This window comes from Triticum dicoccoides, chromosome 7A (genome assembly GCF_002162155.2).
Source record: "Triticum dicoccoides isolate Atlit2015 ecotype Zavitan chromosome 7A, WEW_v2.0, whole genome shotgun sequence".
In the NCBI taxonomy this organism is placed as follows: domain Eukaryota; kingdom Viridiplantae; phylum Streptophyta; class Magnoliopsida; order Poales; family Poaceae; genus Triticum; species Triticum dicoccoides.
In genome coordinates this window covers 563001476-563127939 of record NC_041392.1, presented here as the reverse complement: position 1 = coordinate 563127939, position 126464 = coordinate 563001476, and the positions used below count along the sequence as shown (strand labels likewise).

At 45.4% G+C, this 126464-nt stretch overlaps 1 protein-coding gene and 1 pseudogene across 1 annotated transcript; one reads left to right on the top strand and one right to left on the bottom strand.

Moving 5' to 3' along the window:
• The first annotated feature begins 4820 nt into the window (after nt 1–4820).
• On the top strand, nt 4821–11909 carry LOC119330855 (CBL-interacting protein kinase 24-like). The gene is made up of 14 exons (XM_037603988.1): nt 4821–5193; nt 5566–5628; nt 5757–5828; nt 7673–7780; nt 7876–7950; nt 8035–8082; nt 8661–8786; nt 8915–9004; nt 9305–9427; nt 9529–9648; nt 10445–10561; nt 10662–10718; nt 10806–10880; nt 11322–11909. The coding sequence occupies exons 1-14, from the start codon at nt 5023–5025 to the stop codon at nt 11415–11417; spliced, it is 1341 nt and encodes a 446-aa protein (XP_037459885.1). The 5' UTR covers nt 4821–5022; the 3' UTR covers nt 11418–11909.
• Nucleotides 11910–14049: 2140 nt separating this feature from the next.
• LOC119333623 lies at nt 14050–80314 on the bottom strand (annotated as a pseudogene).
• Nucleotides 80315–126464: the final 46150 nt, after the last annotated feature.

Sequence of the window (126464 nt, the reverse complement as noted above, 5' to 3'; positions counted from 1 at the left end):
TAAAACTGTTGAATAGGTATTTGAAAATGTTGAACAAATATTTGAAAACTGTTGAATAGGTATTTGAAAATGTTGAACAAATATTTGAAAACTGTTGAATAGGTATTTGAATAATGTTGAAGAAGTATTTTAAAAAAATGTTGATCATGTATATATAAAAATGTTAATCAAGCATTTGCAACAAATGTTGAAGAAGTATGAAAAAAATGTTGAACAAGTATTTGAAAAAAAATATTGAACAAGTATTTTAAAAAATATTGATCATGTATATAAAAATGTTGAACAAGTATTTAATTTTTTTGAACAAGTATTTGAAAAAATAATATAGAAAAAAAAAAGAAAAAAAGAATGAAATAATGGAGAAGACCGGCTCAGTCACCTCTAGTTGGTCGCGATCCCTTTTCTAACCAGCAATTGGAAACTAATGGGGTGGTTAGCTGCTCTGGTGATTGCCATGGAGACCATGCATCGATCCCCAACGCAGCTAATAACTACCCCACCAGCTTCCAGATGTTAAACTTTTTTTTAAAATACTTGTTTAACGTTTTTAAATACTTGTTCAACATATTTTAAATATTTGTTCAACATTTTTATATACATGATCAACATTTTTAGAAATACTTGTTCAACATTTTTATATACATGATTAATATTTTTTCAAATACTTATTCAACATTTTTATATACATGATTAATATTTTTTAAATACTTTTTCAACATTTTTTGAAATACTTGTTCAACATTTTTTGCAAATGCTTGATTAACATTTTTATATACATGATCAACATTTTTTTAAATGCTTCTTTAATATTTTTCAAATACCTATTCAACATTTTTCAAATATTTATTCAACATCTTTAAAATACTTGTTCAATATTTTTTTAAATACTTGATTAACATTTTTATATGCATGATCAGCATTTTTTCAAATACTTCTTCAACATTTTTCAAATACCTATTTAATAGATAAATGGGTGTCAATCGGTCAGCAGTGGGCCGACTGAGGCCAATCGGCCAGCAGCAGGCCGACTGGATCCAATCGGTCAGCAGTAGGCCGATTGGGTAATATTTAAAAAATATATATAATTACGACGTAATATTTCTGACATTTAATATAAAAATCTATTATTTAAAAAAATAGTCAACATGGAGGCGATGATATAAGCCATAATGAGAGATGGAAACTCATTGCCCAGGCACCATATGGGGAACCCGTTGACTCCAAAGACGAAGGCAAATGAACAGCTCGCTTAAAGGACTCAACAACCATACTCAACCACCCGAAGGATGAGAAGCAACAAGGTCCCATGTGTCACATCCGGTTGTGGAAGACCCATGCACCCCTGATCCACCCCCAAAGATGCTAGGTCAGGAAAGCAGGGTCGCCACTACCGCCATAGGCTTTTGAGTTGCCACAGATCTTACTGTTTGCCCTCAACTAGCCACCACAACCAGTGGCGAAGCCACACTTGATCTGTGAGGTCAATTGACTACACATATTTTTGTAAATACATCTCACAGCAAGTAGAAATCAGGTAACAAAATTTTATAAATTCATACATTTAACTACACAACACCCAATTGACTACACATGATATGATTCCTGGCACCGCCACTGACCACAACCCGTCATTGGCTCTCAAGTTGGCCAAATCAGCCCGGTTACTGCCATCTAACATGTGCTTCGCCTTGACGACAACAAAAAAAGGACGAATAGGAGATGAGGAAAGACAATGAAAACTAGGGTTTTCGGTTCTCATTTGGTCGCCTAGAGAACAACGCGGAGGCCAGGATGAGGTGAAGGTTCTTCTTCACCATGTATCTTATTGATAAACATAAATAGAATCACAAATATCAACTTTTGTGCTTTCCATTCTAGCCTTACGCGACCGCTAAAGGCAAAAAATAGGTAAATATACAACTCTACACGCCGCTAAATTCCAAGACAGAGAGGAAAGGTGAACTAAACTGTGGTATTTTTCTTGACGTTTCAAAAAAAACTATATTTTTCTTTAATTATGGGAAGTAGTAATAAATAAAATGCTTTAAAAAGGAGTTCTCCTCACAGTTAAAAAGATGAACATGGCTGCATGCATCACTCTGATGCAGAGGCCGGGTTATCCTCTTTTTTTTAAAAAAAGTCTTGCGAAGTCTCAGTCAACTGAAACTTCTTAAGTCTCAGTCAATACTATATTCATGAGATCTTACATTTTAGATGAGGTAATAGCACCAGCAGTCCTGAAACTTGTCCAGGATGTGATGATCTAGTCCAAAACTTGTAAAAGCCAACTATTGCATCCCACAACTTGCACCCAATGTGCAGATTTGGTCCTAGCCAATCAGACGACAACAAGTGGAGCCTAGTCAGTAGAGCCGGTCAGCGCAACACATTTTGCAATTACCCCCCTGGCCTTAGCACTAATCAACCCGCAAGGAGGAGCACCTGGAGTCGAGCGCCCCCGCGGAGCATGCCTTCGCGAAATGCCTGGGCGGGCTCGTGAGAGTGGTCATACAGGAGGTGCACCTCGAGCTCACCTTCCCGACGGGGGAGATCACGGCGGTGTACACGTGCGGCGCCGGGCAGCAGGCCGTGGCCCTGGCGGGCGGCGCCGGCGGCAACGGCGGGTCGGCGCTGAGCGTGCGGCTCGGCGAGATGTACGCGGAGGAGGAGCGAGAGCTGCTGGTGGAGCTGCGGGCGCCGCTGGGCGCGCAGCACGGCCACCCGCACTCGCTCTGCGTCCGGTGCGCCTACCGTGACCCAGCGTCATAGGAGACGGTGCGCGGCGTCGAGCAGCCGCTGCTCCTGCCCCCGCTCCACAACGGCGGCGCCAGCGGAAGCTCCACCTCCTCGCAGCAGCGGCTCCACGACCTGTTCGTGGCGACCCGCGCCGTGGCGTAGTCGCGGCGGCTGGCGGAGCTGAGCGACTTCTCGACGGAGCTGAGCTGTCCTCGGCGCGGAGGCTGGTGCTGCAGTCCCCGCCGATGCAGCAGCAGTAGGACCTGCTGGGCGGCCTGGACACGGAGCTGAGCGACATGCGGTGGCGGCGCAGCCAACATCCCGGTCGGCGACGTCCTCGGGCACGCCACGAGCATCGTCGGGCGGTGGAGGAGGAGGGGGCGAGCCGCTGACCCCAACGTCGCCGTGGCGCGCGGCGGAGCAGCTGGCGAAGGTGGCCATCATGCGCAAGTCCATGAACCGGGTGAGCGACCTGCACGGCTTCGAGAATGCGCGCTTCTGACGACGGCGATCACCAGCCGCCGTGATCTGTGACGACGAGGGAAGCTGTTTTTTTTTGGTTTTTGGTTTGGTTTTGCGAATCGGACGTGAAGAAGAAGAAGACCCTGCCGGAGTGCTGCGGTGGACGGACGGCTAGAGGTGCTGCTGCCATTGTTGTTGTTAAAAAAAGAGTAGCCAAGTGAAATACTATTAGGATCATCCATGATACAGTATTGTTCATTTTTTTGTTTACTCTCCATCCTGTTAATTATGAGACTTGATTCATTCTTGCTTTGAGCTTTTGGTTGATCTGTCAATGGCAATTGGTCCTCCATTTTTGTATGATTGTATTCGTATCCATTCCTCTCTGCTTCGCTCGTTTCTTTTTCTCTTCTCTGAAGAAGAAGAAGAAGAAGAGCTCTGTCCCATTGTTGTGTAACTGCATCCATCAGAGATGCATTGATAGATAGATGGATAGATGAAACCATTCAGTAAATCGAGTTCAGTCGAAAAGAAGCTATCTGTGCACTGGCTCTCCAAGCTGCAGGGCACTCTACACCGAATGCACTGTTGTCTGATGGTTGTTGATCACCCATCCGTCAGCTCTGCTTTCTTCTGCCGTTACAGTCGCCCAATGTTCACCCTGCTGCAAAGTGAGAATGGCCTGGTGCCGGTGGGTGCCGAACACTGAACCTGAATTACCACACATGCCATCTTGATCCTGGAGATCCCCTGACCCTGACCTGCAAATGCTGTGTGAGTTGGGTTAAATGAAAATCCATGGAAAGTGATGGTGAGTGATCCATGCATGCATCTTGTGTGTTTCTTGTGTGTTTGCAAAGATCATTCCTCCTCTTGCCCTTCCTCCTTTATGCATGCCCTAACAACAGTTTCTTCTTCCTGTTAGGCTTGTCCTGGAATGGAGTGGACGGACTCTTGGTTCTGGTTACAGTGGCCACAGTGCACGGCACAGTGGCTCCTCTGTTCTCTTCTCCTCTGGCAGAGCATGAGCAGTTGAGCACACTGTTGCAGGTACTGCGTGCTGCTGCTGCCACCGTCCAGCTCGCCGCCGTCCGTCCGGCCACGACGCCATAGCTCACGCGAGCGCAGCCAGCACGGCCTGTCGGCCGGTCACGGACAGGGGGGAGAGAGCGACGAATGATTGGGCCAGGGGAGGGAGAACCAATAAATTCAGGTGAAAAGTGCGGTGTAGTGCGGGTTGATTAGTGCTAAGTCCAGGGGGGTAAATGCAAGAAGTGCTGGGCTGACCGGCTGTGCTGACTAGGCGCCACTTGTCGTGCTACGATTGGCTGGAACCCGATTTGCACATTGGGTGCAAGTTGTGTGACTCAATAGTTGTCTTTTGCAAGATTGGGACCAAATCATCACATTCAGAACAAGTTGTGAGACTCCTGGTGCTATTACCTCATTTTAGATCCATGCAAAAATTTTCTTTTCAGCCTTTTCTTTTTCTCTCTATCATGTTATGTCACTTGCTGAGATTTGATTAAATCTCAGTGACTCAATCGACTGAGATCTGGCAAAAGAAAAGGTTAAAAAGCTGAACCACGGACGGCGGCACTCCGACGTTTTATCCATCCCCGCGCTCGCGTCCTCCCATAAAAACCATCGCATCGCGGTTGCGGCGCGCGCGCACCACCGAACCCGAATCACACTCACTCCCTCGCACGCACGGCCGGCGCAGCGTAGCGGAGCGCGCGCTCTCTCCAAACCCGACCGACGGCCGAGGGGGGCCGAGCCCGGCAGCGTGGCGCGAGGCCGGGAGCTTTGAGGGGCTCCAGGGAAATGGCGGGCGCGGCCAGGAAGAAGCTTGTTGGGCGGTACGAGGTGGGGCGGACCATCGGGCAGGGGTCGTTCGCCAAGGTGAAGTTCGCGGTCGACGCCGACACGGGCGCCCCCGTCGCCATGAAGGTGCTCGACAAGGCCACCATCCTCAACAACCGGATGCTGCAACAGGTATCCAGATCAAACTCCTCCTGCTCCCCCCTTCCCCTCCCCGTCTCAGCTTTGATCCAAGCAAGCAATTTAGTACCAATTTGGATGATTCGTTGTATATTCCGTGCGCTTTTGGGCGAGGAAAAAGGTCGGGAGTTCCGGTGCGGGTGGAATATGCCCGCAGAAGCAGAACAGCACGTATCACAGAGTAGCACGAACAAGTTGTGCGCAGTAGCTGTCATCAGAGTTAATAAATAGGAGTAGCTAACAGCGACCACTTCAAATTTCTCTCCGAAGAAACAGTCTTCTTTACTAGATTTGCATCAAGGATCTGCTTCAGGAAAGTTTACACCTTCATTTCAATGTGAGCTTACGTCTCATGCTTCTTGACAGATAAAAAAGGAGATATCAATAATGAAGATTGTAAGACACCCCAACATCATCAGGCTAAACGAGGTAATACGGGCGTCTGCTTTCTATTTTCTCTATACAAATTTGCCTTGCTAAAATTGTTCTGTTACTTATTTTATCCTTCTGTCTTACCAGTTTAGATTTTCATTACTAGCATTTTGACCATGTTGTAGGTTCTAGCTGGACAGACAAAGATATACATAATCATGGAGCTTATCACCGGAGGCGAGCTGTTCGATAAAATAGTACGAAACCTGTGGTCTACATGTTGAGTACTTTTCTTTTTGCGAGAAAACTGACTATCTATTCATCTTCAATCATGGCAGTACAATGAATACCAGAAATAATAAAAATTACATCGTACTTAATTACTCATAGTGCACTTTTAACAGATCTATATGGTGATCATATTTTGTGATTACTAGTTGACCAACTTCAGCTTTATTGCAAACCATGTACACACAATTCATTTACGTTTATGTTCTTAGAGCATCTCCAACAGGCGCCGAACGCGCCGCGCGCAAAAAACAGCTTTGCCGCGCGCCCATCGCCTGATTTGGCGCGGCGAGCAGCGCTGACTCCAGCAGCCGCGCTAAGATGCAGCGCGCACGCCGCTCTAGCAGCGCGCAAAAATGCAGCACGTGCGCTCATTTTTACAACATTTTCGGAAGCATAGATAAATATTAAGATAATAAAAAACGATAAATTGCATAGATAAAAAACGATACAAAGGTATTTTACATCGGTGCAACTAGATAGATAGTTCGAAAGCATAGATAGATAGAACTACGGTGCAACTAGATAGAAACTACTACGGCATACATAGATAGAAACTACTCCAAGTCGCTACCATCATCACCATCCTCGTCGGTGTTGTCCGAGGTATCGAGCCATATGTCGTCCCAACGTTCATCGTCTGACGTGAAGATCGACCTCCCACCTGCTTCAACGATATCGCACTGCGCATTCGCCAATGCCTTCCACCGACGCCGGTCCGCCCGCTCCGCGCGGCGCCTTGCCGTCCTCTCCGCCCAGTAGGCACGCTCGTCGGCGACGTCCTCCGGGTGGCGACGGCGCCACTCCGCCATGGCTCGCTCGTCCTCCTCGGCGATGAGGAGGCGGCGGCAGCGCCGAGCGTGGTCGGCACGGTCCATGTCAGTGATGAGACGCGGCGGAGGGGCGACGCGCTGCGCCTGCTCGCGCGTGAAGACGTCCCGAAAGTTCATCTGCGACCGGGGCCTATCCAAGCGCCACGCCGCCGCGTCGTACGCGCGGGCCGCCTCGTACGCGCTCCGGAACAACCTGAGGCCGAGCCGGACGTCGCCGGACCGGATCTCGGCGGAGTACCAGCCGTTGGGGCGCTCGCGGACGCCGCGGTAGCCCGAAGAACCCCGGCGGCGCGGCGGCATGGTGGCGCGATGGTGACGCGGAAAGCGGCGAAGCGGCGAGGGGGCAAAGCGGCGAGGTTGCGAGGGGAGGGCGCGTGGCTGTGTCTGTGCGCGTGGCGAGCGCGGCATTTTATAGGCGCGCGCGAAGCGGCGCGCCAAATCTACCGCGCCGCGTGCCGCTTTCTCCCGCGCGCGGTAAGTTCCCGCCACCACTGGAGCGCACGGAACCAGCCGGCGCGCGCTAAAACCAAATTTTACCGCGCGGGCGCGCCTTTTGCCGCACCTGTTGGAGATGCTCTTAGAGTTATGAAGATCCCCGGCCCTGCTTAAACCGAGGCAAACCATATGTTGATCCTGATGGTGCCACATATATCAGAAACTTGCTGCTTAGTAAGCGTTAACTTAAATGCTGGATAAAGCCCTTATATGCTCCCAACAGCCAATAGAAGGAAACTTTCCTGCATATGTATTTGTGTATGTGGAAGATGCTTGTACAATACAGCAAGTAAAAATGCAGAGGTTATATGCAATTTATTGGAGAGTTGTGACAAATTCATTGCCAAACAGTAATGTTATAGGATCAATATAATATAAATGTTTCAGGATCTCTGCGGTTTATGTGCTGAGTGTAGACGTATTTCTTGATTACTATTGTGTCTTTTATCCAAATATTAACCTTTGTCAATATCAAATATCTGTAGGCCCGCCAAGGGAAGCTTCGTGAAAATGAGGCTAGGAAGTATTTCCAGCAGCTTATTGATGCCATTAACTATTGCCATAGTAAAGGTGTCTATCATAGAGATCTGAAGGTCTGTTCTAAATAAGAGGTGCATGTGTCACTTGCTGTTCTGTTATTGACTAATTGCATTTTCTCATGTTTGACAATTTGAATCTCGTTCTGTAGCCTGAAAACCTGCTTCTTGATTCACGCGGGAACTTAAAAGTTTCTGATTTCGGACTTAGCTCACTGTCCAAAAACGTGAGTTCAGGGATTTCTTTTCTAACAATCCATACTTATACTTCAGTGTGCTGATTAAGATTACTATTTTTGGAGGGGTTCTAGGGCTTTCTTCACACAACATGTGGCACGCCGAATTATGTTGCTCCTGAGGTATGCAATGTTTTTTTTTTCAAAAACTAAACAACCTATACACAAATTGACTTTTGAATTCCGTTCTACTGAATGTCCTCCCTTTTCCTGTAAATTTTGTACAGAAATATGACTCCTGTCCTTCTCCCTTTTTATGTTTTTAATATAAATCATTTAAGATTACAAGATGCCTATAAGACTGTAAGAAACATCATCTGTTATTTTTGTATCCTGTCCTTCTCCCTTTTTATGTTTTTAATATAAATCATTTAAGATTACAAGATGCCTATAAGACTGTAAGAAACATCATCTGTTATTTTTTGTATCTATCATTTGCACTTCTGCCTATCTTGCAGTCAGTTTGTCTATTAGTTCTTTTCGGTGATCAAATCCTCACTTTTAGCTGTATTTCAGAAGTTAACTTATGGCCATTACCCATCGTGTTTACCATGTTCATACTATAATTAATTATTGTAATTATCTAAACTTTAAAGTAGTCTATGGAGATGTCAGCGTCGGCATCTTGGACCATTTGTGCATATGAAATTAGAGCTTTAAGTACATATATGTTCAGGACTTAAACTTGGATCACTGTTTAGGTGCTTAGCGATGGTGGCTATGATGGATCTGCAGCAGATATTTGGTCATGTGGTGTCATTCTTTACGTTTTAATGGCTGGGTACCTTCCCTTTGAAGAAAATGATCTTCCAACCTTGTATGATAAGGTACTGGCTTCTTTAACAGTGTGATGGTCCTCATGGATCTTATTCTCCCCAAATTGTTGACATTTAATAGATACAAGATGATTTTGCTCATATTTTCAAGCTAACATGTTTGTTTGTCAAATTCGAAGATAACTGCAGCTCACTTTTCATGCCCAGATTGGTTCTCTCAAGGAGCCAAGTCATTGATCCAGAGAATACTTGATCCAAATCCAAAAACTGTAAGTGCAGGCATGAGGTTGTGGCATTGCATCATCTAGCAACATTTAGCAGTTACGACGAAGTATCATTTGAGTTGAAGCTGCCAGAGTTGTGGTCATCAATTAGTTATGTTAGTGTCACTATCTCCATTTTTCATATCAGTGTTATCATATGTTAAGTAAATGTCATATACATATATGTGAGAAATTTGTTAACTAGAACCTAACCTGTAAATCTAGTTCAGCAGCATGGAGTATTTCATCTATCTAGATTTTTAAATTGCTGCCTATGGTTTCTTAGGCTTTCACACTATTTTGCAGCGTATGACTATTAAAGAAATGAAGGCAGACACATGGTTTAGCAAGAATTATGTAGGCGTTAGACATGGTGAAGATGAAAACGTCAGTCTGGATGATGTACAGGCTGCTTTTGATAATATCGAGGTTTGTGGATAAAGTATTGTTTTGGTGCATAGTGATGTTTTATATATTTATTTTTCTCCTTGTTCAGGGTCTAAGTTAACTTTTAATATTTCTTGCTTCAGGACAAGTATGTATCTGAGCAAGTTACTCGTAATGACGGTGGTCCTCTTATGATGAATGCCTTTGAGATGATTACCCTATCTCAAGGTTTAAATCTTTCATCATTATTTGATAGACAACAGGTAATTTCGTTAGTTTCTTTAGTCAGCATGGTTGAATGTTTATTTGCAGTATGATTAGCACAATAAGTTCAATGCTTTGCTGGGTAAAGATTATGTAGAGATTTGATCTGTTCAGCTTTTTTCCTCATTAATGTTTTTAGCAGCACTTTCTTATGCCATTTGGTCTCAGGTGGTAACTTGTAATGTTCCCCCAACTCCTGTGATGTTAGGCTTGAGAGTTGACAGGAAGAGCATTGTCAGTATTTAGTATTGCTGTTTTATACATACTTTAAGGAAGAACCCGCTCTGTGTTTTCAATTGGTCTTGGTATTATCAGTTATTTGGGACCTGCATGGTATATGTAGATTTAAGCACTTGTTGGTCCCACATTTCATACTAATTTCCATAGTATTTATGTCGCGGCTGTTTACTGCCAAAGTATTTGAACACTTCAACCATATATTCAGAATGGCACATTTTAACATTGTCCCTCTTACCTCCTCTTTTCACATGAGAGTTAAGAGTATATAATAGATCTGAGCCATTGATTTCATTAAGTAGCGGGTCTAAGTAACTCTTGCCTTCTTACCTCCATGTTAAAACTGCTCTTTGTTTGGAATTTTTTTTGAGAACCCTTTGTTTGGATTTCTCTATTATCTTCCTTTAATGTTTGCTATGTACAATTATGCATAACTGCAATGCTCATGGATAAGTGACATATTATTTTATATCATCTCTTTTTCTATCTTTTGTGGCGTAAACTATTCATCAATTCATGTAGCTGTAGAAGCCGCAATGATGGATTTTCTGTTTACAGGAGTATGTCAAACGCCAAACTCGCTTCGTCTCAAGGAAACCAGCAAAGACTATAGCTGCTACAATTGAAGTTGTTGCTGATTCCATGGGTCTCAAGGTGCATTCCCAGAATTACAAGGTAATTGTGGGAAAACTGCTTCAGTGAACAACTCTAGGAAAATATTTATCTTTTGTTAATCTTGATAATGTATTGACACATATTGTTAACTGGACTGTAGTTGCGTCTTGAAGGAGTATCATCAAACAAAATGAGCCCATTTGCTGTTGTTCTAGAGGTGATTTATCAAGCGCTTCAGTTTTGTAATTTGTTCAGCAACAGCATCTCACATGTATTCTCATGATTTCGAGTGCATTATTTTCAGATATTTGAAGTCGCTCCTTCTCTATTTATGGTGGATGTTCGAAAGGTTGCTGGTGACTCTCTGGAATACCACAGGGTTTGTTATTTTCACATCACATCATGTATCCTGTTGGAATTTTTTGGGGCACTGTTGTGGTTGGAACATAAGATTATGAAACTTGATGAGTATCAGCAGATAGCTGTCATAGTTAGGGAAAATGTCTTTAGTTGTAAAATACACTAAACTTGATGTTTTTAATTACTCACCAAACATAAATTTGCCACGAAAAATATAAGTCACTTGTAAATTTCATGCTATGAGAAGTTGGATGCTCATTAGTGGTTGGAACATAGGCTTTAAGTTTGTCCAAAATCAAAACCATCGCTATGAGTTAGAGCTTCTTGATATCATAGAAAAGTTCGGAAAATTTGAGCTATTTTTTTAATCAAATTACTAATAATTTAAGGGAGTTATTTTTTCACTCTGCCATCTTATCTGTCCTCAGTGCGTGCTAACTTTATGCTATACTCATGGCAGTTCTACAAGAACTTATGCAGCAAGCTTGAGAGCATAATCTGGAGACCGATAGAGGTTTCTGCAAAATCTGCATTTCTGAGGACAACTACTTGCTAGCCCGGCGCTACCGCGGGTACACCTTCACCAGTAGGATTTCCAAGTGTCAGGCTGGAGCTTCACTGCTGCATCCGGCATCTCTTGCGAACCGCTTGCTGATCCACACGCTCTTCATTTATCCCAGTTGCTTTTGCGGTGAGTGTAACTGTATGTACCATAGCTGAGTGACTTGAGTCAACCCTAGTAGATCAGAGAATGCAGTCTGCTGCATCGTACTTGTTTGACAGTATCACTAGTGTAGATAGTTTGCATCGTGCCAAACTGCGGGTACACTCCGTATGCAGCAGGTACATAGAACTTCCATTAGATTATTGTGTACTCCCTCTGTACCGAAATAGTTGTCGCTGGAGTGCTGAACTTTAGCTACTCCAGCAACAACTATTTTGGTACAGAGGGAGTAGTATATAGCCAATAAAGCTGGTTGTGAGTGTTTATGCCAAACCCTGTAAATGCTTGTAAGGCTGCAGCATGATCCGAGTTTTCTGAAGGTTTGATCATTCTGCCGCCGAAAAACCGGTGACGTGCGAACGATCTGTTAAGAAAAAGAATCTACCTGATGCTGGAAATTGCATACCATTTACCCGGGCTCAGTTCATTCTTTTACAAGGGTTAGGCGAAAAAGAAAACATCTATGGCTGAAGAGGCATATCTCAAATGTTTTTATTTTTTTTGTCAAAGAGGCATATTTCATTATGGCTGTAAAAAGGCCAGTACCTCGATTTGATTTGATTTGGTAGCAGCCTAACTAGCCGGTGTTTTCCATACCTCTTACAAACACATGCATGAGGGTTTGGCCGTGAGGACGGCGAGCCGCAGGCGTGCCAGATCTGGAGGTATTGCCCCCCTTCTCTTTCATGCATCCCTTCCCAGTCCCCGGTTCGGTTTGGATCTTGCTGGATCCAACTTCGGTGTGTTCTGGTGGAGCAAATCGGTGTCCGGGAGAAACCTTGGCCGCCTTGGCTGGCCGGCAGCGGCGACGCCGTTTTTTGGCGCCGCTTTCCTCCTTGGGGGCGCTGCTGAGGGCACCATCTCTCCACTCCGACCCATGTCCGGGTGAAAGCCCAAGATCCGATGCAGATTGGGCGTCGGCGGCGCCCCGTGCACCGTAACCTTCCTGGAGGCGACACCAAGGACATTGGGATCGGATGTAAGGGTCTGCAGGTGAGGGGTGGGGGTGTGCTGCCTCCCTTTCGGTGGAGCGGTGTTTCGTTCTACATATTCTTGGCGGTGGCTCTTGGCGGCATGGAGCAGCGGAGGCTTGGCGTCAGATATGTGGTGACAGACACACGCAGGAGGTCGACACTGTCTGGCGTCGGCGGCAGCGAGACCGGGCAAGGCCGATGCAACAGCACAACTCTGAAGATGGATATGTGGCAGGTGGCTGTGGCGGCCTCATATCCGGCAGGCGTCCTGGTTGAGGAGCACGCCGGACTGGTGGGTGCCCATACCCGGCAGGCGTCATGGGTGGGACCTCAGGTCTTAGATGTTAGGTTTGATTATGAGGTCTGTTTGATATTAGGCCCAGACCATCAGCGCCCCTTCATCAGTTAGATAGGAGTAGCGACAGAGGTTGCGAAGATGGTGGCTTTGGTCTTACTGTTGTATGATTTTGTAAGGTCTTGTATTAATAATTAATAAATTGGCCGTATGCATCGTCCAGATGCAGATGCCGGGGGGATTCCTCATTTTCTAAAAAAAACACATGTTTATATCCTGTTTTACGTCTAAGTTTTTCTTAACGAGTGTCATTATTTTAACGGGTACAGCAACAAAAGGAGTGAGGCATACATGTGACGACGACTTTCCTATAATCAAAATGGGCAACGTGTTTTGCAACATCTCCAATTATCTATTGGTCATGGCGTGTGCACACACCTTGCGGCCTACTCTCTTTATGTAACTCCCTCTGTAAACAAATACAAGACCTTTTAGATCACTACATCAATAGAGTGAGCTGGTACGTTAATTTCTTCATCCACTCAAATGGCGTACTACAAGTACAAGCGGTAACTGAAAGAGAAGAAACGTGATAGTGAAAAAAATCGAGAGCGAAACTTTGTAGTTGTTCGGTTCCGGTTGCCGGCCTGGACTGTACAGTTTCAGCTGATCAGCATTCAGTAAAATCTGGAGGCGGAAATCCTTGGAAGTTCAGAAACGGCTGATAATTTCGTCACTACAATGAAGGGACGAAGTCTGTCAGAGGAAGCATACTACTCCCTCCGTTCCTAAATACTTGTCTTTCTAGAAATTTCAACAAATGACTACATACGGCGCAAAATGAGTGAATCTACACTTTAAAATATGTCTACATACATCCGTATGTTGAGTCCATTTAAAATGCCTAGAAAGACAAGTATTTGAGAACGGAGGGAGTAGTACCGGCCAGAGCCACGAAACACACCTACATGAGACGATACGAAGACTCGAGAGTTGATGGCAACAGGTGCTTGTCGCACCTGCGTTTCTTTCTTTCAATCTGGACTCGCGGCTGTTGCAAAGGGGTAGACAATACTCCCATCAGACACGTCGCTTTACTTTTACTCTCTAATAAAGGAATTCAGTCTCTGCGCAAATGAAGAAACTCCTGAGCCATTTCAAGTCTTCAACTGATTTCCCTGCAACACCCAAATAGTCACTTGGCTTTCGTGCTCCGAGACGTCCTCAACGACTTCATAGCTTCCCTGGATATTCCAAGGAGAAGTATCAGATATTTGAAATTGCATAGTTACGTCTGGCCATTGCACGACAGTATATATTGATAGTGAATATGACATGCATGCCTCTTTCTAAATATCAGTCAAATACTACTCAAGGGCAGATTACGGAGTTACTATACGTCAGGGTAGGTTGGTGTATGGCAAGAGATGGCATTGGCATTGATAACAGTATAAAGTGGCATTCCGAAATCCTAACAAGCACAAAATAGAACGTAGCTATAGTCGATATCTTCACAAGTTCCCAACAGTTTCATGACAAGGTCACATGCATGTACTTACAGCATACGTAAGTGTTCAACATTTAACTAATACTGTGCTTGAGATGTGCTGAAACACGGGCAGCCAGTCGTTAAAAGGCATTAGTGTAACCAAAGAGGCAGATGGGTTTTACCGTAATGCATCCTCGATATCACTGTCCACTGGGTCCAATTTGAGTCCATCCAAGAGCCGTTCACTTGCACCCTCATAGTCCTGATGATAAAAGACCAAGGGAGCAATCATAAACAATTTGCAATACCAAGAGAAAGCAGCCAGCCATATCCTCTATGTAACCTTCAGTAGCATCAGAGCTTCACCCTGCCGTTGACAAGCTTTTGGCCAGTGAGGCCGCATTTTTCTGCATTTATTAGCATCTAGCAAAGCCTTTCTTCCATTCCCCATGTTAAGCCAACAAAGGCTCCTGTCTGAGAACAAGACTGCATCATCAGGATGAAGCTGCATTGCCTACATCACACAAGACAAATCGACAATTGAGCTACTAAGTTTCTTTTAACTCACATTGAATTAGTTAACTGAATAAAAAAAGTGAACACTCGAACAAGAAATCTATACATTTTTTCGAAAAGGGGGTATCCCCGGCCTCTGCATCAGAACGATGCATACGGCCACCTTTATTACCAAGCAAAATAGTTCGACGATAGTCTTAAAGTCTCAATAAAGTACAAAAAATGCTCACAAAGAGCAAAAGAACAAAAATAAAACCACAACCGGCTAGCAAGATAAAGATAGGAAAACTAATTGCCTATCCTATTACATGACTGCCATCCAAACTGGTTGAAAATATCCCGTGCTATCATCTTCCATTGGACAGATTCAGTAACCAAACGCTCTCTGGCCTCCGTCGGAGTGAGTAGCGACCACATACGGATCAACGCAGTGGCTCGGAAGATAACCTGCAAAAAATGAGTATTTGTTGTTCTGTTAAAGACCAAATCATTTCTGCAATTCCAGATAGCCCATAGTAAAGCACATACTCCTACGCGAATGTGTCTCGCTGTTTGGAGCTCAACCCATCAAGCCACGTCCCAAATAACGTGTTGATATTATTCGGAGGAGTAATATTAAAGGCTATGTGCACAGACTGCCAAAGAATTTTTGCAAGGGGCAATCAAGAAAGAGGTGTTTGATGAATTCATCCCGATCACAAAAGCTACATCTAGTGGATCCATTCCAGTTGCGTTTTATCAAGTTATCCTTAGTTAAAATGACTTGTTTGTGTACAAACCACATAAACACTTTAATTTTCAAGGGAACTTTGACATGCCAAACATGTTTCGAATTAGGAATAGAGCTAGAATTAATAACATCCAAATACATGGATTTAACCGTAAACTCTCCATTTCTAGTTAGCTTCCAACACAACTGATCGGGTCGTTGAGTTAGTTGAACATCTATCAATCTTCTCACAAGATGGAGCCAAGCTTCCCAACGGTTTCCGGCTAGCGCTCTCCTGAAGTGAATATTAAGAGGCGTGGATTGACATACTGTCTCAATGGTTGCATCTCTCCGTTGAACAATGCTATAGAGAGAAGGATATTGAAGCGCGAGGGGCGTATCCCCTAGCCATGTATCCTCCCAGAATCTCGTATAAGTATCGTTCCCAATAACAAACTTCGTCCAATTAAAAAAGACTGATTTAACTCTCATCAGTCCTTTCTAGAAAGGCGAATCCATCGGCCTCACTGTCACCTGGGATAAAGTTTTGGAATGAAGGTACTTATTACGCAGAATCTGTGCCCATGTAGCCCCGGTCTCACTAGATAGCTTATACACCCACTTGCTGAGAAGACATTTGTTCTTCACCTCAAGATTTTCGATACCGAGACCCCCTTGGTCCTTCGGTCGACAAATAATTTCCCATTTAGTGAGTCTATACTTCCTCTTGAGGTCATCACTTTGCCAGAAGAAGCGGGAGTGATAGAAATCAAGTCTTTTCCGAACTCCAACTGGAACCTCGAAAAAAGACGGAAGAAACATGGGCATGCTTGTGAGAACCGAACTAATGAGAATTAAACGGCCTCCATATGACATCAGTTTGCCCTGCCAGCATCCCAGTTTCTTCTCAAAACGATCCTCAATGTTCTTCTATTCTCTGTTTGTTAGCTTACGATGGTGAATTGGTATACCCAAATAAGTGAAAGGTAAAGCCCCCAATTCACATCCGAACAATTGCTTATATGCCTCTTGTTCCTCATTGGCTCTTCCAAAACAGAACAATTCGCTTTTGTGGAAATTAATCTTTAATCCGATCAATTGTTCAAATAAGCATAACACCAGCTTCATGTTTCTCGCTTTAGCCAAGTCATGCTCCATAAAGATGATAGTATCATCGGCATACTGTAGGACAGATACACCTTCATCAACTAGATGAGGTACTAGCCTCCCTACTTGACCAACATCCTTGGCCCTTCCTATTAGAATCGTCAACATGTCAACCACAATGTTGAACATAATAGGTGACATCGAATCTCCTTGTCTCATGCCTTTATGTGTTTGAAAATAGTGACCAATGTCATCATTTACTCTAATTCCAACACTCCATTTTTGCGTGAAAGACTCTACCTATTGTCTCCAGGCTTGATCAAAACCTTTCATACGCAAGGCCTGTTGAAGAAATGGCCATTTGACTTTGTCGTACGCCTTTTCAAAATCCACTCTGAAAACAACCCCATCTAGTTTTTTCGTATGAATTTTATGGAGTGTTTCATGAAGGACCACAACCCCTTCTAGGATGTTTGTGTCCGGCATGAAAGCAGTTTGGGATGGCTGCACCAAAGTGCGCAATCTGCGTGAGTCTATTTGTCCCAACCTTGGTGAAGATTTTGAAACTTACATTAAGAAGGCAGATCGGCCTGAACTGCTCAATTCGCACGGCCTCTGTTTTCTTAGGAAGCAAAGTAATAGTTCTAAAATTTAGATGAAACAACGGAAGCTGTCCAGAGAATAAATCATGGAACATCGGTAGCAAATCCCCCTTAATAATATGCCAGCATATTTTTTATAAAACTCCGCTGGGAATCCATCTGGCCCCGGAGCTTCATTGTTCTTTATCTGAGAAATAGCTTCAAACACCTCTTTCTCCGAGAACGGTGCAGTCAAAATTTCATTCTCATCCGCAGCTAGTTGAGGGACATCCTCAATCCTTGACTCATACAGGGACACAAAATTATCCTCCGGCGGCCCAAAAAACTGCTTATAGTAGTTGGTAATGTATAATTTTAGGTTTTCCTGCCCTAAGATCATCCCTCATCTTGCTCAAGCTGAAATATTCTTTTCTTTCTATGCTTGCCGTTAGCTATCATATGAAAGAATTGAGTATTGGTGTCCCCTTGGACAACTTTGCGAACCTTAGCCCGCAATGCCCACTTCAATTCCTCTTCTCGCAGGAGTTCTTTCAATCTCATCTCCGCATCTACTTTAGCATGAAGTTCTGTGGATTCTAGGATTGTGGACTCGGCTTTTACATCTAAGGCCTGAATAAGAGTAAGGAGTCTTTCCTTTTCAACCTTATAAATCCCACTAAGATGCTTAGCCCATCCACACAAGAAACTTCTCAAATGTCTTATCTTATTCTGCCATCTCTCAATAGAGGTCCTCCCTCCTATCTCTTTAGCCCATTCCTGGTCTATTAGGTCGAAGAAACCTTCTCTCTCAAACCACGCTAATTCGAAAGAGAAAGTATTTTTATTCCCCACATGCGTTGCCTCACCAGAGTCAATCAGTAAAGGGGTGTGGTCTGAGATTCCGCGTGGTAACGCCTGGACTGTTACCAGAGGAAACTTCGGTTCCCAGTCAACACTCGCGAGGACACGATCTAGCTTCTCAAACATAGAGGTTGGCAAGGTATTAGCCCATGTGAATTTTCTACCAGAAAGCTCTATCTCTCTCAGATCCAAGCTTTCAATAATGGTATTAAACATGAACGACCACCTGCCGTGAAAATTATCATTGTTCTTTTCGTCTCTCCGTCTAATAATATTGAAGTCACCCCAACTAAGATTGGAAGCTGCTCGGACCCGCAAATACGAACCAGATCTGCCAAAAAAATCTGGTTTGAGTTCTGGCTGTGCGGCCCCATATACCGCCACCAATGCCCAATTGGACCCATCGGTCTTCGATCTGACCCGAAACTTGATGGCGAAATCTCCCATAACCACACTACGGACTTCCAAAGTCTCGCATCTAACCCCAAGTAAAATGCCGCCCAATCTTCCTCTCGAGGGTAGGCAATGCCAATAAAACTCGACACCTCCCGATAATGTATTTAGGAATTGTGCGGAAAAATTACCCCTGCCTGTTTCAGACAGGGCGATACAATCCAACCTATGGTCAATAGAAGCATCTGCTAGAAATCTTCTTTTAGCCAAGTCTCTCCGACCTCTACTATTCCAAAAAAATCCTCTCATAACTCATCATGAATTTTTTGGTTGTACGGATCCTAGCACTTCTACGCACAGCCAAAGCTGGATAAATCTTGCGCTTCCACTTACGCTTAGGTCTGTCATGATCCTCCACCCGATCCTCATAACCAGGTTCGATGGACCTAACACTCTGATCCTCGATGGGTTCACCATCTCCAAGAGGTATAGAGTCCTCATCCTCTTCAGTCTTAGGAAGGGATGGGTCAATATCTGCACAGAGAGTATCTAACACCCTGACTCCCAATGCATCAATATCGGAATCATTCATAGGTTTAACAGCTGCTAAGTTGCAAATCATATCTAAAGCACGATCCGCTTCAAGATCCAGGAGATCATTAACAGAATTAGATATTTCACCATCATTACTACCTAGTGAAACTCCTAACTGATTTGCATTATAGATAATTTCATCATTAGAAAAATGCAGAATGGAGTTGGAAGTGTTGACCGACATACCAATAGTGACCTCAATATCACGAAGCTTGGCCGCCCTCTTGGCGCACCTCAACTGCATGTCATCAACATCCGGCTGGTCCTGGAGACGGGAGCTCATCCGCCGCCCCTCAGAAACAGGATCCGGGATGCCTCCAAACGCGATGACCTCCTCCCGAGTGGCCCTGTTAGAGACGAGGCCTCCAGCCCCACCCCCAACGCGTGGCCAGGCTATATCACCCAGAGAGGCGCTAAGAGACGCAGGCACCGGCACCGGCGACTGCGGGGGAGGAGAGCTCTGGGCCACCTGCCCACGCCCCCCAGCAGACGCCGCAGGCGCGGCCGCCCTGATAACTGCAGGAGAGAAAGGAACCGAGGCCTCCTGCCGCGTCCCTCGCCCTACCACTGCAGGAGAGGAGGGGGTCGAGGCCTCCTGCCCAGGCCCCCACCCAAAGCGTTCATGTCGCCGATCGACACCATAGACACCTTCGCCGTAGTCCTCATCTGTGGCAAATCATCAGAATGAGAAGGGGGACGAGGGGCCACCTACCCATGATCCTCCCCCCTCGATCGACGTGAATGGAGAAGGGGAGCGAGGGGCCACCTGCCCACGGTCCTCCCCCCTCGACCAACGTCATCAGAGGAGCAGACGTCTCCATGCTCCCATCAACAGGACCATCAGCCACAAGAAAATCCAAGGGAGGAAGCGTGCACTCTAGCATGCTATCAGACTCCACTCGACCGCTCCATAACCTAGGAGGAGTAGAAGCTGGCTTGAACGAACCGAATCTCAGAGTGTTCATCTGCACCGTAGCCGAAGAAGCAGCCCCAGTCCCAGGCGTCTGTGATGTAGCACTCGGGCCGTTGGATGACTCATGCCCAACATCATCCCTTCGCGCTTCCGTGTGACCTGATCCATCATTCCTATCATGCATATCCACATCCGTCCCAGCCAAAGCCTCAGCAAAAAGATCTGTATCCTCAAACTCGATCTCAAGGTTAAATACCTGACCCCTATAAGTCCACTTAACCACGTTAGGCATGAACTCGATATCGAGAACACTCACCAACAGTCAGGCCACCCCATTAGCTCGGGTGAAGGCCATGTCCACCTTCTCAGTTTTCCCGACCAGAATCCCCAAGCTAGCAGCAACCCGAGCATCCTGAAGCGGCTTGGATGGAGCACCTAAGAATCGCAACCAAACCTGAGTGAGGGGCTTGCCCTGCGGCTCAACTCTCTTCCACTCATGGAACCCAAGGATGCACTGTGTGCCAGGAACTCTACACAACCCAAAGCTCAGAAGACGCTCCAAGTCCTCTGTTGTAGGGAAATCAGCCTTATACGAGTTGGCCTCGAGAGGAGAGAGCTCCCACTGAAAATCACTTGGAGCTAACTCACTGAGCCTGTGAATAATCTGCGCCTCAGACACATCACCCTTCGTGACCTTTACAATCCCCGTGGTTGTGCTCAGGGGATCCTCTGGTATCTCCCTCGCGCTAGAAGACTCAAAGAACATTAGCTCAGCACAATAGACTCCATAGATGGTAATACTCGTCAACTGATCACGTAGAATTGGGCACTCCCCCGTGTCATGCGCTGGCTTGAGACATGTATCACATAACTCAGTTACGCACTCAACAATAAAGTGCCCCCTCTCCACAACGGTAGCACAACATCTTTTCCTTTTTTTGAGCCCACTTGGAAGCTTTATCCGCATCAGACTTGTTGGCGGCACCGGCTGCTCCTGTAGGCACAGGCTCAGTCACAAGTACGTCAACGTTAGCCAGTGCCATCACTGCCTCCATAACCTGTCCAGACAAATCTGGCGTCTGTCCAGAAACAACCACCTCCGAGGACACCGTCGGCTCCACAACGACAGGCGGTGGAGGTTGGCGATAACGGTTCCGACCACCGCGACCACCACGATGACCTCTATAGCCGCCTTTCTACCGGTAATCTGGGCCAGATACTCCCTCAACAAAGCCTCCAGGGGGACCGTAAAAAGGTTTTTCTGCGGTCCCATCACTCTGCCAAGCATACCCACGTCCGCCTCCCGTCGACGAGGAACCACGATGTTGGCCTTCCCCGTAGACACCGTACCCATCATCGCCCCAACACCCACGCTGAGGATCCCGGCCAGCATACCCGCCACCAGCAACTGTGGCAGGGTCAGCCCCTCGACCTCTCGTAGGATAAGCCGCGTCCGGTGCCCTTGGTCGGCCGTCCCGCACCACCTGCTGCTGTTGCACTTGATGTTGCTGCTGCTGGACATGCTGCGGAGGCTGAGGCGACCGGTGCTAAGGAAGCCCGGACGGAGACGGGCCAGTCCTAGCGGGTGGCGGCGCGGCCTTGGCCAGGGGCGGTGCAGCCTTGGGCGGAGGCGCGACCCTGGCCGGCGGTGGCGGGGAAGGCTTCGACGTCGGAGGCGGCGGCTTTTGCGATGGGGGCGCAGGTTTGTGCGGCGGCGGCAATCCCCTCCCACGACCCGCCATGATCACCGATGCGAACGATCAAAGCAGAGGGATCCTCTTAGCGCGACGCTGAAGCAGTTTAGCAAACCCCGGCCTAGCGATCTTGTTGATCGCGATTGTAGTACGTGCATGGGAGGACACAGAGTCCAACACCGGCACATGCAAAGGCCCATGGGCCATGGTGCTCGCGTATGGCCTCTGGGTAACGAATTGGGCCTCATACCCAGTCCACCCCGGCCTCAAACTCGGCGCAACGAGCTCCAGCCCAGCGTCGGCACACATCTGGTTCAAACGCACGCAGTGAAGGAAATATGCCCTAGAGGCAATAATAAAGTTGTTATTTATATTTTCTTATATCATGATAAATGTTTATTATTCATGCTAGAATTGTATTAACCGGAAACTTAGTACATGTGTGAATACATAGACAAACAAAGTGTCCCTAGTATGCCTCTACTTGACTAGTTCGTTTATCAAAGATGGTTATGTTTCCTAACCATAGACATGTGTTGTCATTTGACGAGCGGGATCACATCATTAGGAGAATGATGTGATGGACAAGACCCATTCGTTAGCTTAGCATTATGATCGTTACAGTTTCAATGCTACTGCTTTCTTCATGACTTATACATGTTCCTCAGACTATGAGATTATGCAACTCCCGAATACCGGAGGAACACTTTGTGTGCTACCAAACGTCACAATGTAACTGGGTGATTATAAAGGTGCTCTACAGGTGTCTCTGATGGTGTTTGTTGAGTTGGCATAGATCGAGATTAGGATTTGTCACTCCGATTGTCGGAGAGGTATCTCTGGGCCCTCTCGGTAATGCACATCAATATAAGCCTTGCAAGCAATGTGATTAATGAGTTAGTTGCAGGATGATGCATTACGGAACGAGTAAAGAGACTTGCCGGTAACGAGATTGAACTAGGTATTGAGATACAGACGATCGAATCTTGGGCAAGTAACATACCGATGACAAAGGGAACAACGTATATCGTTATGCGGTTTAACCGATAAAGATCTTCGTAGAATATGTGGGAGCCAATATAAACAGCCAGGTTCCGCTATTGGTAATTGACCGGAGATGTGTCTCGGTCATGTCTACATAGTTCTCGAACCCGTAGGGTCTGCACGCTTAACGTTCGATGACGATCGGTATTATGAGTTTATGTGTTTTGATGTACCGAAGGTAGTTTGGAGTCCCGGATGAGATCGGGGACATAACGAGGAGTCTCGAAATGGTCGAGACATAAGGATCGATATATTGGAAGGCTATATTCGGACATCGGAAAGGTTCTGAGTGATTCGGTTATTTTTCGGAGTACCAGAGGGTTACGGGAATTCGTATTGGGTCTTAATGGGCCATACAGGAAAGGAGAGAAAGGCCTCAAGGGTGGCCGCGCCCCTTCCCCACGGACTGGTCCGAATTGGACTAGGGAAAGGGGGCGCCCCCTTCCTTCCCTCTCCTTCTCCCTTCCCTTTTTCCTATTCCATATGGGAGGTGGAATCCTACTAGGACTAGGGAGTCCTAGTAGGACTCCACACTTTGGGCGCGCACTATGAGGGCCGGCCTCCTCCTCCCTCCATCATTTATATACGTGGCCAGGGGGCACCCATAGATACACAAGTTGATCATTGATCCCTTAGCCGTGTGCGGTGCCCCCTCCACCATAATCCACCTCAGTCATATCATCGTAGTGCTTAGGCGACGGCCCTGTGACGGTAGCACCATCATCACCGTCATCACGCTGTCGTGCTGACAAAGCTCTCCCTTGACACTCAGCTGGATCGAGAGTTCATGGGATGTCACCGAGCCGAACATGTGCAGATCGCGGAGGTGCCATACTTTCGGTACTAGGATCGGTCGATCGTGAAGACGTACGACTACATCAACCGCGTTGTCATAATGCTTCCGCTTACGGTCTACGAGGGTTCGTAGACAACACTCTCCCCTCTTGTAGCTATGCATCACCATGATCTTGCGTGTGCGTAGGAAATTTTTGAAATTACTACGTTCCCCAACAGTGGCATCTGAGCCAGTTCTATGCGTAGATGTTATATGCACGAGTAGAACACAAAGGAGTTGTGAGCGTGGGTATATAAATATTGCTTGCTGTCACTAGTTGATTCTTGATTCAGCAGTATTGTTGGATGAAGCGGCTTAGATCGATATTACACGTACGCTTACACGAGACTGGTTCTACCGACGTACTTCGTACACAGGTGGCTGGTGGGTGACAGTTTCTCCAACTTTAGTTGAATCGGATTCAATGAACAGGGTTCTTTCTGAAGATCAAAAAGCAATCACCATACCGCGTTGTGGTTTTCTGATGCGTAGGTAAGAATGGTTCTTTCTCAGCTCGTAGCAGCCACGTAAAACTTGCAACAACAAAGTAGAGGACATCTAACTTGTTTTTGCAGGGATGTTGTGATATGATATGGTCAAGACGTGATGAGATATAATTTGTTGTATGAGATGATCATGTTTTGTTGAAGTTACCGGCAACTGGCAGGAGCCTTATGGTTGTCTCTTTATTGCATAAGATGCAAGCGCCATATAATTGCTTTACTTTATCACTATACATAGCAATAGTTGCAAAAGAAATAGTTGGCGAGACGACCATGTGACGACACGTTGATAGAGATCAAGATGATGGAGATCATGGTGTCATGCCGGTGATGATGGAGATCATGACGGTACTTTGGAGATGAAGATCAAATGCACAAGATGATGATGGCCATATCATGTCACATATTTTGATTGCATGTGATGTTTATCTTTTATTCATCTCATTTTGCTTAGTACGTCGGTAGCATTATAAGATGATCCCTCACTAAATTTCAAGGTATAAGTGTTCTCCCTGAGATGCATCGTTGCGACAGTTCTTCATGCCGAGACACCACGTGATGATCGGGTGTGATAAACTCTACGTTCACATACAACAGGTGCAAGCTAGTTTTGCACACGCAGAATACTCGGGTTAAACTTGACGAGCCTAGCATATGCAGATATGGCCTTGGAACACTGGAGACCGAGAGGTCGAGCGTGAATCATATAGTAGATATGATCAACATAGTGATGTTCACCATTGAAAACTACTCCATCTCATGTGATGATCGGACATGGTTTAGTTGATTTGGATCACATGATCATTTAGATGACTAGAGGGATGTCTATCTAAGTGGGAGTTCTTAAGTAATATGATCAATTGAACTTTTATTTATCATGAACTTAGTCCTGGTAGTATTTGCATAACTATGTTGTAGATCAACAGCTCGCGATGTAGCTCCCCATCTATTTTTGATATGTTCCTAGAGAAAAACTATGTTGAAAGATGATAGTAGCAATGATGCAGACTAGGTCCGTGATCTGAGGATTATCCTCATTCTTGCATAGAAGAATTATGTCCTTGATGCATCGCTAGGTGACAGACCTATTGCGGGAGCAGATGTAGACGTTATGAACGTTTGACAAGCTCGGTATGATGACTACTTGATAGTTTAGTGCACCATGCTTTACGGCTTAGAACCGGGACTTCAAAAACGTTTTGAACGCCATGGAGCACATAAGATGTGAAGGAAATATTCCCTAGAGGCAATAATAAAGTTATTATTTATTTCCTTATATCATGATAAATGTTTATTATTCATGCTAGAATTGTATTAACCGGAAACATAATACATGTGTGAATACATAGACAAACAGAGTGTCACTAGTATGCCTCTACTTGACTAGCTCGTTGATCAAAGATGGTTATGTTTCCTAACCATAGACATGAGTTGTCATTTGATTAACGGTATCACATCATTAGGAGAATGATGTGATTGACTTGACCCATTCCGTTAGCTTAGCCCTTGATCGTTTAGTTTGTTGCTATTGCTTTCTTCATGACTTATACATGTTCCTATGACTATGAGATTATGCAACTCCCGTTTACCAGAGGAACACTTTGTGCGCCACCAAACGTCACAATGTAACTGGGTGATTATAAAGGTGCTCTACAGGTGTCTCCGAAGGTACTTGTTGGGTTGGCGTATTTCGAGATTAGGATTTGTCACTCCGGTTGTCGGAGAGGTATCTCTGGGCCCACTCGGTAATGCACATCACTATAAGCCTTGCAAGCATTGCAACTAATGAGTTAGTTGCAGATGATGTATTACGGAACGAGTAAAGAGATTTGCCGGTAACAAGATTGAACTAGGTATTGAGATACCGACGATCGAATCTCGGGCAAGTAACATACCGATGACAAAGGGAACAACGTATGTTGTTATGCGGTCTGACCGATAAAGATCTTCGTAGAATATTTAGGATCCAATATGGGCATCCAGGTCCCGCTATTAGTTATTAACCAGAGAGGTGTCTCGGTCATGTCTACATAGTTCTCAAACCTGTAGGGTCCGCACGCTTAACGTTCGTTGACGATATAGTATTATATGAGTTATGTATGTTGGTGACCGAATGTTGTTCGGAGTACCGGATGAGGTCATGGACATGACGAGGAGCTCCGGAATGGTCCGGAGGTAAAGATTCATATATTGGATGATATGGTTTGGCCAAGGGGTCAGGCCCATGGGGCTATAAGTCGGTGCAAAAGGAGTTTCACGGAGGCCAGGGGGCCAAACGCCGGAGACCCTGGCGTCTGGCCCTGGGCCAGACGCCGAGGCCCATGGCATCTGTGCCAGACGCCAAGGATTGTGGCGTTTGGTCCTGGAGTCCGAGTGGGACTCTTGCCTTTCGGGCAAAACCGACTTTGAGGAGGCTTTTGCTCCAAGTTTCGACCCTAGGGCTCAACATATAAATAGAGGGCAGGGCTAGCACCAAAGACACATCAAGAAACACCAAGCCGTATGCCGGAAACCCCGTCCCCTCTAGTTTATCCTCCGTCATAGTTTTTGTAGTGCTTAGGCGAAGCCCTGTGAAAATTGTTCTTCACCAACACCGTCACCACGCCGTCGTGCTTCCGGAACTCATTTACTACTTCGCCCCTCTTGCTGAATCGAGAAGGCGAGGACGTCACCGAGCCGAACGTGTGCAGAACTCGGAGGTGCCGTGCTTTAGGTACTTGGATCGGTCGGATCGTGAAGACGTACGACTACATCAATCGTGTTGATATAATGCTTCCGCGAACAGTCTACGAGGGTACGTAGACAACACTCTCCCCTCTCGTTGCTATGCATCACCATGATCCTGCTTGTGCGTAGGAATATTTTTGAAATTACTACGTTCCCCATTAGTGGCATCCGTGCCTGGTTTTATGCGTAGATGTCATATGCACGAGTAGAACACAAGTGAGTTGTGGGCGATATAAGTCATACTGCTTACCAACATGTCATACTTTGGTTCCGCGGTATTGTTGGATGAAGCGGCCCGCACCGACATTACGCGTACGCTTACGCGAGACTGGTTTTACCGCCGTGCTATGCACACAGGTGACTAGCGGGTATCAGTTTCTCCTACTTTGGTTGAACCGAGTGTGGCTACGCCCGGTCCTTGCGAAGGTTAAAACAACACCAACTTGACAAACTATCGTTGTGGTTTTGATGCATAGGTAAGAACGGTTCTTGCTCAGCCCGTAGCAGCCACGTAAAACTTGCAACAACAAAGTAGAGGACGTCTAACTTGTTTTTGCAGGGCATGTTGTGATGTGATAAGGTCAAGACGTGATGAGATATAAGTTGTTGTATAAGATGATCATGTTTTCTGAAGTTATCAGCAACTGGCAAAAGCATTATGATTGTCTCTCTATTGCATAAGATGCAAGCGCCAAATAATTGCTTTACTTTATCACTATGCGATAGCAATAGTTGCAAGAGCAATTGTTGGTGAGACGACCATGTGACAACACATTGATATAGATCAAGATGATGGAGATCATGGTGTCATGCCGGTGACGATGGAAATCATGACGATGCTTTGGAGATGGATATCAAAGGCACAAGATGATGATGGCCGTATCATGTCACATATTTTGATTGCATGTGATGTTTATATTTTATACATCTTATTTTGCTTAGTTAGACGGTAGCTTTATAAGATGATCTCTCACTAATTACCAAGGTACAAGTGTTCTCCCTGAGTATGCACTCTTGCGAAAGTTCTTCGTGCTGAGACACCACGTGATGATCGGGTGTGATAGGCTCTACATTCAAATACAACGGGTGCAAAACAGTTACACACGCGGAATACTCAGGTTAAACTTGACGAGCCTAGCATATAACAGATATGGCCTTGGAACACTGAGACCGAAAGGTCGAGCATGAATCATATAGTAGATATGATCAACATAGTGATGTTCACCATTGAAACTACTCCATCTCACGTGATGATCGGACATGGTTTAGTTGATATGGATCACGTGATCACTTAGAGGATTAGAGGGATGTCTATCTAAGTGGGAGTTCTTAAGTAATATGATTAATTGAACTTAAATTTATCATGAACTTAGTCCTGGTAGTATTAGCATATCTATGTTGTAGATCAATAGCTCGCGTTTAGCTCCCATGTTTTATTTTTGATATGTTCCTAGAGAAAACTAAGTTGAAAGATGTTAGTAGCAATGATGCGGATTGGATCCGTGATCTGAGGTTTATCCTCATTGCTGCATAGAAGAATTATGTCCTTGATGCACTGCTAGGTGACAAACGTATTGCAGGAGCAGATGCAGATGTTATGAATGTTTGGCTAGCTCAATATGATGACTACTTGATAGTTTAGTGCACCATGCTTAAACGGCTTAGAATCGGGACTTCAAAGACGTTTTGAACATCATGGACCATATGAGATGTTCCAGAAGTTGAAGTTTATATTTCAAGCAAATACCCGAGTTGAGAGATATGAAGTCTCCAACAAGTTCTATAGCTAAAATATGGAGGAGAATAGCTCAAGCAGTGAGCATGTGCTCAGATTGTCTGGGTACTACAATTGCTTGAATCAAGTGGGAGTTAATCTTTCAGATAAAATAGTGATTGACAGAATTCTCTAGTCACCATCACCAAGTTAGTAGAACTTCGTGATGAACTATAATATGCAAGGGATAACGGAAACGATTCCCAAGCTCTTTGTGATGCTGAAATCGATGAAGGTAGAAATCAAGAAAAGCATCAAGAGTTGATGGTAAACAAAACCACTAGTTTCAAGTAAAGGGACAAAGGGAAGAAAGGGGAACTTCAAGAAGAACGACAAGCAAGTTGCTGCTCAAGTGAAAAACCCAAGTCTGGACCTAAGCCTGAAACTGAGTGCTTCTACTACAAAGGGACTGGTCACTGGAAGCGGAACTGCCCCAAGTAATTGGCGGATAAGAAGGATGGCAAAGTGAACATAGGTATATTTGATATACATGTTATTAATGTGTACTTTACTAGTGTTTATAGCAACCCCTCAGTATTTGATACTAGTTTAGTTGCTAAGAATAGTAACTCGAAACAGGAGTTGCAGAATGAACAGAGACTAGTTAAGGGTGAAGTGACGATGTGTATTGGAAATGGTTCCAAGATTGATATGATCATCATCGCACACTCCCTATACTTTCGGGATTAGTGTTGAACCTAAAATAAATGTTATTTAGTGTTTGCGTTGAGCATGAATATGATTGGATCATGTTTATTGCAATACGGTTATTCATGTAAGTTAGAGAATAACTGTTGTTCTGTTTACATGAATAAAACCTTCTATGGTCATACACCCAATAAAAATGGTTTGTTGGATCTCGATCATGGTGATACACATTTTTATAATATTGAAGCCAAAAGATGCAAAGTTAATAATGATAGTGCAACTTATTTGTGGCACTGCCGTTTAGGTCATATTGGTGTAAAGCACATGAAGAAAATCCATGCCGATGGGCTTTTGGAATCACTTGATTATGAATCAGTTGATGCTTGCGAACCATGCCTCATGGGCAAGATGACTAAGACTCCGTTCTCCGGAACAATGGAGTGAGCAAAAGATTTGTTGGAAATCATACATACTGATGTATGTGGTCCGATGAATATTGAGGCTCGCGGCAGGTATCATTATTTTCTGATCTTCACAGATGATTTGAGCAGATATGAGTATATCTACTTGATGAAACACAAGTTTGAAACATTTGAAAAGTTCAAAGAATTTCAGAGTGAAGTGGAGAATCATTGTAACAAAAATAAAAGTTTCTACGATATGATCGTAGAAGTAAAATATTTGAGTTACGAGTTTGGCCTTCAGTTAAAACAATGTGAAATAGTTTCACTACTCACGCCACCTGGAACACCACAATGTAATGGTGTGTCTGAACATCGTAACCGTACTTTATTAGATATGGTGCGATCTATGATGTCTCTTACTGATTTACCGCTATCGTTTTGGGGTTATGCATTAGAGACAGCTACATTCACGCTAAATAGGGCACCATCTAAATCCGTTGAGACGACACCGTATGAACTATGGTTTGGCAAGAAACCTAAGCTGTCGTTTCTTAAAGTTTGAGGTTGCAATGCTTATGTGAATAAGTTTCAACCTGATAAGCTCAAACCCAAATCAGAGAAGTGCGTCTTCATAGGATACCCAAAAGAAAATGTTGGGTACACCTTCTATCACAGATCCGAAGGCAAGATATTCATTGCTGAGAATGGATCCTTTCTAGAGAAGGAGTTTCTCTCGAAAGAAGTGAGTGGGACGAAAGTAGAACTTGATGAGGTAACTGTACCTGCTCCCCTATTGGATAGTAGTTCATCACAGAAACCGGTTGCTGTGACACCTACACCACTTAATGAGGAAGCTAATGATGATGATCATGAAACTTCAGATCAAGTTACTACCGAACCTCGTAGGTCAACCAGAGTAAGATCCACACTAGAGTGGTACGGTAATCCTATTCTGGAGGTCATGTTACTCGACCATGACGAACCTACGAACTATGAGGAAGCGATGATGAGCCCAGATTCCGCAAAATGGCTTGAGGCCATGAAATCTGAGATGAGATCCATGTATGAGAACAAAGTATGGACTTTGATTGACTTGCCCAGTGATCGGCGAGCCATTGAGATTAAATGGATCTTCAAGAGAAATACGTACGCTGATAGTAGTGTTACTATCTACAAAGCTAGAATTGTCGCAAAAGGTTTTCAACAAGTTCAAGGTGTTGACTACGATGAGAGTTTCTCACTCGTATCTATGCTTAAGTCTGTCTGAATCATGTTAGAAATTGCCGCATTTTATGAAATCTGGCAAATGGATAAACAAAACTGCATTCTTTAATGGATTTATTAAAGAAGAGTTGTATATGATGCAACGAGAAGGTTTTGTCAATCCTAAAAGTGCTAACAAAATATGCAAGCTCCAGCGATCCATCTATGGACTGGTGCAAGCATCTCGGAGTTGGAATATACACTTTGATAAGTTGGTCAAAGAATATAGTTTTATACAGACTTGCGGTGAAGCCTGTATTTACAAGAAAGTGAGTGGGAGCACTACAACATTTTTGATAAGTATATGTGAATGACATATTGTTGATCGGAAATAATGTAGAATTATTCTGCAAAGCATAAAGGAGTGTTTGAAAGGAGTTTTTCAAAGAAAGACCTCGGTGAAGCTGCTTACATATTAAGCATCAAGATCTATAAAGATAGATCAAGACGTTTGATAAGTTTTTCCAATGCGTACAAATCTTGACAAGATTTTGAAGTAGTTCAAAATGGAATAGTCAAATAAAGAGTTCTTGCCTGTGTTACAAGGTGTGAAATTGAGTAAGACTCAAAGCCCGACCACGGCAGAAGATAGAAAGAGAATGAAAGTCATTCCCTATGCCTCAGCCAAAGGTTCTATAAAGTATGCCATGCTGTGTACCAGATCTATTGTATACCCTACACTGTTTTTGGCAAGGGAGTACAATAGTGATCTAGGAGTAGATCACTGGACATCGGTCAAAATTATCCTTAGTGGAATAAAGATATGTTTCTCGATTATGGAGGTGACAAAAGGTTCGTCGTAAAGAGTTACGTCGATTCAAGCTTTGACACCGATCTGGATGACTCTAAGTCTCGATCTAGATACATATTCAAAGTGGGAGCAATTAGCTAGAGTAGCTCCGTGCAGAGCATTGTTGACATAGACATTTGCAAAATACATACGGATCTGAATGTGGCAGGCCCGTTGACTAAACTTCTCTCACAAGCAAAACATGATCACACCTTAGTACTCTTTGGGTGTTAATCACATGGCGATGTGAACTAGATTACTGACTCTAGTAAACCCTTTGAGTGTTGGTCACATGGCGATGTGAACTATGGGTGTTAATCACATGGTAATGTGAACTATTAGTGTTAAATCACATGGCGATGTAATATAGATTATTGACTCTAGTGCAAGTGGGAGACTGAAGGAAATATGCCCTAGAGGCAATAGTAAAGTTATTATTTATTTCCTTATATCATGATAAATGTTTATTATTCATGCTAGAATTGTATTAACCGGAAACATAATACATGTGTGAATACATAGACAAACAGAGTGTCACTAGTATGCCTCTACTTGACTAGCTCGTTGATCAAAGATGGTTATGTTTCCTAACCATAGACATGAGTTGTCATTTGATTAACGGGATCACATCATTAGGAGAATGATGTGATTGACTTGACCCATTCCGTTAGCTTAGCACTTGATCGTTTAGTTTGTTGCTATTGCTTTCTTCATTACTTATACATGTTCCTATGACTATGAGATTATGCAACTCCCGTTTACCGGAGGAACACTTTGTGTGCCACCAAACATCACAACGTAACTGGGTGATTATAAAGGTGCTCTACAGGTGTCTCCGAAGGTACTTGTTGGGTTGGCGCATTTCGAGATTAGGATTTGTCACTCCGGTTGTCGGAGAGGTATCTCTGGGCCCACTCGGTAATGCACATCACTATAAGCCTTGCAAGCATTGCAACTAATGACTTAGTTGCAGATGATGTATTACGGAACGAGTAAAGAGATTTGCCGGTAACGAGATTGAACTAGGTATTGAGATACCGACGATCGAATCTCGGGCAAGTAACATACCGATGACAAAGGGAACAACGTATGTTGTTATGCGGTCTGACCGATAAAGATCTTCGTAGAATATGTAGGAGCCAATATGGGCATCCAGGTCCCGCTATTGGTTATTAACCAGAGAGGTGTCTCGGTCATGTCTACATAGTTCTCGAACCTGTAGGGTCCGCACGCTTAACGTTCGTTGACGATATAGTATTATATGAGTTATGTATGTTGGTGACCGAATGTTGTTCGGAGTACCGGATGAGATCACAGACATGACGAGGAGCTCCGGAATGGTCCAGAGGTAAAGATTCATATATTGGATGATATGGTTTGGCCAAGGGGTCAGGCCCATGGGGCTATAAGTCGGTGCAAAAGGAGTTTCACGGAGGCCAGGGGGCCAAACGCCGGAGACCCTGGCGTCTGGCCCTGGGCCAGACGCCGAGGCCCATGGCATCTGTGCCAGACGCCAAGGATTGTGGCGTTTGGTCCTGGAGTCCGAGTGGGACTCTTGCCTTTCGGGCAAAACCGACTTTGAGGAGGCTTTTGCTCCAAGTTTCGACCCCAGGGCTCAACATATAAATAGAGGGGCAGGGCTAGCACCAAAGACACATCAAGAAACACCAAGCCGTGTGCCGGCAACCCTGTCCCCTCTAGTTTATCATCCGTCATAGTTTTCGTAGTGCTTAGGTGAATCCTTGTGAAGATTGTTCTTCACCAACACCGTCACCACACCGTCGTGCTGCCGAAACTCATTTACTACTTCGCCCCTCTTGCTGGATCGAGAAGGCGAGGACGTCACCGAGCCAAACGTGTGCAGAACTCGGAGGTGCCGTGCTTTCGGTACTTGGATCGGTCGGATCATGAAGACGTACGACTACATCAACCGCGTTGATATAACGCTTCCGCGAACGGTCTACGAGGGTACGTAGACAACACTCTCCCCTCTCGTTGCTATGCATCACCATGATCCTGCTTGTGCGTAGGATTTTTTTTGAAATTACTACGTTCCCCATTAAGATGTTCCATGAGTTGAAATTGGTATTTCATACTCATGCCCGTGTCAAGAGGTATGAGACCTCTGATAGTACTTTGCCTACAAGATGGAGGAGAATAGCTCAACCAGTCAGCATGTGCTCAGATTGTCTGGATACTACAATTGCTTGAATCAAGTGGGAGTTAATCTTGTAGATGAGATAGTAATTGACAAAGCTCTCTAGTCACTATCACCAAGTTACTAGAACTTGTGATGAACTATAATATGCAAGGGATAACGGAAACAATTCCCAAGCTCTTCGCGATGCTGAAATCGGCGAAGGTAGAAATCAAGAAAAAGCATCAAGTGTTGATGGTTGACAAGACCACTAGTTTCAAGTAAAAGGGCAAGGGAAAGAAAGGGAACTTCAAGAAGAATGGCAAGCAAGTTGCCACTCCCATGAAGAAGCCCAAAGCTAGACCCAAGCCTGAAACTGAGTGCTTCTACTGCAAAGGAAATGGTCACTGAAAGTGGAACTGCCCTAGATACTTGGCGGATAAGAAGGATGGCAAAGTGAACAAAGGTATATTTGATACACATGTTATTGATGTGTACTTTACTAGTGTTTATAGCAAACCCCTCGGTATTTGATACTAGTTTAGTTGCTAAGAGTGGTAACTCGAAACGGGAGTTGCAAAATAAACAAAGACTAGTTGAGGACTATTGGAAATATGCCCTAGAGGCAATAATAAAATGGTTATTATTATATTTCCTCATTCATGATAATTGTCTATTGTTCATGCTATAATTGTATTAACCGGAAACCATAATACATGTGTGAATACATAGATCGTAATATGTCCCTAGTAAGCCTCTAGTTGACTAGCTCGTTGATCAATAAATGGTCGTGGTTTCCTGACCATGGACATTGGATGTCATTGATAACGGGATCACATCATTAGGAGAATGATGTGATGGACAAGACCCAATCTTAAGTGTAGCACAAGATCGTGCAGTTCGTTTGCTAAAGCTTTCATGATGTCAATTATCATTTCCTTAGACCATGAGATTGTGCAACTCCCAAATACCATAGGAATTCTTTGGGTGTACCAAACGTCACAACGTAACTGGGTGTCTATAAAGGTGCACTACAGGTATCTCCGAAAGTGTCTGTTGGGTGGCATGAATCGAGACTGGGATTTGTCACTCCGTATGACGGAGAGGTATCTCTGGGCCCACTCGGTAATGCATCATCATAATGAGCTCAATGTGACCAAGGAGTTAGCCACGGGATCATGCATTATGGAACGAGTAAAGAGACTTGCCAGTAATGAGATTGGAGGTATGGGGATACCAACGATCGAATCTCAGGCAAGTAACATATCGATAGACAAAGGGAATTGTATACGGGATTGATTGAATCCCCGACATCGTGGTTCATTCGATGAGATCATCGTGGAACATGTGGGAGCCAATATGGGTATCCAGATCCCGCTATTGGTTATTGGCCGGAGAGATGTCTCGGTCATGTCTGCATGGTTCCCGAACTCGTAGGGTCTACACACTTAAGGTTCGATGACGCTAGAGTTGTTATGGGAAATAGTATGTGGTTACCGAAGGTTGTTCGGAGTCCCGTATGAGATCCCGGACGTGACGAGGAGTTCCGGAATGGTCCGGAGGTGAAGATTGATATATTGGACGAAGGGTATTGGAGTCCAGAATTGTTCCGGGAGTACCGGGTGACGACCAGCGTGTCCGAAAGGGGTTTCGGAGGCCCCGGCAAGTGTTGGGGGGCCTTATGGGCCAAGGGGAGGGGGCACATCAGCCCACTAAGGGGCCGAGCGCCCCTCCCACCCCATATCATGTAACTTGGAGAGGTGGGGGCGCCTCCCCTAGGGCAGCCACCTCTCCTGGCTTGGGGGGCAAGTTTCCTAGGGGTGGGGGCGCCCAAACCCATCTAGGTTTTCCCCTGTGGCCGCCGCCCCTCCCCTAGGGAACCCTAGGGCGCCTCCTCCACCCCCTTCCCCCTATATATAGCGAGGGAGAGAGAGGGCAGCTGCACCCTTCCCCTGGCGCAGCCCCTTCCCCTCTCCTACACCTCCTCCTCCTCCGTAGCGCTTGGCGAAGCCCTGCCGGAGAACCACGAGCTCCATCACCACCACGCCATCGTGCTGTCAGAGTTCTCCCTCAACTTCTCCTCTCCCCTTGCTGGATCAAGAAGTAGGATACATCCTGGGCTCTACGTGTGTTGAACGTGGAGGCACCGTTGTTCGACGCTTAGATTGGAATCAACCGCGATCCGAATCGCTATGTGTACGACTCCACCAACCGCGTTCTTGTAACGCTTCCGCTTAGAGATCTTCAAGGGTATGAAGATGCACTCCCTCTGTCTCGTTGCTAGTATCTCCTAGATTGATCTTGGTGACATGTAGGATTTTTTTTGAATTATTGCTACATTCCCCAACAGTGGCATCAGAGCCAGGTTTATGCATAGATTCTATGCACGAGTAGAACACAAGTAGTTGTGGGCGATGATTTGTTCAATTTGCTTACCGTTACTAGTCTTATCTTGATTCGGCGGCATTGTGGGATGAAGCGGCCCGGACCGACCTTACACGTACTCTTATGTGAGACTGGTTCCACCGACTGGCATGCACTTGATGCATAAGGTGGCTAGCGGGTGTCTGTCTCTCCCACTTTAGTCGGATTGGATTCGATGAAGAGGGTCCTTATGAAGGGTAAATAGCAATTGTCATATCACCGTTGTGGTTTTGCGTAGGTAAGAAACGTTCTTGCTAACCCATAGCAGCCACGTAAAACATGCAACAACAATTAGAGGACGTCTAACTTGTTTTTGCAGGGTATGCTATGTGATGTGATATGGCCAAAAGGATGTGATGAATGATATATGTGATGTATGAGATTGATCATGTTCTTGTAATAGGAATCACGACTTGCATGTCGATGAGTATGACAACCGGCAGGAGCCATAGGAGTTGTCTTAATTTATTTATGACCTGCGTGTCAATCAAAACGCCATGTAATAACTTTACTTTATTGCTCACCGTACCGTTAGCCATAGTAGTAGAAGTAATAGTTGGCGAGGCAACTTCATGAAGACACGATGATGGAGATCATGGTGTCATGCCGGTGACGATGGTGTTCATGCCGCGCCTTGAAGATGGAGATCAAAGGCGCAAGATGATATTGGCCATATCATGTCACTTTATAATTTGCATGTGATGTTTATCATGTTTGCATCTTATTTGCTTAGGACGACGGTAGCATAAATAAGATGACCCCTCACAAAATTTCAAGAAAGTGTTCCCCCTAACTGTGCACCGTTGCGAAGGTTCGTTGTTTCGAAGCACCACGTGATGATCGGGTGTGATAGATTCTAACGTTCGCATACAATGAGTGTAAGCCAGATTTACACATGCGAAACACTTAGGTTGACTTGACGAGCCTAGCATGTACAGACATGGCCTCGGAACACAAGAGACCGAAAGGTCGAACATGAGTCGTATAGTAGATGCGATCAACATGGAGATGTTCACTGTTGATGACTAGTCCGTCTCACTGATGATCGGACACGGACTAGTCGATTCGGATCATGTATCACTTATATGGGGATGTCTATCTGAGTGGGAGTTCATTGAATAATTTGATTAGATGAACTTAATTATCATGAACATAGTCTAAATTGTCTTTGTAAATTATGTTGTGGATTAATAGCTCGCGTGTTAGCTCCCTGTTTTAACACGTTCCTAGAGAAATACTAAGTTGAAAGATATTGTAAGCAATTGTGCGGACTAGGGCCCTAGTCTGAGGATTGTCCTCACTACTACACAGAAGGCTTCTATCCTTGATGCACCGCTCAGTGTGCCAACCCCTCTGGCGTCGTCTGTGGATGTTGTGAACATCTGGCAGACACGTTCTGATGACTACCTGATAGTTTAGTGCGCCATGCTTTACGGCTTAGAGTCAGGGCTCCAAAAGTGTTTTGAACGCCATGGAACATATGAGATGTTCCAAGAGCTGAAATTGGTGTTTCAGGCTCATGCCTGTGTTGAGAGGTTTGAGACCTCTGACAAGACCTTTGCCTACAAGATGGAGGAGAATAGCTCAGCCAGTGAGCATGTGCTCAGAATGTCTGGGTACTTCAATCACTTGAATCAAGTGGTTGTTAATCTTCCAGATAAGAGAGTGATTGACAAAAGTTCTCCAGTCGCTATCACCAAGCTACTAGAGTTTCGTGATGAACTATAACATGCAAGGGAAGATAATTTTGGAGCTGTTCATCATGCTTAAGGCCGTAAAGGTAGAAATCAAGAAGGATCATCAAGTGTTGATGGTTAACAAGAGCACTGGTTTCAAAGAAGGGCAAGGGCAAGAAGGGAAACTTCTTGAATGGCAAGCCAGTTGCCGCTCCAGTGAAGAAACCCAAGAACCCAAACCCGAGACAAAGTGCTTCAATTAGGGGAACGGTCACTGGTAGCGGAACTGCCTCAAATACTTGGTAGATAAGAAGGCTGACAACCTCAACAAAAGTATATTTGATCTATGTGTGTCATTGATGTGTACCTTACTAGTACTCCTAGTAGCACCTGGGTATTAGATACCGGTTCAGTTGCTAATATTGGTAACTCAAAACAAAAGCTACGGAATTAACGGAGACTAGCTAAGGGCGAGGTGACGATGTGTGTTGGAAGTGTTTCCAAGGTTGATGTGATCACCATCGCACGCTCCCTCTACCTTAGGGATTAGTGTTGAACCTAGATAAATGTTGTTTGCATTGGTGTCTACGTTGAGCATGAACATGATTAGATCATGTTTATTGCAATACGGTTATGCATTTAAGTCAGAGAATAATGGTTATTCTGTTTACATGAATAATACCTTCTATGGTCATCCACCCAATGTGAATGGTTTATTGAATCCAGGTCGTAGTTATACACATGTTCATAACATTGATGCCAAAAGATGTAGAGTTGATAATGATAGTACCACTTTCATGTGGCACTGCCGCTTAGGTCATATTGGTGTAAAGCGCATGAAAGAACCTCCATGCTATTGGACTTTTGAAGTCACTTGATTTTGAATCACTTGACACATGCGATCCATGCCTCTTTGGCAAGATGACTAAAACCCCATTCTTTGGAACAATGGAACGGGCAAGTGACTTGTTGGAAATCATACATGCTAATGTGTGCGGTCCGATGAGTGTTGACGCGCGTGGTGGATATCGTTATTTTCTCACCTTCACCGGTGAATTGAGTAGATATGGGTATATTTACTTAATGAAGCATAAGTCTGAAATGTTTGAAAAGTTCAAGAAATTTCAGAGCTGAGTTGAGAATCATCGTAACAAGAAGATCAAGTTCCTTCGATCTGATCAAAGGGAAAGTATCTGAGTTATGAGTTTGGAAATCACTAAAGACAAGGTGGAATGGTTTCAGAGTTGACGCCGCCTGGAACACCATAGCATGATGGTGTGTCCGAACGTCGTAATTGAACCTTATTGGATATTGTATGATGTCTCTTACCAATCTACCGCTATTTTGGGGGGTTATGCATTAAATACAATTACATTCACTTTAAATAGGGCAACATCTAAGTCCGTGGAGACGACACCGTATGAGCTATGGTTTGGCAAGAAACCAAAGTTGTTGTTTCTTAAGGTTTGGGACTACGATGCTTATGTCGATAGGCTTCGGTCGGAAAAGCTCGAACCCAAAGCGGAAAATTGATCTTCATAGAATACCCAAACAAGACGATTGGGTATACATTCTATCTCAGATCTAAGGGCAAAGTGTTTGTCGCTGAGAACAGGTTATTTCTCGAGAAAGAGTTTCTCTCGAAAGAATTGAGTGGGAGGAAGATAGAACTTGATGAGGTTGTTGAACCTTCACTTCAACTAGAGAGTAGCGCAACACAGAAAGATGTTTCTGTGGCACTTACGTCAGTTGAGGTTAAAGCTAATGATGATGATCATGAAGCTTTAGATCAAATTACTATCAAACATCGTAGGTCGACAAGGGTGTGTACAACTTCTCAGTGGTAACCCTATCTTAAAGGTCATGTTGTTGGACAATGATGAACCTATGAGCTATGAAGAAGCGATGGTGGGCCCGAATTCCAACAAATGGCTAGAAGCCATGAAATCCGAGATAGGATCCATGTATGAGAACAAAGTATGGACTTTGGTGGACTTGCCCGATGAATGGCAAGCCATTGAGAATAAATGGATCTTTAAGAAGAAGACAGACACTGATGGTAATGTCACTATTTGTGAAGCTCGACTTGTCTCAAAGAAGTTTCTGACAAGTTCAAGGAGTTGACTATGATGAGACTCTCTCAATCATAGCGATGCTAAAGTCTGTTATAACTATGTTAGCAGTTGCTGCATTTTCATTTACAAAATCAGGCAGATGTATGTCAAAACAAAGTTTCCTTGACGGTTTCCATGAGGAAAGGTTGTATGTGATGCAACCAGAAGGTTTTTGTCAATCCTAAGGATGCTAAAAGGTATGCAAACTCCAGCGATCCTTCTATGGACTGGAGCAAGCATCTCGGAGTTGGAACATACGCTTTGATGAGGCGATCAAAGCATTTGGGTTTATACAAAGTTTGCAAGAAACTTGTATTTGCAAGAAAGTGAGTGGGAGCACTACAACATTTCTGATAGGTATATATGGATGACATATTGTTGATTGGAAATGATGTAGAATTTCTAGAAAGCATAAAGGGTTGTTTGAATGGAGTTTTTCAAAGGAAGACCTGTGTAAAACTGCATGTTGGGTATAAAGATCTATAGAGATAGATCAAGACGCCTGATAAGACTTTCAGAGAGCATATACCTTGACATGATCTTGAAGGAGTTCAAGATGGATCAGTCAAAGAAGGAGTTCTTGCCTGAGTTGTGAGGTGTGAAGTTAAGACTTGAAGCTCGACCACGGCAGAAGAAAGAGAAAGGACGAAAGTCGTCCCCTATGCCTTAGCCATAGGCTCTATACGATATGCCATGCTGTGTACCGCGATGTGCCTTGCCACGTGTCTGGCAAGGGGGTACAAGAGTGATCCAGGAGTCAATCATTGGACATCGGTCAAAATTGTCCTTAGGAATAAGGAAATGTTTCTTGGTTATGGAGGTGATAAAGAGTTCGGCGTAAAGGGTTACGTCGATGCAAGCTTTAACACCTATCCGGATGACTCTCAGTAGCAAATCGGATACATATAGTGGAGCAATCATTTGGAATAGCTCCAAGTGGAGCATAGTAGCAACATCTACAATATGAAATCGAGATTTGCGAAGAACACACATATCTGAATGTTGCAGACCCGTTGACTGACACTTCTCTGTAAGCATAACATGATCAAACCCTAGAACTCATTGAGTGTTAATCACATGGTGATATGAACTAGATTATTGACTCTAGTAAACTCTTGGGTGTTAATCACATGGCGATGTGAACTAGAGTATTGACTCTAGTAAACTCTTCGGGTGTTAGTCACATGGCGATGTGAACTATGAGTGTTAATCACATAACGATGTGAACTAGATTATTGACTCTAGTGCAAGTGGGAGACTGTTGGAAATATGCCCTAGAGGCAATAATAAAATGGTTATTATTATATTTCCTCATTCATGATAATTGTCTATTGTTCATGCTATAATTGTATTAACCGGAAACCATAATACATGTGTGAATACATAGATCGTAATATGTCCCTAGTAAGCCTCTAGTTGACTAGCTCGTTGATCAATAGATGGTCATGGTTTCCTGACCATGGACATTGGATGTCATTGATAACGGGATCACATCATTAAGAGAATGATGTGATGGACAAGACTCAATCTTAAGCGTATCACAAGATCATGTAGTTCGTTTGGTAAAGCTTTCCTAATGTCAGTTATCATTTCCTTAGACCTTGAGATTGTGCAACTCCCGGATATCATAGGAATGCTTTGGGTGTACCAAACGTCACAACGTAACTGGGTGGCTATGAAGGTGCACTACAGGTATCTCCGAAAGTGTCTATTGGGTTGGCACGAATCGAGACTGGGATTTGTCACTCCGTATGACGGAGAGATATCTCTGGGCTCACTCGGTAATGCATCATCATAATGAGCTCAATGTGACCAAGGAGTTAGCCACGGGATCATGCGTTACGTAACGAGTAAAGAGACTTGCCAGTAACGAGATTGAATGAGGTATGGGGATACCGACGATCGAATCTCGGGCAAGTAACATACCGATAGACAAAGGGAATTGTATACGGGATTGATTGAATCCCCGACATCGTGGTTCATCCGATGAGATCATCGTGGAACATGTGGGAGCCAATATGGGTATCCAAATCCCGCTATTGGTTATTGGCCGAAGAGATGTCTCGGTCATGTCTGCATGGTTCCCGAACCCGTAGGGTCTACACACTTAAGGTTCGATGACGCTAGAGTTGTTATGGGAAATAGTATGCGGTTACTGAAGGTTGTTTGGAGTCCCGAACGTGACGAGGAGTTCCCGAATGGTCCGGAGGTGAAGATCGATATATTGGACGAATGGTATTCGAGTCCAGAATTATTCCGGGAGTACCGGGTGACGACCAGCGTGTCCGAAAGGGGTTTCGAAGGCCCCGACAAGTGTTGGGGGGCCTTATGGGCCAAGGGGAGGGGGCACATCAGCCCACTAAGGGGCCGAGCGCCCCTCCCACCCCATCTCATGTAACTTGGAGAGGTGGGGGCGCCTCCCCTAGGGCAGCCACCCCTCCCGGCTTGGGGGGCAAGTTTCCTAGGGGTGGGGGCGCCCAAACCCATCTAGGGTTTCCCCTGTGGCCGCCGCCCCTCCCCTAGGGAACCCTAGGGCACCTCCTCCACCCCTTCCCCCCTATATATAGTGAGGGAGAGAGAGGACATCCGCACCCTTCCCCTGGCGCAGCCCCTTCCCTTCTCCTACACCTCCTCCTCCTCCGTAGCGCTTGGTGAAGCCCTGCTTGAGAACCACGAGCTCCATCACCACCACGCCGTCGTGCTGCCGGAGTTCTCCCTCAAATTCTCCTCTCCCCTTGCTGGATCAAGAAGGAGGATACATCCCCGGGCTGTACGTGTGTTGAACGCGGAGGCACCGTTGTTCGGCGCTTAGATCGGAATCGACCGCGGTCTGAATCGCTGCGAGTACGACTCCACCAACCGCGTTCTTGTAACGCTTCCGCTTAGAGATCTTCAAGGGTATGAAGACGCACTCCCTCTCTCTCGTTGCTAGTATCTCCTAGATTGATCTTGGTGACACGTAGGAATTTTTTTGAATTATTGCTACGTTGACGATGTGTGTTGGAAATGATTCCAAGGTTGATAAGATCACCATTGCACACTCCCTTTACCTTCGGGATTAGTGTTGAACCTAAAATAATTGTTATTTGGTGTTTGCGTTGAGCATAGTATGATTGGATCATGTTTATTGCAATACGATTATTCATTTAAGTCAAAGAATAATTATTATTCTGTTTACATGAATAAAACCTTTTGTGGTCATACACCCAAAGTGAATGGTTTATTGAATCTCGATCGTAGTGATACACATATTCATAATATTAAAGCCAAAAGATGCAAAGTTAATAATCATAGTGCAACCTATTTGTGGCACTGCCGTTTAGGTCATATTGGTGTAAAGCGCATGAAGAAACTCCATGCTGATGGACTTTTGGAATCACTTGATGCTTGTGAACCATGCCTCATGGGCAAGATGACTAAGACTCCGTTCTCTGGAACAATGGAGCGAGCAACTGACTTATTGAAAATAATACATACTGATGTATGCGATCCGATAAGTGTTGAGGCTCGTGGCGGGTATCGTTATTTTCTGACCTTCACAGATGATTTGAGCAGATATGGGTATATCTACTTAATGAAACATAAGTCTAAAACATTTGAAAAGTTCAAAGAATTTCAGAGTGAAGTGGAAAATCATCATAACAAAAAAATAAAGTTTCTACGATCTGATCACGGAGGCAAATATTTGAGTTACGAGTTTGGTCTTCATTTGAAACAATGTGGAATAGTTTCGCAACTCACGCCACCTGGAACACCACAATGTAATGGTGTGTCTGAACATTGTAATCGTACTTTAGTGGATATGGTGTGATCTATGATGTCTCTTATCGATTTACCACTATCGTTTTGGGGTTATGCACTAGAGATAGTTGCATTCACGTTAAATAGGGAACCATCTAAATCCGTTGAGATGACACCGTATGAACTATGGTTTGGCAAGAAACCAAAACTGTGTTTCTTAAAGTTTGGGGTTGCGATGCTTATGTGAAAAAGTTTCAAACTGATAAGCTCGAACCCTAATCGGAGTAGTGCGTCTTCATAGGATACCCAAAAAAGAAACTGTTGGGTACACCTTCTATCACAGATCCGAAGGAAAGATATTTTGTTACTAAGAATGGATCCTTTCTAGAGAAGGAGTTTCTCTCAAAAGAAGTGAGTGGGAGGGAAGTAGCACTTGATGAGGTAATTGTACCTTCTACCAAATTGAAAAGTAGTTCAACACAGAAATCAGTTCCAGTGATTCCTACACCAATTAGTGAGGAAGCTAATAATGATACGGTAATCCTGTTCTTACCGAACCTCATAGGTCATCCAGAGTACGGTCCGCACTAGAATGGTACGGTAATCTGAAGGAAATATGCCCTAGAGGCAATGATAAAGTTATTATTTATTTCCTTATATCATGATAAATGTTTATTATTCATGCTAGAATTGTATTAACCGGAAACATAATACTTGTGTGAATACATAGACAAACAAAGTGTCACTAGTATGCCTCTACTTGACTAGCTCGTTAATCGAAGATGGTTATGTTTCCTAACCATAAACAAAAGAGTTGTTATTTGATTAACGAGATCACATCATTAGGAGAATGATGTGATTGACATGACCCATTCCATTAGCTTAGCACCCGATCGTTTAGTATGTTGCTATTGCTTTCTTCATGACTTATACATGTTCCTATGACTATGAGATTATGCAACTCCCGTTTGCCGGAGGAACACTTTGTGTGCTACCAAACGTCACAACGTAACTGGGTGATTATAAAGGAGCTCTACAGGTGTCTCCAAAGGTACATGTTGGGTTGGCGTATTTTGAGATTAGGATTTGTCACTCCGATTGTCGGAGAGGTATCTCTGGGCCCTCTCGGTAATACACATCACATAAGCCTTGCAAGCATTGCAACTAATGAGTTAGTTGTGAGATGATGTATTACGGAACGAGTAAAGAGACTTGCCGGTAACGAGATTGAACTAGGTATTGAGATACCGACGATCGAATCTCGGGCAAGTAACATACCGATGACAAAGGGAACAACGTATGTTGTTATGCGGTCTGACCGATAAAGATCTTCGTAGAATATGTAGGAGCCAATATGGGCATCCAGGTCCCGCTATTGGTTATTGACCGGAGACGTGTCTCGGTCATGTCTACATTGTTCTCGAACCGTAGGGTCCGCACGCTTAAGGTTTCGATGACAGTTATATTATGAGTTTATGAGTTTTGATGTATCGAAGGAGTTCGGAGTCTCGAATGAGATCGGGGACATGACGAGGAGTCTCGAAATGGTCGAGACGTAAAAATCGATATATTGGACGACTATATTCGAACATCGGAAAGGTTCCGAGTGATTCGGGTATTTTTCGGAGTACCGGGGAGTTACGGGAATACGGGGAAGAGTATTGGGCCTTAATGGGCTTTAGTGGGAAGGAGCCAGGTGGTGGCGCGCGCCCCTCCCAAGCCTAGTCCGAATTGGACAAGGGGTTTGGGGCGTGGCCCCCTCTCCCTTCCTTCTCCACTTCCCTCCTTTCCCCCCTTCTCCTAGTTGGACTAGGAAAGAAGGAGTCCTACTCCCCGTGGGAGTAGGACTCCCCTTGGCGCACCCTCCTCCTAGGGCCGGCCTCCTCCTCCCTTGCTCCTTTATATACGGGGGCAGGGGGGCACCCTAGAGACACAAGTTGATCCACGTGGTCATATTCTTAGCCGTGTGCGGTGCCCTCTTCCACCATAGTCATCGATAATATTGTAGCGGTGCTTAGGCGAAGCCCTGCGACGGTAGTACATCAAGATCGTCACCACGCCGTCGTGCTGACGGAACTCTTCCCCGACACTTTGTTGGATCGGAGTCCGGGGATCGTCATCGAGCTGAACGTGTGCTAGAACTCGGAGGTGCCATAGTTTCGGTGCTTGATCGGTCGAGCCGTGGAGACGTACGACTACATCAACCAAACGCTTCCGTTGTCGATCTACAAGGGTACGTAGATCACACTCTCCCCCCTCTCGTTGCTATGCATCACCATGATCTTGCGTGTGCGTAGGAATTTTTTTGAAATTACTACGAAACCCAACAGTGGCATCCGAGCCTAGGTTTTATGTGTTGATATTATATGCACGAGTAGAACACAAGTGAGTTGTGGGCGATATAAGTCATACTGCTTACCAGCATGTCATACTTTGGTTCGGCGGTATTGTTGGACGAAGCGGCCCGGACCGACATTACGCGTACGCTTACGCGAGACCTGTTCTCCCGACGTGCTTTGCACAAAGGTGGCTAGCGGATGACAGTTTCTCCAAATTTAGTTGAACCGAGTGTGGCTACGCCTGGTCCTTGTGAAGGTTAAAACAACACCAACTTGACAAACTATCGTTGTGGTTTTGATGCGTAGGTAAGATTGGTTCTTGCTTAAGCCCGTAGCAGCCACGTAAAACTTGCAACAACAAAGTAGAGGACGTCTAACTTGTTTTTGCAGGGCATGTTGTGATGTGATATGGTCAAGACATGATGCTAAATTTTATTGTATGAGATGATCATGTTTTGTAACCGAGTTATCGGCAACTGGCAGGAGCCATATGGTTGTCGCTTTATTGTATGCAATGCAATCATGCTGTAATGCTTTACTTTATCACTAAATGGTAGCGATAGTCGTGGAAGCATAAGATTGGCGAGACGACAACGATGCTACGATGGAGATCAAGGTGTCGCGCCGGTGACGATGGTGATCACGACGGTGCTTCGAAGATGGAGATCACAAGCACAAGATGATGATGGCCATATCATATCACTTATATTGATTGCATGTGATGTTTATCTTTTATGCATCTTATCTTGCTTTGATTGACGGTAGCATTTTAAGATGATCTCTCACTAATTATCAAGAAGTGTTCTCCCTGAGTATGCACCGTTGTAAAAGTTTTTCGTGCTGAGACACCACGTGATCGGGTGTGATAGGCTCTACGTTCAAATACAACAGGTGCAAAACAGTTGCACACGCGAAATACTCAGGTTATACTTGACGAGCCAAGCATATACAGATATGGCCTCGGAACACGGAGACCGAAAGGTCGAGCGTACAAATCATATAGTAGATATGATCAACATAGCGATGTTCACCAATGAAACTACTCCATCTCACGTGATCGGACATGGTTTAGTTGATTTGGATCACGCAATCACTTAGAGGATTAGAGGGATGTCTATCTAAGTGGGAGTTCTTAAGTAATATGATTAAATTGAACTTAAATTTATCATGAACTTAGTCCTGGTAGTATTTTGCAAATGATGTTATAGATCAATAGCTCGCGTTGTTGCTTCCCTGTGTTTATTTTGATATGTTCCTAGAGAAAATTGTGTTGAAAGATGTTAGTAGCAATGATGCAGATTGGATCCGTGATCTGAGGTTTATCATCATTGCTGCATAGAAGAATTATGTCCTTGATGCACCGCTAGGTGACAGACCTATTGCAGGAGCAGATGCAGACGTTATGAACGTTTGGCTAGCTCAATATGATGACTACTTGATAGTTTAGTGCACCATACTTAAATGGCTTAGAATCGGGACTTCAAAGACGTTTTGAACGTCATGGACCATATGAGATGTTCCAGGAGTTGAAGTTAATATTTCAAGCAAATACCCGAGTTGAGAGATATGAAGTCTCCAACAAGTTCTATAGCTAAAAGATGGAGGAGAATCGCTCAACTAGTGAGCATGTGCTCAGATTGTCTGGGTACTACAATCGCTTGAATCAAGTGGGAGTTAATCTTCCAGATAAGATAGTGATTGACAGAATTCTCTAGTCACCATCACCAAGTTAGTAGAACTTCGGATGAACTATAATATGCAAGGGATAACGGAAACAACTCCCAAGCTCTTCGTGATGCTGAAATCAACGAAGATAGAAATCAAGAAAAACATCAAGTGTTGATGGTTGACAAGACCACTAGTTTCAAGAAAAGGGCAAAGGGTAGAAGGGGAACTTCAAGAAGAACGGCAAGCAAGTTGCTGCTCAAGTGAAGAAGCCCAAGTCTGATCCTAAGCCTGAGACTAAGTGCTTCTACTGCAAAAGGACTGGTCACTGGAAGCAGAACTACCCCAAGTGATTGGCGGATAAGAAGGATGGCAAAGTGAACATAAGTATATTTGATATACATGTTATTTATGTGTACTTTACTAGTGTTTATAGCGACCCCTCAGTAATAGATACTAGTTCAGTTGCTAAGATTAGTAACTCGAAACGGGAGTTGCAGAATAAACAGAGACTAGTTAAGGGTGAAGTGACGACGTGTGTTGGAAGTGGTTCCAAGATTGATATGATCATGATCGCACACTCCCTATACTTTTGGGATTAGTGTTGAACCTAAATAAGTGTTATTTGGTGTTTGCATTAAGCATGAATATGATTTGATCATGTTTATTGTAATACGATTATTCATTTAAGTAAGAGAATAAATTGTTGTTCTGTTTACATGAATAAAACATTATATGGTTACACACCCAATGAAAATAGTTCGTTGGATCTCGATCGTAGTAATACACATAATCATAATATTGAAACCAAAAGATGCAAAGTTAATAATGATAGTGCAACTTATTTGTGGCACTGTTGTTTAGGTCATATTGGTGTAAAGCGCATGAAGAAACTCCATGCTGATGGGCTTTTGGAATCACTTGATTATGAATCAGTTGATGCTTGCGAACCATGCCTCATGAGCAAGATGACTAAGACTCCGTTCTTCGGAACAATGGAGCGAGCAACAAATTTGTTGGAAATCATACATACTGATGTATGTGGTCCGATGAATATTGAGACTCGCGACATGTATCATTATTTTCTGATCTTCATAGATGATTTGAGCAGATATGAGTATATCTACTTGATGAAACATAAGTCTGAAACATTTGAAAAGTTCAAAGAATTTTAGAGTGAATTGGAAAATCATCGTAATAAGAAAATAAAGTTTCTACGATATGATCGTGGAGAAGAGTATTTGAGTTATGAGTTTGGTCTTCAGTTAAAACAATGTGAAATAGTTTCACTACTCACGCCACCTGGAACACCACAACATAATGGTGTGTCCGAACGTCATAATCGTACTTTATTAGATATGGTGCGACCTATGATGTCTCTTACCGATCTACCACTATCGTTTTGGGGTTATGCATTAAAGACAGCTGCATTCACGTTTAAAAGGGCACCATCTAAGCCCGTTGAGACGACACAATCTGAACTGTGGTTTGGCAAGAAACCAAAGTTGTCGTTTCTTAAAGTTTGGGATTGTGATGCTTATATGAAAAAGTTTCATCCTGATAAGCTCAAACCCAAATCGTAGAAGTATGTCTTCATAGGATACCCAAAGGAGACTATTGGGTACACCTTCTATCACAAATCCGAAGCCAAGACTTTTGTTGCTAAATTCGGGGTTTTTCTAGAGAAGGAGTTTCTCTCGAAAGAAGTGAGTGGGAGGAAAGTAGAACTTGATGAGGTAACTGTACCTGCTCCCTTATTGGAAAGTAGTTCATTACAGAAATCTGTTCCTCTGACTACTACACCAATTAGTGAGGAAGCTAATGATGATGATCATGTAACTTCAGATCAAGTTACTACTGAATCTCGTAGGTAAACCAGAGTGAGATCTGCATCAGATTGGTATGGAAATCCTATTCTGGAAGTCATGTTACTAGACCATGACGAACTTGCGAACTATGAGGAAGCAATGATGAGCCCAGATTCCGCGAAATGGTTTGAGGCCATAAAATCTGAGATATGATTCATGTATGAGAACAAAGTATGGACTTTGATGGATTTGCCCAATGATCGGCAGGCCATAGAAAATAAATGGATCTTCAAGAGGAAGACGGACGCTGATAGTAGTGTCACTATCTACAAAGCTAGAATTGTCGAAAAAGGTTTTCTACAAGTTCAAGGTGTTGACTACGATGAGATTCTCTCACTCGTATATATGCTTAAGTCTGTCCAAATCATGTTAGCAATTGCCGCATTTTATGAAATCAGGCAAATTGATAACAAAACTGCATTCCTTAATGGATTTCTTAAAGAAGAGTTGTATATGATGCAACCAGAAGGTTTTGTCAATCCTAAAGGTGTTAACAAAATATGCAAGCTCCAACGATCCATCTATGGACTGGTGCAAGCATCTCGGAGTTGGAATATACGCTTTGATAAGTTGATCAAAGCATATAGTTTTATACAGACTTACGGTGAAGCCTGTATTTACAAGAAAGTGAGTGGGAGCACTACAACATTTCTGATAAGTATATGTGAACAACATATTGTTGATCGGAAATAATGTATAATTTTCTGGAAAGCATAAAGGAATATTTGAAAGGAGTTTTTCAAAGAAAGACCTCGGTTAAGCTGCTTACATATTGAGCATCAAGATCTATAGAGATAGATTAAGACACTTGATAAGTTTTTTCAATGAGTACATACCTTGACAAGATTTTGAAGTAGTTCAAAATGGAACAGTCAAAGAAAGAGTTCTTGCCTGTGTTGCAAGGTGTGAAATTGAGTAAGACTCAAAGCCCGACCACGGCAGAAGATAGAAATAGAATGAAAGTCATTCCCTATGCCTCAGCCATAGGTTCTATAAAGTATGCCATGCTGTGTACCAGATCTATTGTATACCCTACACTGTGTTAAGCAAGGGAGTACAATAGTGATCTAAGAGTAGATCACTGGACAGCGGTCAAAATTATCCTTAGCGGAATAAGGAAATATTTCTCAATTATGGAGGTGACAAAAAGGTTCGTCGTAAAAAGTTACGTCGATGCAAGTTTTGACACAGATCTGGATGACTCTAAGTCTCGATCTAGATACATATTGAAAGTGGGAGCAATAAGCTGGAGTAGCTCCGTGCAGAGCATTGTTGACATAGAAATTCGCAAAATACTTACGGATCTGAATATGACAGACCCGTTGGCTAAAATTATCTCACAAGCAAAACATGATCACACCTTAGTACTCTTTGGGTGTTAATCACATAGCGATGTCAAATAGATTACCGACTCTAGTAAACCCTTTGGGTGTTGATCACATATCGATGTGAACTATGGGTGTTAATCACATGGTGATGTGAACTATTGCTGTTAAATCACATGACGATGTGAACTAGATTATTGACTCTAGTGCAAGTGGGAGACTGAAGGAAATATGCCCTAGAGGCAATAATAAAGTTATTATTTATTTCCTTATATCATGATAAATGTTTATTATTCATGCTAGAATTGTATTAACCGGAAACATAATACTTGTGTGAATACATAGACAAACAAAGTGTCACTAGTATGCCTCTACTTGACTAGCTCGTTAATCGAAGATGGTTATGTTTCCTAACCATAAACAAAAGAGTTGTTATTTGATTAACGGGATCACATCATTAGGAGAATGATGTGATTGACATGACCCATTCCATTAGCTTAGCACCCGATCGTTTAGTATGTTGCTATTGCTTTCTTCATGACTTATACATGTTCCTATGACTATGAGATTATGCAACTCCCGTTTGCCGGAGGAACACTTTGTGTGCTACCAAACGTCACAATGTAACTGGGTGATTATAAAGGAGCTCTATAGGTGTCTCCAAAGGTACATGTTGGGTTGGCGTATTTTGAGATTAGGATTTGTCACTCCGATTGTCGGAGAGGTATCTCTGGGCCCTCTCGGTAATACACATCACATAAGCCTTGCAAGCATTGCAACTAATGAGTTAGTTGTGAGATGATGTATTATGGAACGAGTAAAGAGACTTGCCGGTAACGAGATTGAACTAGGTATTGAGATACCGACGATCGAATCTCGGGCAAGTAACATACCGATGACAAAGGGAACAACGTATGTTGTTATGCGGTCTGACCGATAAAGATCTTCGTAGAATATGTAGGAGCCAATATGGGCATCCAGGTCCCGCTATTGGTTATTGACCGGAGACGTGTCTCGGTCATGTCTACATTGTTCTCGAACCATAGGGTCCGCACGCTTAAGGTTTCGATGACAGTTATATTATGAGTTTATGAGTTTTGATGTATCGAAGGAGTTCGGAGTCTCGAATGAGATCGGGGACATGACGAGGAGTCTCGAAATGGTCGAGACGTAAAAATCGATATATTGGACGACTATATTCGAACATCGGAAAGGTTCCGAGTGATTCGGGTATTTTTCGGAGTACCGGGGAGTTACGGGAATACGGGGAAGAGTATTGGGCCTTAATGGGCTTTAGTGGGAAGGAGCCAGGTGGTGGCGCGCGCCCCTCCCAAGCCTAGTCCGAATTGGACAAGGGGTTTGGGGCGTGGCCCCCTCTCCCTTCCTTCTCCACTTCCCTCCTTTCCCCCCTTCTCCTAGTTGGACTAGGAAAGAAGGAGTCCTACTAGGACTCCCCTTGGCGCACCCTCCTCCTAGGGCCGGCCTCCTCCTCCCTTGCTCCTTTATATACGGGGGCAGGGGGGCACCCTAGAGACACAAGTTGATCCACGTGATCATATTCTTATCCGTGTGCGGTGCCCCCTTCCACCATAGTCCTCGATAATATTGTAGCGGTGCTTAGGCGAAGCCTTGCGACGATAGTACATCAAGATCATCACCACGCCGTCGTGCTGACGGAACTCTTCCCCGACACTTTGCTGGATCGGAGTCCGGGGATCGTCATCGAGCTGAACGTGTGCTAGAACTCGGAGGTGCCGTAGTTTCGGTGCTTGATCGATCGAGCCGTGGAGACGTACGACTACATCAACCAAACGCTTCCGTTGTCGATCTACAAGGGTACGTAGATCACACTCTCCCCCCTCTCGTTGCTATGCATCACCATGATCTTGCGTGTGCGTAGGATTTTTTTTGAAATTACTACGAAACCCAACATAATCCTGTTCTGGAAGTCATGTTACTAGACCATGACGAATCTACAAACTATGAGGAAGCGATGATGAGCCCAGATTCCGCAAAATGGCTTGAGGCCATGAAATCTGAGATGGGATCCATGTATGAGAACAAAGTATGGACTTTGATTGACTTGCTCGATGATTGGTGAGTCATTGAGAATAAATGGATCTTTAAGAGGAAGACGGACGCTGATAGTAGTGTTACTATCTACAAAGCTTGAATTGTCGCAAAATGTTTTCGACAAGTTCAAGGTGTTGACTATGATGAGATTTTCTCACTCATATATGCTTAAAAGTCTGTCCGAATCATGTTAGCAGTTGCCGCATTTTATGAAATATGGTAAATGGATGTCAAAACTGCATTCCTTAATAGATTTCTTAAATAAGAGTTGTATATGATGCAACTAGAAGGTTTTGTCGATCCTAAAGGTGCTAACAAAGTGAGCAAGCTCCATCGAACCATCTATGGACTGGTGCAAGCATCTCAGAGTTAGAATATATGCTTTGATAAAGTGATCAAAGCACATGGTTTTATACAGACTTGCGGTGAAGCCTGTATTTACAATAAAGTGAGTGGGATCACTACAAAATTTCTAATAAGCATATGTGAATGACATATTGTTGATCGAAAATAATGTAGAATTTTCTGAAAAGTATAAAGGAGTGTTTGAAAGGAGTTTTTCAAAGAAAGACCTCGGTGAAACTACTTACATATTGAGCATCAAGATCTATAGAGATAGATCAAGACGCTTGATATATTTTCAATGAGTGCATACCTTGACAAGATTTTGAAGTAGTTCAAAATGGAACAGTCAAATAAGGAGTTCTTGCCTGTGTTGCAAGGTGTGAAGTTGAGTAAAGACTCAAAACCCGGTCACGACAGAAAATAGAAAGAATGAAAAGTCATTCCCTATGCCTCAGTCATAGGTATTATAAAGTATGCTATGCTATGTACCAGACCTATTGTGTACCTCACCATAAGTTTGGCAATAGGGTACAATAGTGATCCAGGAGTGGATCATTGGACATCGGTCAAAAATATCCTTAGTGGAATAAGGAAATGTTTCTCGGTTATGGAGGTGACAAAGAGTTCGTCGTAAAGAGTTACGTCGATGCAAGCTTTGACACCAATATGGATGACTCTAAGTCTCGATCTAAATACATATTGAAAGGTCGAGCAATTATCTAGAGTAGCTCCGTGCAAAGCATTGTAGGCATAGAAAATTTGCAAAATACATACGGCTCTGAATGTGGCAGACCTGTTGACTAAATTTTCTCTCACAAGAAAAACATGATCACTCTTTGGGTGTTAATCACATAGTGATGTGAACTAGATTATTGACTCTAGTAAACCCTTTAGGTGTTAGTCACATGGAGATGTGAACTAATCAAATAAAGATGTGAACTCTTGGTGTTAAATCACATGAATATGTGAACTAGATTATTGACTCTAGTGCAAGTGGGAGACCGAAGGAAATATGCCCTAGAGGCAATAATAAAGTTGTTATTTGTATTTCCTTATATCATGATAAATATTTATTATTCATTCTAGAATTGTATTAACCAGAAACTCAGTACATGTGTGAATACATAGACAAATAAAGTGTCCCTAGTATGCCTCTACTTGACTAGTTCGTTTATCAAAGATGGTTATGTTTCATAACCATAGACATGTGTTGTCATTTGAGGAACGAGATCACAACATTAGAAGAATGATGTGATGGACAAGACCCATTTGTTAGCTTAGCATTATGATCTTTACAGTTTCATTGCTACTGCTTTCTTCATGACTTATACATGTTCCTCAGACTATGAGATTATGCAACTCCCGAATACCAGAGGAACACTTTGTGTGCTACCAAACATCACAACGTAATTGGGTGATTATAAAGGTGCTCTACAGGTGTCTCCGATGGTGTTTGTTGAGTTGGCATAGATCGAGATTAGGATTTGTCACTCCGATTGTCGGAGAGGTATCTCTGGGCCCTCTCAGTAATGCACATCAATATAAGCCTTGCAAACAATGTGACTAATGAATTAGTTGCAGTATGATGCATTACGAAACGAGTAAAGAGACTTGCCGGTAACGAGATTGAACTAGGTATTGAGATACCGACGATCGAATCTCGGGCAAGTAACATACCGATGACAAAGGGAACAACGTATATCGTTATGCGGTTTGACCGATAAAGATATTCATAGAATATGTGGGAGCCAATATGGTCATCCAGGTTTCGTTATTGGTTATTTACCGGAGACGTGTCTCGGTTTTGTATACATAGTTCTCGAACCCGTAGGGTCTGCACACTTAACGTTCAGTGACGATCGGTATTATGAGTTTATGTGTTTTGATGTACCGAAGGTAGTTCAGAGTCCTGGATGAGATCGGGGACATGACGAGGAGTCTCGAAATGGCCGAGGCATAAAGATCGATATATTGGAAGGCTATATTCGGACATCGGAAAGGTTCTGAGTGATTCGGGTATTTTTTGGAGTACCGAGAGTTACATGAATTCATATTGGGCCTTAATGAGCCATACGGGAAAGGAGAGAAAGGCCTCAAGGGTGGCCGCGCCCCTTCCCCATGGACTGGTCCGAATTGGACTAGGGAAAGGGGGCGCCCCCTTCCTCCCTTCTCCTTCTCCCTTCCTTTTTTCCTATTCGATATGTGAGGTGGAATCCTACTAGGACTAGGGAGTCCTAGTAGGACTCCACACTTTGGGCGCGCCCTATGAGGACCGGCCTCCTCCTTCCTCCATCCTTTATATACGTGGCCAGGGGCACCCATAGACACACAAGTTGATCATTGATCCCTTAGCCATGTGCGGTGCCGCCCTCCACCATAATCCACCTCGGTCATATCATCGTAGTGCTTAGGCGAAGCCCTGCGATGGTAGCATCAACATCACCGTCATCACGCCGTCGTGTTGACGAAGCTCTCCCTCGACACTCAGCTGGATCGAGAGTTCATGGGACGTCACTGAGCTAAACATGTGCAGATCGCGGAGGTGCCGTACTTTCGGTACTAGGATCGGTCGATCGTGAAGACGTACGACTACATCAACCGCGTTGTCATAACGCTTCCGCTTACAGTCTACGAGGGTACGTAGACAACACTCTCCCCTCTTGTTGCTATGCATCACCATGATCTTGCATGTGCGTAGGAAAATTTTGAAATTACTACGTTCCCCAACACGCAGCGCGCCGCCCGGATCTCGCCTGGACCGATGGCCGGCGGCGGCGTGTGAACTTTCGCCGGAATCACTTTCTTTTTCTTTTTTCGGGTGACCTTCGTCCACCCATCTGCCGGAAAGAATTCCTATAAGGTGGCATGTGGCAAACTTACCTTGGGGAGGGGTCCTATCCACGGCTTGATTGCTAGCGCCGCAGGTTTGCAGCCCGCCGCCGGTCTTGGCGCGGAGCTCCTCTTGTCCTTGAACCTCTCTCCCGACAGGATCTTGAGTGAAGGCGCAACAGCATCTGCCGCGAACGACGACAAAAACCCATTCTTCATTGGCTCTTTGGCTGCAGCCGAGTGACGATCCTCAGACTCCTCTTCTTCGTCATCAACAAGCACCCAGAACCTTCCTCCAACCCCTGGATCCGTTCTCGTGATTTGATGCTCTGAAGTGGTTAGATCAACGATCTCGATCTGCTCCTTCCCGCTAGAAGAAACCTGCAAGCGATCCAACACAAGAATTTCGAAGAAATCAATATGCAAACGCGCACCTGTTTGAATCCTTTCCCCATCTCGCAGGTACCGTCCAGCCAGAATGTCGTGCTCCTCATCCCTCACCGTCGTCCATCTTGACAGCGGGTGCTCGTACACGAAACCATCCCGCCAGATCTCAACCATCCTGTCATCTTTGAAACGGATACTCCAACGCACTGAATCCAATGGTCTGGCGGACGGATTCTGATCCAGATCTGAGTCTGACTCGGAATCAGCACAATCCGGCGGCCGCGGCGGCGCCGGTGATGACGGCAAGGCAGCCACAACCTCACCCCCACGCGCCTGCTTGATTAGCGGAGGTGGTTCTGGCGGCGGTGGCTCGGCCGCCACCCCCTCTCCTTCCCCCTCACGCGCCATCGCTTTGGAAGAGTTTATGCAATGTCGGTTGGAATTCTCCCCTGACATCTAGATGAAAAATGGGATGCATATGGCCATTTTAGTATGAGTACCAAGATAAACATGGTCCTCGGAATTTTTTAATTGAGTATCAAGATATTTTTTGATGAGTGGTTTCACCACACATCAAACTTGATCCTCAATAAATGGGGGAAAACCCATATACATCACTTGTCAATTCTAGGAATTGAACTCAGATCGTTAGGCTGCAGAGAAATCTACACATAGCTGCAGAGAAATTCATACTAGCCTACATAAAATACAAATTAGCAAGTCTACAAAAGCCAGCCTAACATACATTTACTAAATATATATAGCACAATGTTAAAGTACACTCGTTCATCCTATTCTAGTCCTAACAAGAAATCTGCACATAGCTGCAGAGTAACTTTTGAACTAAATAACTTATACTAATGGCCTGTTCGGATCTGCTCCACTCCGCAACTCCGCTCCCGGAGCTGCCGGAGCAGCGCCGAACGCCACAGCCCCGTGGAGTCAGAGGAGTGGAGCGGAGCCGGTCGTAGTGCAATCTGGCGGAGTGCCAAAAGCTGAGCTCCGCGTGCGACTCCGGCAATTGATAGGTTGGCTAATAAAATAATTCTTCTCCCGGGAATAGCAAACCCCTCCCGCGACCATATGGAGTGGTGTTAGAAGTATAATTGTGTAGAGATAAAAAGAGAGTGATAGGATAGTTCAAGCAAACTATCACTTGTCTTGTACTCCAAGTCTCATCCTATATTGTACTCTATATATACCCCTACGAGGGTCAGACCAATACAACACAACATACAACACAAATATGGGGAAAGCTTATCTTCAACCGGCCGATCGCACAGTCCATCCGTCGGCTCCATGTCCGTCAGATCGTCAGCTGATCAGATGGACGAGAGCAACCCCACCCCCACCTCTGTGTACACACCGTTCTGCAATCGAGCAGTTGTTTCGGAAGGGAAAATTTGCAACTTCCTGGCCCTTTTTTGCAGCGGCAGTGACTCTTGCAGCTGGAGGGCAATGGAGCCATGGAGGCGAGGAATCTCACCAGATCCGACGAGGATGGGGCACGGGCAGGAGGCGGGGACGTCCAGGAGCCATGATGGACGGCTACTCGTGCAATTAGGAGGGCGACAACGGTGAGGATTCCAGCCGGATCTCGCCAGATTCGACGAGGAATGCCCGAGGGGGCAGGAGGTGGAGACATCCGGGAGCGGCGGGGGCTCGTCTCGGCGAGCATCATAGCAAGGACCTGCGACGGAGCGGCTCACGGTGCTCCTGCGGCGCACGGTGCTCCTTCAACGGAGCATGTTTTCTGAAGGAAGCTCTTGTTGCGATAGTAAGTTGTGTTTCTGAAATAATACTCTTGTTGCAAAAAGATACCATACGCAGAGAAACTTTTAACAACGTCATCAATGTTTCTGAAACAAAGCTCTTTTTTTTTCAATAGCCACTAATATTTATGAAACAAAGCTCTTTGTTGGAATAGTCACCGTTGTTTCTAAAACAACACTCTTGTTGTAAATTGGGATATATTTTTTTGCGAAGTGGGATAGTATGTTGAGCAATTTATATCGGACGGCTTGCGAGGCGGCGGATCTTTTAAAAAGATCCGTCGGCGGACGTGTAGCACTCCCCCACAAATATTCAATCATCTCATAATTTCTACATGGTATTAGAGCGGTTAGTCTCACGACACCGATCCTAGGTACCTTCCACCACTTCCGCAGCACGCCGCCCCCAGATAGATCAATCTCCTCTCCCCAGGGACGCGGCACCCGATCAATCAAAGATTAGATCGGTGTCGTAGTTTAGATTCAATTTTCGAGTTCCCCATCATTAGATCAATTTCAGTTTTAGAAATTCTCATTAGATTAGTTTTTTCATTAGCCACCAAAAGAATCCGACGATCCTTAGATGCAATTTGGTGAAAAGGAAATCCGTGTGCGTACGTCCGGCGTAGGCGATCCATCCCTGTTCGCATACCGGATCTCCCGGCAGCTGCATCTTCATCGACTTCTTTATCCGATCTGAAGCCGTCGCCAATAAACCAGGAGGTGGCACACTCATGCGGCGGGGCAGGCTCAGGGTTCTACATCGTTAAACTGCCCAGCCACACGTACGATCCGATCAGCGTCTTGCGCATGCAGGCGATCTGCACGCCGACGACGGCCGAGCTACTTCAGGGGCTGTCTCCGGGCATCAGGAGGGACCATGCACCGACACCGGGAGGGCGGCCGCTTCCCGATCCACCCAAGCAAGAGGAACCTGCAGTCCATGCGTGTTGGCAGTACGTGAGCAAAGACGAGCCAAGTGCAAATACAATTAACGATCATCCATGTTCAAGTCTCCATGCAGGTTCACCAGCCTCGTCACGGACTCCACGATTGATGGTGCAGCTCCAGTCAGTTTTCCGTCTACGCGACTACGGTGTACGCGTACGTGACTAGGACGCACCGGCCGAACTCGTCTACATAGACATTGACCTGCTACTTCTGCATCGAGCCGGCTGACCTGCACCGACCGTACTGTCGCCCACGCAATCTTCGAGCCACGTCCATGAACCGCTGCACCAAGCTATCTCCGTCAAGCGATCTACACTAAACCTCATGCCGCGACACCAAGCTAGCTATACATCTACGGGTACATCGCGTCCAACAAAAAAAATTCTTCGTCGAGCACATCTACAAGAAGCGACCACGATTTGCACCATCGACACGCCAGGCCGGTGTCCTTCTTGACTTCTCCAGCAAGACACGGCATCGATACTTCGTCGCCCGGAGGGACGTCTTCAAGCGACTCATCATCATCAACACGCCGCTGCAACGTATCGCCGACATTTCATCGTCACGGTCTTCATCACCATCATCGTCAACACATCACCGGCACCTCGTCCACAAGATGGACATCTAGCGTTGTTTGACAGACTTTTCTGCAAAACGCGACCTCGACGATGGTAGTGACCATGTCACGACGACGGCATCGATCGCGTCATCCATGACGACACGACTGCATCGACACGGCGTCACTCCAGTGACTACCCCTACATGGCCACACGGTTCTGGCAAAACCGATGTGTGCTCGATGGGTTTCCTCCGGTTCTGGCAAAACCGATGGACTCATCACCGACGACACCCTTTGACATTGGCAACATGCATCGTCCATGACTGCAGCTTCGTCATCTACAACATAGCGCATTTTTTTGCGCCTCCGGCTTTGTGCGGCTTCATCATCCACGACGACTACACCATCGACCATGGCTACCTGTCCATGATCAGCTACCTCGACATTGACATTAATGGCTACGTCTACAGCAACTCATCGGCAACAACTCTAGTCAATAGTGTCCGTGTTGTCACCAGCGTGCACGCCACTCCCGCTGTGACTGCGGGAGGGAATAGAGGAGAGACAAGGGAGGCACCAGAAGGGGACGCAGTCACCGCCTAGGTGTCGACCCATCAAAGATGCGGTGATGATGGCGCAGCGGAGAAGACGACGAAAGCACAAGACTTCAAATTCAGTCGTAATTATCCGCTCCACTCTCGCTACGACTGAGGGAGAATGTTAGAAGTATAATTGTGTAGAGATACATAGAGAGATATGATAGTTCAAGCAAACTACAACTTGTCTTGTACTCCAAGTCTCATCCTATATTATACTCTATATATACCCCTACGAGGGTCAGATCAATACAACACAACATACAACATAAATATTCAATCATCTCATAATTTCTACAGTCAACAGCCAAACATGAAATCTACTCCTGCTATTGCACGTGGAGCCAACAGTATAGGAGCAGGGAGCGGAGTAAAGAATTTAAGGGAGTGGAGGGGATCCAAACAGGCTCTAAACAGCTTGCTTTTCCATTAGCCCACTCGGTCATCAAGGTAACACTATTTTTTCCTGTTTATACCTGAGCAGAAGTACCAACAATATCTCATGGTCCATATCCATTATCACAAAATGAGTACTTTGCACCACGAAATTTAGAGGATACATGACCAAAGCAACGAAAAGAAAGACACAGCATAGTGTCACCTGTCAGCTGAACCCTTTTCTGAACAAATCCCAAGTTATTAGAAATAACAAAGCCAGTTGGAGTCTACGCCCCGGACCCTTTTAGTAGGAACCTTTCCATGACTAAAGTTTTTGATAAACGACACCCAGCTCCATGTGGAGCTCCAGGTATTCTGGTATATTTTTGCCCAAAAATATTACTTCAGACTATGCATTCAACAATTAATGCGAAACCAGGAACCTTAAATATTTTCAGACTGAGAGCTATGCAAGAAACTATAAATTATAATGCATGCAATGTAAACTGAAATGCTGGAAAGCTAAAAAAAGCAAGAAATATATGGTGCTTTAATATACCTGACTGTACAATTTTGCTGCGACAACATAATCTTTTTTCTTTAAAGAGATACTCCCTAGTGATATAAGCTCTGATGCCGCGATTTCCCGTTTAAGCATAGGCTCCTCTTGAACCTACCGGACATCAATTAAATCAATTCTATGCAGGATGCATGTGATACATGATATCTTAACGAACTACCTGAATTTTTGCTGCAAATATAAGGAGGAAAAAGGATTTGATTCATAAGCGTATCTTTTCTCAAATTTCTATGACTACACAAGCATAATATTTCGACTACTCATGATAATCTCCTAACGTCCATGCTCAGTATTGTAAGTACTCCCTCCATTTTTGTATACAAGGCCACAAATTCGGATTACAGGTACCAATGTAAAATTTAATGCCTACTTTACAAGTTAACTTTTCTTCTTGTTTACTGGGATCATTAATACTCCGCATGCATGCAAAGAAACTGAGTGAAGGAAGTAGCTGATTGTCATTATGACTTCATGCATGCAAGTATTAAACAGGTTGTTAGTACGAGAAAATATCATTCACTTTGCCTCGATTACTGTTGATGGCCTTATATAGATGCAAAATATATATTCCATAGTGACCTTGTATATAAAAATGGAGGGAGTACAAAAATTACCACCAAAATTGTCATAAACTGGTACCATGTTTAGGTAACTATTAATATCAGCATGGCACATATGCAGATGTCCTCCCCAGCCTCAACGCGCCACTAGTTTTTTCAGCAAAAAAATGGTTACGGAAGTGTCCGGTACAAGGGGTCACAAATTGCAGCATGCACAACTGCAGCCAGTACGAAAAACAAATGCCAGAAAAGGAAGTAAAAAAGAACAAATTCAGTATGGAAAATAAACATAGAAAATGGGTACCCAACAAAATTAAATTCATGGACTTGACAAAGCTCAGATGAACGTACAACACCTTAACTAGGAGCTTGATACATTCCGTTGAGTTGGCATCTGTAGCAGCCATAAGAGGTGTCACACCATTTACCATCTTGTTGTACTGGAGAAATATTAAGATATCAGCTCCAATGGTCAATAAATAGAACTAAATTGATGAGGCAAGCTTTCAGCAAAGAAAATTGATTCGTACGCCCACAGTAAAATCAGTGAGAAGGTTATTTTGTCAAGATTATATTGGTAATCAGGCCCTAATGCCATTGAACCGACGTACGTGCTCCTATATATAGTACAAAGATAATGCCATGATTACCACCGCATATCATTTATTTATGATTGTTTACATGGAATCTGCAAGCAGAATTGCATGGTATACTGCCTTTCCGCTCATATCAATCTGATGTGAATTTCACAGCCACACGGTATTAATGGAGCATAAGCCAATCTAGTTTACAGATCCAGACTGTTTTGTTTAAAGAAAGATTCGATCTTTTAATCATCACCGGCCAGTCATTAGGATCTCAAACCCCAACAAAAGCAATGCAGCCATCAAGAAGAGAAGGTACTAAAACCTGAATATGGAACCACAACTAGAAAACGAAGAAGATGATGCATCAGGCCAGCAGTGAGAACGATTTGGGAGGCAACATCACCCTCACACGGTCACACCCATAGCTTATATGGGAAGATGGATGAGCCGACAGGGAAAGATTATGTGAGGGATAGCCACGCAGAAGAATTTGCAGATGCAGGTAGAATTGGGTGCGTGAACCGAAGCAAGCCTCTTCAGTGGAAATTAAACAGCTCCCATGGAATTAACAAAATACACAAGAAGTCAACAACGGTGTGAATATGTTGTGGAACCTTGTAGCTTACTATCATATTGGTCAAGTAAACTTCATAAAATTCCAGGTAGCACTCAAAAACAAATGGCAATACATGATAGAGAGTTAGAGACTAATCTATTGTGGCCAATATGTACAAAGAAAGCAATCATATTAAGTAGTTTTATGCATGGAAATTGGCATTGAAGGGACCAAAAATGAGAAGATGTTCAGTATTATGTGCTCGCATTCCAAAAATAGAATTATATTCGAAATGCACTGTACATTTGATAGTATAGTGCTATAAATTTGAAAGGGAAGTGGATGAAGCATACTTATTACCAAGACACTATGATGAGATGTAGCATTACAACTACTACACAACGAGGGGCATGCAGAAGAGAAGAAAGATGTACTGAGGATTTCAAGGTGTTAACTATGCAGCACAAACACCATAGCAGCATCAAGCAACCATACACAATCAATTAAACAGAACATGTTAAGACAGCCGAGGGAAAAATTGCAAAACACAAGTAATTAAAGTTCAAAACATGTAGGTTAACTTGAGGCAGAAATGGTATGTACTTAAACTTACATCTGCATTGTGGTCCAATAAAATCTTCATAGCATCATAATGCCCTTCAGCAGCAGCAACATGAAGTGGTGTTCCACGAGCAGATACTGGGTCAACATAAGCTCCTTTTGCAAGCAAAAGCTCTATCATTTCACAAATGCCTGGGAGAAACACGGAACTTATTACAAACAGGAGAGGTGTTTTCTGGCAATACAACAACAACAACAACAACAACAACAACAACAACAACAACAACAACAACAACAACAACAAAGCCTTTAGTCCCAAACAAGTTGGGGTAGGCTAGAGCTGAAACCCATAAGATCTCGCAACCAACTCATGGTTCTGGCACATGGATAGCTAGCTTCCACGCATCCCTGTCCATGGCTAGTTCTTTGGTGATATTCTAGTCTTTACAGATCTCTTTGGTTTTCCGGCAATCTCTTCTAAAAAGAATCCATGAGCTTATAAGGTATGATGGTAGGTATTTTTTTGTGACAATTTCTTTCGTTTCTGGTGTAGTCCGTTGCGCTGCTCGTGCCTTGGATGGTTTGGAAACACAGGAACAGCTGCGCCTTCGACAGCGCAACACCATCCATGAACACGCTACTCGATAGGATCAAGGACGAGGCCTCCCCTTGGGCGGCTGCTGGGGCACCCGGCCTCCGGCTTGTACTGCCACAAACATGGGATGTACACTAATCACGCTGTAACTCACGCGTCCACAGACGTCTGTAACTGAACTTCTCACTTTTCAATGCAAAGAAACGCAAAGCTTTTGCGTTTTCTTGAAAAAAAAAAAGTATCCTGGGCCTGTGTTTGCCTTGATCATGTGCTACAAAAAAGCCCAATGAGGACTTGTTTGAATTGGAAGGAATCAAAGCCAAAATTTTCATAGTTAAGTTAACCTTTAATAGGAGTATTAAGGGATGTGGCCTAATTCCCATCAAGGGGGGTATTCAGTAAGATAAACCATGATCTACAACATGGCTACTCGATTCATGATTCATCAGGTTCACAGTTCGCTACTTCCTACTTCCCAAAGTGCAGCATGGACCTCTCCAATTTAGTAAAAGGAGATGGGTTCACAAACACAACAATTCTGGTTTTATGGATCTAGTTAGTATGCAACGTATTTTTATCTCTATGTAAGAATGTAAGATGAGAAACCAAGTAATATGATAGGTATTTTTCGTGACAATTTATTTTGTTTCTGATGTATCCTGTACCTGTGTTTGCCTTGATCAGGTGCTACAAAAAAGCCCAATGAGGACTTGTTCGGATTGGAAGGAGTCAAAGCCAAAATTTTCATAGTTAAACTGAGTAGCGAAACATAACCGGTGGCATAAATGATAAAAACCCAAACTTTTAATAGGAGTGATGGGGCCTAATTCCCATCAAAGGGGATATTCAATAAGATAAGACCATGATGTACAGCATGGTTACTCGCTGCCACATGCACAATACCAAAAGACCAATGCATGCAAAGATGAAATCAGAAAGACACATTTTTTTGAATTTTCAAGAACTTCTATCTCCCAAATCGTGTGTCTGATTGACGTTCTGTGCTCATTGTTGGCTTTGCTGTGATGATACCGTCGAAACTAGATCTCACGTACATATGTTTCGATAACTTCTTTTCGTTAGTAATTGCCAGGTTAGAGCCACTTGGTAACCAGGTTATTAAGTCAGTTACCAGATTATTGCCACTCCACAACCATGTAAGACTGGAATGATAGTGACATGTATTAGGTTATTTGACTTCCCAATGAGGTGACATTTTAGGATATTGCACATGCACAACAGCTAAGCCACTATATCCATGTTGAAGTATTTAAAATATTAGTAATTATGCTACACAAAGAGCCCTGATTTGATGCAATACATGCATGCACACGGTAGAACTTCGGCTAATGGCTAAACATAAATATATAGATGACTTTGACTAGAAGCGTGTGCAAGATTATTATTTAGTACAGCTAAGAGTATATCAGGAAATACCACCAAACCTCTACTTAGAAACCTAATATGCCGCGCATTCTCAAACAGCCTAATGAGTCTAAAACAACATGTACTTGATAGAATCTGTTGATCCAGTGGGCATGGGATTCCGGTAGTGGTGATAGGTATTACCTTTTCCTTGTGGCTCGAGGAGCTCCCGGTGCCGGGCATCGTGACGGTGATGGCAGAGAGTAGCGGGGTGGTGGCGGTGCTTCCCGTCAGCACTGCACTAACCCTAGATCGGTAGGGGATGTAGGTGGGGTGTACGGCATCGCGATGAACCTCGTTATCCGAGCCGCCGGCCCCCACCTCTTTATATAGTGCAGGTGACAGGGGCCCGTCAACCATAGTAGGTTGAGTGCCCCCGATCATGGTGCGGATCTAAGGGCCCGGTGGGCCGTTGGGCCCACACGGCGGAGATCATCCTAACATTCTCCCCCTTGATCTCACCTTTTACTTTTGACCTTATACTTTTACTTTACTCGTTTCATAACAGATCAATACATAGAAAATGTTTCATCGTCACAGCTCAATTGCCGATAGAATCAGACAGCCACAACGTACCTCTCTGTTTTGAAACAAATTCTTTAACCTTAGGCCCTTTATTGTCCGGAAATCTTAGACTATACCATAAAACCCATGTCGACTGTGTTCTCCGAACACACTGAGCGGTAAGCCTTTAATAAGCAGATCTGCAAACACTTGTCTGTTGCTCTTATGCTTCAAGCATTTCTACATAATTCCGGACTTTCTCCTTTACAACGCATAACTCTGTGTCAGTGTGTTTGGCATCAACACTTGACTCGTTGTCATAGGAGCGAACAACTTAAAATGGTTATCACTGTTGTCAACCATTAGTAACTCCGGGTACAGGTCTCCTTAACCATTTTGCCTGTCCCTCAGCCTCATATCAAGCTATAAAATATCTTTGCATCACATTGATGATAATTGTTTCATTCTTTGGAGCTTTTCCACACAAAAACCTCCAAGTATGAAAGTTAGCGGCAATTGTGGATTTCACTATACATTTCACAAGTCCTGTCTTTGTACTCACAATCTTTTGAGAGAACTTATTTCTTTCAGCATGAGGCCGATATCTTTGACTCCATTCCAGTGATCTATATATGAACTGGATATTGCCAAAACAACCCGGATCCATGAATTGTGTCAGGGTAATATATTGAGCTTCCAACAGCTGAAGCATATGGTACCATATCCGTTTTCAATCTTTTCTCATCAACTTTTGGAACACCATAGTTTCCAGTTCCATTACCCTTAACTATAAGAACAGGCGTAGGTTTTATCGCATGCATACTTTAGAGATCTGTGTTAGCATGTCCATGCGACATTCCTAATACCCCATTCTATTCTTTTCTTGGTGAATCTCGATATTTATAATGAGAGACGCTCCGATAAATGCAATTTTGAACTTTGAGGATAAGAACTTCTTTTCTCCTCCTGAAGTAGATTGACATCACCACTAGCAAGTAGGACGTCATCCACATGCACAAGATTGGGAAATGAATTTCCCATTCTATAACTTTGCATGAATACAATTGTCCTTCCATTTTCTTTAACCCAAAATATCATCTGATTCTTTAAACTTTAAATGCAATTGTCTACAGACTTGCTCTAGTCCATAAAAAACTTCTTGAAGAAGTATCCCTTGTGTTCTTTACATTCATCTGATGTAACTCAGATCATGATGTCGGACATGATGTGCCACTAACACTCATTGTAATTTGTTCATTCTCTTTGCACAAAAATTTTCAATTCAAGTCACGCTTTACACCTTTACATATTTCCTTTGGACTCACATTGACCTTGTAGACCTTTTACAGCCTACTGTTTATGATCCATTGGAAATTACTTATGAGTCCCAAACATTGTCGGGATTCACCAATTTTATTTCATCTCACATAGTCTCTTATCATTTAGACAAACAGACACTTCTCTAAGCTCGATTGAGCGCTTTAAACGAGGTGGGATCAACCTTGATTTGAATTTCACTAACATAGACTTTATAGTAATCAGAAGTATCTGATTTTCTCATTCCTTGAGACCATCTGTGTCTCAGGTACTGGCACATCTTTCATATGGGGCTGTTGTTGCTCTGTCATTGCCAAGAGGCAAATTAATTCTAGTCTTTTATTTCCAAGAGGCAATAGGTTTTACAGGGACCTGTGTCACAAGATCCATGTGTACTCATTCATCCTTTATAGAGTTAACATTAGGTGTTGTATAGATCATACAACATGCTCCCCCAGATTACTCCATCTTCACTAAAAATGGCGTATCTTTAAACTTTATTGGTTGGGTTTATTCTGGTAAAACTTTCTTCTTTATGGCACTTTAAGCACCGTCTTAGTATTCCTTAGTCTGTTTTCGGAACTGTAAAAGATTCAGGAATACAACTATTTCTTTTCTTTAGGGGTATTATTATGATCGTCGTACTCCCCCAGACGATCACATTCTTCATTAATGGATATCTCATATTTCTTTCTCCCCCTTGAAATGTGGTAAGAACTTTTCTGCCACAATTTCGAAAAACCATTCACAACTCTTGTGAATTGAGGAAACTTTGAGTATCTACCTCATTTATCTGATTACTTCATATGTAATGAAGTTATCTGTTAACTGGTATGGGAGTACTTTTTCCTTATTCCTCATTCCATTTTGGAAACTCAAAATAGTTCTTTATCATTAGTACTTTTGCAAGTCACACTTGCATATCATTCTTATCTTTAGGTTCGTCTGTAACTTTTATTCTTTTTGGATTTATTGAGTGCTTAATGATCGTTACACATAAGGTGTACGGTCGATACTAGGAAAGCATAATAGCTACTCCATACTTTTCTCCCAGAGTGGGATACATTAAACACACATGAGTCATCATATCTTTCTTCTATGATACATGATAAGTCCTTTGCCTACATTTCTCCCGCCATACATGATTTTTGAAATAATACTATGTCAACTTTACCAGTTACACAGGTATTTTCCCAGACTTTTCCAGCCATGCGGGTTTTATCATAATCATCTTTTCCCGCTATGCGGGTAATTCCCTGTAAGGGACATAAATGCCAGAATTGGCTCTTTTGACTGCATATTCAATCATCAAATTCAGAAATAAACCCAAATGCTCTTTGACACACATGCTTGATCCGACGTTGGTCAAATTAAACACACATGTTGCTTGTTTCATTTCAAATCATGTTGACTGAAAAACCTTCTTCATAGAGAGTACATGAAAGACATTCATCAACCAAGACTCTCAATGATCTATCTCTTTTCTTTTGAAGCCATTCTTTAGAGAGAACATACTCTCTCATGTTATGACCTTTCTTGGTCATCTTGCGGGTCACAAGTACCAAGACATTCGCTTTCACGAATGAAAGCATGGAAAACTTTTAGTCTGAGAAAACTTAGCCAATAATCAACAATAACGAGCATAAAAAATAACCCCATGTCGGTTTGGTTAAAAAATATGCACATTAAACTTTTAAAAAATTTCTTTTATATTCTAAATCACCGTTGGGCAGAATTAGAATAAAACATCATCCTTCTACATTAATTCCATATCACCGGTTGGTGGAAATGGAAATAATGCATATAGCTCATAAACAATGTGTATGTCTATTAAACAACTTTTCTAAGAAATAATAATCATCATCAACTTTATTGCAGCGGAAACAAGAAATATACATTTCTCTAGCTCAAGAGCATTTTTTGAACTTTATCTGTTCTCTGAAAATTGATCACTTTGATACAAAATTTATCAGAGATTTAATCTTTGAACATAAGGCTCATAGAATTATAGTACTGTTATCATCAACGTTGGTCAGAAAATAACAATACCATATGTTAACTTTAAAACAAATATCTTTCTTTTGTCATAGCGAAAACTATCTGCATCTTATTTCGCCCACAGGGGAAAAACATTGCTAAGAATAGTTCTTCCAATTAAATTTTCCCATTGGTTCCAATTTAATTGGAGGATAAAACTTTTACTTTGCAGCGAAAATTTTACAATATTCAATTCAGAAACAATCCTGTACTCTTTTACTCTCTAAGCAATTTTAATCGGTTGGTTCAAAAATGCATTTGAGAAGCAACAATTTAATTTTTTTTACTTTAGTTCTATTCACTTTTAAAAGAGCACTTTTATTTTTATTTGTAACGGAAAAACATGAATAAAAAATTCATGAACTTTTTATTCTTTACAGAAACTTTTCTTTGAACAAATAAAAATTCATGATTTTTTTTACTTTTCAGATTCATTTCTTTTACTTTTCTATTCTCTAAACAGATTTTTCGTTAGACAAATCGGAATAGAAAAAAGAACTAAAACTGTATAAATTTTTTGTTAACAACAGTAACTTTTCTATTTTCTGAAAAAAAAGAGAGGAGAAAATAGCTGCAACAGAGCCCAGCGCGCGTTGCTACGGCCTCGGCTCAGCACGCGGCTGCGGCCTCGTCCAACACGCGCGGCTGCTGGTGGCTTGTGCCCAGCCGGCTCCCCCATTCGGCCCAAAGGCCCAGCCGGGTTAGGGTTTGTGGCCTGGCCGTCGGATTTCATCTGACGGTCCGGCGCGCGGATCGGCCGAACCAAACAAGGCTCCAGGCATCGGGGAAAAAACCCTAGCACTCATTCCCCCCCTCCCGCACGCGCCGCTCGCCTCTGTCCCTCATGGGGTGTCGGGGCTCGGAGGTCGCCGGCGACGGCGATGAACCGCCGCGGCGCGCGTGCCTCTTCCCCTCCCCCCTCATTCTCCTTCCCTTTCACCTCGTTTCCTCCCTCTTTCTTCGTTTCCAGTGGCAGATACGCGAGGTCGAGCCCTCCTCTGTGCTCTTCATAGATGGCGCAACAGCGAGTCCGGCCACGCCGGTCGCCGGCGACGGCGTCGAGACGCGACCGCGCCGCGCCACTCTTTCCCCTTCCCCTGCCTTTCCTCCAACAACCGCCCGAGCTAGAGGGAGAGAACACGAGCTCGCCGCGCCCCTAGATCCCAGCTGCGCCTGCCGCAGAGTTGTGGTGCTATCTTGCAGCGGCGCCGTTGCCATCCCCCTCGCCGGTTGCGCGTTCCCTTTGTGGTGAGCGCGCCGCCGTCGAGCGGTTTGGCTGCGGTGCTCTTTGCCCCGTGTGGGGTGGTTCTTCGTCCCTGTCGCCTCGGCTTGCCGTTGCGCGACGGGATCAAGAGGAACAGGCGCAACCATGACGGCGACGCTCTTTGCCGGCGGCCCAAGGCCTTCTCCGATGTACTTTTGTTTTCTTTACTCTGCCCTGTTCTAGGGTTCTTTGGGGAGGGGGGAATTTCTGTTGCTACCGAAAATCCAAACGCCAACCTGGGCTGATACCATTGATAGAATCTGTTGATCCAGTGGGCATGGGATTCCGGTAGTGGTGATAGGTATTACCTTTTCCTTGTGGCTCGAGGAGCTCCCGGTGCCGGGCATGGTGCCGGTGATGGCAGAGAGTAGCGGGGTGGTGGCGGTGCTTCCCGTCAGTACTGCACTAACCCTAGATCGGTAGGGGATGTAGGTGGGGTGTACGGCATCGCGATGAACCTCGTTATCCAAGCCGCCGGCCCCCACCTCTTTATATAGTGCAGGTGACAGGGGCCCATCAACCATAGTGGGTTGAGCGCCCCCGATCAGGGCGCGGATCTAAGGGCCCGGTGGGCCATTGGCCCACACAATGGAGATCATCCTAACAGTACTTCCAAACAGAGAGACCCATTACAAGAACTTAACCATCGTGTTTGAAGATAATTTATTAGCAAAGAACAATATTGGTAAATTACTGTATGAAACAAAGGCAAATAGCTCTGAATAAGATAACACAAACAATTTGCAACTTAGAGATGCAGAACAGAGATATAGAGGTGGACCTAATTCAGCGGCATAATGTAACAGGAAAGCCCCGTCGTTATTTGCTTTGTCTGGATTAGCACCATGATCAAGAAGATACTCGGCAGTACCCCCATTGTGGTATTTGGCAAACAATGGAGGTGTTCTACCTACAAAGCAGACAAACACGCAAAAATGAAATTATATCAAAGCACTTCTCGGCATAGCAAGAAATGAGATCTTTTTTGTATCAAAGCATGTCTTGTCTCCAAAAGCATACCACCACAGAAGTTTCCTAACACTGCTATGTCTTCTCTGGGAGTATAGAATTTAGATATGGATCCCCAAGACACACATAGTAGACCCATCAAATTAGATATGATATGAAGCAGGATTTTCATAATGCTCGAGAGAGTATTGGTTAAATGGAACTGACACATAAACATTAGACATTAGACTACCTGAATAGAAGAATCAAATGCATCCTCAGAGTTGGAGTGCACACATATGTGCAATAACTAAACAACCAAACTATCCTAAAATAAAGATCAATTTGCCCTCAAAGAGTAGCCTATTTAATTATGTATATGAACAGTGCTTATGTAGGGTATTCACATTCGGTATCATAATTAAGCCCGACTCATTTCTGTCGGATTTCGGGTTCCGGCAGACCCTTGAGGTTCGAACACTGGGGTGCGCGCGGAGATCTCTCCCCTACCGATCTGCGTCCAATCTCCTCGCGTGATTTGAGCTGGAAACAACGAACAACACAAGGGACACAAGGTTTATACTGGTTCGGGCCACCGTTGTGGTGTAATACCCTACTCCAGTGTGTGGTGTGGTGGATTGCCTCAGGGGCTGATGAGGATCAGTACAAAGGAAGAATAGCCTCGCGAGAGGTGTTCTTGAGCTGGGGCGATGAAATGCTAGGGTGGGTTCAGTCGCCTCTCTTTCTCTCTGCTAGGGTTCTACCAGATTTCCCGCCGCCCCCTACTCTGTGGTGGCTAGCTCTATTTATAGAGGCCCTGGCCTGTCCCCAAATAATGAGCGGGAAGGGCACCAACAATTGGCCATTTTGAAGGGGAACAGGTAGTACAAGTTATCCTGACCAAAGGTGGTCTTCGGCTGCCAAAAGTACTGGTGATGACGCCATCTTGGGCTCCATGGTGACCTCCGTCCTGCCGCTCTGCTGGTCTTGGTCTTGTTGCACTGGAATGGCAACCTTTGCCTAATACCTTGGCCTGTGCTTGCCCCCTTTGCACCAAAGGGGACACAAGGACACTGCGCAGGCCGGCGCCCGCCTGGTACCCGCATGGTCTCGATCGTCATGGCTTGCGTCATAGGTTCCTCGCGAGGTTCCGCTGCCTTGATCTCTCCACCTCCTCGTGAGCCTGCCTGATGAGGCTGCCTCTGAGGAAGCTTCCTGTCGTCCACCCCGCAAGGCTTGGCCCCTCGCGAGGGTCTTGAGCTTGAGCTGATGAAGATGGGCCGCGCTGGGCTCCCACTTGAGCCACGCCGCAGGCCACAGGCAGGAAAGTATGGGGACCCCCGTTCCCAGAACACCGACAGTAGCCCCCGGGCCCATGGCGCACCCGGCTTGGCCTGGTAGGAAAGCGAAGGGGTGAGTGCGAAGCGCCGTGGGCCCCAAAAGCCTGCGGCCTTGGGCGCCGCATGGCGATTGATTGGACGTGGGCGTCTGCGCTTCCCCACGATGCCTTGTTGCGCGCCCGGCTAAGTAGGCCCGCAGTTACACACAGTCGTTCCTCCTTTCCGCTGCTCGCCCGCCTCCTATATTTCCTTCTTCTTTGAGCTCCAGCCTCCGCCGCCAATCCGGCCTAAGTTCTTCCTCCCCTTCACCGCCATGGCGCCGACGAAGAAGGTAAGGGGAAAGAAGCCCGCGCCTTCGCCCCTCACACCTCCAGCCTCGACCCCCGCTGTTGCCCGGTCGATCATACTCAATCCAGAAGCTTTGGACAAGGTACGCTCCGCCCTTGCAACTATCTTCAATGAGTGCGGTAGGACCACGGCCTGGCCCGCGTCCCATGCTCTCCCTTGATAGGATCGTCACGGAGGTCCGATTCTTCGCCGATGCTCTATGGGCGGGTCTGGTTCCTCCCTTTTCCGCCTTCTACAATGCGGTGCTCTCCCATTATCAGATCCATATGATGCACCTCGGGCAGGAGTCCATTACCCTTCTGGCTGTCTTTGCTTTTGTTTGCGAGGCGATGATAGGCATACCTCCTTCCGTTGCCCTGCTGCGCCACTTGTTTTCCTTGCGCATGAGCGACCCCACTCTATGCTCAGGGTGCGTGAGCTTCTTCGCCGTGCCAGAGACGGCCGCTTCAGGGATCGACCTCGCCCTTCCTCCTCATGAGGCCGGGTTCAGAGAGCGGTGGCTATACGTGGACGTTGGAGTGCCCAACCCTCTGCTCTCGCACCCGACCTCACCTGTTGTTCCTCACGCGGGTTGGGACCACGAGGTGCTCGCGAGCCCCCGGCTCGCCTTCGTCTGGCGTCGCCTCCAGAGTTTGAGGGCGCTCAATGTGACAGCGCCCAAGGTAGTGAAGGAGTTTCTCCAATGTCGCATTGCTCCTCTCTAGCGCCACTCTCGCCGGATGTGGGACTTCACGGGGCATAGAGACCGCATGCGGCTTCAGGAGGAGCACTTGGCGCCTGAAGTGCTGCAGACGGTGCTCAAGGTCTTGACTGGCGATCCTTCCCCAGGCAGCCTTCGGAGTAATGGCATCCTCTTGTATCTTTGCTCCGGCAGGGCCGATTTTGTGAGGCAGATTCCCAACTTCAACGAGTGGGGACTGTGCCATGCTGTCTTCATGGGGCCCCGCGAGAACCCAGCCGCCGTGGTTGCTTCTCCTGCCGCCCACAGCGGTCCTTCCTCAGACGATAGGGCGGGGAGACGAGAACTGGCGAGAGTTGAGGCGTCCGATGTCGAGGCGCCGACGCTGCGAGAAGTCTTGAAGGCGGCGTCTCCCGAGGCTCGCCCTGGAGCGGCGGCAGGTGCGGAATTGCGGCCTGTGTTTCCTGAGGCCGGGGCTCCCGAGCCCCCAGCCGTTCCTCGCGAGGCGACGCCTGACGGCACCCCCAGGCTGACTCCTCCAGCGCTGATCACCTTGACGCTTCTTCCGCACCAGGGGCCGACCCGTGCACCGAGCGCTTGGGTCGGTTCCGCGTAGACTTCGAGGCCCTCCGCAAGGGGAAGGAGGCCTTGGGTAGCAACGACCGTCCTTGCCGCTTGTTGAAGCGCAGGAAGTACTTTGCCATGGACGAGTAAGTCTTCTTCTTCCCTTGCCTGTTCTCTTTGCTATCCCTGCGACTGATTGTGGCCATTTCAGGCCCTGCCCTGTGAAACCTGCCGAGCCAGCCTGGGAGCCACCCCCAAGCTTCGCCTTCTTCGTTGGCTCTGGGCTTGCCGAGCTCGAGTGGCACCCCTACCGCCGGACCAGTTGGTGGAGTGGTCCGTTCCATAGGGCACCTCGAGCCTGCGCGCCCGCTATCCTTTCTTCATGAATCCTCCTGGGGCACATCTGGCTTGCCCCGTGTTCCTCCTCTGATCATTGATGGTGAATGGTTGAAGTCCGTCTTTGGCTCCTCCTCCGTGGGCGGGCCGACGCCGGGCCAGATTCCCAAAGAGGTCAGTTCGGCGATGGCTAGGGCGCCAGCCCCCAGCCCCGCGTCGAGAGGAGGCCAGCCGCCCCGGGGCCCTCTGCATGCTCCGGTGGAAGAGGGTGATGTAGAAGACATGCTCAGGCGCGCTCGGGAGCGGCGCGCCCTTCGCGAAGAGTTCCTCCAGGGGGCGGCGAATGCGGTGAGCCGGATCGGGGCAAAGGTTGCTGATGAGGATGCGCGCCTCGAGGCCGAAGGTTTGCGCCTTGCTGAGGAGAGGCACAAACTAAAGGTAGCTGTCGCCCTCGCGCGTCATCAACGTGATCTTGACAACGCGAAGGCTGAAGCCTCGCTGGCAGCTTCGCGGGAGGCCTGCTCCCTGGCTGTTGAGGAGGCTCGGGAGGCAGACCGGCGGCACAAGGATGCGGAGGAGCGCGCACGGGAGCTCCAAGCCTGGAGCAACTCCCTGGAGCAGCAAGTGGAATTGTTCTAGGCGGCCCTTGAGTCGATGGGGGTGGCCTCTGTTGACCGGGCGGAACTTCTGAAGAGCGAGGAGGTGCTGATGCTGGAGGCCGCTGAGCGCAACCTTCACCTTGAGCGGTTGGAGACGAGGGAGCGCCTGGTGGCCCGGGCGGAGGATGATGTTGCCGAGCGCGAAGCCCGAGCCCAGGAAGAAGTCGACCGCCGCATGGCGGAAGCTCGCTCGGCCTTCGAGCGCGAATACGAGACGAGGTTGGGGCTGATCAAGGTCGAGGCCGAGGGCAGGACCGCAGCCCTCAGGGCCAAACTGACCGAAGTGACGCGGAGTGCGGACTCCTCCGCAGCCGCCCTCAGCGCGGCGCAGGCGGAGCTGTCCTCTTCCCGAGCCGAGCAGCTTCTTCTTCAGCAGAGGGTCGACGACGCCGAGGCCGTCACACAGCGGAGTGAAGACGAGCTCTGTCGGCGGCGGGTTCTGGAGCATGTGCATGCCCCCATGATTCAAACGCTCCGAGAGAGGGGCAACACAGCTTTGGGCTATGTCTGCGAGGCTGCCACTAGGGAGTCGTACAAGGTCAACTACGCCGGAAACCTCCAATTTTTCACCGATGTGGTGACGCTTCTGGAGAACCGGTCCGAGAGGTCCCGTTGGCTTGTCGAAGAGAGGAGCCGAGCCTTGCTCGGGCATGCCTTTTCCCGCGTCTTCAGCCATCTACAGGACAGGGACCCCCACTTCGACTTCGACGCTGCCATCGCACCCGTGCCCATTTCCGTCCGGGGCGACCTGGCGCGGTGGGTGGAGGACAACGTGGACGCCCTCATCAGAGCCTTTGCGTCTGATGACGACGGCATGGTCGTGGGCGCCAATAAAGGCGATGTTATGGAGGAGCCTGGCGCTGATGGAGATGCTGGCGGCAGTGGTGACAATGCTGACGATGCCAGTGATGCCTCCGAGGATGCCCAAGACGCGGTGAGTGATATGTCCGACTGACTGCGCGTTACTGCCGTTTAGCCTGCACGAAGAAAGTTTGGGCTTGACCCTGAAGGATGTAAGAGCATTTTGGGAGGGGAAGCCCCTCATGTAAAGGTTTGCAATTAGTACTCTGGTAAGCATAATGTTGTGTGTGAAATTAGCCGCTGGCCCGGCCCGGCTCGCGAGAGGCTCGCGAGGCGGGGGGGGGGGGGCAGCCGATGTTAACCTTGGACGCAAAGCCAAAACTAGAACGCGAGAGATTGCACGAACGAGACTAAACACCCCTTCCCCCAAACACACGCAAGCACCGAGCTCAAATCCAACTTAAATCCAAATCGAAGAACTTCGTCAACAAGAAAAGGCAAAAGCAAAAGGCCGCGTCCGGCACCTAGTCTAGTCTTCGACGTCTTCTCACCAGCGCGGAGCTAAGTGCTGCCACTGGGCGTGGGCGGGAGCCCCTGAGGCCCGAGGGCGGCTCTCCGGAGACTCCGGGGCGTGTACAACCCCACTCATTATTACGTGAGAGTGTCACGGGGCGGCGAGCTTCACAGGCACTAGGCCTTCTTCACAGGTACCGTCCTTGCTTCATATCGCCAGACGAGGGCCCCACCTTGCGCCACACTCTGCCGCCATTGACGGCGACCGGAAACCAGGACAACGCCAATGAGGCAGAGTGGTCGCCAGCAGTTCCCCCGACGACCACGGGTCCCCTGCCGGGGGCAGGCCTTGGGGCACCTCCCCGACAGGGACCTACCTCCTGAGAACGCCTTGCTCCAACCGCCGCGGTGACGAACCTGAATCTCGGCCCCTCTCATGTAGCCCCCTGCGCCCTCCTCCTGAGGGGTATGAGGCTGCAGGATTGGGGCAACCACCTACTGCGGTGACCTGTATCTCCTGCGACCCATGGTTAGCATAAGCTTGCTCCTGAGGGATGAGTGGTACCCGATAATTGCCGCCGCCGGTGCAGTTGTCGAGGCCCTCTTGAGGTTCCCGAAAGAGCTCAGGTTCTGGCGTCTCCTCGTCCCAGCCTGGCCCGAGGAACGAGCCATGATCTTCCTCTAGTGCGCACTCCTGATTCACCATGCGGGGCACATAAGCTTCCGGGGTCACCGCCCCGTGCGCCCACTATAGCGCCCCGCATGCCATGCAGCCTGGCTTTGAGCGTCGTCTTGAGGGTGATGGCGCGGCGGTCCGCCGAGGCCGAAGGCCGCGGCGTGCACCCCCTCGCCAGCCTGAGAGGGGGCTAGGGTGACTTGTCGCCCGGTGCCGGCGGAGGTGTTGGCGCCGGACGGGTCCTGGAGTCCAATGGAAGTCACGTGTGTGCGCACGGTACCGCCATGCGGCCCGCCTTGGGTCTGGGGTGGCAGCTGGACGCAAAAAGGAGGTGTTCCTGAAGCGGCGGCGTCCAGGAGCTCAGCTACTCGCTCCAACAACATGTCGCGGCCGCCCTCCAGCAGTCGGCAAGGTAGCAGCTCTCGGGCCACCGTGAGCGCGGCCCTGGAATTCGCTTGCTCCCGCCGGGTGTACGGCGCCGTGGCCACGGCGTGGTCTGAGGCCCTTGCTGCGGCCCGCACCTGCCGTGGTGTGAGGGCAGGCGGCGTCTGGCCGCGTCGCCCGTGCCCCGCAGCGCCTTGCGGAGCGCGAGCTGCCTGAGGCGCAAGGTTGAGGTCGCCCTGGGCTGGTGCTACGGCGTGGGCGGGCCACGCTGCCCAGTGGTCGGCGTTGGCTGCCGGGTCGGTTGACATCTGAACGGCGAAGCGACAGAACACGATGCGGATGAAGAAGGATTCCGGCGTACCCCTACCTAGCGCGCCAAATGTCGGATTTCGGGTTCCGGCAGACCCTTGAGGTTCAAACACTAGGGTGCGCGTGGAGATCTCTCCCCTACCGATCTGCGTCCAATCTCCTCGCGTGATTTGAGCTGGAAACAACGAACAACACAAGGGACACAAGGTTTATACTGGTTCGGGCCACCGTTGTGGTGTAATACCCTACTCCAGTGTGTGGTGTGGTGGATTGCCTCAGGGGCTGATGAGGATCAGTACAAAGGAAGGACAACCTTGCGAGAGGTGTTCTTGAGTTGGGGCGATGAACTGCTGGGGTGGGTTCAGTTGCCTCTCTTTCTCTCTGCTAGGGTTCTACCAGATTTCCCGCCGTACCCCTACTCTGTGGTGGCTAGATCTATTTATAGAGGCCCTGGGCCTCTCCCCAAATAATGAGCGGGAAGGGCGCCAACAATTGGCCATTTTGAAGGGGAACATGTAGTATAAGTTATCCTGGCCAAAGGTGGTCTTCGGCTGCCAAAAGTACTGGTGATGACACCGTCTTGGGCTCCACGGTGACCTCCGTCCTGCCGCTCTGCTGGTCTTGGTCTCGTTGCACCGGAATGGCAACCTTTACCTGATGCCTTGGCCTGTGCTTGCCCTCTTTGCACCAAAGGGGAAACAAGGACACTACGCAGGCCGGCGCCCGCCTGGCGCCCGCCTGGTCTCGATCGTCATGGCTTGCGTCACGGGTTCCTTGTGAGGTACCCCTACCTTGATCTCTCCACCTCCTCGCGAGCCTGCCTGATGAGGCTGCCTCTAAGGAAGCTTCCTGTTGTCTGCCCCGCGAGGCTTGGCCCCTCACGACGGTCTTGAGCTTGAGCTAATGAAGATGGGCCGCGCTGGGCCCCCACTTGAGCCACGCCGCAGGCAGGCAAGTATGGGGACCCCCGTTCCCAGAACGCCGACAATTTCTTCCCTTGAAAAGACAATCTTATTTCATATAATGCTGCATGATCATGAGTTAGCACAACAGAATATGATAAATCATAATTTTATTTTGCAAGATAAATATTGGTGCTTATGGTACATTGGTTCATACTGACGTAAATAATCTTAGGCTTTGTTTATGGTTGCTGGACTGTGTTGTGCTGAGCTTGGAGCCATGGCAAAAGCTGGTTCGAAAAGCTAGATTATCATAATGCACCTCTATGCCAAACCCAGAGAAAGCACAAAACAGTCAGATATCGTGACACCTAACCTACAGATCAAGCAACCCTTGTGAAGAACAAATCCAGCATGTGAAATAACACTTCATACAATTCGACAAAACCTACACTGAATGTGCGCGCAGGGTCCCAAACCAAAAGAATAGGGTTTGGAAGATAGATGGACCTTCCTTGTCGACCAGATCCACATCTATCAGCAGCTCCTCGACGAGGTACTTGCACACCTGCAGACTACATCTACTGGCCGCGATGTGCAGCGCGCTGAAACCTAGCTTCAAGCTTCACATCATCTTCCACCCTCAACTCCTCAATCGCCTCCTTGGGACGGCCCCTGCCCATATCCAGCATCATGACCAGAGCTGCAGTGGATTTGGCCTCCAAAATGTTAGCAATCGAGCAACCAAACTAGGTCAGGGTCGGAATGCGGGACGGGGGAGTGGGCAGCGTACCCTTGAAGTGGGGAGGTTGTCGTTGGAGGCCGCCTGGAATGGGCGAGGCGCCCTCGTCACAACAGTGTTGTTTCACCCACTCCCATTTCAACCACTGAAATAGGGCGTGTTTGGCGGGCCATGGCAGCCGGCCCGGCTAGCTAAGCCTGGCTCACATGAGGCATCATCTGCAATCGGTTGCCCACATTTACTTCTCATGTATTTGTCTCAAAAAAATTACTTCTCATGTACTCCCTCCATGTCATAATGTAAGACGTTTTTTGACACTACAATATTGTCAAAAAACGTCCTACATTATGAGACAGAGGGAGTATTATATTAGGGGATAGATAGGCGCACACGTTTGGTTGCCCCGCATTGTCTGAACTCACACATAAGCACACTGTTTGGTTGCATGCAATCATTGTTGTCTGATAACCTCTTCGGCGCTGTGGTGAGGTTACCAGCACACAGCGGTGTCAGGAAGAACACACACAACAAAACATAGTAGCAAGCATAAATATTGTGCCACACATAAGCACATAAGTTCAAACATAGTACTAAGTAGTTCAATATTAAACTAAAGCAGCTTGAGCATATGATAGCATGTCCTAGGCGTTCACGGCGAAGGCGTTGTCGCGCCTGCCGCATCTGGTCACCACTTCAATGCCATCGTCATTGAAGACGATGGCCTTCAGCATGTCAGTCGGCAGCTTGAAGGTCACCATGAAGCCTATCTTGATCTGATGGACGGCAGCAAAGGTGGACCAACCCTAATCGAGGGTGACCATGTCGTCCAACAGTCAGATAGTGACCCTTCAGGAGTAGCCGGTGTTTGTCTTCAGTATGAACTCTTGTGGCACGAACGGGAACTACTTCGTGAAGGCCACGACATAGGTATGGCCTCGAGCTGGGGGGCCATGATCACCTTGCAGAAGGTGGTTGGCCTCCCACATCATGGTAGTGGCTGTAGTTGCGACCCTTGCCGCTCGGAAGCTCCTCCCACATGTTGTCATCCATGGCTGGGCTTTGGACGGGCGACACCTCTGAGGGCGGCACCGCGTCCTTGCTCTTGTCCTGCTCCTTTGATGGCACCGCCTCCTTTGCCTTGTTCTCTGTGTCGGTCTGCATTATGGAGAGGTTCAGAGGCTGGGTCAAGAAGTGCATTATGAACCTTGCAACATCGCCATTAAAACCTATGCTCGTGCTCCCCTTTATTTACCCATCATGAAGGTCACCACTTACCCACCAGCTCTCTATCTCTCACTCTTCCTCCAACCCAACACCATGAACCCCAACAACAAGTCAAACCGCAACCCCAACCCCAACCCCTTCCCTTGGAGCATTGGATGGAGGGCTTTCATTCTAGGGTGCTCGCTGGGTGACCACACCAAGTCTGGGAACACCATGGAAGTGTGCTCAAACTTCAGCGGCATGGAAGATCTGTACTACGAGGTAGACGCTGTGGTGAAGAAGGCCACGCTGGAGGAGTTGAAGACACTGATTCCCGACCCAGCGAAGGGTGCTATGTCAGTTGACATACTTCGTTGGGCCATTCAGGCTGACTCTGGCTGTAGGTGTACTAAAGTTTGGGCCCTCTAGTACCCCATACTTGTGCATGGGCAGTTGCGGCTGTACCAGCGGCAAGGCCTGACGGGGACAATTAGAAGCAAAAACGAGACGACTCTAGGATCGAAAGTATGTCTAGAGGGGGGGGGGTAATTAGACTACTTGACCAAATAAAAATCTAGCCTTTTCCCAATTTTAAGTTTTGGCAGATTTTAACAACTTAGCACAAGTCAAGCAATCAACCTACACATGCAAGTCTAAGAGTATAGCAGCGGAATGTAAAACGTTGCATATGAAGGTAAAGGGAGGAGATTGGAGGGAGCAAACGCAATGTAGACACGGAGATTTTTGGTGTGGTTCCAATAGGTGGTGCTATCGTACATCCACGTTGATGGACACTTCAACCCACGAAGGGTAACAGTTGCGCGAGTCCACGGAGGGCTCCACCCATGAAGGGTCCACGAAGAAGCAACCTTGTCTATCCCACCATGGCCATCGCCCACGAAGGACTTGCCTCACTAGGGTAGATCTTCATGAAGTAGGCGATCTCCTTGCCCTTACAAACTCCTTGGTTCAACTCCACAATCTTGTCGGAGGCTCCCAGGTGACACCTAACCAATCTAGGAGACACCACTCTCCAAAAGGTAATACATGGTATGTTGATGATGAACTCCTTGCTCTTGTGCTTCAAATGATAGTCCCCCAACACTCAACTCTCTCTCACAGATTTGGATTTGGTGGAAAGATGATTTGAGTGGAAAGCAATTTGGGGAAGGCTAGAGATCAAGATTCTTGTGGTTGGAATGGAATTTCTTGGTCTCAACACATGAGTAGGTGGTTCTCTCTTAGAAAATGTATGTTGGAAGTGTAGGCACGTTCTGATGGCTCTCCTTACTAATGAAGGAAGGGTAGAGGGGTATATATAGCCTCCACACAAAATCTAACCGTTACACACAAATCGCCAAACTCGATGGGACCTAATCATGAAACTCGGTCAAACCGATTTAGTTCAAAATGTTAACGTTAGGATTTTCGGTGGGACCGACATGTCAACTCGGTGGGACCGATTTGATTAGGGTTAGGGCATAACGTAATCTCGGTGAGACCGGTCACATAAACTCGGTAGGACTGATTTCTGTAATAGGCAAACAGGGAGTTGGTCAGGCAAACTCGGTGGGACCAATTCGCTCATTTCGGTGAGACCGAAATGTTATGGAAGGGAAACAGAGAGTTTGCATTGCGAACTCGGTGGGACCAATCGCTCATCTCGGTTGGACTGAAACGTTACGAAGGGAAACTGCAATCCCATCTTGGTGAGACCGCGATCCCTATCGGTGAGATCGAAGTGACTAGGGTTTCTGGCAGTGGCTATGTCAAGTGAACTCGGCGACGCCGGATAGATCAAATCGGTAGGGCCGAGTTTGACTTTTGGTTTGGGACATATGTGGATATGAGAAAGTGGTTGAGGGCTTTTGGAGCATATCACTAAGCATTTTGAGCAAGCAAGCCATTAAGCAACACCTCATCCTCTTTTAATAGTATTGGCTTTTCCTATGGACTCAATGTGATCTTGGATCACTAAAATGAAAATGTAGAGTCTTGAGCTTGAGCCAATATGTGTCCTTAGCATTTTGAGGGGTCCACATTCCTAATCCATGCCATGCCAAACGTTGAACTTTCTGAAATGATCATCTTAAAATAGCATTAGTTTAATGAGCTATATGTTGTTAGGAATTACCAAAACCACCCAGGGATAGTTGCACTTTCAATCTCCCCCTTTTTGGTAATTGATGACAACATATAGATCAAACCTTCAACAAATGATAATAAGATTTAAAGTACATCGTCGCTTTGCGAAGTATGTGATAAGCAAGAGCTTCCCCTAAATTTGTGCATTATTTAAGATTTGCTTTTGAATGCAAATGCACAATCGATTAGTATCATGGGCCACTCTTCCATGTCAAATGCATCTTGGTGGAGCACTCAAAATGATAGGAATTAAAACATGCACTCATCACCAAGCAAAGTGAATGATCATATATGAGATATAAAAGATAATATCATCCAAGCATAAGCATTAAGGTAGGATATGATCAAACACATGATCATACAAGTATCTCACACACAGACATAAAGTAACAGACGAGCACACACAAAAGTATCAAGCAAATAGCAAGAAAGACAAAGAAGCAAAGCACTCTCTCTCGAAGCCTAAGATCTATACATTTCCCCCCCTTTGGCAACAAGTTACCAAAAAGTTTGAAAATGCATAGTGCTATGTGTCTCTCTAGGCTTGATCTTCGAGAGGTGGTGTAGAAAGGACTCCAAGGACAAAGGCATCAGTAGATGTTGTTGGAGCTGGTGGAGTGGCAATTGGAGATGGCACTGAAGCTGTTGCTGCTGGTGCTGAATTAGTTGCTCTAGTGTCAGGCGCTGGCACTGCAGCAGATCTCTGACCTCTGGGCACTCTCTGAAAAGCATCGGTAGTAGCCTTCCCTTTCTTCTCCTATGCTTCCTCTTGGAGCTGCTCAACAGTTGTCTGCATCTCAGTTACTTTAAGATCAAGATCATAAAATTTGGTCTCTATGATCCTCTCCAAGCTCTCCTAATTCTTGTTAAGGGTGGCTGAGCCCTTCTCAATCCTCAAAGTTGTCCAAGCCCTTCTCAATCCTCAAAGTTGCTTGAATTAGATATGCAAGCTGATCTTGTTTTGACTTCAGAAAAACTTGAGATGCCTCCTCAACACTTGGCATCTTTGCAGCCTTCTCAGCCTTTGCCTTTGCTCTCTTCTCATGTGCTTGCATAGATGTGGGATCATCCTCATTCATCACAACTGTGTTATCTTCAAATTCTGGTCTCAAAGGTAAATGCTCCTTGTCCAACAAATAAGTGCATGTGCCCATCTTGGAGTTGATGAGCACTCGAATGTGTGGAGCATACCCACAAGATCTCTTTTGATCAGCAGCTGTCCTCTTGATTGTCACAACAATCAGACTCATGACCTTGAATTTTTGAGGAACATCAAATATCTGCAGCAAGTTGATTGAATGGCCTCTGATCATCTTGTGATCTTTAGATTTGGGAAACAATGTACAATATAGTGTTGATTGTAACTAGACCAGACAACAAGTAATGTACAAATCCAAACTTATGTGTTTCCAAAGCTTTGTCTGGGATCTCTTTGTACATGTTGGCCATAGAGTTGTGGTCTTTCTTCTTCTTGGCATAGACATCCACGTCATCTTCATGCTCTTCAGGGGCATTTATCAACTTGGCCCACTCATCAACAGTTGACTGGTACCTTGTACCCTCCGACATCCATACAATCCTACCATCTGGATAAAAATGAGCAGTGGAGTAGAATTGCATGATGAGTTCATCATTCCATTTTTTCAGCTCTTGATCCACAAACTCGTCAACACCACATGATCTCAAGCTCTCATGTACACCTGGAAAATGATGTTCATTCTCATCAATGTACTCCCAGTTAGCCCACTTCATGTCACAAACTATAGGCTTCTTTCCAGCAGAATGGTTTCATAGAAATCTTGTTGTTCTTTGGTGTGGAACCTGTAGTCCAAAGCAGTCTTCCTCCTCACAACATATGGATCAGACTGTCTCCAGAGTCTCAGACCTGCATCCTTCCTGATGCTCAATTCCTCTGCCATTGGATGACTGTCATTATGATCTAGAATCTTCGGTTTAAGTTTCCTGAGCACTTGGACTTCAACATCTTCTTCTTCCATTTCAGGCACTGGGGCCTTGTTCTTCTCTTCAGCTGGAATGTTCCTAGTGCTTATCTTGGGCTTAGAAGTCTTTTGAGCTTGAGCAGCAGCTTTGGGGGCAGTCTTGGGCTTTGAAGTAGCAGCCCCTGACTTAATAGCATCCTCCATAAGCTTTTGGGACTTGGGTGCTGGTGCAACATCCTCTTCCTCTTAATCTTCTTCAGCTTGATCTCTCATTATAGAGGATCTACCAATGACTCTGGCAGTGGTCTTCTTGACCCTCTCTTTCCTTTTCTTACTCTCTCTAGCAGCCTCTTTAGTTCGCTTAGACGTTTCAACGGTTGAGACCTTGGCCTTTAAGGTTGGCACCCTCTTGACAGGGGCCTTCTTATGCGATCGAGGCTTTGTTGTAGCAATAGTACTATATTCCTTCTTCAGCACTTTTTTTGGAGCTCACTTCTTCCTCAACAGTCACATAGTCCTCATCCTCAGAGTTTGAGGTTCTCTTCTTGCTTGATCTGGTGGCTGCCTTGGGCAGATTGCTTGGAGTGCTCCTGCTGCCCTCATCATAGCTGCTTGAGGGACTAGTGCCCTCACTCATGTGCACTTGCTATTCTGATTTGTTCTGGCTATCACTCTGGTCAGACATTCTGGCAAGCAAACTGACAACAGACCGAGTGAATAGATATAGATGAGGTAGAGTGTATGAGCATCACAAAGTGCAAAATTTTTGCAAAACAGATGAGTCAAAAACTTAGTTTTAGTTCTCCATAGAAAGCATTTTGGAGCAACCGATTTGTTAAACTTGGTGACACCGAAGCAACTTTTGGAGTCTAAACTAGTGAACTCGGTCAGACCGAGTCATAGTTCGGTGGCTCCGAGATTGCTAAGGTTTCACAGAGAGTCGAACTCGGTCGCACCGATTTGCAACTTTCGTTCAGACCGAAAAGTGCAAGTGCAATGGCCTAAGCCAAATCGGTGAGACCGATTTCTACAACTCGGTTGGTCCGAGATGAGTTCGGCGGAAACCTAACCCTAAATTTTTGAATCAAACCTAATCCAAGGAATGTTTTCTATGGATAGATTGATTTCATACGTGGTAAAGAACATGGCATTGCATTGTGCTAAGAATGGGAGTAAGGAATTAGCACAAAAGATCAAACTCATACCCTAGTTCGGCGGTGAGTTCACTACGGCGGCAACGGAGGGGTCGAACCCCGTTGAAGGCGATGGAAACCAGCGGCGAGAGGTCGCTGACGATGAGAAGACAATCCGGAGACCCGATACGGCAGAGCAGGACACGCGCGGGCTGAGGAGTTTTGAAGAAATTTCCAAAATCTCACCCATGGGTTTATATATCCCGACCTTGTCAGTGTGACCGAGTGGAACAACTCGGTGGCATCGAGATGCAGAATCGCAATCGGTTACTGCAACTCAGTGTGACCGAAAAGTTCAAATCAGTTTCACCGAGATTGAAAACCTAGATCAACTCAGTGAACTCGATGTGACCGAAGTGGATGGATCGGTCAGACCGAAATGCATAGAGAGGTTTTGGAAGTTTAAGTCTATGACGAATCGGGGACTCCGAGTGCTCCTCACACAGAGTGGTTCGAATCAGACTTGATCAAACTTTGTGATGTAGTATGAATAGAGTTTGAGACGAGAAAAGCATAGATAGCTAGAAGAAGTTCTTATGCATTCTTGTCCATCCATTTGGAAAAAGAGAAAAAGCCAAACAATCAAAGCAACAAATGGATGTCCTCGAATGAGTAAAATATGCAATCAACATGCTCACACAATAAAATGGCAAATGAAATATGTGACAAAGCATGCACAAACACTCTAGCATCTATCAAGCAATTGGCGATGACTAGGTCATCTATATATGAGTATATTGACTTAGGAGTCAAATGAAAACACTTGATCATAGGTCTACTCATCGTTTAAGCACAAGTGGGGTTACCACTTTTACATAAAGCATTATTGTGTTCACACCATTAGAGTTGCTTTAGCTTAATTGAATAGAGTAAAGCTCCCCCTAGATGTGATATCTCCCCTATGAGGGATGAACTAACCTTGGGTTTTGTCGATGATGACTTCATGTAGATGTTGAAGATGTGGATGCTCAATGTTGATGTAGATCATTTGGAGCAATCCATTGGAGTGAGTTGCACTTTCAATACCTACACAGGTTAGTCCCACAAGGAACAAACAACGATATCCATAGACATAGAGTGACGTACACACAAGATGATGTCCATGAAAGCATTAGGTTACCTTGTCCCTTGTCTTACCAACAAGAGGGTTTGTGACTCCTTGAACTAGTGCAAGTTGTGGAAGTTGTTTGCACTTGTCCTCGCCAAAATAATATGAGTGAAGTATGTTGGCAGAGTCACCCTCAAGAACTCTCTAGTCCTTCTTCTTCGGGATCCACATAATCTTGATGGGAATCCTTGGAGTTGTAGTCGTACTTGATGTAGTCTTGGGAACCCACTTGACCAAGGCCTTAGGAGCTTCTTCAAATGTAGCAATCTCCTCTTGAAGCTTGTCCTTGCCCTTTTGCTTGTGGTCTTGTGGTGGAAGATCATCTTGAGCTTGTGTCCCTTGGAAAGAAGTTGGATCATACTTCTCTTGTTGAGGAACAAACTTCGTCTTGGAGTATTTATATTCATCCCACTCGACTCCATTGGCATTGAACTTCCGTTCAAAACCAATACCTTGATTCTTCCGGTGCCTTCCTTGCTTGCGTACAATTTCCTCAAATTGCTTATTCCCGGCAAGGCTCTTGTAAACACTTTTCTCTATAATTCCCTTCAATAAGCTTTTTTTTGCTCAAGTGTAACTTGGCTAAGAGAATCATTAGTCGAATCAAGAGAACTACTAGAAGTAACAATATTGGATTTATCATGATTGTTGTTGTTACTACTAGAAGAAGAATCTTTCTTACTCTTGTTGCTAGATTTAACTTGTGGCATATAAGTAGAAAAGAGTAAATGCTTGGCAATGTAAGAAGAACTTTTCTTGCGAAGATCATCATTGATTGCTTTTAAGAACCCATGCTCTTGCTCAAGGTTGAGCTTTTCAAAGCGTAACTTCTCATGAGTCTTTAAAAGTTCTCGATGATCTTCCAAGGTAGTTTCATGTGCTAACTTAAGAGTGTTTAGTTCTTTAGTTAGACGCTCAATCTCCTTCTTATCATCATCATTCGTTTTATCTTGATTAGCATGATTAATAGCAAGTTCATCATAATTTTCATCACTAGAATTGTCAACAAGTAAATCATCATCACCTAGCAAGTCATCTTCATCACTATTGAAATCAACATACTCGGGGTGTGATAACTTTGGGCCTTTAGCCACAAAGCATCTCCCAATTCCTTCATTTGGTGAGTCAAATATGTCGTAGGAGTTGGTTGACACAAGTGCTAGACCGGCAACACCTTCATCTTGAGTATATTCGGAGTCGGAGTGATAACTTCTTTCAGAGTGATGGGCGGAGTCAGAGCCGGATACCCATTCACCAACATGAGCTTGATGTCTTCGTTTTGTGTATCTCCTTGATGACTTGTCCTTCCTTTCAGAATCCTTGCTTCTCCGAGAGGTTCTTCATTCATAACGATCATCTCTACTCCTCCTCTCTCTAGGTGGTGATTCTTCTCTTCTACTTCTCCTTTTGGGCGAATCTTCTCTTCTTTTGTAGGGGGCCGTACACTCATTGGAGTAGTGTCCGGGTCTTCCACAATTGTAGCAATTATGCTCACTACTCGAAGATCTTTTGTCATTGTAGGACCTTGACTTGGAACTTCTTTCCTTGCTTCTACTCATGTAGAACTTGTTGAAGTTCTTCACCATTAGGCTCAATTCCTCATTGAAGGTTTGTTTCTCACTTGATGATGTAGGAGAATCACACGAGGCTTTGTAAGCATCACTTGACTTGTTGTGAAGCTCTTCCGTATCCTTGAGTGACATCTCATAAGCAACAATTCTTCCAATTACTTCCGTTGGCTTGAGATCTTTGTAATTGGGCATCATTTGGATCAATGTGCACACGGTATCATATTTTCCATCGAAGGCTCTTAGGATCTTCTTGATGATGAATCTATCGGTCATCTCCTCACTTCCTAAGCCAGCAATCTCATTTGTGACGAGAGCAAGCCTAGAGTACATTTCAGCAACACCTTTACTATCCTTCATTTGGAACTTGTCAAGTTGACTTTGAAGCACATCAATTTGGATTCCTTGATGGAGTTGGTATCCTCATGCATATCAATCAAAGTATCCCAAGTTTCCTTTGCATTCTCAAGACGTGTGATTTTGTTGAATTCTTCGAGGCACAATCCAGTGAAGAGGATATCGCAAGCTTGAGCATTATATTGCAGCATCTTCAATTCTTCCGCGGTAGCTTCATGGTTCAGTTCTCTCCCATCAAAGAATTCACCTTGCAATCCAATACACATAATAGCCCAAACATCGGGTTTATGTCCAAGAATATGCATTTTCATCTTATGTTTCCAACTAGCAAAATTAGTACCATCAAAGTAAGGACCTCTACGATGGTAATTTCCCTCACTAGACGCCATACTCTCCTAGGTTGTGAAACCAAGGCTATGATCACCAAAGCTATGGAAATCAAGGCAAATGGAGACCAAAGCTCTGATACCACTTGTAGGATCGAAAGTATGTCTAGAGGGGGGGGTGATTAGACTACTTGACCAAATAAAAATCTAGCCTTTTCCCAATTTTAAGTTTTGGCAGATTTTAGCAACTTAGCACTAGTCAAGCAATCAACCTACACATGCAAGTCTAAGAGTATAGCAGCGGAATGTGAAATGTTGCATATGAAGGTAAAGGGAGGAGATTGGAGGGAGCAAACGCAATGTAGACACGGAGATTTTTGGCGTGGTTCCGATAGGTGGTTCTATCATACATCCACGTTGATGGAGACTTCAACCCACGAAAGGTAACGATTGCGCGAGTCCAAAGAGGGCTCGCGCGAGTCCATAGAGGGCTCCACCCACGAAGGGTCCACGAAGAAGCAACCTTGTCTATCCCACCATGGCCATCGCCCATGAAGTACTTGCCTCACTAGGGCAGGTCTTCACGAAGTAGGCGATCTCCTTGCCCTTACAAACTCCTTGGTTCAACTCTACAATCTTGTCGGAGGCTCCCAAGTGACACCTAACCAGTCTAGGAGACACCACTCTCCAAAAGGTAATAGATGGTGTGTTGATGATGAACTCCTTGCTCTTGTGCTTCAAATGATAGTCTCCCCAACACTCAACTCTCTCTCACAGATTTGGATTTGGTGGAAAGATGATTTGAGTGGAAAGCAATTTGGGGAAGGATAGAGATCAAGATTCTTGTGGTTGGAATGGAATATCTTGGTCTCAACACATGAGTAGGTGGTTCTCTCTCACAAAATGTATGTTGCAAGTGTAGGCACATTCTGATGGCTCTACTTACTAATGAAGGAAGGGTGGAGGGGTATATATAGCCTCAACACAAAATCTAACCGTTACACACAAATCGCCAAACTCGGTGGGACCGAATCATGAAACTCGGTCAGACCGATTTAGTTCAGAATGTGAACGTTAGGATTTTCGGTGGGACCGACATGTCAACTCATGGGACCGATTTTATTAGGGTTAGGGCATAACGTAATCTCGGTGAGACCGATCACATAAACTCGGTAGGACCGATTTCTGTAATAGCCAAACAGAGAGTTGGTCAGGCAAACTCAGTGGGACCGATTCTCTCATTTTGGTGAGACCGAAATGTTACGAAAGGGAAACAGAGAGTTTGCATTACGAACTCGGTGGACCGATCGCTCATCTCGGTTGGACCAAAACGTTATGAAGGGGAACCGAGAGTTTGCAATCCCATCTCGGTGAGACCGAGATCCCTATCGGTGAGACCAAAGTGACTAGGGTTTCTGGCAATGGCTATGTCAACCGAACTCGGCGGTGCCGGATAGATCAAATCGGTAGGGCCGAGTTTGACTTTTGGTTTGGGACATATGTGGATATGATAAAGTGGTTGAGGGCTTTTGGAGCATATCACTAAGCATTTTGAGCAAGCAAGCCATTAAGCAACACCTCATCCCCTTTTAATAGTATTGGCTTTTCCTATGGACTCAATGTGATCTTGGATCACTAAAATGAAAATGTAGAGTCTTGAGCTTGAGCCAATATGTGTCCTTAGCATTTTGAGGGGTTCACATTCCTAATCCATGCCATGCCAATCATTGAACTTTCTGAAACGATCATCTTGAAATAAAATTAGTTCAATGAGCTATATGTTGTTAGGAATTACCAAAACCACCCAGGGATAGTTTCACTTTCAACAACCAAAGAAGACCACAAGCTGGGCTCCCAGCAAGATTCTTGCCGGGATGGTTTGCGAAGCGAAGCCCCGGCAAGACCATCCCCCTTGAGGTTGAGAGCTATGACACCATTGACAATGTCAAGACCAAGATCCAGGGGCGTCTGCGTGGTGGCATGTAGATCTTTGTGAAGACCAAAAGGCAAAGTTCCCAGCTAGATTCTTGTCGGGAACGTTTGCGAGGCCCCTGGCAAGATTCTTGCCGGGGACGTTTGCGAGGCCACGACAAAGATCCCACCGCCCTACCACCGCTCCAGTGCAGTGACGAGCCCTATTCCCGTCCACAAGAAAGTTAGGGACACATAAATGGCGCATTAAATGCGTTTGTCCTAAGACGTCAGGGATAAGTATGTGCACTGTAGCAACTTTATGTTGGGGAACGTAGTAATTTAAAAAAAATTCCTACGCACACGCAAGATCATGGTGATGCATAGCAACGAGAAGGGAGAGTGTGATCTACGTACCCTTGTAGACCGACAGCGGAAGCGTTAGCACAACGCGGTTGATGTAGTCGTACGTCTTCACGACCCGACCGATCAAGCACCGAAACTACGGCACCTCCGAGTTCTAGCACACGTTCAGCTCGATGATGATCCCCGGACTCCGATCCAGCAAAGTGTCAGGGAAGAGTTCCGTTAGCACGACGGCATGGTGACGATCTTGATGTACTACCGTCGCAGGGCTTTGCCTAAGCACCGCTACAATATTATCGAGGATTATGGTGGAAGGGGGCACCGCACACGGCTAAGAATATGATCACGTGGATCAACTTGTGTCTAGAGGTGCCCCCCTGCCCCCGTATATAAAGGAGCAAGGGAGGAGGAGGCCGGCCCTAGGAGGGGGTGCGCCAAGTGTGGAGTCCTACTAGGACTCCCTAGTCCTAGTAGGATTCCACCTCCCATATGGAATAGGAAAAGAGGAAGGGAAAAGGAGAAGGAAGGAAGGGGGCGCCCCCCTTCCCTAGTCCAATTCGGACCAGACCAAGGGGAGGGGTGCGGCCACCCTTGAGGCCCTTTTTCTTCTTTCCCGTATGGCCCAATAAGGCCCAATACATATTCCCGTAACTCTCCGGTACTCCGAAAAATACCTGAATCACTCGGAACCTTTCCAATGTCCGAATATAGTCATCCAATATATCGATCTTTACGTCTCGACCATTTCGAGACTCCTCGTCATGTCCCCGATCTCATCCGGGACTCCGAAATCCTTCGGTACATAAAAACTCATAAACTCATAATATAACTGTCATTGAAACCTTAAGCGTGCGGACCCTACGGGTTCGAGAACAATGTAGACATGACCGAGACACGTCTCCCGTCAATAACCAATAGCGGAACCTGGATGCTCATATTGGCTCCCACATATTCTACGAAGATCTTTATCGGTCAGACCGCATAACAACATACTTTGTTCCCTTTGTCATCGGTATGTTACTTGCCCGAGATTCGATCGTCGGTATCTTAATACCTAGTTCAATCTCGTTACCGGCAAGTCTCTTTACTCGTTCTGTAATACATCATCTCACAACTAACTCATTAGTTGCAATGCTTGCAAGGCTTATGTGATGTGCATTACCGAGAGGGTCCAGAGATACCTCTCCGACAATCGGAGTGACAAACTTAAACTCGAAATACGCCAACCCAACATGTACCTTTGGAGACACCTGTAGATCTCTTTTATAATCACCCAGTTACGTTGTGACGTTTGGTAGCACACAAAGTGTTCCTCCGGCAAATGGGAGTTGCATAATCTCATAGTCATAGGAACATGTATAAGTCATGAAGAAAGCAATAGCAACATACTAAACGATCGGGTGCTAAGCTAATGGAATGGGTCATGTCAATCACATCATTCTCCTAATGATGTGATCCTGTTAATCAAATAACAACTCTTTTGTTTATGGTTAGGAAACATAACCATCTTCGATTAACGAGCTAGTCAAGTAGAGGCATACTAGTGACACTCTGTTTGTCTATGTATTCACACATGTATTATGTTTCCGGTTAATACAATTCTAGCATGAATAATAAACATTTATCATGATATAAGGAAATAAATAATAACTTTATTATTGCCTCTAGGGCATATTTCCTTCAGTCTCCCACTTGCACTAGAGTCAATAACCTGGTTCACATCGCCATGTGATTCAACACTAAGAGTTCACATCACCATGTGATTAACACCCATAGTTCACATCGTCATGTGACCTATACCCAAAGGGTTTACTAGAGTCAATAATCTAGTTCACATCATTTTTGTGATTAACACCCAAAGAGTACTAAGGTGTGATCATGTTTTGCTTGTGAGATAATTTTAGTCAACGGTTCTGTCACATACAGATCCGTAAGTATTTTGCGAATTCTATGTCTACAATGCTTTGCACGGAGCTACTCTAGCTAATTGCTCCCACTTTCAATATGTATCTAGATCGAGACTTAGAGTCATCCAGATCTGTGTCAAAACTTGCATCGACGTAACTTTTTACGACGAACCTTTTATCACCTCCATAATTAAGAAATATTTCCTTATTCCACTAAGGATAATTTTGACCAATGTCCAGTGATCTACTCTTAGATCACTATTGTACTCCCTTGCTTAACACAGTGTAGGGTATACAATAGATCTGGTACACATCATGGCATACTTTATAGAACCTATGGCTGAGGCATAGGGAATGACTTTCATTCTCTTTCTATCTTCTGCCGTGGTCGGGCTTTGAGTCTTACTCAATTTCATACCTTGTAACACAGCCAAGAACTCTTTCTTTGACTGTTCCATTTTTGAACTACTTCAAAATATTGTCAAGGTATGTACTCATTGAAAAAACTTATCAAGCGTCTTGATCTATCTCTATAGATTTTGATGCTTAATATGTAAGCAGATTCACCGAGGTCTTTCTTTGAAAAACTTCTTTAAAAACACTCCTTTATGCTTTGCAGAATAATTCTACATTATTTCCGATCAACAATATGTCATTCACATATACTTATCAGAAATGCTGTAGTGCTCCCACTCACTTTCTTGTAAAGACAGGCTTCACCGCAAGTCTGTATAAAACTATATGCTTTGATCATACTATCAAAGCGTTTATTCCAACTCTGAGAGGCTTGCACCAGTCCATAAATGGATCGCTGGAGCTTGCACACTTTGTTAGCTCCTTTTGGATCGACAAAACCTTCCGGCTGCATCATATACAACTCTTCTTCCAGAAATCCATTCAGGAATGCAGTTTTGACATCCATTTGCTGGATTTCATAAAATGCGGCAATTGCTAACATGATTCGGACATACTTAAGCATAGATACGAGTGAGAAACTCTCATCATAGTCAACACCTTGAACTTGTCGAAAACCTTTTTGCGACAATTCTAGCTTTGTAGATAGTAACACTACTATTAGTGTCCGTCTTCCTCTTGAAGATCCATTTAATCTCAATGGCTCGCCGATCATTGGGCAAGTCAATCAAAGTCCATACTTTGTTCTCATACATGGATCTCATCTCAGATTTCATGGCCTCAAGCCATTTCGCGGAATCTAGGCTCATCATCGCTTCCTCATAGTTCGCAAGTTCGTCATGGTCTAGTAACATGACTTCCAGAACAGGATTACCGTACCACTTTGGTGCGGATCTCACTCTGGTTTACCTACGAGATTCGGTATTAACTTGATCTGAAGTTACATGATCATCATCATTAGTCTTCCTCACTAATTGGTGTAGTAGTCACAGGAACAGATTTCTTGTGATGAACTACTTTTCTATAAGGGAGAAGGTACAATTACCTTATCAAGTTCTACTTTCCTCCCACTCACTTCTTTCAAGAGAAACTCCTTCTCTGGAAAGGATCCATTCTTAGCAACGAATGTCTTGCCTTCGGATCTGTGATAGAAGGTGTACCCAATAGTCTCCTTTGGGTATCCTATGAAGACATATTTCTCCGATTTGGGTTTGAGCTTATCAGGATGAAACCTTTTCATATAAGCATCACAATCCCAAACTTTAAGAAACGACAACTTTGGTTTCTTGCCAAACCACAGTTCAGATTGTGTCGTCTCAACGGACTTAGATGGTGCCCTTTTAAACGTGAATGCAGCTGTCTTTAATGCATAACCCCAAAACGATAGTGGTAGATCGGTAAGAGACATCATAGATCACACCATATCTAATAAAGTACGGTTATGATGTTCGGACACACCATTATGCTGTGGTGTTCCAGGTGGCGTGAGTAGTGAAACTATTTCACATTGTTTTAACTGAAGGCCAGACTCGTAACTCAAATATTTTACCTCTGCGATCATATCGTAGAAACTTTTATTTTCTTGTTACGATGATTCTCCACTTCACTCTGAAATTCTTTGAACTTTTCAAATATTTCAGACTTGTGTTTCATTAAGTAGATATACCCATATCTGCTCAAATCATCTGTGAAGGTCAGAAAATAATGATACCCGCCACGAGCCTTAACACTCATCGGATCTCATACATCAGTATGTATTATTTCCAATAAGTCAGTTGCTCGCTCCATAGTTCCGGAGAACGGTGTTTTAGTCATCTTGCCCATGAGGCATGGTTCGCAAGCATCAACTGATTCATAATCAAGTGATTCCATAAACCCATTAGCATGGAGTTTCTTCATGCGCTTTAGACTAATATGACCTAAACGGTAGTGCCACAAATAAGTTGCACTATCATTATTAACTTTGCATCTTTTGGTTTCAATATTATGATTATGTGTATCACTACGATCGAGATCCAACGAACTATTTTCATTGGGTGTGTAACCATATAAGGTTTTATTCATGTAAACAGAACAACAATTTATTCTCTTACTTAAATGAATAAGCGTATTACAATAAACATGATCAAATCATATTCATGCTCAACGCAAACACCAAATAACACTTATTCAGGTTCAACACTAATCCCGAAAGTATAGGGAGTGTGCGATGATGATCATATCAATCTTGGAACCACTTCCAACACACATCGTCACTTCACCCTTAACAGTCTCTGTTTATTCTGCAACTCCCGTTTCAAGTTACTAATCTTAGCAACTGAACTAGTATCAAATACTGACGGGTTGCTATAAACACTAGTAAAGTACACATCAATAACATGTATATCAAATATACTTATGTTCACTTTGCCATCCTTCTTATCTGCCAATCACTTGGGGTAGTTCCGCTTCCAGTGACCAGTCCCTTTGCAGTAGAAACACTTAGTCTCAGGCTTAGGACCAGACTTGGGCTTCTTCACTTGAGCAGCAACTTGCTTGCTGTTCTTCTTGAAGTTCCCCTTCTTCCCTCTGCCCTTTTCTTGAAACTAGTGGTCTTGTCTACCATCAACACTTGATGTTTTTCTCGATTTCTACCTTCGTCAATTTCCGCATTACGAAGAGCTTGGGAATCGTTTCCGTTATCCCTTGCATATCATAGTTCATCACGAAGTTCTACTAACTTGGTGATGGTGACTAGAGAATTCTGTCAATCACTATCCTATCTGGAAGATTAACTCCCACTTGATTCAAGCGATTGTAGTACTCAGACAATCTGAGCACATGCTCACTAGTTGAGCGATTCTCCTCCATCTTTTAGCTATAGAACTTGTTGGAGACTTCATATCTCTCAACTCGGGTATTTGCTTGAAATATTAACTTCAACTCCTGGAACATCTCATATGCTCCATGACGTTCAAAACGTCTTTGAAGTCCCGATTCTAAGCCATTAAGCATGGTGCACTAAACTATCAAGTAGTCGTCATATTGAGCTAGCCAAACATTCATAACGTCTGCATCTGCCCCTGCAATAGGTCCGCCACCTAGCGGTGCATCAAGGACATAATTCTTCTATGCAGCAATGAGGATAAACCTTAGATCACAGATCCAATCCGCATCATTGCTACTAACATCTTTCAACACAATTTTCTCTAGGAACATATCAAAATAAATACAGGGAAGCAACAACACGAGCTATTGATCTACAACATAATTTGCAAAATACTACCAGGACTAAGTTCATGATAAATTTAAGTTCAATTAATCATATTACTTAAGAACTCCCACTTAGATAGACATCCCTCTAATCCTCTAAGTGATTACGTGATCCAAATCAACTAAACCATGTCCGATCATCACGTGAGATGGAGTAGTTTCATTGGTGAACATCGCTATGCTGATCATATCTGCTATAGGATTCACGCTCGACCTTTCGGTCTCCGTGTTCCGAGGCCATATCTGTATATGCTTGGCTCGTCAAGTATAACTTGAGTATTCTACGTGTGCAACTATTTTGCACCCGTTGTATTTGAACGTAGAGCCTATCACACCCGATCATCACGTGGTGTCTCAGCACGAAGAACTTTCGCAACGGTGCATACTCAGGGAGAACACTTCTTGATAATTAGTGAGAGATCATCTTATAATGCTACCGTCAATCAAAGCAAGATAAGATGCATAAAAGATAAACATCACATGCAATCAATATAAGTGATATGATATGGCCACCATCATCTTGTGCTTGTGATCTCCATCTCCGATGCACCGTCATGATCACCATCGTCACCGGCGCGACACCTTGATCTCCATCGTAGCATCATTGTCGTCTCGCCAATCTTATGCTTCCACGACTATCGCTACCGCTTAGTGATAAGGTAAAGCATTACAATGCGATTGCATTGCATATAATAAAGCGACAACCATATGGCTCCTGCCAGTTGCCGATAACTCGGTTACAATACATGATCATCTCATACAATAAAATTTAGCATCATGTCTTGACCATATCACATCACAACATGCCCTGCAAAAACAAGTTAGACGTCCTCTACTTTGTTGTTGCAAGTTTTACGTGGCTGCTACGGGCTTAAGCAAGAACCAATCTTACCTACGCATCAAAACCACAACGATAGTTTGTCAAGTTGGTGCTGTTTTAACCTTCGCAAGGACCGGGCGTAGCCACACTCGGTTCAACTAAAGTTGGAGAAACTGTCACCCGCTAGCCACCTTTGTGCAAAGCACGTCGGGAGAACCGGTCTCGTGTAAGCGTACGCGTAATGTCGGTCCGGGCCGCTTCGTCCAACAATACCGCCGAACCAAAGTATGACATGCTGGTAAGCAGTATGACTTATATCGCCCACAACTCACTAGTGTTCTACTCGTGCATATAACATCAACACATAAAACCTAGGCTCGGATGCCACTATTGGGGAACGTAGTAATTTAAAAAATAATTCCTGCGCACACACAAGATCATGGTGATGCATAGCAACGAGAAGGGAGAGTGTGATCTACGTACCCTTGTAGACCGACAGCGGAAGCGTTAGCACAACGCGGTTGATGTAGTCGTACGTCTTCACGGCCCGACCGATCAAGCACCAAAACTTCGGCACCTCCGAGTTCTAGCACACGTTCAGCTCGATGACGATCCCCGGACTCCGATCCAGCAAAGTGTCAGGGAAGAGTTCCGTTAGCACGACGGCGTGGTGACGATCTTGATGTACTACCGTCGCAGGGCTTCGCCTAAGCACCGCTACAATATTATCGAGGATTATGGTGGAAGGGGGCACCGCACACGGCTAAGAATATGATCACGTGGATCAACTTGTGTCTAGAGGTGCCCCCCTGCCCCCGTATATAAAGGAGCAAGGGAGGAGGAGGCCGGCCCTAGGAGGGGGCGCGCCAAGTGTGGAGTCCTACTAGGACTCCCTAGTCCTAGTAGGATTCCACCTCCCATATGGAATAGGAAAAGAGGAAGGGAAAATGAGAAGGAAGGAAGGGGGCGCCCCCCTTCCCTAGTCCAATTCGGACCAGACCAAGGGGAGGGGTGCGGCCACCCTTGAGGCCCTTTTTCTTCTTTCCCGTATGGCCCAATAAGGCCCAATACGTATTCCCGTAACTCTTCGGTACTCCGAAAAATACCCGAATCACTCGGAACCTTTCCGATGTCCGAATATAGTCGTCCAATATATCGATCTTTACGTCTCGACCATTTCGAGACTCCTCGTCATGTCCCCGATCTCATCTGGGACTCCGAACTCCTTCGGTACATCAAGACTCATAAACTCATAATATAACTGTCATTGAAACCTTAAGCGTGCGGACCCTATGGGTTCGAGAACAATGTAGACATGACCGAGACATATCTCCAGTCAATAACCAATAGCGGAACCTGGATGCTCATATTGGCTCCCACATATTCTACGAAGATCTTTATCGGTCAGACCGTATAACAACATACGTTGTTCCCTTTATCATCGGTATGTTACTTGCCCGAGATTCGATCGTCGGTATCTTAATACCTAGTTCAATCTCGTTACCGGCAAGTCTCTTTACTCGTTTCGTAATACATCATCTCACAACTAACTCATTAGTTGCAATGCTTGCAAGGCTTATGTGATGTGCATTACCGAGAGGGCCCAGAGATACCTCTCCGACAATCGGAGTGACAAATCTTAATCTCGAAATACGCCAACCCAACATGTACCTTTGGAGACACCTGTAGAGCTCCTTTATAATCACTCAGTTACGTTGTGACGTTTGGTAGCACACAAAGTGTTCCTCCGGCAAATGGGAGTTGCATAATCTCATAGTCATAGGAACATGTATAAGTCATGAAGAAAGCAATAGCAACATACTAAACGATCGGGTGCTAAGCTAATGGAATGGGTCATGTCAATCACATCATTCTCCTAATGATGTGATCCTGTTAATCAAATAACAACTCTTTTATTTATGGTTAGGAAACATAACCATCTTCGATTAACGAGCTAGTCAAGTAGAGGCATACTAGTGACACTATGTTTGTCTATGTATTCACACATGTATTATGTTTCCGGTTAATACAATTCTAGCATGAATAATAAACATTTATCATGATATAAGGAAATAAATAATAACTTTATTATTGCCTCTAGGGCATATTTCCTTCACTTTACACCTCCTGTATGCATTGTACGCCACTGTGGTAGCTCCTTAGTATAAAAGGAGGCCCAAGGGAATACAGAGGGGGACTTTTGGACTTTCTGGCCCATTTTGCATGCGTAGCAGCTAGCCAGAGCTCAAGAACACTCAATACACCAAAGCAGGAGTAGGGTTTTACGCTTCCCAGCGGCCCGAACCTGGGTAAAAATCCTTCGTGTTGATCGTTGGATCTGCTCTTTGTGCAGGCCTCTTTCCCTGCTGAACCATAGAAGGGATCCACGGGACCCCATCGGTGTCGTTTCCCCGACATCTTTGGCGCGCCAGGTAGGGGAGAGAGGTTGCGTGAACCTGATCTAGCAATCAGCGCGTCAGTTTCTTCAACATCTTCATCATCATGCTTCCCAAGAGGAAGGGTATCACATCGATTGGTTTGTATGTGGTTGATCCACTCGTACCAACATGAACGGGCGACGGGATGAACGAGGGTGGAGGAGGAGGAGGTGGAGACCATGAGCTTTCATGACATTCTCGCGACCGGAGCCAGGCGAGCGGTATTGTCCGCGGCCGCGACGACGACACGCGTACCGCTGGATCGAAGGACAGAGCCGTGCTCCCTACAGGCGGCACAGCAACCTCCAAGGGTGGAAAGGTGACTTCCAAGACACCCCCGCTAGTGCATGTGTCGCGGTCTTCCCAGGTCGTGCACGATGAGCAGCGCTGCGACGTTGGTGACCCCAAGCGTTCCCATGGAAAGAGCCCTCAACATCATTCCCGAGATGCGTGGGGCCAGCATGCACACCAAGATGTCGGTGGCAACGGCGCGTGACCGCATGACTATGATGGAGCTCCTTCTAATGCGGTTAGGAGTCAGAGCACCTCACGTTCTTCGCTCCTGTCCCTGCCGCCTACACCAGCAAAAGCGTTGGCGCGAGCATAGCTACCCCTAGATTTTCCTCCCACGACGGATAAGCTCGGAGAATGGAGAGCTGCAATTCAGAGCCTCATTGGTCTTTCTAGTAGGGATGGGCAGCAACAGGCGGAGCCTTCATAGCGGCGTTCCATCGAGCCGGTGTGTGCCGATGGTGGAAAGATTGGAGGTGGTGTGACCAAGGTGCACTCTCCTTCACCATGACAACAACGGTCGCCAGTTCGGCGGGTCGATGCCCACGACGACGGATCCACGGCATCGTCCGACCCACGAACTCACCGCGATCAACGTCAAGTTCTTCGGGAATGAGTCAAAGAAGACGCTTGAACCACCATCGAGCGGCAGCAGGAAGTGCGCCATCAATCTGACAGGCGTGCAGAGTCCATTGTAGACAAGCCTGCGCCAGGGGATTCTGGTGACTTACCTTACGAGGTGGGTTGTCCAGCTTTTACCTGTGAGCTGCGGCGAGTCCAGCGGCCCACTTCCCGCAAGTCCAAAGTAGAGGTCCCGGAGAAATACGACTGCAAGACTCACCCGTCAGAGTTCCTGAGCATCTACACCATTGTGGTGCAGGCTGCTGGAGCTCGAGACGACAAGGTGCTCACCAACTACTTCCTGTTGGTACTCAAGCCCAACATCGGGTCGTGGTTGATGCACCTGCCAGAAAATTCCATCTCTTCTTGGTTGGATCTGTGTCACGAGTTTGTTGGGGCCTTTACCGGAGGCCACCAAGCTGCTGGCCAGGCAAGTGATTTACATCTCATCCCCCTGAAAGAGGGTGAAACCTTGTGCAACTACATACAGAGATTCAGCCGTGTACAACACATTCATCCTGCCGCTGTTATCAGCACGTTTCATCAGAATGTGCACAATTGCAGGATGCATGATGAGCTGGCGATGAACAAGGTTAGGGATGTTGTCGAGTTTTATGTTTTAGACGATAGATGTGCTCTAGCTGAAGAAGGAAGGAGATACCTCAGCGAAGATGCCGGCGTGGGAACTGACTTCACTGACGAAGACACTGCCGCCCTGGCAAAGGAGGGCCGACGGTGTAACAAGAAGCGTAAGGGCAAAACCATGCTTGCCGTCGAGGAATCCGGCAACCCTGGCACCGCCAAGAAGACCAAGGTTGACGACCCCGGCAAGGAGGTTGCGGGTGCGCCACCTGTCAGGCCTTGGCGGCTACCGACAAGCCAAAGGGCTCCGACAAGCAGTATTGGAAGATCCATCGCACCAAGGGCCATGATCTCCAGAATTGACGGCAAGTTGAACAGCTTGTCGAGAGGCAAAAAGCTGAATATGAAAGGCGAGACAAGGAGAAGGGTCAGGATGGTGCTGAGGGGTCCAGCAAGAAACATGGTGCCGATGAGGTTGGTGTGGCAAGGACAAGCAACAGGAGACGTCTGCTCTGGGCCGCGACAAAAAAGAGGGGGATGATGACCACGAAGAGGACGACGAGTCCAGCAAGCATGAGTTTCAAAAGGCTACAGAAGCCATGTGCATTGATGGTGGTGCCTTGTTGCATTCCTCTCACCACCAACTTAAACAGTGGGTGCACGAGATAAATGTGACTGAGCCATCGATCGACGCCCGGAAGCCGTTGAGATGGTCCAACATGCCTATCATTTTTGACGCTGAGGATCACCCTGATCGCACAACAATGGTCGGGTGTTTGCCATTGTTGGTTTTGTCAACAATTCGCAACCTCAAGGTGACAAAAATGTTAGTTGACGGTGGGGCCGGTTTGAAGTTGATCTCGCCCAATGTGATGAAGAGGTTACAAATTCCTTATGGAGATCTCGAAGAGACGGGCACGTTTCAAGGGATCAATCTGGGAAGAAGCCATTCGAAGGGTAAAATCACGCTACCAGTTACATTTGGTGGAGAGCTGAACTACAGGACGAAGAAGATCATTTTTTATATCGCCAAGATCCCATTGCCGTATAACAGGGTTCCTTAGCCGTCTAGTGCTGGCCAAGTTTATGGCAGCATCACACTGTGCTTACAATACGTTGAAGATGCCCGACCCGATGAGCATCATCACTGTCAACTCCGACAAGAAGAATGCGCTTATATGAGCTGACCAACTCTATCAAGAAGCAGTTGTAGCACCTACCGCTAAGGCGCTTGCTCCTGCCACTGGATCTCCCAGGGGGAAGAAGACCGGCAAGACCTCTTACGCCCACTCCGGCAAGCATGCCTCCTTGGAGTGTTGCGTTCCCGTCGAGGAAGTGCCAGACGGCTCCACCGGCAAGAGCAAGAAATCCAAGGTAGCTCCACCAAAAACTAAAAAGGTGCCCGTCAAGGAGAACGACACGGGCGGAACTTTCACTATAAGTTTCGCCCTCAGCGACAAATAGGAAAGCGCACTCATTTCCTTCCTACGGGAGAATGTCGATGTGTTTGCATGGCAAGCATCTGACATCCCCGACGTTCCCAGGGAGGTGATTGAGCACCATCTTGCTGTCTATCCTCATGCGTGGCCCGTCAAGTAGAAGGTCAGGAAGCTAGCTTTGGAGCGGCAAGAGTTTATCACTGAAGAGATCAGGAAGTTGGAAGTGGCAGGTTTGGTCAGAGGAGTGCTCCATCCAACGCGGTTGGCCAATCCGGTTGTAGTGCGCAAGGCGAATGGAAAATGGAGGATGTGTATTGATTATACAGATATCAATAAAGCCTTCCCAAAGGATCCTTTCCCCTTGCTGCACATCGACCAGACTGTGGACTCCACTGCCGGATGTGACTTGCTGTCGTTTCTTGACGCTTACTCAGGGTACCATCAGATCTTCATGACAAAAGAAGATGAAGAGAAGACCGTGTTTATGACCCCATGTGGTACGGATGTGTTTTATACGAATGCCTTTCGGGTTGAAAAGCGCTGGTTCAACATTTGCAAGAGCGGCCCAGATCGGTTTTGAACCCCAGCTACGTAGAAATATGGAAGCTTATATGGATGACAAAGTGGTTAAAACCAAGGACAAAGCAACGCTCATACAAGATTTAGAAGAAACATTTGCAAATTTGCGCAAGATCAATCTAAATCTCAATTCCAAAAAGTGTGTGTTTGGTGTCCCATCCGGCAAGCTTCTTGGATTCTTTGTGTCTTAGCGTGGGATCGATGCGAACCCCAACAAGATCAAGGTGATTGAGCAGATTGAAGCACCAAGACAAGTCAAAGATGTGCGTTGACTTGCCGGCTGCATTGCTACTCTAAGAAGGTTCATCTCCAAATCTGCTGAGCGCGCCCTGTCCTTTTTTAAGATCTTGAAAAAGGCAGGTGCAATGAAATGGACTCCGGAAGCGGAGGCAGCGCTACGAGATTTGAAGAGGTACCTCTCCTCTACACTAACACTGGTCGCGCCTAAACCACAAGAGCCATTGCTGCTATATCTAGCGGCAACGAATCAAGTGGTTAGTGCTACGCTAGTGGCCCAGAGAGAAGTCGACGAAGAAGCAACGTCAACGCAAGACCGTCGAATGACGAGCCAGGGATCTCCTCGGCAGAGTCTGGTGCCGACAAGGCAGGATCCGCGCAGGCAAGTGAAGCAGCACATAAGAAGAAGTTGGTGCAGCACCCAGTTTATTTTGTCAGCTCCCTTTTGCAGGGGGCTAGGTCAAGGTACTCTGGTGTGCAGAAGTTGCTCTTTGGCCTCCTTATGGCCTCGAGGAAGATGCGCCAGTATTTCCAGGCACATGAGATCACCGTCATCACTCACTTCCCGTTGCAACAGATCTTACACAACCCAAATGCGTCTGGAAGGATTGTGGAGTGGGCGTTGGAATTGTCGAGATTTGATCTCAAGTTTGAAAGCACTTCAACAATTCAGAGCAGAGCCTTGGCGGAGTTCATTGTAGAATGGACCTCAACGCCTGACGAGGAGATTCAAGAGACCACTCTTCCTGGCAAGGAAACAAGCCGAGAGTGGGTTATGTATTTTGATGGGGATTTCTCGCTCCAAGGCGCCGGTGCTGGTGTGCTGCTTGTCGCACCCACTTGAGAGCACCTCAAATACGTAGTCCGGATGCACTTTTCCTAGGACAGATCAACAAACAACACTCCATAATATGAGGGACTACTTGCCAGTCTCACGATCGTGGCAGACCTTGGAATTAAGAAGCTCATCATCAGAGGTGATTCACAGCTTGTCGTCAAGCAAGTTAACAAAGATTATCAAAGCCCATTGATGGAAGCTTACATAGATGAAGTGAGAAAATTGGAGGAGTGTTTTGACGGTCTGCAAGCAGAGCATGTCTCTCGTGCAGAGAATAGCATTGCTGACGACCTATCAAAATGTGTTGCCCTCAAGTTACCTATGGAAATAGGGATTTCTATGTTCCAACTGACTCAGCCATCCGTTGAACCATCAGCAAGGCAAGATAAGTGAAGGAAGTTGAGCTGTGGCAAGTACTTTCCCGCTGAGCTCCCAGGAGCCACCGACAAGGAAGTTGACGGGGACGATGCCAAGCTTGCCGGGGGGCGACAGGCTCCGGCAGGGCCTCAAGCCCTTGCTGTAGAGACAACTGTTCCCGCGGCAGAAGACATGCCTTTAGAACTTGCTGTCGAGCCTCAAGCTCCAGCATGGGCACAACACATCGTCTGGTTCCTCCAAATAGGGGAACTCCCCGAGGAATAGGAAGAAGCAGAGAGAGTAGCCCGTCGATCTAATATGTACCAGTTTGTGGACGATTTCCTGTATAGAAAAGATCGAACGACGTGAAGTTGAAGTGTATTCCTCGGGAGGACGAACTGGAGTTGTTGGCAGAGATACATGGAGGCATATGTGGCTCTCACATAGGATCAAGGGCTCTTGCCGGTAAGGCATTCCGGCAAGGTTTCTTTTGGCTCACTGCCCTCCAGGATGCAACTGCACTAGTAACCAAGTGTGAAGCGTGTCAGTTCCATTTCAAGAAATTGCATCAGCCAGCTCAAGCTCTTCAGACAATCCCTCTTTCCTGGCCATTTTCAGTCTGGGGGCTAGACATATTGGGCCCTTTTCCCCATGTTGTCGGGGGCTTTGAGTACTTGTACATCGCAATCGACAAGTTCACAAAGTGGCCGGAAGTGGAAGTAGTGAGAAAGGTGACAGCACAGTCAGCCGTCAAGTTCTTCAGAGGACTAGTTTGCCGTTTTGGTGTGCCAAACAGAGTCATCACCGACAATGGCACACAGTTCATGAGCCGCACCTTCATGCAGTATATCCAAGACCTTGGCAGCAAAATCTGTTTTGCTTCTGTTTCTCATCCAAGAAGCAATGGTCAGGTGGAAAGGGCAAATGCTGAAGTGCTGCGAGGTCTCAAGACGAGGACCTTCGGCAAGCTGCACAAGTGCAGAAGACGCTGGTTTGATGAGTTGCTGGCAGTTCTTTGCTCAATCAGGACGACACCAAATCGAGCCACCGGCCAGACACCCTTGTCCCTGGTGTACGGGGCGGAAGAAGTTCTCCCCACGGAGCTCATACACGGGTCACCTCGAGTGCTCGCTTATGATGAGTTTGAGCAAGAGCAGTTGCCGCAAGATGATGCTACGCTCCTTGAGGAAGATCGTCTTCAGGCTGCCGTGTGAGCCGCGTGCTACCAGCAAGCCTTGCGCCGCTACCACATCCACAAGGTTCACGCTTGAAGTCTTGAGGAAGGCAACCTTGTTCTTCGGCGCGTTCAGTCGGTCAAGAATTCTAACAAGTTGACACCAAAGTGGGAAGGCCCTTATCGGGTAATACGAGTCACCGGGCCTGGTGCAGTCCGCATGGAGACCGAAGATGGCATTCCAGTGAGCAACTCTTGCAATATTGAACATCTTCGCAAGTTTTATCCATAAGGAGCAGTTGCCGGATCTCCCGGCAACCCCCTTTTGTACCAGCCTTGCCGGCAAGGCATATAACCCTATGTACAAAGCCAGGCGCAGACCCTGTGCACAGTTGAATAAGTTCAAGTGTTTTACAGTTCTTGTCGATTTCCATGTTTATCTATATGCATGCCTCTCCAAGATATTGTACTATTCTTGTTTCCGGCAAGTATTGATGAACCGCCAAGCTTCCATCTTCCTATTTTCTCTTCTTTCTTTTTCTCAAAGGATAGAAGGTTCCCTCGCATGCAAGTTTGCCAGGGGGATGATGGTGTGGAGTATGGACATCAACAGGCGATGTTCGAAGTGGCATCTTGCGGGAAAGAGTGCAGCAACTAAAAGCTAAGTTGTGAAATCTTGAGTAAATTTCTTTTAAACATGAAGTTATTTTCCCTGGACAATTTCGGCACTTGTATGGAAAACCAGCACGCGAAGGAACCTTGTCATGATTGGTTGCGCCCTTACTTTGTTTCGAGTCTGCTCAATAGTTTAAGTGGCTGAGCTGAGAACGGCAAGGTATCTTGCCGTCAGCAACACCCCCAGCAGGCTGCTAAGGATCCGTTCCTCAAAGCGCTCGCAGTGAGGGTGCGTGCACTGGCAAGTTTTCCCAACAAAGCGTAGGGTGTATGCCATACAGAGAGAAATCAGACAAGAGGGATATCATGCATTCATCCAAAAACACAACAAGTTATATTACATCGATGCTTGCCACAATCCTAACGTAAGATAGACTGTCTTTTGCATGGATTCGAGGCGGAAAGAAGAAGTGAAGTGATACGTCTCCAACGTATCTATAATTTTTGATTCTTCCATGTTATTATATTATCAACCTTGGATGTTTTACATGCATTTATATGCTATTTCATATGATTTTTGGGACTAACCTATTAACCTAGAGCCCAGTGCCAGTTTCTGTTTTTTCCTTGTTTTTGAGTTTTACAGAAAAGGAAAACCAAACGGAATCCAATTGACCTGAAACTTCACGGAACTTATTTTTGGACGAGAAGAAGGACATGGAGTAAAAGAGTTGGGCCAGAAGAGTCCCAGACTGCCCACGAGGCCCCCCTGGGCACGCCTAACTACCTCGTGGACAGCCCGGAGGCCCCCCTGAATTGTTCTTGATGCCAAAACCTCTTTTATATACTGAAACCTCCAGAACATAACCTAGATCGAAAATTCCGCTGCCATAAGCCTCCGTAGCCACCGAGAACCAATCTAGACCCGTTCTGGCACCCTGCCGGAGGGGGGAATCCCTCTTCGGTGGCCATCTTCATCATCCCGGCGCTCTCCATGACGAGGAGGGAGTAGTTCTCCCTTGGGGCTGAGGGTATGTACCAGTAGCTATGTGTTTGATCTCTCTCTCTCTCTCGTGTTCTTGATTTGGCACGATCTTGATGTATCGCGAGCTTTGCTATTATAGTTGGATCTTATGATGTTTCTCCCCTCTCTACTCTCTTGTAATGGATTGAGTTTTCCCTTTGAAGTTATCTTATCGGATTGAGTCTTTAAGGATTTGAGAACACTTGATGTAGGTCTTGCATGTGCTTATCTGTGGTGACAATGGATATCACGTGATCCACTTGATGTATGTTTTGGTGATCAACTTGCGAGTTCCGTGACCTTGTGAACTTATGCATAGGGGTTGGCACACATTTTCGTCTTGACTCTCTGGTAGAAACTTTTGGGCACTCTTTGAAGTTCTTTGTGTTGGTTGAATAGATGAATCTGAGATTGTGTGATGCATATCGTATAATCATATCCACGGATACTTGAGGTGACGTTGGAGTATCTAGGTGACATTAGGGTTTTGGTTGATTTGTGTCTTAAGGTGTTATTCTAGTACGAACTGTATGATAGATCGAACGGAAATAATAGCTTCATGTTATTTTACTACAGACTCTTGAATAGATCGATCAAAAAGGATAAATTTGAGGTGGTTTCGTACCCTACAATAATCTCTTCGTTTGTTCTCCGCTATTAGTGACTTTGGAGTGACTCTTTGTTGCATGTTGAGGGATTGTTATATGATCCAATTATGTTATTATTGTTGAGAGAACTTGCACTAGTGAAAGTATGAACCCTAGGCCTTGTTTCCTAGCATTGCAATACCGTTTACGCTAACTTTTATCATTAGTTACCTTGCTGTTTTTATATTTTTAGATTACAAAAACCTATATCTACCATCTATATTGCACTTGTATCATCATCTCTTCGCTGAACTAGTGCACCTATACAATTTACCATTGTATTGGGTGTGTTGGCGACACAAGAGACTCTTTGTTATTTGGTTGCAGGGTTGTTTGAGTGAGACCATCTTCATCCTACGCCTCCCACAGATTGATAAACCTTAGGTCATCCACTTGAGGGAAATTTGCTACTGTCCTACAAACCTCTGCACTTGGAGGCCCAACAATGTCTACAATAAGAAGGTTGTGTAGTAAACATCAAGCTCTTTTCTGGTGCCGTTGCCGGGGAGGTTAGCGCTTGAAGGTATATCTTTAGATCTTGCAATCAAATCTTTTTGTTTCTTGTTTTATCACTAGTTTAGTTTATAAAATAAAACTACAAAAAATGGAATTGAGGGTACCTCATATGCTTCATCTTTTTAAAGTCTTTCATGAAAATAAGGATTCCGATAATTGTGCCAAAGTGTTAGAAGAAGAATGTATTAAAATGTTTGGCACTAAATCTTTGAATGATGAGCATGATTGCAATGTTGTTAGTATGAATTCCTTGGATATCCATGATGCTAATGATATGCAAAGCCACAAGCTTGGGGAAGCTATGTTTGATGAAGATGATATTTTTTGTCTCCGAAGTTTTGACGAGCAAATTTATTATGATGATAGCATGCCTCCTATTTATGATGATTATATTGATGAAAGTGGGTTTGGAAGAGTGTCAACTTTAGGAAGTGATGATCCCACTATTTTGGAGGATGTTGAATCTTATTGTGATAATTATAAAAGTGGATTTGGAGAGGTCATGACTTTATTTAGTAATGATTCCACTATTTCGGAAGAGGTTCCAATTGATTATGAGAACAAATTTGCTATATATGATGATTATTGTGATGACATGTATGCTATAAAGAACAATGATAACCATGAAACTTGTCATCTTGATTTTAACTTTCAATTGGATTATGCCTCACATGATAGTTATTTTGTTGAGTTTGCTCCCACTACTATTCTTGAGAAGAAATTTGCTTATGTGGAGAGTAATAAAAATTCTATGCTTGTAGATCTTGAAAAGAATGCTTTATGTGATGGTTATATTGTTGAATTCATTCATGATGCTACTGAAAATTATTATGAGGGAGGAATATGTGCTTGTAGGAATTGCAATAATATCAAGTTTCCTCTCTATGTGCTTAAAATCTTGAAGTTATGCCTGTTTTGCTTTCCTATACTAGTTGAATATTGTTCCCATAAATTGTTTGCTCACAAAATCCCTATGCATAGGAAGTGGGTTATACTTAAGTGTGCTAGTAATATTCTTAATGATGCTCTCTTTATGTTTCAATTCTTATCTTTTATGTGAGCATCATTGAAATCATCATGCCTAGCAAGGGGCGTTAAACGTAAGCGCTTGTTGGGAGGCAACCCATTTTTATTTTTGTTCTTTGCTTTTTGCTCATGTTTAGTGATAAATAATTCATCTAGACTCTGTTTAGATATGGTTTTATGTTTTAATTAGTGTTTCTGCCAAGTAGAACCTTTGGGAAGACTTGGGTGAAGTCTTTGCGATCTTGCTGTAGAAACAGAAACTTTAGGGCTCACGAGTTTTGCTGTCATTTTTTACTTGAGAGTGAGATTAGGTTGATTATTTTTTAAGATGATTAATATACAAATTCCTCACGTCCACCAATTTATTTCATAATTTTTGGGATCAGATAAGTATACATTTGATACAGATTACTACAGACTGTTCTGTTTTTGACAGATTCTGTTTTTCTATGTGTTGTTTGCTTACTTTGATGAATCTATGAGTAGTATCGGAGGGTATGAACCATAGAGAAGTTGGAATACAGTAGATATTACACCAATATGAATTTATAATGAGTTTACAACATTACCTAAGTGGTGATTTATTTTCTTATACTAACGGAGCTTACGAGTTTTCTGTTGAGTTTTGTGTTGTGAAGTTTTGAAGTTTTGGGTAAAGATTGATGGACTATGGAATAAGGAGTGGAAAGAGACTAAGCTTGGGGACGCCCAAGGCACCCCAAGGTAAAATTGAAGGACAACCAAGAGCTTAAGCTTGAGGATGCCCTGGATGGCATCCCCTCTTTCGTCTTCATTCATCAGTAACTTTACTTGGAGCTATATTTTTATTCACCACATGATATGTGTTTTGCTTGGAGCGTCATTTTAATTTATATTGTTTTGCTTGCTGTGTGAATAAAATACCAAGATCTGAAATTCTTAAATGTTATAGAGTCTTCACCTAGTTGCATAATTATTCAACTACTCATTGATCTTCACTCATATCTTTCAAAGTAGTTTTTCATTTGCTCTAGTGCTTCACTTAGATCCTTTTAGAGCACGGCGGTGGTTTTATTTTCAAGAAATAGATGAACTCTCATGCTTCACTTATATCATTTTGAGAGTCTCTAAATAGCATGGTAATTTTCTTTGGTTATGAAACTAGTCCTAATATGATAGGCATCCAAGAGGGATATAATAAAAACTTTCATATAAGTGCGTTGAATACTATGAGAAGTTTTGATACTTGATAATTGTTTTGAGATATGAAGATGGTAATATTAGAGTCGTGCTAGTTGAGTAATTGTGAATTTGAGAAATACTTGTGTTGAGGTTTGCAAGTCCCGTAGCATGCATGTATGGTAACCGTTGTGTGACAAATTTAAAGCATGAGGTGTTTCTTTGATTGCCTTCCTTATGAGTGGCGGTCGGGGACGAGCGATGGTCTTTTCCTACCAATCTATCCCCCTAGGAGCATGTGCGTAGTGCTTGGTTTTTGATGACTTGTAGATTTTTTGCAATAAGTATGTGAGTTCTTTATGACTAATGTTGAGTCCATGGATTATACGCACTCTCATCCTTCCATCATTGCTAGCCTCTTCGGTACCGTGCATTGCCCTTTCTCACCTCGAGAGTTGGTGCAAACTTCGCTGGTGCATCCAAACCCCGTGATATGATACACTCTGTCACACATAAACCTCCTTATATCTTTCTCAAAACAACCACCATACCTACCTATTATGGCATTTCCATAGCCATTCCGAGATATATTGCCATGCAACTTTCCACCGTTCCATTCATCATGACATGCATCATCATTGTCATTTTGCCTTGCATGATCATGTAGTTGACATCGTATTTGTGGCAAAGCCACCTTGCATAATTTATCTTACATGTCACTCTTGATTCATTGCCCTTCCCGGTACACCGCCGAAGGCATTCATATAGAGTCATATTTTGTTCTAGTATCGAGTTGTAATCATTGAGTTGTAAATAAATAGAAGTGTGATGATCATCATTAATAAAGAATTGTCCCCAAAAAAATAGAAAGGCCAAATAAAAAAGAAATGCGCAAAAAAGGAAAAGAAAAAAGGAAAAGTAATAAAAAGGACAACGCTACTATCCTCCTTTTCCACACTTGTGCTTCAAAGTAGCACCATGATCTTTATGATAGAGAGTCTCTTGTTTTGTCACTTTCATATACTAGTGGGAATTTTTCATTATAGAACTTGGCTTGTATATTACAACAATGGGCTTCCTCAAATGCCCTAGGTCTTCGTGAGCAAGCAAGTTGGATGCACACCCACTTAGTTTCTTTTGTTGAGCTTTCATACATTTATAGCTCTAGTGCATTCGTTGCATGGCAATCCGTACTCCTTGCATTGGCATCAATTGATGGGCATCTCCCTAGCCTGTTGATTAGCCGCGTCGATGTGAGACTTTCTCCTTTTTTGTCTTCTCCACATAAACCCTATCATTATATTCTATTCCACCCATAGAGCTATATCCATGGCTCATGCTCATATATTGCGTGAAAGTTGAAAAAAGTTTGAGATTACTAAAGTATGAAACAATTGCTTGGCTTTTCATTGGGGTTGTGCATGATGAGAGCATTCTTGTGTGACGAAAATGGAGCATGACCAAACTATATGATTTTGTAGGGATGAACTTTCTTTGGCCATGTTATTTTGAGAAGACATATTTGCTTAGTTAGTATGCTTGAATATTATTATTTTTATGTCAATATTAAACTTTTTTCTTGAATCTTATGGATCTGAATATTCTTGCCAAAATAAAGAGAATAACATGGATAAATATCTTAGGTAGCATTCCACATCAAAAATTCTGTTTTTATCATTTACCTACTCGAGGACGAGTAGGAATTAAGCTCGGGGATGCTTGATACGTCTCCAACATATCTATAATTTTTTATTTTTCCATGCTATTATATTATCAACCTTGGATGTTTTATATGCATTTATATGCTACTAGTTTGTTGCCCGTGCGTTGCCACGGAATAGCAAAAAACATATGGATCATACAATTGTTCTAGTGTGTTGGAAATGGAATAACAAAAACATATGTATAACAATTGTTCTAATTCAGAATTGTATATCAAGCATGACGCAATGTGGTTTTCATTGATATGCCAGCGACAAAATGCCGATTATCTCTCCTTCTTTCCTTACAAAAGCGACATCTATCTCCCTACCCCTCCCTACCCTCTACCTGCATTGTCTTCATCCGTCCCTTATTTTAGCACTGTCGTTGCTTTAAAAGTTTATCATCTCACCTTACCATCGCACCAAACCTTTTATTATTGTTAGCAAATCTATGGAATGATCCTCGCATGACGTGAGAGATGATGACACGAAAAAAAAATCTAAGAGTAGTAACAAAAGAAATAATTGTGGAAAATAAAATATTGCTGACATGACTTGATATTTACATACCACCTTTAGTAGCAAGTTTAGAATAAGCTTCGAGAGAATGTTAGTAACTTGTTAGTTCTATTAGCCTAATACCCGTTCGTTGCCACCGGAAAAGACAAGGAGTGCCTGCACAGACGTACCAAGCTCCAAAGTTCCTCTCCGTCGACTACTATGTGATTCGGCAAACAATCTGTTCCATGTATGTACATCCAAGCAAACAATGACACTACACAATGGGTTGATTACTAACTGTAAACCTATTTACCAGGCTGATTTCATAAACAGGTACATGCAAAACAAAAACGTATTGTTACTTCTTCCGCAAATTTCAACATGGCTCGAGCAAGTTGTAGATCTATTTCTCGTGCAGATCTGAACATGAGTTAAGCAGACTATAGATGCCCGTTGGCAAAACACCAGTAGATGCTGGAATAGGATTAGTGAAAACCAATACTATAATTTTTCTAAAAAAGACATCAGTACGAACTATCATATGACTATATGAGGTGAACATGATTCAGATTTCAGAAAGGAAATTACCTTGGTGGCAGGTAGCTTGGTCTCCTGACTCTTGTAGATGCCTGGATGGATTGACGGCTTCTAGCGCCTAGCCGGCGTCCGGCGAGGCTGCGAGGGGCGAGCCGAACGAACTGGAGGAGTGGGCGGAAGGCGGACTGCCGCGGTGGAGACAATACTGCACCCGACAGAGTCACGGAGGCGGGATGCCGGAAGGCGAAGCCGCGGACTGCCAGAGGCGCGGAGGCAGAGGGCTCTGGTGTGGTGTCGTTCGCCCCTACAGTCGACCGCGCCACTCCTGTTCGTCTCCCTCCCTGCGTGGAGTTCCTCCTGAACTCGACGAAGTAGAGATGAGATGCCAACCAGCGGATCCACCACAACAATCTAGGATGGTTGCAGTTTGTTGCCGCTCGTGGGCGTGAGGAGGTCGGCGGCGGCGATTCCTCCGTGGAGAGACAAGGGATCGAGAGCGAGGGATTTGGGGACGGGGAGTGGGACGTGGGACGTGCGTACGTGGGTTGTTTTATTTTCCTTTCATTTTTTTTTCTTTCGTGCGGGAACGGTAAGGGGTTGGAGGAGGTCCCATTTTTCAGGCGCAACGCGACTGGTGGGGCTGCGGTCGAACCATCACGACGACGACTGCAGATCCCCCTTTAATAGTAGAGATTTTATATGATTTTTGGGACTAACCTATTAACCTAGAGCCAAGTGCCAATTTTTGTTTTTTCCTTGTTATTGAGTTTTACAAAAAAGGAAAACCAAACGAAGTCCAATTGACCTGAACCTTCCTGAAACTTATTTTTGGACCAGAAGAAGGACATGGAGTAAAAGAGTTGGGCCAGAAGAGTCCCGGGCTGCCCACGAGGGTGGGGGCGCACCCACCCCCCTGGGCGCGCCTCCCTACCTCGTGGACAGCCCAGAGACCCCCCCTGAATTGTTCTCGACGCCAAAACCTCTTATATATACTGAAACCTCCAGAACATAACCTAGATCGAAAATTCCACCGCCAGAAGCCTCCGTATCCATCGAAAACCAATCTAGACCCGTTCCGGCACCCTTCCGGAGGGGGGAATCCCTCTCCGGTGGCCATCTTCATCATCCCGGTGCTCTCCATGATGAGGAGGGAGTAGTTCTCTCTCAGGGCTGAGGGTATGTACCAGTAGCTATGTGTTTGATCTCTCTATCTCTCTCTCATGTTCTTGATTCGGCATGATCTTGATGTATCGCGAGCTTTGCTATTATATTGGAGCTTATGATGTTTCTCCCCCTCTACTCTCTTGTAATGGACTGAGTTTTCCCTTTCAAGTTATCTTATCGGATTGAGTCTTTAAGGATTTGAGAACACTTAATGTATGTCTTGCATGTGCTTATCTGTGGTGATAATGGGATATCACGTGATCCACTTGATGTATGTTTTGGTGATCAACTTGCGAGTTCCGTGACCTCGTGAACTTATGCATAGGGGTTGGCACACGTTTTCGTCTTGACTCTCCGGTAGAAACTTTTGGGCACTCTTTGAAGTTCTTTGTGTTGGTTGAATAGATGAATCTGAGATTGTGTGATGCATATCGTATAATCATATCCACTGATACTTGAGGTGACATTGGAGTATCTAGGTGACATTAGGGTTTTGGTTGATTTGTGTTTTAAGGTGTTATTCTAGTACAAATTCTATGATAGATCGAACGGAAAGAATAGCTTCATGTTATTTTACTATGGACTCTTGAATAGATCGATCAGAAAGGATAAATTTGAGGTGGTTTCATACCCTACAATAATCTATTCGTTTGTTCCCCGCTATTTGTGACTTTGGAGTGACTCTTTGTTGCATGTTGAGGGATTGTTATATGAACCAATTATGTTATTATTGTTGAGAGAACTTGCCCTAGTGAAAGTATGAACCCTAGGCCTTGTTTCCTAGCATTGCAATACCGTTTACACTCACTTTTATCATTAGTTACCTTGCTGTTTTTATATTTTCATATTACAAAAACCTATATCTACCATCCATATTGCACTCGTATCACCATCTCTTCGCTGAACTAGTGCACCTATACAATTTACCATTGTATTGGGTGTGTTGGGGACACAAGAGACTCTTTGTTATTTGGTTGCAGGGTTGTTTGAGAGAGACCATCTTCATCCTACGCCTCCCACGGATTGATAAACCTTAGGTCATCCACTTGAGGGAAATTTGCTATTGTCCTACAAACCTCTGCACTTGGAGGCCCAACAACGTCTACAAGAAGAAGGTTGTGTAGTACACACCATGAAGTGGCTAGTCCGTGCACTGGCCTTCAACCCTCTTGACTTGGTCCACCTTCTCGACAATGGGCGCGACAAGCTCTTTCAGCGCCTTGTGATCCGCGTCCTCCGGCAAGCGGTTGAGCACGTTGGTGAGGTCGATGCAAGAGTTCCTGTGTGCCACTTTGGTGAGCACCTTGAGAAGGACGGCCTGACAGAGCTTGAGGGATTCGCTGGCCAGTTGGGTTGCTCGGCTGCAGTGGAGCAGCTTCAGGGCCTCGACGAGGGCCTCGAAGAACATGGTCATCCTGGCGCTCGAAGACACCATGTCATCGGAAGAATACCTGAAGTTCGGAAGGCCCATGGTGGACAGTTGTGCTGTGAGCCTTTCCGCGACGTCAACAAGGCACTCATTTCAGAGTTTCACGCCTTTCTCATAGTCGTTATAGGTGGCGGGAGCACTGTCGAGCAGCTCCTTCTCGTCCTGGAGGTTTTTGGTCAGGGTCTTCTCGTGAGCCCTGCTGCTCTAAAGGGACTGCTTCAGCTGGTTAGCTTCAGCTCCAGATCGATGCTAGAGTCATTGGCAAAGGAGAGTTTCTTGGTCTTTTCGAATATGGTAGTTTGCATCTCCGCCAAGTCATAGAGAGTTTTCTCTCTCTTATCTTTGAGCATCGAGATCTCCTTGCCATGATCCTCTAGATCCGCCTCCAGCTTCTTCACCTTGTCAGCCAGCTCGTTCTTGGCGGCCTCTACAGCTTCGGCGTCATTGATGGCTTCCTTCATCTTGCCGGTGTGTTCCAAGGCCAGAGCTTCAAGTGTTTTCTTGTGTTCCTGCTCCAGCTCTTGGGTCCGCTGTGCGACAAGCTTCTCAATTTCTTCGTCCTTGTCGCGAAGCTTGGAAGCAAGCGCCTCCTCGCGAGTGGCAAGGTCCTCTTCATGAGCATCAAGCCCGATACGACGTTCCATTAGTCAAGCATCCTCTGCGGCAGCCTGCTGAGCGACCTCTTCATGTGCCTTCTCAGTGTCGGACTGCTTCAAGAGGAGCTCGTCCCAACTTTGGCTCAGCTGCTCCCGGCCAGTCCTCAGCTCTTGCCAAGCCTCGGTGAAGCAGACATGCGTTTGCTCGACGCGCTTCTAGAAGTCTGCCTCTGCTGCTTCAACAACTGCTGCCCATAGCCTGGAGTCTAACTTCTCCTTTCGGGTGCGGTGAAGCGGCCGGAGCTTCTGGAAGTTGTCGCCCATAGCCTGGAGGAGCTGATTTTCTTTGGATCCACTGTTGCTGGCACACAGCTCATCAACAATATTGAGCCAGGGCGGCAGAAATGACTTCTTCATCAAAAGTCTCTCCCTTGGTTGATGCTCCAGTTCTTGTCGTCCCCGGGATGTTGACAAACAGGTTGCACAACCTTCAGGTATCTACTTGAGGGGAGGGGACTTCGGATGTTGACGGTTGGTCCTCGAAAACCGCCTTCCCAACAACTGAGGGCTCCGGGACCGGTGTAGCACCAGGAGCTCCTGCGGTAGGAATGCCGTCAGTACGGTCGCCGATCTCCTTGCCGGCCTCCCTAGCAGACCCCTTGGCGGTTTCTTCATGCACGTCCTTGGCAGCCTCGTCGGCAGCAGCTCTGGCGGCTTCGGCAGCAGCATCCTTGCCGGTCTCCTCAATGATGATGTTGACGTCCATGTGCTCTGCCGAGAGGAGATCTGAAAGCTAAGGAGGAGAAATTAGATGAAACCAAGGTTGAGGTTCAAGCCAGAAAGGAAAAAGAGAAAGATCATATAGGAAGAATGAAAAGTGCTCGAAAGCAAGCGGCTTACCTGACGAGCTGTTGGGAGGTGGTTCCCTCCCCAGCAACATTTGTTGCCGGTATAGGACTGCCGGCACTCATGCTTGCCGGCTCGTCCTCCAAGCGAGTGGGCTCGTCAGTGAGGGCCCTTGTCAGGGATCCATCCCTAGGCGGTGTGGTTGACGGAGGCGGTGCGTCGAGGGCGGCCCTCAGCAGCCCTCCTTGTTGCTGTTCTTCTCCTGCAAACCCGGCGATGTCAGCAGCGAAGATATACACCTGGACGCCCGCCAGCGGGAAATGAGTAGTGGACTCACGCTAGGGGCTGGGTTGGGGCTTGCGTCGTGGGTTGGGCTCCGGGCTGATGGTGATAGTCTCTGGCGCACCTGCGGTGCTTGCCGGGGGCTCGTCGCCCATTAAATCCTTGGCCTTCTTCGCCATCCTTTGCACCAATGTTTCTGTATCTCTGTGGGGACAGGCCAAAGCAAGAACAAATAAGATAAGCAAAATCAAAAAGTCAGGGGATAAAAGGAGACGGCAGAACACTTACTCTTCTCTTTTCGGCCTCTCTTCTCTCTTCGGGCTAAAAGCAGAGAGGTCAAAGTAGACATCCGCTATAGCGTCTGTACGAGGGAATGGAGAAGGGGACCTGGGCCGCTTGGCTGTGGCAGGAGGGGCAGGCTGATGTGAGCCTGCTCCAGTTGCCGTTGCCTTCATGTGAGTCGCCCCCGCTGTTTTCTTTGCTGCCACGATCGTGTGCCTCATCTGGCGCACAGGTTGCTTCTGAGCTTCTTGCCGCTGCGCAGCCTTCCCGGCCGCCCCCTTGCCGGGGACCTCTTCATGTGAGGAAGCTCACTGGACTGGCTTGCCGAAGGACAACGCTTCTTGTTCTCTAGAGCTGGGGGCTCCTCATACGGCTGCTCCTTAGTTGTACCTTCGACAAAAGAGCCCCCGGCAACTGTGCCACTATGCTCTCCAGCAGTCTCCCCCCTGCTCGACAAAGTTCTCTTCTTCACTGGCTTCGTCTTCCACAAAGCCAACACTGCCGGCCTCCACGGCAAGAGTCGCCTCTCCCGTCCTGCTGGCAATATATGCCACTTCTTTGTCGGTGGTGGGCGGATGAGGTTCTCTCTTTCCGAATGGCCCTCTCCGACAAGTTGTCGAAGAAATTTTGTGCCTGATCCACGGATGGATCGACCCAGGTGGGGTTAAGGCCATGAGCATTGAACACTAGCATCATGGCAATGATCGAGTTCAGGAACACTACAAAAAAATACACTTCTGTGATGATACGTGTTTGTCACAGTAAGTCACTTTTTGTCTTGCATGTACATCCATGACAAATTTATGACAGAATCAAGATAGTCATACATGTGCTGTCGTAGAAGTGTTCCATGACATTACCAAAATTATCATCATGGAAGTGTCCACTTCCATGACGATAAATCGCGCGTCACAGAAGTGCTTTTGTCAAGGGTGACTGACACGTGGCATCCACCGTAACGGAACACCGTTAAGCTATCGGGTCGTGTTTTGGATCCGATAACCCGTTAACAGCCCCGACCAATGGGGATTTTCCACGTGTAAAATCATCATTGGCTAGAGGAAACACGTGTCGGCTCATCGTTGGGATAGATGTCATCCACTCACTGGACAGAAGGCGCCTATGATACGTCGGCACGTGGCACGGCCCAACAAGTTTAAATGGGCCGGCCCAATTAAAGGCCCACAAGATTTTGCGAACCATAATGGGCCGGCCCAGCTAAAGGCCCATGAGATTTTGCGAACCATAATGGGCTGGCCCAGCTAAAGGCCCACAATATTTCACGGGCCATAATGGGCCGGCCCGAGTAAAGGCCCACAAGATTTTTGTGCGCCATAATAGGCCAGCCCAGGTAAAGGCCCACAAAATTCTTGCGGATCATAATGGGCCGGCCCAGCTCAAGGCCCACAAGATTTTGCCGACACTAATGGGCCGGCCCAGCTGTAGGCCCACAAGATTTTGAGGACCCTAGTAGGCCGGCCCGTTAACTGGCTGCCATGTTTTGGGCCAAATGCCGGCCCATATTTGATCCGGTCTATTAATGGCCTGCCACGCTCCGGGCCTAATAGTGGCCCATATGAGATCTGGCCCGTTAAAAGCCTACCACGTTCTGGGCCAAATTATGGCACAAATCAGGTCCGGCCCTTTAAGAGGTTTTGGGCCTAATTATGGCCCATATCAGATTCGGCCCGTCAACTGGACACTATGCTTTTGGGCCCACTTGCTAAAGGCCCACTTAGTAATTCGGCCTGATATTAGTTTTGTCCTGTTAAGGGCCCGTTTAACATTTCGGCCCTATATTAATTTCAGCCTGTTAAAAGCTTGTCATATAGTTGGGCCTAACTATGGCCCGGTTTGCATCCGTCCTGCTCGCAGCCGATATCTGATTGGGCCAAACAAGGACCAAGACAATTTTTCGGCCTGTTAAAAGCCCATGATTTGATTCGCACAATCATGGGCCAGGGTTCATTTCAGGCTGCTGCCGGCCCGTGAGCTGATCGGCACATTTCAGGCCCAACCTACATCGTGCTTGCATGACGGCCCGATTATGTACCGTAATTTTACGGTTTGGTCGGTTTACTGCGAAGACAGGATATATATACAGTAAAATAACTGCAGCATCGTGAATAAGAAAAAACCTATACTATACAATAAAGAAATTACGGCATATTACATCCACTGGGCATCAAAGTTCGCCATTATGATAATAAAGCACAAGCAGACAGCAGATTACGTACACTGGGCATCAAAGATCGCCACCAGTGCAAATAAACACGCCGACAAAATAATATACAAAACCGACAACACTTCAATAGAGTTCAAGAAAGGTTAGCCATGCTGGCGAGCTGCAGCGCAAGCAGCTGCGCAAGATGATGAGACTGTGCTTGTTCAACACTTATATCTTCCTCACTCTGAAAGATAAACAAGCAGACAGATGACAGGTTTTGCACATAAAAGTATCAGTGCTGACAATTCATCACATTTCTTACTGACGAATAAAGTGACACAGTTTAAATTTGCATTAGCACAATATGGTATTGTTTAGGTCAAGACATGGCAGGAAATGACATTGTGAAGGAGTTGGCAGCTTCACGACACCACTGGATTACAGATCAAGAACTCATAAGTATCAATGGTTAGTGTGCTGTCAATTTATACCATTTCAAATTGGCATATAAAGAGACGGTTTAAATAATAGTAGAATGATATGACATTGTTCATAGTTAAGACATTGCAGAATATGACATTGTGCTGTAGTGGGTAGGTTCACCACACCACTGGATTACAGATGAAGAACAGAAGCATACATGCAGTGCAAAAGAAGATCACTTGCTCTGTATAGTTTAATTTACATGGTATGAAGAAGGAACTTGGTTGTACAACTGAAAACTTAAATTGAGAAAGGACGAACTTTTGTTTATGAACTACATATAATAAACTTTAAACAAGCAATTTGATGCAAAAACCAAAAATAAACAGCTGTTGGAGTCATGCCTAACCAAATATATACAACAAAGTTTGAAGGCTTGAGATGGACAAACTTACATTATTGGTGAAGACAGGCTCTATAAAGGCCTTGTCCATGCCGATGGGGGGGGGCAATTCAAGAAGTTTACCACAGAATCTTCTTCAAAAGCATTGCCTTTATTCTACATTTTGTTAAGTGTAAATATAGATGTGATAATATACGAAAAAATGGAGAATATTTAAGATAAGATGAAGAGTGATGCTACATAACCAAGTAGCTATAAATGTAAGTGCAGCAATACAGGCAAAAGGTACAGCCAAGAGCAATGCATAGCTAAACTTCTTCAGTACCAACCTTATGGTAAGAGTAAATATAGATCTGATGTGTAGAAAATGGAAGGCAGAGGAAAATAAGCTGCAGAGTGATGGTACATGAACAACTACCTGTCATTATAAGTACACTGATAAAGGACAACATGTACTTACAAGAACAATGCAGAGCTAAAAAACATTGGCATTGGATATATTCTACACTAATGTAACCATTCATACAGATTAGATAATTTGGAGCGAACAATTGATAAGCAAGCTATCATGCATACTGCTGTCACATAATGAACCAGGTATGTATGCAAGTACAATGATACAGGACAACAGGTACTAACAAGAGCAAAGCAGCGGGCAGCATATTTGCGATATCCTGTCATTCTTGTCAAACCAGAATTCTTCTTCGAGGAGATTTCCTGCAAAAAAGATCCATAAGGCACATGCGGAAAAGTAGAAGTTCAAATTGTCATGTGATTTTATAGACAGTACCTCATCCTGGGAACGAGACCAGTGCATAACAAGGTTTTTCCATTCAATGTCTTCTAAATTTAGCACATGAGACTTCACCGGAAATTCGTTTATAGACTTGCCATCAAAGTGTGATTTCCTCAGGTAACACCGATACTACTGCAATGCTTCCTTGAAAAGCACAAGCAAGCTTTGCTCGTCATGACTATCCAGATTGACCCTGGCCTAGTTACAACAATGTAATGTAAATCATTGATGTGTTCAATCAACAGAAAACAGGAAAATAATAACCATGAATAATAGCACTTACACGTAAGTTGGACAGGAAGATGTGAAAATGGTGTTTGTCTTCACAATAATCTTCCCATGATGGGAACATATGCACGTAGTCCCTAACAACATTGAAAGCATTGTCTTTTAAACTGGGAATAAATGGAATGGGGTTCCAATCTGTAGGAATTGGCCGTCTCTGCAGTTGGGATAGGTCTTCGGCCGGTGGACTTGCTGTACTTTTTGCTGGAGTGGGATTTTTCTGTGGTACAGCTGGTGCTATGGCAAATGAAATCGGTATACCTTTTGCTGGAATGCAGGTCCTGTGTGGTGGGGCTAGTGTTGTGGCCAGTGAAGTATGGGTATAGTCTGTTGGAGTCGGTCATATACCTTTTGATGTCTGATGCACAAGAACAACATTTGAGTGAAAAAACATGGTATGATGACAGATGGAATATGTATTGATAATGGATGGGCATGGCATCTCGACATATATGATGAGTAAACTAAGCAGATGGCGGTGCCACAAAGTAGAAGAAATGCAAGACAACATATGCAAGATACGCGCAATCAATTAAACCTTGCCAAATTAGAACAGGCACCTTGATGGGTGAACAGGACAGGCCATCTGCCTTTGACTCCTCGAGGTTAGAATAGTCATTAGGATGATATTCTGAACAAGAATCAGTAGGTGGGGAGCGTACGAGTTTCATTGCATCCAGAATGGCACTCAATGCCTTGGTGCCAATTTTGTAAGTCATTGAAGTGTTTAGCTTCAAGAGTGGACTGCTGCTAGTGCGACACAAAGCAGCTACACAGATCATAGTGTAGATATAATGGGAAAACCTTAAGCATCAGAGTAAAATCAGCAAAGTGGAACTTGCTGGAATATATGTGCTAGTATTGCCAGTACGGCTAGAAAGGCTTCGGATACCAGCTCTCTTCAAGTGAAGGTGCGGTACTGTTAATACCAATGTAACTCTCAAAGGCGACACAGCTCCCCGCATTTCCTTGCTATTCTTATAGGATTCAAGTGGGCAGGCCACTACAAATCAAAGAGGCTCAAAGTGTCCATCACAACCGACCGTATAGACCTCTACACTGCAAATGTCCCTGCTCATCTTCAGTACAAGGAACATACTGTACTACTATCATACTCCCTTCGTTCCAAAATATAAGTCTTGGTAGAGATTTCCACTATGGATCACATACAGATGTATCCAGGTACATTTTAGAGTGTAGATTCACTCATTTTGCTCCATACGTAGTCCATGGTGGAATCTATACAAATACTTGTATTTAGGAACGGAGAGAGTACATATTAAAGAAGAACGAAAGAGGAACATGGTAAAGAAGAGCAAGCAGATTTTGGATAATAAAATGTTGGTTGCGCAATGCCCACACATGATGAACCAGAGCGCATTAAGAATGCAACTCCTAGTTGTCTCTCGACCATTTCAGGCGGTTGGATGAAGATCCTACGTTTCCTAACCCTTCTTCTTCCTCTTCACTGATTCTTCCCATACAGAACACTGCACGGGCCGCCGGCCGGACCACCGGCCCCCACCGCATGTGTTCCTCCGCCACCCCCACCCAACCCCCACCCGCATCGAGTTTTCTTCATTCGGCGAGGCCCCACAACCACCCGAGCCCCTTCGATCGCACCGGCGAACTCCGGCGAGCTCTGAAAAATCGTCTGACCCAATTTTGAAATTTAGTCTACCATGATTTAACTAGTGTAGAATATAAAAGGGGAAAACCATAAGCATTACCAGTATGGTGTTGAGCGTGCCATGGAGGATCTAATGGTGCAAACCGGACAAAGGCAACTTTGCAACCAAGACAAGAGATCAAAGTAAAGCAGTGGCGATCTATTTTCTTGATGCGATAAATAAGTTGAGCAGATACGAAAGAGTACCGCCTCTGGTGCGGCGCCGTGTAGGCATCTGCTGAGAATTTGACGGTGCTGCAGTAGCGATGGCTGTCGGTGGCGTGGAAGCAGATCTAGGCGGGTAGACAGTGGCGGCGGGGCGCGGTGGACGAGACTGTCGTAGGAGCGGCGCCGGCTAGGTGGACGACGGCGGGGATGAAGCGAGAGGACGGGATGCAAGGATCCCGGTCCAAAGCCGTGGATGAGAGAGGTCGATCTCTTGTAATGGACGGTGGCGTCGGGGTATCAGCTCCGGCATGGTGGAGGAGGACAGCGGTGGATGGGGTGGCAGACGGCGGCGGACGGAGGAGGGTAGGGTGGAGAGGGTGTTTTGGCGCCCACGGAGTACGAATGGGGAAAAGGGAGGTAGAGAGGAAGGGGGGAACCATGTATTCAGGGTGCACTTGTCTCAAATGCGAGGAAATTTACAAAGTTAGCCCCCGTTTCAAATTTCTACTACATCACAGCAACACTAGTCGGTTGGGGATAGGACGGTAATCTCGCATACACCGAATATTTGCCGACGAGAGTTTGTTTTTGGCGCCCACCGTGTATGAATATGAATCGGGGAGGGAGTCGATTTCGGCTGAGGACGCACTATGTTTTGGCGCCCACCGTGTATGAATCCGGGTGATAGGCGGTTACGTCACGTTTGGGTGAAATTACAAACCTACCCCTATCGAAACCTATAGAAATCCAGCATATAAGCTTTGCGTGGCAGGGATAGGCAGTAGTGATTTCCATCTCGCAGATTTTGGTTTCGGGCGGTTACTGCGACTTTCCCCTCTTCATTCAAATTTTGCAGAGTGCACGTTTACCGTGCCAACTCAATTCGAATCCCATTTGTATTCTATTTTTTTCGGGCGGGATCCATTTTCAATTGGAATTACATTCTATATATATCATTTTTTATATATACTTTTAAAAGCACAACACCATTTATACATAAATATGGTTTACAAATGGCATGATCTCAGATTCATAAGGTTGTATCCATCAATTTGGATTTTCAAATATTTGAAACCACTTTATGTTGAAATCCAAT

What these genes read in the sequence shown, in the direction of transcription:
- LOC119330855 (XM_037603988.1), top strand. Translation starts at nt 5,023, where the DNA reads ATGGCGGGCGCGGCCAGGAAGAAGCTTGTTGGGCGGTACGAGGTGGGG. An exon ending in TTCCAACCTTGTATGATAAG is followed by an intron (nt 8,787 to 8,914) that starts GTACTGGCTTCT and finishes TCAAATTCGAAG; the next exon opens with ATAACTGCAGCTCACTTTTC. An exon ending in CATTATTTGATAGACAACAG is followed by an intron (nt 9,649 to 10,444) that starts GTAATTTCGTTA and finishes TTCTGTTTACAG; the next exon opens with GAGTATGTCAAACGCCAAAC.